The following is a 130,859-nucleotide window of genomic DNA, read 5'->3' on the forward strand; positions in this document are numbered from 1 at the left end:
AAGCATCCTAAAGCAAATGTTAGCCAAGTGTTAATTGGTGGATCTAGGACATAAAGGTGTTCATTAAACAGCTTTTTCATTTTTTTCTACATAAATGTTTAATCTTTCTTAAAAGTGGGGAAGGTGGAAATTTAGAACTGCAATTCATAAAGCCTTCTAGAGAATCGATAGCAAATAGTGACTTATTCTCCCCTTCCCCAGAATAACACAGGCCACACACGGTAATGTACACGGTCTTTCAGGGGACTCAAAAGCACTAAGGCTCTCTATGGAACCCACAGGACCACAGGGTCTAAGAACTGAGACTTCCCTGACAAAAGACCCCTCGCCTACCTCCTAATACAAACCACCCTTCCTCCAGCACCTGACACTCTCTGCAGTGTGACAGAGACCTTCTTTTCTGGTTTTATCTGGAATGTGCTCCCTATGGTCCAGTCACCTGCAGCAGTCTCCTGCCCCTCCCTATCTGCCCACCTGAAATGAGACTTTCTCCATGAAGCCTTGTTGCAATTCTTGGGTCCTTGTCTCTATTTGGCTTGGATCTCTTGAGGCTAGGACTATGTGCTCCAAACTTGACTTCTCTCCCCTGTATACTTGGCAGTATGTCTTGCTGAGAGCAGGTGCCTTGGCGTTTAGAAATCAGATTGTCAGGACTCACGATGAGTGTTTTACACTGTGCCAATGGGAGAAATATGTATTAATGACTTTCAGCCAATGAACACATTTCTCTGGCCCAATTATGATATCAAACCTTTCCTCGGACTTTTAGGTGTTTCAGATTTGGTTGTGGAGATGAGACAAACATCCTGAGTAGTTAGCTAAGGTAGTATTTTTTTTTTAAGATTTTATTTATTTATTTATTTGTCAGAGAGAGAGCACAAGCAGGGGGAGTGGCAGGCAGAGGGAGAGGGAGAAGCGGGCTCCCCACTGAGCAAAGAGCCTCAATGTGGGACTTGATCTCAGGACCCTGGATCATGATCACAGCCAAAGGAAGATACCCAACTGAGCCACCCAGGCATCCCCTAACGTAGTATTTGTTTTCACTATTTCTCAAAACTCAGATGCAGGAGACTACATAAGCCTCACAAAAGGATGAAAAAGGTATTCACTTTTTTCTTTCACCCACAAATAAAAAAAAGAAACAAATGAGATTAAATTAAATGACATAAAATGTATAAAATTAAAATTAAATTAAGTAATGGACTAAAGAGAAATTAAAATAGACGGAATTAATGAAATAAAATTAGTAAAATGAAATGGACGTAATAAACCAAAATAACGAAATGGAATAAACAAAAGTAATAAAGGAAATAAAAAGAAAGTAAAATAAACAAAATAAAAAAACTAAATGAAAAACCAAATAAACATAAGAAAGTAAGTAAAATGAAAAAAATGAAATTAATCAGATAAACATCGCAATCATTGAAGGAAACTGTGTGTTAGGCAGGATGCCGTTCTGCCGCCCGCATCTTCGGGCTCCCCGGTGTCGGCCAGAGCTAAAGCTCGGCTCTGGGAAATGCGGGGTCCTGTCGGGTGGGGGGTGGGTTTCGAGCCGGGGAACGCGATTGCGCCGGCTGGCGGAGAAGGTGCCCTCTGGGCGTGACAGCATCCCCACTCCTCGGGGGCTCGCTCGCCGCGTTGACCAGGACGCCGGCAGGTGGCGCCCTGGGCTCCGAGGATCGAGTCCGCCTGGCTCTGCCGGGGCTTCCCGGGGCCTCCCGGACGGCGTCTGCGCTGGGTGCGCCGGTGCTGCGGAAACTCTGGCCTCCTCTACAACCTGTGGGCTGTGTCCCCCTCCGTAAAAACTCTCTCTCACACACACCCCGCGGCTACCTGAGGTCCCTCGGTTGCTCACTCTGATGAGGAAAGGCGAAATGGAGCCCTTGCTAAACGTCACATGGAATGCAGGGTTCCTGCCACAAGGGTACAGATGTGAATGGTTCATCCAATAAGTTGTTTTATTGGAAATGATTGAAAGTGCTAAATAAAATGGAAGTCGGAGTAAAAAAAATAATTAACCTGCCCGGTGCCAGGGAAAAAGATATTCGTTCAGAAATTTCCAGAATAAGCTACCTGTGGCTTGGTCGGGGATTAAGAGATGGCAGAGGACATTTGCAGGCGGCCTTTCTGCAGTCCCATAAGTCCTCAGCCCAGCCGTGCTGGGGGGATGGGAGGGATGGGGGTGGGGATGGGGACAAGGGGCCGCTCACATGCAAATGCTGCTGTGACAATCCGGCCGGGCGCCTCCGCGCCTCCGGGAGGCCGAGGCTGGAACAAAGCATTAGCATTTTCTACATGTGAAAAGCCCGCATTCCTGGGCAGGGAGGCCGCGAGGGCGCCGGCCCCCCCACCCCATTCACACTCCGGACCACACAGAGAGCCTCCCGCGCCAAATGCTCGAAGGTTCGTTTCAGCTTTTCTTTTGACCCGAGCGATGCATACGAAATGTAGATATTTCCCTAAACGCCAGGCTTTGACATTTAATGCGATCCTAAGTAGTCTGAAATGTGGACGGGATTAGGAGGAGGCTTGGGGCCCACAGGGACACTTGGCCAAATCCTCCTAAATCCTCCAGGACAATTGTTTGTCACCACACGGATCCCCTTGCCCCAAATGAGGGGGCTAATGAACTTCGCTGCCTCCTCCCGTGGCACCCCCACTCCTACCGCAGAGCCTGTATTTCTGTCTTGTTCTTCCCATGGAGAAAGGGAAGCTGAATGTGTAAATTGCTTGCTTTGTGTATGTCTGGGTTTGGTTACTTTAGGCTGCGCCAGCTGAGTTTGACCACTAACCCATCCATCCTGGGCCACTATTTAAATCTCACTTGATAAGGCTCAGAGGGTCAAGGATGCTGGGGCCCTGTGAACCTTGGGGTTATGTTAATAGGCCACTCCCACCTTGAAAGAAGGGGGTCCAGTGACACTGCCAGGCCTAAAAAGAAAAAACATCACCAAAAATTCTGTTCAGTGGACTTTGTTCGTTTAGAACAATCCACACACTGTATAATGTACAGCCCCGTCTTCAAAGTACTCGCAATCCCAGAGGGGGGAGAAAATAGCTGACCAAGAAGAGAAGGTAGAGTGTGCCTGAAGATTTGCCAAGTTACTGTGGGGCTCAACAAAAAAGCTTACCAGCCCATAACACACCCTTGGTAAGCATGGCTGGCATGAACGAAGAGCTGGGGTTTAAGAGAAATGAATCTCCTTGGGGGTTAGGGCTGTGGAGAGGTAGTGTGGGATGGCTAGGATGTTGACATGTTGAAGCTGAAAGAGGAATTTCTAGGGAGTGGGAAAAGGTGACTCCTTTGGGGCGATGGCAGAGAATCCAGTTTGGGTGACACATGGGATGTAAGGGAGAAGTCAACAGAAACTAGGGAGGATGGAGCAGGTACCATGAAGAGCCCTTGCAGGTCTTCCTGAACGCTGGGCAAGAATCAGCACTGCCCTGGCGGGCGCCTGGTCATCTCACTTGGTTAAGCGACTGCCTTCGGCTCAGGTCATGATCCTGGAGTCCTGGGATCGAGTCCCACATCCGGCTCCCTGCTCAGCAGGGAGTCTGCTTCTCCCTCTGACTCTCTTCCCTCTCGTGCTCTCCGTCATTCTCTCTCTCAAATAAATAAATCTTAAAAAAAAAAAAAAATCAGCACTGCCCTGTAGGCAGTCACAGGCTGGGCTGAGGAGGGACCTGAGGCGGGGAGACTTGTGAGCCCTTCTCACCCGAGGGCAAGGGCCTGGGCAAGGTAGGAAAGAATGGGATGAGAACACAACCACTACACCCCAGATACTGTATTAAAAACAAGACAACAGGGGCACCTGGGTGGCTCAGTTGGTTAAGCGACTGCCTTCGGCTCAGGTCATGATCCCAGGGTCCTGGGATCGAGCCCCGCTTTGGGCTCCCTGCTCAGTGGGGAGCCTGATCTCCCTCTCCCACTCCCCCTGCTTGTGTTCCCTCTCTTGCTCTCTGTCAAATAAATAAAATCTTTAAAAAAAACAAAAAAACAAAACAAAACAAAAACCAGACAACAGGCTCCTAATAGAGTCACTTATGCTAAGCCCCTCATCACCAAACTGAGCCTCAACTTAGTTTTGTCTCCCAGAAATGGAAACTTAAACCAGTTAATCAGGAATCACCTGATCAGCCCTAGTTAAGTAATCTGCCTGATAGATCCCTAGCATCCCTAAAGTAACTTTACAGTAACTTTTTTTGCCAGCATAACTTCCTTGTTCCCATTCCCTTCTGCCGTAAGTCTTTCATTCTGTACAGCTCCTCAGAGCTCCTTTCTGTTAGGTTGAATGCTGCCCAATTGAATCAATTTTTGCTCAAATAAACTTAAAATTTTTAATATGCCTGTTTATCTTTTAACATTGGACATATCCAAAGTGAAGATAATTTACCTACAGAGCCCTCCTGCCCCTACCAGCCACCTGCAGGGCTACCTCAATAATGTAATAATGTATAACGTTTCCTTAAAGCAGGAAAACAGTTTCTGCTTTTATACCCTTTATATCACACAGTGAAAATCATGGAGCTCCCATTTGGGAGTTCAAGGTACTTCCAGAAATAACAAGGGCCAGGCCCTTAAAACTCATTCCAGCCCAATGAGGGTACTATTAGTATCCTTTTACAGATGAAAACACTGAGGCACAAAGCAAAACAACTTGTTCCGGATTAAACTTGTCCCGGTATGTGAGAGAACAAGATTTGAAGCCAGTCAGAGTCTGGCTTCGGGTCCATGAAGTCATGAGTCACTTTTCTCCAGAAGGCTTCCAAAAAGGGGAATGGGTGGGAGACAGAGAGAACAGTCAGGGGAAGAAAGTGTGGAGGATGGCTGGACTGAGCAGGGTGCAGGCACCAGGAAGGGCACGTGAACTCACTGGTAGTCAATGTCCACCAAGTGCACTTTGCATTCATCACCTCGTTTTAATCTTCACACTGGGTCCTGAGGAAAGGCACCCTCATTTTGCAAACTGGTTAAAAACCTCAAGAGATCAAGTCATTGGCTTGGTCACTTGGGTTGAGTAAGGGGCAGAGCTCTAGCTAACTATCAGACAGTGGAGTGTGAGTGGGGGAAAGATCAGGGTGTTGTTATGAAAGGGTGGCACGGTTACAAGCTGGCGGAATGGGTGTGGTGCCCATGCACAGGCAGGCGGAAGTGGGCCAGGATGCCTGTAAAGGACTTGGCAGTGTGGAGCTCTGCAGGGGGCCATCCTATGGCATGAGGGCCAGGGGCATAATGCTCCAGCTCTTCTGAGGGTGAATGCCTTACAGTTCGGGGGACACTTGCAATCACATTCTCATTGGGTCTGTGAATTTTGCCCCTTTTAGAAGCTGAATGGGTAGTGGAGTTTGAACAGAAGCTGATGAGGCTCTTCTCAAAATTTACCACCTTAAGGGCACCTGGCTGGCTTAGTCCGTAGAACGTGTGACTCCTGAGTTTGAGCCCCATGTTGGATGTAGAGATTATTATCTTATTTAAAAATAAGATCTTGGGACACCAGGGGCGCCTGGGTGGCTCAGTCATTGAGTGTCTGCCTTCAGCTCGGGTCATGATCCCGGGGTCCTGGGATCAAGCCCCATATTAGGCTTCCTGCTCCACGGGAAGCCTGCTTCTCCCACTCCCCCTGCTTGTCTCCCTGTCAAATAAATAAATAAAATCTTTAAAAAAAAAAAGATCTGGGGTGCCTGGGTGGCTCAGTTGTTAAGCGTTTGCCTTCGGCTCAAGTCATGATCCCAGGGTCCTGGGATCGAGCCGCACATTGGGCTCCCTGCTCAGCGGGAGGGCTTGTCCCTCTCCCTCTGCCCCTTCCCCACTTGCGCTTGCACTAATAATAAAAGATCTTAAAAAAAAAAGTTATGTATCAAGAGAGACCCAAACGGGGAAGAAATGGAAATACCTGGGAAAAATTTCAGGGAAGTGGCATTTACAGTCTTTTAGCACATTAGGATTACCTCACTTAACAAAGGTGGCATTAACAAATTGGGGCAGGAATAGGTGGGAAGGTGGCTTCCTGGCTGATGCAACTAGTATGAACAGTCATGGAAATGAGTTTACATTTAATGTGCTGGGATCTGCCCAGGGCAGGCTATGGAAGGCAAAGCTGGGCTGATGGAACATTCATTTGACAAGGCATCAGAAGGAGTTCCTAGGTTGGGAAAACACTTACCTGGCCTCCCTTTAAGATGTGCAGGGCTATCCTAGCCAACTGCAGCCGGCACTGTTAGTGACTTCTTTTCCAGCCTTCCCTGCAGCTAAGGATGGCTACCTGACTTGATCTGACAAAGGACGTGAAGCTGAGAGTTTGTTCCTGACAGTCTCCTATGAGAATAGGCTGCCTTTACCCTCTTCTTGCCTTCAATGCAGATGCAATGCTGGAACATCCTGTGACTGGGGACAAAAACCCAAATGCTAAGGACAGTGACATGGAAAATGGGAGCTGAGTCCCTAAGGGCATCCCTGAGCACTAGAACCAAGGCCAGCAGCTGCCTATGTGCCCACCTCTTAAGTGAAAGAAAAAAATCTTCGTTTATATCATGAACCCATTGTTTACTACTAGCAGCCAAATGTATTTTTTTTTTTAAAGATTTGAGAGAAAGCATGCGAGTGAGTGGGGGGAGAGAATCCCAAGCAGACTCTGTGCAGAGCCTGATGTGGGGCTCGATCCCATGACCCTGAGATCATGACCTGAGCAGAAACCAAGAGTCAGACACTTAACCTACTGCACCACTCAGACGCCCCAAATGTATTATTTAACACAGCAACATGGGGCCTGACCTGCCTCATAGCTATTCCTACTTTCCCATAAACCAATCAGCAAGCAAGGAAAGTTCTCATTTCTTGAGATTTCTCCAAAGATGTATTGTCCTCAAGTACAAATACCAGGCCTTTTCCCACTTCACACTAACAAGACCCTGTGGGGTCCTCCAAGTTATGAGGTCTGTGGACTCACTCTCCAAAAACTGTCCAGGCCAAGCAATTCTGTTACCATCTTGCAGCATATGAATGGGTCCCCCAGTGCTGCTGCTTGTCTGGGACTTGGGAATGCAGAGGCTACAGACTTGGACCAACACCAGTGAAGCTTAAGGGTCTTCCTCTCATCTGGAAACCGCTTTGAGAGGCCCATGGAAGCTAGGCCACTGTTCTCAGTATCTACCTAGAAAAAATTTACTCTGTAAAGATAAATTTTAAGAGTAATGTGGCTCTTAAAAGAGCAACAGAACCCCTATGTGCCCACCCATCCCATGTTTAATTGGAAAAAGAGGGCCTCTGGGTAGCACAGTTGGTTAAGCGTCTGCCTTTGACTTGGGTCATGATCTCAGGGTCCCGGGATCGAGCCCCACATCGGGCTCCCTGCTCAGCGAGGAGCCTGCTTCTCCCTCTCCCTCTGCTTGAGGCTCCCCCTACTTGTGTTCTCTGTCAAATGAATAAATAAAATCTTTAAAAAGTGGAAAAAGAAACTCCCCCCTTCTCTGAGTCCTTTGTGTGCAATGTCTATTACATCACAGATACCCTGTTCTAGTAGATATACCTATCTGAAGTGATTTCAGCAAGAGAATAAGATCAAGTCTGGGTAAATTATGTGCTTTGTTATCAAATACTTTCCTCTCCAGGCACGAAAGTGAGGAAGCATTCAGAGTCAGCTGGTGTCAGACTTCCCTAGCTGGTCTCCAAACTAGGGAACTGAAGAGATGTAGACAGCAGGACCCTCCTAAATAGCAAGCTTTGATGAACCTACCAAACATGATCTCAACCAGGAGGTCACCCATTTTTTCTTTCATTTTTCTTTTCTTTTTATTTTTTTTTAAAGATTTTATTTATTTATTTGACAGAGAGAGACACAGTGAGAGAGGGAACACAAGCAGGGGGAGTGGGAGAGGGAGAAGCAGGCTTCCCACGGAGCAGGGAGCCTGATGCGGGGCCCAATCCCAGGACCCTAGGATCATGACCTGAGCCGAAGGCAGACGCTTAACGACTGAGCCACCCAGGCGCCCCTTTTCTTTCTTTTTTTAAAAAAAGATTTATTTAGGGGCTCCTGGGTGGTTCAGTCAGTTAAGCATCTGCCTTCGGCTCAGATCATGATCCTGGGGTCCTGGGATCAAGGCCTGCATCAGCTTCTCCCTCTCTCCCTCTGTTCCCCCCCCCCATGCTCTAATAAATAAATCTTTTTTAAAAAATGAAATAAAATTTGAGAGAAAGAACCTCAAGCAGACTCCCTGCTGAACACAGGGCCCAACCCCACTACCCTGAGATCATGACCTGAGCTGAAATCGAGTCAGACACCCAACCAAGTGACCCAGGTGCCCCTTTTTTCCAGAAAAAAATTTTTTGGGGTGCCTGGGTGGCTCAGTTGTTAAGTGTCTGCCTTTGGCTCAGGTTATGGGATTGGGCCCTGTGTGGGGCTCCCTGCTCACCAGGAAGTCGGCTTCTCCCTCTCCCACTGCCCCTCCCCCCAACTCATGCTCTCTACCTATCTCACATAAAATCTTTTTTTTTTTTTAAAGATTTTATTTATTTATTCATGAGAGACACACACACACAGAGAGAGAGGCAGAGGGAGAAGCAGGCTCCCAAGGAGCAGGGAGCCCGATGTGGGACTCGATCCCAGGACTCTGGGATCATGACCTGAGCTGAAGGCAGACGCTTAACCATCTGAGCCACCCAGGCACCCTCACGTAAATAAAATCTTAAAAAAATTATTTTTTATTTTTTATTTTTTATTTTTTAAGGAATCTGTACACCCAACGTGGGGCTTGAACTCAAAACCCTGAGATCAAGAGTTGATTGCTCCTCCAACTGTGCTAGCCAGGTGCCCCGACCCAATTTTTGCAAAGAAAGTGTGTATTACGACTTTTCCCCCCTAAAGTTAATGTATCAACCCTATGGACAAATTTTGGCCATGTTAATCCCACAACATATGTCTGTCTGTTCGAAAGAAGCTTTTTTTTTTTAATTCTTTAAGTAATCTCCACACCCAGCGTGGGGCTCAAAGTCACAACCCCAAGATCAAGAGTCATGTGTTCTACCAACTGAGTCAGCCAGGCACCTGGGAAAGAAACAGTTTTAAATTTTTGTTTACATCTGCAAAGAGGTTAACAATGAACCTTGAGCTCCTTGCTAACAGACTCTAGAACCAGTGCCTCTGCCTAGGGGTACAGGAGGATGAACATGACCACTGCCCTGAACCTGGTTTGTCTTCATTTGTAATCTTGAAGCAAGTGATTCCTATCAGACCAGTCATCTCTTCTTAAGCCAATTGAATGGCCCTATGGGTTCTATTATGCATTTTCTGGTCCTTTTAGTCATAACCAGGCAGAAAACACATCAACTTCCCCTCCTCTCTGCCCCCAGATCAGCTTCTGGAATGGCTACTCATCTACTACTAACAGGTCTCTCAGGTTTTAAAACTTTAACACTAAACCTCAGATGCTAAAATTGTCCAACAGTTGCAAGAAAGACAAAATGTATTATACAAGACTGTTCTGATAAGACCATGTTTTAATTGCCTATGACATGGATACACCACATAATGGCTCAAAATGTAAGATTAAAGAAAAACAGATGAAAATGAGTTTGTGAATCCTTAATTTTAAGTAAGCTTCTGGCAAAAACAAAACAAAACAAAAAACCCCCAAAAAGCTAGGGGTTAGAATCATTTCAAAATTGTGTCTTCAAAACTAGCACCTTTCACAATCTGCTTTTATTCATTTTGCTGTGATACAACTAAAAAGGCCCGTAAATACTCCCCTGGGTCTCAAGTAACAGTTTTCCGAGAGCAAAAATGTCACTTTCTCTGTGCAGTGAAAGCTGGCATTTGGATGGGCTGGATCGGGTGGACAGGCTGGAACACTGGCTTCTTTCTCATCTCAGACAGTGTTTTCACTGTGGGGAGCAGTTGATTCCTTTTGATGATCTGTAAGGCCAGCTGGGTATTACCTATAAAAACACTTCCCATTAAAAAAAAAAAGCATAAACAATACCATGTGCAAAGCAAGCCATCAGCATCATGCAAGGGAAGTAAAAGATGGTCTGGGAGAGCAGTGGTCTGCAACCTTTGCTATACACTGAAGCCACATCATGCTTCCGTCCCATCCCCAGAAATTCTAATTTAAGAGACCTGGGGCGTGACCTGGGCAAAGGGATTTTTAGGGGCACCTGGGTGGCTCAGTCGTTAAGCGTCTGCCTTCGGCTCAGGTCATGATCCCAGGGTGCTGGGATCGAGCCCCACATCGGGCTCCCTGCTCGGCGGGAAGCCTGCTTCTCCCTCTCCCACTCCCTTGCTGTGCTGTCAAATAAATAAATAAAATCCTTAAAAAAAAAAAAAAAAGGGATTTTTAAAAGCCCTAAGGTTTTTCTAAGGTATAACCCAGCTTGTGAACTTGTCTCCAGGTAGACTACATGGAAGAAGGGCACTAGGACCAGTGCACTAACCCTATTTACACCTTTCAGGAGGCCGAGGCCAAATGGGTACCAGGCACTTAATGCTATAAAAAAGCTATCAAAAGAGGGAACCATGTAAAGATTCCCATGATCAAAAGGAGGCATGACTTAGAACTCTTAATGTTTCTGTTTAATTTCTTCCATTCATGTCTCTTCTCTACTTCATGCTCTCTTATATAGGGCCCACAGTCATTTTTTCAGAAGCCACGACCTTAAAGGTTGTATGTGCCCCAGAGGTCTAACCTGGATTTAGGTCTGGATAACTGTCAGCAAGAACTGGTTTACCGTAAAACTCATTAATGACACCTATGTTCAAAATACTACAGTGTACAACTCTTAGCAACTGGCATTCTGCCTCATGTTCTCAATTCAAGTCATTTGGCTGCCTAAGAGAAAGGTTAATTAGTAGGGATTAATTATAATTGTCAGAAGTTATGCTTTCCCATATTTTCACAGATAAAAGGAAATACGGTTAAGTCACAAGAAGCAGGAATTTGTAAGATACCAAAAACTCCCTAGCTACATTTTTTTCTAGAAGAACTTGATGGGTAATATCTTCAAGGAAGGCAAAGTTTCAAATTCGAAGAGATAAATCAGACACCCAAAACCTTGGGCTCTTTGAAAGGATACAGTCCTTTTGTTTTTGCTTTTAAACTTCTATTTAAGTAATCTCTACACCCAACGTGGGGCTCGAACTCACAACCCCAAGATCAAGAGTTGCATGCTCTTCCAACTGAGCCAGTCATCTCTGAAGGGATACAGTCCTAACTAAAGAGAATTACTTACCATTTTGCAGTTCAAGGTAGACTGCCAGTAAGATGGCTTCAGGGGGCACCTCTTTAGGATGGATCATTGAAGCCGCCTTTGCTCAAAACAAAAAACACCCATGAAAAACCAAAAGCTTAAGACACAAACTCCAAGTAATGCTGGGGGTGAGGGGGGGGAAGCCTACCAATGACAAGTTAGTAAACTCATTCCCACATGACCTTCTAGCAACTACTATCTTTCTGTTCTGATGTCCCTCAGCTACCTTTGTCCTCAGCCCTACTGATTAAACTAGACATGTAATTTTTTGTTAAATAATTCACTATTTTCTCTTACCTAGTCCATAATGAGTTTTTAATAGGGGAAAGCTTTTCTTCCCTCTTGTTTTCACCTGCTTGGGGTTCTTCTTCCATGTTTTGGCTCTATTTGGTTTTGAGAAGGGTGACCAGACACTCTTGATTCTGCACTCCAGTCATTGGTCCAGGTCTGTTGGTGGCTCTTCACCACAGACATGGTTGCACTTATATTAAAATCTGCATGTCCATTTGTTTTCCTAAGTAACAACTCAGTATTGCAGGTCTCAAGTTCCCAAAGTTAGCAATAAGAATTCAAACTTAAAAAGTTGGTAACACAGAAAAATAAAATACCACTAAGCATGTTCAATGTCCCCATTTTTAAGGACTGAAACAGTACAATTTTGTCAAATAAAATAATTTAATTGTTTAAGCAACATGCTATTCTTTCCTGGATCTGAGAGTCACTTCTCTAGCTAGCAACTTCTCTCTGACCTAGTCGTGAAAAAGGAAGCCTGGCCTGCTCTGGTCAATGGTGCTGAGATCATAGGTTTATTTCCTCAGTCTGGGCCTCTTTGGGCTGCAGCCTTTTCTCACACCTTACTATCAACGTATTCCCCCATCCAGTCTCAGGTACTCTGGCTTCCAGGCTGCCCTGCTTCTTCCCTTCATCTTATCAAAAAGTGTATTTGTATAAACATTTACTGATCAGAGGTGAGTGTGTGGGTAAGACAGGGACTCATCCTGACAATAAACAGGCATGCAAACAACTAACAATAATCCAAACAAATTTACCCAAATGCTAGGGAGAGAAGGGAATGAATGTACTGTGAATATGAAGAGAGAAAAATGTTTCTTTTGAATGGAGAGCTTCAGGGCAAGGGGCACCTGCCTTAGTCCTTGCAGGGTGGATACTGGGTAACAGAAAATGGGGAGAAAGGCCTTGGAGGCCAAGCTGTGAAGATGGGAGATATGTGGTGGACCAGAAGCTTGCACAAGGTCAAGTTTCCAGCAGCCTCAGAAGAGATCTTGGATGAGCAGGTACGCTCTCATCCAGGGCACACCCTTAAGCTCTTCATGAACGAAGCAGGGAGGCTTTTATTTCTCTCACCACATCATGGAGGTATAATGACTCCATTCAGAAAATGAGATTTTACACTTCTAGGCCAAGCTTCATACAGGCAAGATCATCTTTACAGCATTTTGTGGGTACTAAAATCTCCATTTTGGGGCACCTGGGTGGCTCAGTCATTAAGCGTCTGCCTTCGGCTCAGGTCATGATCCGGGGTCCCAGGATCAAGCCCTGCATCGGGCTTCCTGCTCGGCGGGAAGCCTGCTTCTCCCTCTCCCACTCCCCCTGCTTGTACTCCTACTCTCGCTGTCTCTGTCAAATAAATAAATTAAAAAATCTTAAAAAAAAAAAATCTCCATTTTGCCTTCAAGTGGCTGGTTAACACAGGTCATTTATTGTTCTTTGCACTGATCACAGTCTACAGCTTTCTCTAAAATACAGGCATTCACAACAGCAACTTTATGAGACTTGATGGTGCTCTGCTTACTGGCTGTTCAGAATGGCTACTGGCAGGCAGGCAACCTCGGAAACATCTCCGTGGAGCCCTTTCCAACTCTTCACGTCACTGTCCTGCCCTCCCAGGCAGGGTGGGCCTCCCAATTAACAAAGATCCAGCCAATGGATTAACCTAAAAACCAAGGGACCAAAACAAAACCCCCTTCAGACCCTGAGCCAGGCCTGAGCCCATCTGTCTCTCCCAGCGTGGCAGCCACCACGGCCACCTGCTGTACGAGAACCTGAGCCAGACCGTGCATACTGCAACTTTAGATCAAAAGTCCTATTTGTTGGGTGCCTGGGTGGTTCAGATGGTTGAGCGTCTGCCTTCAGCTCAGGTCATGGTCCCAGGGTCCTGGGATTGAGCCCCGCATTGGGCTCACTGCTTGGTGGGGAGCCTGCTTCTCCCTCTCCCTCTACTGTTCCCCCTACTTGTGCTCTCTCGTTCTGTCAAATAAATAAATAAAATCTTAAAAAAAAAAAAAAGTCCTCTTTGCAGTAGTCAACTCCTTCCCAATCAACTGGTGTAACTCAACTGCAAGATAATAGCAAACATGTTTCCTTGGATAGTCCATCACTTAACATTTCTGATTTTGGATCAGAAGTGCCGACCAGATGCCACTTTAACTAAATATCACTCGTGGTTATTTTGCACATGGTAAGATTCTTCATAGCTCTACACAACAAGTGGTCTTCATAGGAAGAACATTTCCAGAAGCCACCAAATCTCTTGAGAATAGGTGTAATTTCAATGTTAGCTACTCTGATAAGCATATAGGGACATGGGCTCTCTCCTGTGCTGCTGGTGACTATACCATTTGACACAAACTTTCCATATTAGAAGTCTTGAAATTCTGCATACTCTCTGACCTCGCAATTCCATTTATAGGCAGGGTTGCATCACGCCTACCTATTTTTACTGTTTTATTCCCATGGCTTACCAAAAAGTAGTGCTCACATGCTTGCTGAATTAATATCTTTTTGAGGAATTACCCCTTTCTGAGTTTTTGACCCAGCCTCTGGAGCTGCCACTGGTGCTATCTGGTCACCTGGTCCCCTACTGCAAGTAAGGGTCCATGTACATGACTGCTCCAGGGATGCGCAGGAAACCTAAAGAGACTCAATCAGAATCTTCCCAGAGACCTACTGATGATACATCATATCAGTGGTAGAATTCAGAGGTGTATTTTAGTTATATGTTGCCAGTAATTTTCTTTAGCGTATGTGGAATTTCTTTGGCACCAGCTTTCTTCTGAAGTCTCCCGTATTAGTGCTCCAGCCACACAGTACTTATCCTGCTGCCCCATAACCAGTGTTGGTGGTTTCTAGTCTGTCCTTTCAGAGCTCTTGTATGCATATACACAACCGTAAAGCAACAGTTTCAAATCCTGGTCTTTTCACTTAGTGTATCTTGGATACCTCATCATTTCAGTACGGAGTTTATAGCAGCACTGTGTTCGGCTGTGTGGGTGCACCATTATTTAGATAGTTCCCAATCTTCTGGAATTAATCTAACCATTGGGAAAAATCCTCCATTAAGTGCCTAGGTTCATTTGTAATAGCTGATCAGTTGTTTACCTTGCAAGAATATTTCTAAGCTTGGAAAAGTAATATTCCAATTTTTAACAAATTGACCAGAACCTCAAACAAAATAACAAAACCCAGAAACTCCAAACCCTTTGCTGGCTGCCTTACAAGAGGGCTTAGCCCCACCACTTCTAGCCTCACCTGGTGGAGACACTTTCGGGCTTTGTCGTATTCGCTCCTCAGGCAGTAGGCGCTGCCAAGATTGAATAGCATCACGGTCCTGGCAGAGGTGACTGAACTGGGGTAGCACTGAGGGGCCCGCTTCCCAGCTGGGGAAAAAGAACGTGGACCCTGGTGAAGAGGCCGCGTCAAGGGCAAGGGGGCAACCCAATCCACCGCCCCAGCAGCTGCTCAGACTAAAGCACAGCGCTACTTCTTAGGTTGACAAATGGACACAAAAGGCTTGAGCCTACATCTCTGGGATGCAAAGCCAGGCTATTTGAAATATTTACAAAACTTCTTACTCACAGGATTCCATTGCTTCATTTTCACCTTTGTCTGAGCCTACAAAAACATGAAAATAAACCTGAGGGGGAAGGACAACAGAGAATATTTTCTAGAAACCTAATTTTGTTTATGAAATGGAAAATCTAGTATCAAAGCAATCTGTCATGTCACAGTGTTTACTTTTCATGTAGTGGAGGTTCTATTAGAGGACACCAGAAGGTACCACCCACCACCACCCCATTCCTGCATAATATCTTAAATAAAGTAAATGCCAGTCTTACTTTCTTAAAAACTTAGGCATGATTTAAAACTGACTTTTGAGGGGCGCCTGGGTGGCTCAGTTGTTAAGCGTCTGCCTTAGGCTCAGGTCATGATCCCAGGCTCCAGGGATCCAGCCCCACATCCGGCTCCCTACTCGGCAGGAAGCCTGCTTCTCCCTCTCCCAATCCCCCTGCTTGTGTTCCCTCTCTCGCTGTGTCTCTCTCTGTCAAATAAATAAAATCTTTAAAAAAAATAATAATAATAAAAAATAAAACTGACTTTTGAATGCTTATTTCTACTTTCCCCTAGACTGCAGAGTCCCTTTAAGGAGAAAAATACAGTATGATAATCAAAACAAATTTTTCTACTACCAGCCTTTCAAAAGTGAGAGTCTATTTATTTCTTTTTTTTTTTTTTAAAGATTTTATGTATTTATTTGAGAGAGAGAGAATGAGAGAGAGAGAGAGCACATGAGAGGGGGGAGGGTCAGAGGGAGAAGCCGACTCCTTGCTGAGCAGGGAGCCCGATATGGGACTCGATCCCGGGACTCCAGGATCATGACCTGAGCCGAAGGCAGTTGCTTAACCAACTGAGCCACCCAGGCGCCCTCTATTTATTTCTTTAAAATAGTTTTTCTTGGGGCACCTGGGTGGCTCAGTTGTTAAGCATTTGCCTTCAGCTCAGGTCATGGTCCCGGGGTCCTGGGATTGAGCCCAGCACTGGGCTCCCTGCTCCACAGGGAGTCTGCTTCTCCCTCTCCCACTCCCCCTGCTTGTGTTCCCTCTCGCTGTGTCTCTCTGTCAAATAAATAAAATAAAATCTTTAAAAAAAATAAATAGTCTTTCTTGGGGCGCCTATGTGGCTCAGTCAGTTGGGTGTCTGCCTTCAGTTCAGGTCATGATCCCGGGGTCCTGGGATTGGGCCCCACATCAGGCTCCCTGCTCAATGGGGAGTCTGCTTCTCCCTCTGCCCCTCAACCTGGCTCATGCTGTCTCTCTCTCAAATAAATAAAAATCTTAAAAAAAAAAAGTTAAAAAAAGAAAATAGTCTTTCTTTTCTTTCTTCTTCTTCTTTTTCTTTGGTCTATAAACTCTACAGCCAATGTGCTGCTTGAACTCACACCCTGAGATCAGAGTTTCATGCTCTTCTGACTGAACCAGCCAGGCGCCCCTCTAAAGTAAGCATTTAGACCATGTGATTATCAACTCTTAGGTCTACTCAGCACACAATTACTACAAAATATGTACAGCCAAAAATGTAGAGAGCGAACCCAAAACTTCTTTCCCTTCACAACTGTGCCTTTAAATTTCCACACATCCAGGAAGGCAGTGGAAATGATGACCAATTCTGATCAAATGTGCCCTCACTAACCTTGGTCCTGCTCATTTGAAGAGATTCCTAAGGAAACATCAGTGACATTCTCTGGGTTCAAGTGAGTAATGGCATCAGATATTCTGTCCAGAGAGATGAGGGCTTCTGCAGCATATAAATGGCCCAAAAACCTAAGATGAAAAGAACAGATTCCAAACTGGTAAGTAGGTCATCACAAAACACCCAATGTATAACAAGATTTGGTGTACACATGCTTCACATATTTCTAATCTTTGAATTGAAATAGAAGTTTATAAATGGATCAATTAAAGGTCACTTAACTCTTACCTCTTTATATAAAAGTATCTTAAAATATACAATAATTTTTATATCAGCTAAGCTGGAACAAATGACACCTATCAATTAAGAAAAAAGTTCAAAATTGGTACATTTACTATTCTGTTTATGCAGAAAATAACATTAACATAAGGAAAGGAATGAAGTTCTAAAATAAGAGACAGGTCCAAGGATGAATCCTCCAGTCTCTGCTGCTGGAATAGTCAGAACACATCAGGGTGCCAAATGGGACTGAGACCAGATTTGGGTTAGATCAACTTTACTTTCTATCCCAAAGGTTTCCTGCTTTTCAAATCATCTATTTTATGCCCACTGATGTTTTTAGGACAGATACGCAACCTCCCAGCTTATAAGAGCCTGCTTCTTCCGGTCTTTTACTTACAGGCCATTTTTCTCTATGATCACCTGATTGATTTTTCCAAAATTAAAACAGGATTAGGTATATTCCACCCTTGCTGAAAATCTTAATGACTTTTCCTACCTGAGAACAAAACTTTTTATCAACTTAAAGCTCTCCAAGTTTGGTCCCACTTTTCTATATCCAGTCAATATTCCCAACCCCTCAAAAATTGCTCTGGTCCTAACAGACAGTGTCCTGGGCAGGGTGTACTCGCTGTTCCCCCATGGCCTGGCCTTCTTGGGCAAGCCTGGCCTCCTCTCCACAAGCCAACATCTATTCCTCCTTTTATTTTATTTTTTAAGATTTTTATTTTCAAGTAACAACTTCACTTATATTTTGAAATAAGATAATTTAAAAATTTCATTAAAGTAGTATCCACAAGCCAGTAATCATTAAAAAACACAAACACATAAATTCAAAGAACTACTTCAAATTGTCTTCTATGAATTTACTTAAAAACATTTTCCTTTTTTAGCCAAATGAAATGCCTTCATGACACCCAAAGCCAAGAAATCTTTGACCAGGTGTAGAGAAAGCAAAAAGCTGCAGGGTAAAGCTGCTGTGGTATGTGAGCTGCCAAATGCAGAATTACCTGCTTGTCTTCGCTGGGAAGACAGAGACTGGCCTTGTTATTAATTAAGAAACCAATATTTAGGAAAGAATAGTTAAGAGAATTAAAAAAGAAATCAAGAGAATTAAAAAAAGAAATTGCCAGACACAGCTTGGCCAATCCCTCGAAAGTTGATAAAGTTAAAAACCCTCCAATGAATGCCAAGTAAAGAATCTACTTGGGATTTGAGAACAGTGACCCCAATGTCAACCAAAGAAGTTGAAAAAGCAGTGGAGATTTGTGTTTCACTTCTGTTAAAAAGCAAAACAAACCGAACACTGCTCTAATCATGGCTGTGGCACCACAGGCCGAGTGTGGACTTCAGCAGGAACTCTGGGCTGCTACTTCACCGAGTTGGACGGTGGTGCCCTCAGAGGCAGCCCCGCTGCCTTGAACTGGAACTCGGGATCCCTCCAGGCCTGAATGTTAGACAAGGCTTTCTTATATTTGATTGTGGCAAAGCCTCTTATGTTACTGGATGTTCTTTTAATTATCTTTTTTTTTTTTTTGAAACACAAGGTATGTTTGGGAAACACTGGCCTAAAACAACCGTAATCATTGTTAATTTTAGATGCTTGTATAAAGTAATACTTTTTCTTTTTTTTTTTTTTAAAGATTTTATTTATTTGAGAGAGAGAGAATGAGAGAGAGAGCACGAGAGTGGTGAGGGTCAGAGGGAGAAGCAGACTCCATGCTGAGCAAGGAGCCCGATGTGGGACTCGATCCCGGGACTCCAGGATCATGACCTGAGCCGAAGGCAGTCGCTCAACCAACTGAGCCACCCAGGCGCCCAAAGTAATACTTTTTCTTAAAGACAAAAATAATTAAACATCAACAGAATTATTCCTCAGAGTATGATCTCCCAATTCTAAGCACTGCACATTATAAACAAAGACCACCTAAAGGCAAGAGTAAGTAATTATTTTTGGAGATTATAGGTATATACCCAAAGGATGAATGAAAAAACAAATGTTCTAATGTTATGCAGAGTATTTGTGGTTCTGAATAAAATTTCTAGCAGAGCATCATACAGAGATTCAAAGAAAGCTGCATCTCACTCAACCTCCATAAAAGGAAAGAGAGGTGCTTTAGCCAATTTTAGAATGATAATGACACTAATACTGAAGAGGCATAAAACTCAGGTGGTCAGAATTGTTATCTATTTAAATTGCATTCCTTGAAGCAGATTTATCATGCTGACTAAACTTATTTTTGTGGGTCTTCTTCCTGAGGACTCATCTTGTTTTGGGGACTAATATGTGAAAACATGCTCCAGTCAGGCCTAGTAGTGGACACTAGACAGTGCAAAGTTTCTGCCTCCTGATACTCAGTACAGCAAATGCTACTTCCCTTAATCCTTGAGGTACAACAAGGGAAAGGAACTACCAAATTAATGTTTCAGTCCGTTGCTCTGTCTAGATAATACATCCCACTGGGGGAGTAAAGAGCAGCAATATGTACCACAAACTAATTGAAAACCTCCAAACAAAATGACCCTGGGACACACAGGGGAAGTCACACTTACTTAAGCGATCCTGACAGCTTGGGCTGCTGAAGAAGTTTATCTGCGTGATTCAAAGCCATAAGGTTATCACCCAAAGCCAGAGCCACGTAAGCACTACAGGCAAGTATGGAGCATCTGGAACACAAAAGGGAAGGGTTGAAAAACCTGAGTTACAAAATTGACAATGGTTGTATTTGTTATTAAATACGAAAGAACGCCCTAATTATAGCTGTGACAATCTGGACACCAGGAAAGAAGAGAGAGGAAGTCACAACAGTAATGGTAAGAATTAGGATGATGTATAAAACTACCATCTGAGGCACAGTGTGGCTATCTATCCAAACCATCTTTAGCTTCCATCCAACTGACCCCCATCTCCAACAAAATAACCAAAAGGAGTTACAATATTTAGCCTGTAAAAAAATATGTAGTTAATGGCCTAGTGAGAATTTACTTCCCATAGAACATTTAACATCCTAGAAATAAAGCTCCAGAAGCAGATTACTATTCTTTCAAACTCATTTTGCCGAGAAACACAATTAACTCACTAAAAAATCCATTTAGCTTACTGTAAAGTGTTCTTCTCTGAACCTGTTAAGTCTATAGTTCTTGCTAAGCAACAATATCAAGAGTAACTAAAAGAATTTCATTCATACACATACTATTACCCTAAATGAATATTCAAGAAAGAAATCAGGCTGAGTAAATACACGTGAAGGTAAGAAAATTTAAGTTACATTGACTTTGCTAAGTTACGTTGGAAAGCAAATTTGTTTGGTTTTCTACTTAACGGGCAGCTCATTTAAAACAGGTCTAGCTAAAGACTTGACACTAATAGATCACTTGAATGTTAAACAACTGCTCCAAAAAGCAATCTTAAAATAAACCCCTGTCAAATAGAAATGAGGTCTGAACGGCCAACCGCAAATGACCCAACTTAGATCCAGGGTTTTGAGTTATGTTTACAAATTACAGTACATATGTGTATCATTAAGTGCATTTGGGCTGTAATTTCAGTCTAAGGAAGAATGCAACCCCCACAGCCCTGTAGTTTTCTAATAATCTGAAATCCTTAATTAGAAATGGCCCTTCTAAAAGTGCCACAGCTGGGCAAATCAGACAAACAGAAGTAGTTTGCTGTTTCTTCTTCACCGAATGAGTTCTGGTTGTTGGAACCTTGGAAAATTACCCCACTAAAGGCAAAGTAGTCCCCTCAGCTCCTCACAACACAGAAAAGTAGACTGGTCCCAGAGGAGACAAAAGGAAATTGAGATTTATGTCCTTAGGCTACAATGGTAGGGGCTGAAAGAGTGCCTAATGTCATCCTTTGTTTTAAGAAGATAGAGATTGAAATCCAAAGTCATTAAATACATTCTCTAGCTTGGAGTGTGTGATTAGAGTTAGGACTAACATTCAACACCATGGACTCCTAATTCACTGCCCTTCCCATCCTATCATATTGCTTCACTATCGGTTCACAAGATCACCTGAAAATAAAGTAGAAAGAAAAGATTATGTTATGATTTCCTCAATGCATTCGTAACTATGCATACAAATGTAGGTACTTAAGCCTGTCTCTTTAAAAGGGAAGAAAACAGAATGTAATCCAAACTTTAAATTTTTTTTAAAGATTTTATTTATTTGAGAGAGAGTGTAAGCAAGAGACCCGACAAGCAGGGGAAGCAGCAGAGAGAGAGGGACAAGCAGACTCCCCACTGAGCAGGGAGCCTGCCATGGGGCTGATCTCAGGACCCCGAGATCATAACCTGAGTGGAAAGCAGCCACCTAACCGACTGAGCCACCCAGGCGCCCCTCCAAAGTTTAAATTTTCTTACTGAGCACATAATTTAAAATTTGAACCCTGTTCACATAAGACAATAAGTGCAGGCAAGTAATGTCCTACTCAAAGGGATTTTTTTTTTTAAAGATTTTATTTATTTATTTGACAGAGAGAGCCAGAGAGCACAAGCAGAGGAAATGGCAGAGGGAGAGGGAGAAGCAGGCTCTGCACTGAGCAGGGAGCCCAATGCGGGACTCGATCCCAGGACCCTGGGATCATGACCTGAGCCGAAGGCAGACGCTCAACCATCTGAGCCACCCAGGAGCCCTCAAAGGGATTTTTTTTGACAAGCTTACTGTCAATATCCCTATGTTTCCAAGAGTTGTCTTTACCAGCCAGGCTGTCCTGTGGCCACAGCCCCTGGGGGGCATCCTCTCTCTGATGGAAGAAGCAAGGGCCCAAAGAAGGGAGGCAATGGCTAGTTATCTTCCCCGTGCAGTAGCTCCTCAGTGCTTAGCTCTGTGTCGTGAGATTAGGGTGACTTAATTTCCTCTTTTGGCTTATTTGTACTATTTTATTTATTTTTTAATTTTTTTAAAGATTTTATTTATTTGACAAAGAGAGACACAGCGAGAGAGGGAACACAACCAGGGGGAGTGGGAGAGGGAGAAGCAGGCTTCCTGAGGAGCAGGGAGCCGAATGCAGGGCTCGATCCCAGGACCCTGGGACCATGACCTGAGCCGAAGGCAGATGCTTAACAACTGAGCCACCCAGGTGCCCCTGTACTATTTTAAAATGGCAATGAACACAAATTCATCAGCCAGGTATGTACTGCTTAGGAAGAAAAGAACTTTTAAGGCCTAAGTCTCCAGAGGCCCAAGAAAACCTTCAGCTCAGGGCCTATATGAATGAAAATCACTAAGTTGAATATCCATTTTCGTCCGTGACTTGGCCAAAGATCAGACATAAGCCCCTTAAAAGCAGAAGCCAACCATCTTTTGTTTCCTGCACTAACACTGGAGCAATTCCTCAGCATCTACGCAGTAGGTGTTTAACAGATAATCACTGAAGACCACAGCTTTCAACATTTTTTGACTTACTGTTCCAGGCACGCAGACCTCCACCTGTCTTGTTGGCAGGCTGCCTCACTGATGAAGCCACCTCCTTCCCAGCTCCCACAGACAGGAGAGTCTTCCTGCATGCTTTGGGGCCTAGCGTCTAGGACAGCCACACCTCAGGCAGGCTTGCTGGGAAAAGCCTGCCCTGGCTTCTCCCGACAGTAGGGGGCTATTACTGCTCCAGCCCACTGTCAAGCCCACTTTGGGTCCAGAAATCAGTCATGTAAGATTGCAGCAGGTTTCTGCTGCCCAGGAAGTCCATACTGCAGTTATGTACCAGGTAAAAATCTGGTTTCCTCAACTTTTACCCTTTTCCCCCAGAAGATATCCTATCAAATCACAACAGGGTAGAAGATTCTACTAATAATCTTTCTTTTCAAAAAAACTTAAATATGTCAAGCAGAACTCTGTGGCTGGCATTCTGATCAAGAGCTGTCAGGATTAAGCAAGTTTCATTGCTTGCACAAAACTAAAACTAACATTTATGGCCCCTCTTCCCTTAATGCCTCACACTCTATCCCAATCTCTCATCCTCACTCATCCTCCTTTTCCTCTAGGAAACAATACTCTACTCTGCATAATTCCTATAGAGTGGTAACACCAGAAACACATACAGCTCTATCTACTAAGCCCCTAGAGAAATCACTTTACTTTTGAGAGTTGCTACTTAAAATACTGAACCCCCCGCCCCCCACTTCCCCGAGTCACTGTCCAATCTGCTTTACCAACCACACAGTGGATCTGACAGTTCATCAGACTGGAAGAACTATACCTCAAGGGAAGAGACACACTAGCTTTCCATCCTCTACCCCCAGTCTACACCCCCCCCCCAATTGGAGGATCTGACATAACCCCACACTTTCTCCTCTATATGTGGGAGGAACTTGCTCTAGGTCCACAGAATGCCAACCCTTGGAAAGGAAAGAACAGAAAAGAAACAAGAAAAGAAATGGGGGTAGGGACTTTCCTTAAAGCATCAAATTACAGCAACAAGGCATATACTGGGCATTAAAAATCTGTCAAGCCACATATTCTGTGAGTTTAATGAATCTAAACCAAATGTCTGAAATAGTTTAACCCTTATTAAAAGAGGCTAAAATGGGAGTAAATCTAGTCAGTCACCATGTGTCAAAGGAAATTATAAAGAGATCTTACAGCAAACAAGTTTGAAAAATTGACCCAAAAAATCCAATAAAGAATTTCTTCCAGGGGAGATGCCTGGGTGGCTCAGTCAGTTGGGCGTCTGCCTTCGGCTCAAGTCATAGTCCCAGGGTCCTGGGTTCGAGCCCCACGACGAGAGGCTAGATAGGGAGCCTGCTTTTCTCTCTCTCTCTCTCAAATAAGTAAATAAAATCTTTTTTTTAAAGATTTTTATTTATTTATTTGACAGAGAGAGGGAACACAAGCAGGGGGAGTAGGACAGGGAGAAGCAGGCTTCCCGCGGAGCAGGGAGCCCGATGCGGGGCTCAATCCCAGGACACTGGGATCATGACCTGAGCTGAAGGGAGACGCTTCACGACTTGAGCCACCCAGGCGCCTAAATAAATAAAATCTTAAAGAAAGAAAAAGAATTTCTTCCAAGCTGAATAGATTATATAATTTCAAAAAAATAATCAGGCGCCTGGCTGGCTCCATTGGTACAGCACTCGACTCTTGATCTCAGGGTTGTGAGTTTGAGCCCTATGGTGGGCATGGAGCCTACTTTAAAAGAAAAAGTCTTTCAAGCTATTTCCATTATCCGTGATAATTTTGAAAATGTTAAACTTGTCAACTTTCAAATCTTAAAAGAAAATTTTTAAGTTTTTCACTTCCTGTGTTTTGTAAACATTTTGCTTTTCTAGTAACAGTTCTGTACAAAAAGCTTACTGACAAACACACCCCAAATCCAAAACAAATAGAAGCCAACACAAAAAAGCTGAACAAAGTTTTTTCAACCAAATCTAGCATCTCAAAGGACCTAGCCCTAGCCTAGGCAGGAAATAAAATTCATAAAGTCACAGACACAGCATTTTATATACAGACGGGACCTGATGATCATCCGACCCAATTCATTTACTTGACTGAAAAGTAAGACCTACAGGGGTTAAAGGATTTGTCCAATGTCAGCAGTGGCCATATGGGGCTTCCACAGAATGGCAGACCATTGAAGAATTACTTGAGCCCTGCCCATATGAACACTGCTGATAATGTGAAGGAAATGTCACATATGCAGGTTCCTTCTTTGGCAGAATTGATTATAGATGGATACATTTCAACAGGACTACACATTCAGTTGTAAGAGCAATAGGAGATTCAAAAGATTTTCAGCCATAATTTTGTTTTAGGTATGTCTCATGAGCTATAACATAACCACTAGGCCAAAACCAAAAGAAACTGGATTCCTTAAGTACACTAGAACTGCCTATATTTATGTCATCAGCCATTTGTTTGATTCATCTTCTCTCAAACACTGGGTCATGGGAGGTCCCCTTTAACTGAATGGGATATCATCACTGAGTGTTACATCAAATTCTAAATGAACTAATTAAAGTTTTATAATTTATACTTGTAGAACAACTTAACTGGGCTTAATTAAATGTGACCTGAACACTTCCTTTTATCCATTTTGGGGCCTCTTATTAAAAAAAAAAAAAAAGACAAATTGAAATTTCATTTTTATTCTTTTATTTTTTAAGATTTTATTTATTTGACAGAGACACAGCGAGAAAGGGAATACAAGCAGAGGAAGCGGGAGAGGGAGCCCGATGTGGGGCTCGATCCCAAGAGCCTGGGATCATGACCTGAGCTGAAGGCAGAAGCTTAATGACTGAGCCACCCAGGTGCCCCTCATTTTTATTCTATATGCTGTGATTTTAATTTCTCATACAAACATTTCCCATGTGGGCCCCCAAATTACTTCCTGCCCTTTTCCAGTTCTGTTACACTGTTTTCCAAGTTCTAGAGCAGTTCCATTTGTAGTTTCAGAAATTAAAAATCACAATCTCAGAATGAATAACAAAGATGTCCTATAATAGGCAACATGTAAGAATCAGTACATATACCTAAGCTGGTTATTAAACCACTGTGCAACAATGAAATGTTAATATGTGACTAATTAGGCCTATGAACTTATTTCTTTCCTGTTAATAAGGTACTAGTATGCGAAAGAATTAAGTTGAGCACTTACTTCATATCATATATAAAAATTAACTGAAAAACAGATAAAAGACCTAAATGTAACAGGTAAAACTATAAAACTCTTAGAAGAAGGGCACCTGGGTGGCTCAGTCGTTGAGCGTCTGCCTTCAGCTCAGGTCATGATCCCAGGGTCCTGGGATCGAGTCCCACATTGGGTTCCCTGCTCAGAGGGAAGCCTGCTTCTCCCTCTCCCACTCCCCCTGCTTGTGTTCCTGCTCTCGCTGTCTCTGTCAAATAAATAAAATCTTAAAAAAAAAACAACCTCTTAGAAGAAAACATGGGGTAAACCTTTATGTCTTTGAATTTGGCAAAGGATTCTTAGGACACGGAAGGCATGGTCAATAAAAGAAAAAAGTGGGCGCCTGGGTGGCTCAGTTGGTTAAGCGACTGCCTTCGGCTCAGGTCATGATCCTGGAGTCCCGGGATCGAGTCCCACATCGGGCTCCCTGCTCAGCGGGGAGTCTGCTTCTCCCTCTGACCCTCCCCCCTCTCATGTGCTCTCTCTCTCTCTCTCTCATTCTCGCTCTCTCAAATAAATAAATAAAATCTTTAAAAAAATAAAAAAATAAAAAAATAAAAATAAAAGAAAAAAGTAACGGGCGCCTCGGTGGCTGAATGAGTTGGCTGTCTGGCTCTTGGTTTCGGCTCAGGTCATGATCTCAGGGTCCTGGAAATGAACCCATGTCAGGCTCTGTGCTCAGTTGGGGAGTCTGCTTGATTTCTCTTCCTCTCCCTCTGAACCGCCCCCCCCATCTCACACTCTCTAAAATAAACCTCTAAAAATAAAAAAAAAGAGGGTGCTTGGGTGGCTCAGTCGTTAGGTCAGGTCATGGTCCCAGGGTCCAGGGATCAAGCCCCGCATCGGGCTCCCTGCTCCGCGGGAAGCCTGCTTCTCCCTCTCCCACTCCCCTGCTTGTGTTCCCTCTCTCGTTGTGTCTCTGTCAAATAAATAAATAAATCTTAAAAAGAAAAAAGAAAAAAAAAGGTAAGTTGAATTTCATCAAGATGAAAAACTTTTACTTCAATTTTGTTTAACCTCAATTAAAATTAAAAACTTTTGTGATTCAAAGGCTACCTTCAAAAAAGTGAGAAGATAACCCATAGAATAGGAAAAAATATTTGTAAATCATGTATTTGATAAGGGTCTTATGTCTAGAATGTATAAAGAACTCTTACAACTCAATAGTAAAAGGGTAATAACCCAATTAAAAAATAAGCAGAGGATTTGAATAAACATTTCTCCAAAGAAGATGTATGAATGCCCAATAAGCACATGAAAAGAAACTCAACATCATTAATCTTCAGGAAAATGTAAATCAAAGTAAGAAGAGATACCACTTCACACCTACCACAATGTATAATCCAAAAAGATGGGCAATAACAAATGCTGGTGAGGATGTGAACAAACTGGAATACTCACACACTGCTGGTGGGATTATAAAATAGTACAGCCATTTTAGAAAACAGTTTGGCAATTCCTCAAATGATTAAACAGAATTACTATATGACCCAGCAATTCTACTTCTAGGTATATACCCAGAAAATATAAAAACATATGACTGCACAAACATTAGTACACAAATGTATATCAGCATTATTCATAATAGTGTAAAGAAAAAAACAATCAAAGGGTGTCTGGCCGGCTCAGTCAGTAAAACATGTGACTCTTGATCTCAGGGGTTTAAGTTCAAGCCCCACATTGGGTATGGAGATTACATTAAAAAAAAAACCTTAAAAAAATAAAAATTTTTAATTTTTAAAAAAAATTTTATTTATTTGAGAGAGAGAGCAAGCATGCACGCACAAACAGGGAATCAGCAGGCACAGGGAGAAGCAGACACCCCACTGAGCAGGGAGCCCGATGCAGGACTGAATCCCAGGACTCTGGGATCATGACCTGAGCTGAAGGCAGACAATTTAACTGACTGAGCCACCCAGGCGTCCCGAAAATTTTTTTTAAAAAAAGGCAAATAATCCAAATGTCTATCAATGAATGAAAGGATAAACAAAATGTGGTATATCCATATGATGAAATATTATTCAGCAATTAAAAACAAGTATGATACATGCTACAACTTGGGTAAACCTTGAAAACATTATCCTAAGTGAAAAAGGGCAGTCATAAAAGCCCACAACATTGATTCCATTCATATGAAAGTCCAGAACAGAAAAATCTATAGAGCTAAAAAGTAAATTAGAGCTGGGGAGTAGACTGGAGCAAAGGATGACAGCTAAAGGGTGCATGGTTTCTTTTTAAGGTGATGAAAATTTTTGTTTTTTTTTTAAGATTTATTTATTTGACAGAGAGAGACACAGCGAGAGAGGGAACACAAGCAGGAGGAGTGGGAGAGGGAGAAGCAGAATCCCCTGCTGAGCAGGGAGTCCGATGCAGGGCTCTATCTCAGGATCCTGGGACCATGACCTGAGCTGAAGGCAAGCGCTTAACCGACTGAGCCACCCAGGTGCCCCTTGTATCTACTTTCTAAGATTCATTTTTAAAGACAAAAGTTTTTCTGAAGAGATAGCTAAAATACATGGCATGTGAGAACACTGGCATAGTAACAATATTACACATTTGTAGAAACCATGTATCAGCAAACACTTCCAACACAGTTCTAAAAACTCAGAGCAGGGGTGCCTGGGTGGCTCAGTACCTTAAGCAGTTAAGAGTCTGACTCTTGCTTTGGTCTCAGGTCATGATCTCATGGATCATGAGATTCTGCCTGGCACTGGGCTATGCACTCAGCAGGGAGTCTGCCCCTCCCCCCATTCGAGCACAAGTGCACGCTCTCTCATATAAATCTTTTTTTTTTTTTAATATTTTATTCATTGGGGCGCCTGGACAGTTGTCATTAAGTGTCTGCCTTTGGCTCAGGTCATGATCCCAGGGTCCTGGGATTGAACCCCGCATTGGGTTCCCTGCTCCGTGGGAAGCCTGCTTCTCCCTCTCCTACTCCCCCTGCTTGTGTTCCCTCTCTCGCTGTCAAATAAATAAATAAAATCTTTAAAAAAATGTGATTAATTACATTTAAAAAAATTAATATTTTATTCATTTATTTGACAGAGAGCACAAGCAGGGGGAGCAGGAGAGGGAGAGGGAGAAGCAGGCTCCCCACTGAGCAGGAAGGCCAACGTGGGGCTCAATCCCAGGACCCCGGGATCATGACCCCAGCTGAAGGCAGATGCTCAACCAACTGAACCACCCAGGTGCCCCTCAATAAATAAATCTTTTTAAAGATTAAAAATAAAAACTCAGCAGCACTGTCCAATAGAAATATAATTGGAGCTGTAAGTATAATTTTAAATTTTTTCTTTTTTTTAAAAGATTTTATTTATTTATTTGAGAGAGAGAGACAATGAGAGAGGAAACACAGGCAGGGGGAGTAGGAGAGGGAGAAGGAGGCTTCCCGCAGAGCAGGAAGCCCAACATGGGGTTTGTTCCTGGGACCCTGGGATCATGACTTGAGCCGAAGGCAGATACTCAACAACTGAGCCACCTAGGTGCCTCTAATTTTAAATTTTCTCATAAACACATTAAAGTAAAAGAATCAGGTGAAATTATTTAGTTTTAACATATTTAAAATAATCTACTATATCTATCATTTCAACATATAATCAATATAAAAAATTACTGATACATTTTACATTGTTTTTGGTTTTAAGTTTTGAAATCCCTCGTTGTACCATACACTTAAACAGTGCACCTTTCATGTGCTTAGCAGTGACCTGGTAAGTGGCTCTGGTACTGGATACTGCAACCTTAGGGTCTAAGGAATACATGCTAACTACAAATAGGGGTTTTTTGTTGTTGTTGTTGTTGTTAAGAAAGCAAATTTTTCATGTCCTGCCACCTCGTAAGTGATATATAAGGGAAACTGACCATGTATCAGTCATTAGTGGTTAAATTATATTTCCCAAAAGAATATATTATTTTAGTTTTTTATTTGAGAGAGAACAAGAGAGAGAGGGAGAGAGAGCACAGAGGAAGAAGTAGACTCCTGCTGAGCAGAGTCCAATGTGGGGCTCGATCGCAGGACCCTGAGATCATGACCTGAGCCAAAGGCAGATGTTTAAATGAGTGAGCCACCTAGGCACCCCTCAAAAGAATATATTTAGAATTATATTAATTTTTGTAAAATTTCAAACTACCTTAAAAATTTTAATTTTTTTTACTATCTCTACACCCAACATGGGGCTCAAACTCACAACCCCAAGATCAAGAGTCACATGCTCTACTGACTGAGCCACTGAGTCCAACACCTTAAAATTTTAATGAGATATAATTTATATACACTAAAATGCATTACTTGAAGTGTACAGTTTGATGAGTTTGAATATATATATGTAACCACTAGTCCAGTTAAGATACAGAACATTTCTATCACTGCAGATTCTTCCAGTCAATTCCTCCCAACCACTGCTGATTTCTATTAACATAAATTAGTTTGTAGTTTTGCCTGTCATATAAATGGCATAAATGGAATCATACTGTAGATACCTTACACTGCATATAAGAAACACAAAATGTTTTGAGAATCATTCATATTGACTTGTGCATCAATAATTTGTTGCTTTTTATAACTGAAAAGTATTCCAGTGTATATAGTGGATTATAATTTAGTTATCTGTTCTCTTATTAATGGTTACTGGACTATTTCTAGTTTTTCTCTATCATGAGTAAAATTGCTATGATTTATTGTATGTACAAGTTTTCATTTATCTTGGGTATGTACCTAGAAATAGAATCATCTTTTCTTTGAAAATTTTAAGTCATAGCATTCATTTAAGGCTGTAGAATGTGTGTGTATATATGTGTGTGCTTTCCTAACTGAATGAAACTGATGGCTTTGCAGAGCTCGGAATGATTCAGGAACTGAACAATACTCTAACAGTGTTCATCTGTTCATCTGAGCCTCACAATTAAACTGCTTAGTTGATTTCTGAGACATTTCCTGATGTGGGGTAAATTTCTGTTTTAATTGTGAGAATATTTTTCTGAAATCTATCTTAATTCTAATATAGAACCTCACAATTGCTTCACGTGTCATCTGTCTTCAAAAAACATTCTTGAAACTTGGTTAGAATGAATATTTTTTGGAACCCATCTTCATTTATATACAAATGAAAAAAATGAAAGTACTCAAGAGGCTGTGAACCCATACCAAAGGAAGTGGCCATTATAACACTCATGATAATTTACTGCATATTAGTTATGCTGGAAATAGGAAATGAGGTGTCTTGGGTATTATAGGGCACAAGGGGTCAAATATAATAGTCCATAAAAACTAAACTATACACTAGTCACACACACATTTCCAATCACATAAAAGAATTCAGGTCAGAAAAAGATGAAATCTCTAAGAATTCCATGATCTTAACAGAAAACCAATGTACTCAGTCTCCTTCCTTCTATAGAAGACAGCTGGCTCCTGCCACAGAACTGCCCTTTAACACGCCCAACTGCATTATGAGCTTTTATAGCTTTGAAAATTACGACACAAATCTTTTACGACTCCTTTCCTGCACCATTTGTCTCCACATTACCATTACTACTGTCTTGCATAGCAGTTCTTTTTATAAATCTACCCTAAGGCTCCTTCCCTCTTATTCCATTTCCTTTCTCCCATCTGCTCCATAAGAAAAATGTTAATATATACCAGCAAACCCATCTTTACCTCACTTTATGATGATGGAATTCCCAATGGAGACCCTTTGCCCCTTTCCACAAAAATAGGGAAGTAATTTTATTTTCTCTGAAAATCATCAATCCTCCTACTAGGGCACATGGAAAGCAAAGAGTTGTGCCTTGAAGGGTACAAAATTCAGAGAGGAAGTATGCCACTCTGCACATACCCTTCTCTTTAATGCCACTTTCAGAAGGCAAAATTAATTTACACAACTCTGCAGCTGTTCAACCATTAGAGAATAATATACTTGTTAAATTGCATAAAGCCATCCTAAGATTAGTACTCAAATAAATTTGTAAAAATTAAAATCAAATTTAAAATTTGTTTAAAATACCTTACTCATTAAGGATTCTCCTTAAAAACTGTGTACAATGATACTCACTGCAGCATTATTTGTAACATAAAGACAAACATTATAAACAACTAAATATAAAGGAATGATAAAGTATGTCATATCCATATAATACAATTCTATGCACCTATTAGAAAGAAAGAAACAGAGCTTTGTACCAATGCAGAGCAATCTCTAAAGATACATTGTCAAATGGGAAAAGTAGGGTATGGAACAAGATGGGGACACTATCCAATTGCTAGTGTAAAAATTACCATATATACATATGCTGGCACAGGAATGAGAAATCTCACTGGAAGGACATACAAGAAACCTGTAACTGGTCACCCCTCAGGGAAGATCTTAGAAACAGAGGACTGGGTTGGGCCAAATTTTACTTATACTATCCAACTTTTTTTTCTTTTTAAGATTTTAAGTAATCTATACACCTTAACATGGGGCTCAATCTACAAAACCCTGAAATCAAGAGTCGCACATTCTTTGACTGAGCCAGCCAGGCACCCCTACACTATATAACTTTTTGTACTAAGATTTTTATCACACACAATAACCTATTAAAAATAGATGAACCTCTGACCCTCCCCCCTCTCATGTGCTCTCTCTCTCTCTCTTTCTGTCTCAAATAAAATCTTTAAAAAAAAAAATAGATGAACCCCTTAGATAAATATAAAATCCAGGTGGATCCATAAAGAAATACATCTCTAGAAAACATGAGGAACACTGGGGGAAAACAGTACATTTTTTTTGGCAAATCAAAGCATTGTCCCAAATATTGTCCTGGCTGAGCACTACAATCCACCTCTTTCCCATGAGCTCATTTTTACCAAATAAAGATTAGCTTTACTTAATTTGCATTGTTTTTATAAATTTCCATTCAGGACAAAAATCTAGCATGGTTTTAGTTGTATGGTTGAAATTTGACTGTTTTTTAAAAAATTAAATTTTACGGGTTCCTGGGTGGCTCAGTTGTTAAGCATCTGCCTTCGGCTCAGGTCATGATCCCAGGGTCCTGGGATGGAGCCCCGCGTCGGGCTCCCTGCTTGGTGGGAAGCCTGATTCTCCCTCTCCTACTCCCCCTGCTTGTGTTCCCTCTCTCACTGTGCCTCTCTCTGTCAAATAAATAAAATCTTTTTTTTAAAGATTTTATTTATTTATTCAAGAGAGAGAGAATGAGAGATAGAGAGCACAAGAGGGAAGAGGGTCAGAGGGAGAAGCAGACTCCCCGCCGAGCAGGGAGCCCGATGTGGGACTCGATCCCGGGACTCCAGGATCATGACCTGAGCCGAAGGCAGTTGCTTAACCAACTGAGCCACCCAGGCGCCCATAAATAAAATCTTTAAAAAATAAATAAAAAATAAATAAAAGTTCAATTTTATTTCACTCAATGGCAACATTCTTCTGTATATTTTGTTATCACTGTTGTTTCACTGGTAATTTGTTTTTTTGGGTTTTTTTTTTTAAAGATTTATTTATTTATTTGAGAGAGAGAGAGAAAGAGCATGCACACACCTGTGCGCACGAGGTGGTTGGGCGGGGTGGAGGGAGATGGAGAGAAGCTCCATGCTGAGTGTGGAGCCCAACATGGGGCTCGATCCCACGACCCTAAGATTATGACCTGAACTGAAATCAAGAGTTGGGACACTTGGGTGCGTGGGTGGCTCAGTTGGTTAAGCGACTGCCTTCGGCTCAGGTCATGATCCTGGAGTCCCGGGATCGAGTCCCGCATCGGGCTCCCTGCTGAGCAGGGAGTCGGCTTCTCCCTCTGACCCTCCTCCCTCTCATGCTCTCTCTCATTCTAATAAATAACTAAAATATTTAAAAAAAAAAAAAAAGAGAGTTGGACACTTAACCGACTGAGCCACAGAGGCACGGCTGCACTGGTAATTTGTTACAGTACTTTTATTTCCTTGCTATCTTATGACTCATCTGAAAATTCAAGAAATTTTAATATAAAGATTACTGAAGAAAACATTTATTACTTTTTAAAAAAATTTTTTAAAAAGATTTTATTTATTTGACAGGGAGAGACACAGTGAGAGAGGGAACACAAGCAGGGGGATTGGGAGAGGGAGAAGAAGACTCCCCACTGAACAAGGAGCCCAATGCAAGGCTCAATCCCAGGACCCTGGGATCATGACCTGAGCCAAAGGCAGCCACTTAACTGACTGAGCCACCCAGGTGCCCCACTTTTTATTTTTTTAAAAAAGATTTTATTTATTTGAGAAAGAGAGAAACAGACAGCAAGAGAGCACGAGCAGGGAGAGAGGGAGAAGCAGGCTCCCCCCACTGAGCAGGGAGCCCAATGCAGGGTTCCACCCCAGGACCCCGGGATCATGACCCAAGTTGAAGGCAGATGCTCAACTGACTGAGCCACCCAGGTGCCCCCAAAAAACATTTAATTAACCTTGTCAAGTTTCAAAAAACCAAAACTCTACATTCAAAATCTTAAATGACCAACTCATTTCTAACTAAATGTGAGATTTAATCCTCCATATAATCAGAGGATTAATTCTTTCCTCAACATAATAAAACCCGGGACAGAGAGGGCATGAATGCAAAGTGGGAATTTATGGTACACTTCAACAGAATAAAATAAAGAAATAAAAAGTTGTTGTCTAGGTGAGAATGGTGCGTGGAGCCCTGTGCTCATGGACAGCAATGCCCTGGCATGAACATGCTGATCTGACAGAGTACGATCAGAAAAGCGCACATCCTGGGGACATCTGGGTGGCTCAGTCGGTTAAGTGCCTGACTCTTGATTTTGGCTCAGGTCATGATCTTGGGGTTGTGGGACTGGGCCCTATGTCAGTCTCCGTACTTGGTGTGGAGTCTGCTTGAGATTCTCTCTCCCTCTGCCTCTGCCCCTCCCCCTGCTCTCTCTCTATCTCTCACACACATACATACACACATTCTCTCTCTCTTTCAAAATAAATGAATAAAAATCTTTAAAAAAAAAGGGCACATCTTTATTTAAATGGAAAAAAAAAAAAAAAAGAGAGAGAGAAAAGGACACATCCTGCTGGCCAATATTCCTCCAAAAACACTAGGTATGCAAGGAGGAGCTTCACTAACATTAATGAAATAGCTTCCTTTTTAAAGAGTTAGAAAAAACAGATATCCAATAAGAAAATAAAAAACATCAGTTATTCCACCATTCAGGGATAACCACCATGAAGGTTTTGATATAGATCCAATTTTTTCATGCAAATAAACCTATACATTTTATAAAAATGTAATTTTAAACTGTTTAGACATAAAATCTTAACATTTTATAGTTCTATTGCATGCTTTATTTGAAAGTTAAATGAAGTTAATCAAATGGACTATACTATGAAAAAAAATTACACACAGTAAAGATAGATCCCGACCTTATTCATTTCTATAAAATACATTCTAGATGAAACAGGAATTTATATTGGTGGTTGTGACAGTGCTAGAACACATAGGTGAATTATTATCTCATCCTTGGAGGCAAGAAGGCCTTTCTACACATTACACGAATACTTATGGAATTCTGTTTTACAACTAAAATCATAAATCTCAGAAATGATAAAAGGCCAATTTCTGTAACATACAAGAACTCTTACAAAAAGGATGAAAAACCAGATATGAAAATGGTAAATTCTATAAACAGGAGGTTCACAGAAAAAGAAATACAAGCCATCAGTTAACCTTGGCATCAGATTGAGCACCTTGAGCAGACTGAACAAAATGTAAAATTTTTAAATGAGGTCATTTTTTACTTCTCAGGGTAATAAAATATCACACGAAAAAAAGAGACACCCCAAATCTCACGACCTAATAATAATAACTAAGATACAAATTAATACCATTTTGTCTTAAGTGTTTGCCATCTTTTTTTTTTTTAAATATTTATTTATTTGAGTGAGAGAGTGAGAGCAAGCGTGCAAGCTGGGGGAGGGGCAAAGGGAGAGGGAGACAGAAGCAGACTCCCCACTGAGCGTGGAGCCCCATGTGAGGTTTGATCCTACAATCCTAAGATCAGACTTGAGCTGAAATCAAGAGTCGGACACTCAACCAACTGAGCCACCCATATGCTCCTCGCCATCTGCTTTTGAAGGCAGTGTTTTTTCCTCTATCTCTAATTCCTCTGTACCTTTCACAAGGCTAGCACTGTTTGTCAGAAAAAAATGGGAATAAATGAAATGTTTTCCAAAAGTAATCCATCAATTGACAATGCTACGAGCAACATATATATGTTTAAATGTACTTCTGTCACTCTTTTGCAATAGGCAAAACATAAGAAATCATGGTTCTTAAAAAAATAAAATAAAAAAATAGTAATAATAAAAGAAATAATGGCTCTTTTTTTTTCGTTTTAATTTTCAGTTCTATTATTGAAATCATTCTTAAAGGTAATGCTATATCATTCAGCCTAACTCCAAAAATAATATGAAGAAATTATGGTCAGGGCGCCTGGGTGGCTCAGTCATTAAGCATCTGCCTTCGGCTGAGGTCATGGTCCCAGGGTCCTGGGATTGAGCCCCACATGGGGCTCCCTGCTCCACGGGAGGCCTGCTTCTCCCTCTCCCACTCCCCCTGCTTGTGTTCCCTCTCTCGCTGTGTCACTCTCTGTCAAATAAATAAATAAAATCTTAAAAAAAAAAAAGAAATTATGGTCAAAATATATCAAATTTGTTGAAAGATAAATTTATAGACTTAAAGTCAGCGAACTCCAAGGCAAGAGTAAAAATGAAGAAAATCACACTCAGACTCATCATAGTCTAATTGGTGAAAAACAGAGACAATCTATAGATAGAAAAATGGCACCTCAGTACAATGACTATAAACTTCTAATCAGAAATAACAGAAGTTGAAGTTAATGCAGTGACCTCTTCAAAGAGCTGACTGAAAGGAAAACCAAACTCTACCAATCTAGAGTTCTGTTTTCAGTGAAAATATCCTAAGAATGAAGATGAAATAAAGACAATTGTAGATTTAAACAGATAAAAAAACCCAAAACCCTAGGAAAATTAAGACCTGTATTGTAAGAAATGTTGAAGGAAGAGCCTCAGAATGAAGGGAAATGATATCTTATGGAAACTAGCATCAGTCAGAAGTGGTAATTATGTGGCTAAATGTAAAAGATGGCCTTTTTTCTTTTAGGATTTTATTTTTAAGTAATCTCTACACCCAACGTGGGGCTCAAACTCACAACCCCAAGATCAAGGGTTGTATGCTCCACCAAGTCAGCCAGCCGGGCAAGCAAGAAGCAAATATTCTTAACAAAATACTAAAAATTTGAATCCAACAATTTATAAGAAAAGATAATACACTGTGACTAGCGGGGTTTATCACAAGATTGAAAGGTTGGTTTAACATTTGACATTCCATCAATATAATTCATAACATTAACAAAATAAAGATTAAAAATAACGTGCAATAGATGCTATACTAATTTTTTTTTTTAAGATTTTATTTATTTATTTGAGAGAGAGAGAATGAGAGATAGAGAGCATGAGAGGGAAGAGGGTCAGAGGGAGAAGCAGACTCCCTGCTGAGCAGGGAGCCCGATGCGGGACTCGATCCCAGGACTCCAGGATCATGACCTGAGCCGAAGGCAGTCGCTTAACCAACTGAGCCACTCAGGCACCCAATGCTATACTAATTTTTGTTTTAAAGATTTTATTTATTTATCTGACAAAGAGAGACACAAAGAGAGAGGGAACACAAGCAGGGGGTAGCGGGAGAAGGAGAAGCAGGCCTCCCGCCGAGCAGGGAGCCAAATGCAGAGATCAATCTCAGGATCCTGGGACCATGACCTGAGCCCAAGGCAGAAGCTTAAGGACTGAGCCACCCAGGCACCCCTAATTTTGTTTAGATACTCACTTTAAGTTTTCTAATTCCTGTTTTCTCAATGGAGAAGAAGGTGGAGCTGGAATGAATTTATCTCCATCATGGCTTTTACTGCTAAAATAAAGACAGACTCTAAATTATGAAGAGCAAATAAACAATTAAATATAAAATTGTTTCCCTACCCCCACTCCCATGCAATTTTTTATCCCAAAAATATACAAGAGCCAAAAACAACAAATGCAAAATGCTTAACCACTGTGCTAAAGCTATACTGTATTTCACTTTCTTCCCTCAAGTACACGGTGCTGTTTTTTAAAAATTTCTAATTGTAAACAATATCTCTACAAAGGAAATCACTCCTGTATTTTCACACATTTCTTGGTGTTCTGATTGCTTTTTATCAACTACAGTAAAACATAATCCCAATGGAGGAAAAAACAAAAAAAACCCCACAATTTTGTTTCATATTTTCTTTAATACATGTATTTCTATCATAATCAAGAAAAAAACGCTGGGATGAAAGACTTGAATTTAAAGGTGCCATGTGTAAAAACAACTTTATATATAATGGTGTTTTATTATTACGAAAAGCTCTCTTAATTTCTAGAGACTGGTTAATATTTAAGTTATACTAAAAAACTAGAAATTAATAGAAATATTCTGGAGGTTAATAGTTTATGGTATGTTAAGAGAAAAGGCATAGGTTAAGAAAAAAGGAGAAGTTTTAGGATTTAAGTATTTATTTTAATAAACATAAAAACAAAATGCTATCTCTGAGAGAGCAACAGGATTTCTTCACAACTATTCCTCCTATCTATGAAAAGTTGTTTCTTTCTACTTTTCTTAGGTTCTCTCCTCAGTCTTCACAGTATTTCTCTCTTCCAGAAATACTTAACATTCATACTTTCCTTTCTTATTATTCAAAACAGGGGATTTAGGAAAAATTCGGGCTTGAGATTTTAGGAATCATCTAAAGGCCAAAGAGGCTTACTAATGAAGTCCTGAGGGGTTTCACCAAAGAGGGCCAAAAGGATTACAAAAGGATCAGAATACCTGCAAGTTTCACTGCTTTCACTGCTCTCCGTGTTCCCACCTAATTGATTACTATTTTTAGACCCATTTTCCTGCTTTGGATCTTGCTGTTCTTCGGGTAACAGCAACAAGGCATTTCTGAGACAAATGGCTGCAAACTCCATACTGGCTACAGGAATGGCTGAAGACTGTCCATCACTTAAAAAACGAAAACAAATTAGCTAAGTAAATAACTTAAAAATAAATAAGGCTTTTCTATTATCAGGAATAAAACCAATATAATTGGAAATGAAAATTTGCTGACAGGTAGAAATTTGAAAATAAGCAGTTATAAGAGAATCGTAAAGAACCTAAATCCTAAATATTACACACAAAAATTTTAAAAGTATGAATAATACATAGCAAGTATACACATCATACAAGATGTATCTCTAGGAATGGGACTAAGGATGGAAACCAACTTGAAGGTTATCTGCAATGTCCTTGTTAATGTAACAGAAGAGTTATAGACAAGGAAAATTATAGCGAGGGCCAGGGCAAGTATAATAAGAATTGAAAAGAAAGAAGATTTTCACATCTGAGCCTTGTTTTGGTTGATCCTTGCTTTTGAAAATGCTTTATTTGTAAATTTGTCTTACAATTTTTTTGAGATTTTATATAACTTTCTATTGGTTCAAAAGGTGAAAAGTAGTAATAATTTTGAAATTGTAGGAAAATGATCCTTTATCTTAAATCTTAAAAAAAAATCTGCATTACAGTTGAAATAAATTAAGACCAAATATTGTGTGCCAGTTACTATTTTGAAACTTTGGGAGAACTTTTATTTATTTTTTAAAAAAGATTTTATTTCTTTATTTAATTGACAGAGAGAGAGAGACAGCGAGAGAGGGAACACAAGCAGGGGGAGTGGGAGAGGGAGAAGCAGGCTTCCCGCTGAGCAGGGAGCCCGATGCAGGGTTGGATACCAGGACCCTGGGATCACGACCTGAGCTGAAGGCAGTCGCTTAACCAACTGAGCCACCCAGGTGCCCCTGGGTTAACTTTTAAATGGTAGTGGAACATTTTTATTTTTTGGAAAAGAAAAAATACAATTTTCTTTTTTCTTTCTTTTTTTTTTTTTACAAAGCCTACTACTTTAGAAATAATAGCAACTCCAAATTGGGATCTTTATACAAGATAAAGATGTTCATACTTAAAAGTTACTCAACTGAAGGTTTACATATGACAGCTTTATAATGCTTTGGTTACTTTATGTATTAGTACTTTTCTCTCTAAATATTAAGAATTAGCTTTAGGGACTATAAGAAAATACCTAAATAAAAAGCATCAGTGATAAATTATATAAAAAAAGAAACATCAAGATGCCCTCTTCTGGACATTTTGAATAATGGTATTGAATAGACCAGGGTCTCAGGCCATCAACAGTTTCAGCACAAATGTAATTAAGTGAAATCTTATGTCAGATAATATTCACTGTGAACCTATACATAGGGATCTATTTGTTGAAGTAGCAATAAAACCTAGTTACAAAATGATTTCTCCTATAAAGTTATGTCTTAAAAATATTTTTATAAATAACATTATGTGAAATATTAAATATCTACAGTTTCTCTTTGCAAAATACTTACTTATATACAGTATTCTGTATGGACTGTGATGCCAGAACTATTTTACGATGATAGCCTTGACCCACAATAGACTGTACAATTCCTTTCTTACTCGGAAGGCCTTTAGTTTCTTGTTCAGCAGTCTACAAAATACAAATAATTTCTAATTAACTTAATGCAATTATAAGATAGGATGTGAAAAATGATCTAATACTTTTCCGGTTACTCCAAGGAAGTTCCTAAGATCCACTGATGTGGAGCGAAATATGCTCCATATTGAAGAGTAGTTAGTTAGTACATGGAGTGGGAAGTCTGTGATGGATGCTGTACTTTTATATGAACTTTGAGGTAATTCTAAGGAAAAAAGGCAATTCAAGAATGACTCAAACATTTATTTAGAATGATTTATTTAGAACATTCTACATCCTAGGGACCATGACGCATATTACAGGCGCTTTGACATCAGATTAAGGAAACATATAGAGCCCCAAAAACTCATGAAAAAGGGAAGCAGCTCTACTTTCTAAAACACATATAAAAGATGTGCTTCTTCATTGAAAGCATTAAATTGTCAACAACTTATAAACTCGGACAAGCTATATGTTAAAATTTACATGGGCACAATTCTTGCCTTCTAGAAAATTAAAACCCTAAAGCCCTGTAAAACATTACACTGAAAAGAGTAAAAGCTACTTACATATATATAGTATTTTAGGATATTTCACTAAGATGCATAATCTTACTACGGGAACTTGATGATGTCAACTACCTCTATCTTCCCTTTCACTCCAAGTCTGAGTTACCTGCAGGTGGATTCCCGAGTAGTCATATAAAGTCAGGCAGATTCTCATATGCAGAATAAACTTGAGCCAATCCATGAACTCACAGAGCTAAACTCTGCCCTGCAAAAAGTCCTTCTCTAAGCACAATGTTTCTGTACTGTTACTTAATTGCTCCTACTATAACTTCTATTTATGACTTCTAATAAAACAAAGATTCACTTGCATATTCATTTTAAACAGAAAATATTACATAGTGCTTAAAAAATACAACATGCCTGGGCGCCTGGGTGGCTTAGTCGTTAAGCGTCTACCTTCGGCTCAGGTCATGGTCCCAGGGTCCTGGGATTGAGCCCCACATCGGGCTCCTCACTCTGTGGGAAGCCTGCTTCTCCCTCTCCCACTCCCCCTGCTTGTGTTCCCTCTCTCGCTTTGTCTCTGTCAAATAAATAAATAAAACCTTAAAAAAAAAACCACAACATGCTTAAAAAATACAACAGAACTGCTCTGATTGAAAACTTTTTTTAAAGGTTTTATTTATTTATTTATTTGAGAGAGCGTGAGGGAGAGGGAGAGAATCTGAAGCAGACTCCACACAGAGCACAGAGCCCAGTGCAGGCCTCGATTCCACAACCGTGAGATCATGAACTGAGCGGAAAAGAAGAGTTGGACCCTTAACCAACTGAACCACCCAAGCGCCTCTCTGATTGGAAATTTTCTGTCAAGGATGCAGCCAAGCAACATTAATGAAAAATTACAGATAGTGGATATTCTGAACCACTACTGGGAAGGATTTCCATTCTGACTTCTTTTCCTAGTGGTGGTGATAAATTTATAGTGATTCATCCATACATTCTTTCCTGATCCTTAAGGTCACGCAAGCCGATCAATCAGATGGCTAGATGTGAAGATGCAACAGATGAAAACAAAAATGGAATGGAACTAAAAACCCACAATAATAAACTAATGCTTTCAATAATACACCAATAGCCAGAACGTGTGTCAGATCAGTCATGATGTAGAAGAATCATATGTAATTAAAATATTACTTTATAGTGCCATAACAGCAATAGCACTCAACATATTTGAATTTCAGAACTAAGAAAAATAAATGGTACATTTATATACATATATATATTTTTAAAGATTTATGTATTTGACAGAGAGAGACAGAGAGAGAGAGGGAACACAAGCAGGGGGAGTGGGAGAGGGAGAAGCAGGCTTCCTGTGGAGCAGGGAGCCCGATGCAGGGCCCCATCCCAGGACCCTGGAACCATGACCTGAGCCGAAGGCAGATGCTTAACGACTGAGCCACCCAGGCGCCCCACATTTATATATTTTAATAGCCTTCTCTTAAAATGCTTAAATACTCTCCCTGCAATTAAGTCTACATTTGATAATTAGGAGATTTCTCACATATTATATCTACCCAAGTAAGCGTAAGCTGTGCTTCTGACAAAAGCGGTCTGAAGCAACGTGCATCAGATAAACAGGACATAAATCATCTCCTTAGCATCACCAATTTAACAATTAAGTTCATTCTTTTTATTAAAAAATGAACTTATTGGGGGCATCTGGGTGGCTCAGTCATTAAGTGTCTGCCTTCGGCTCGGGTCATGATCCCAGGGTCCTGGGATCGAGGCCCACATCAGGCTCCCTGCTCAGCGGGAAGCCTGCTTCTCCCTTCCCACTCCCCCTGCTTGCGTTCCCTCTCTCGCTGTGTCTCTGTCAAATAAATAAAATCTTAAAAAAAAAAATCTTTAAAAGTAAATAAATTCATTTTTTTTTAAAGATTTTGATTTGTTTTTTGACAGAGAGAGACACAGCGAGAGAGGGAACACAAGCAGGGGGAGTGGGAGAGGGAGAAGCAGGCTTCCTGCTGAGCAGGGAGCCCTATGCGGGCCAATCCCAGGACCCTGGGATCATGACCTGAGCTCAAGGCACCCCAATAAAGAAATAAAATCTTTTTTAAAAAATTAGAAATTTGTACAAGAAAATGGAGGAATGGGGACTTCATAATAAAATCCACAGAATGAAAGACTATCCTAAAGGTACTATTTCTAAAAATAAGTAATTTGAAAAGAAAATATTAAACCTTACTGTATTTCTCTACTCCTAGGAAGATCTAATTCCCTGGTTTCCAATAACTGTCCAAATGAGAGGTCTCCAACACTTAAATTCATGATTGAATTAAAGAGAATAAACAATTTCTAGAGATTTTTTTTTTTTTAAAGATTTATTTATTTATTTGACAGAGAGAGAGAGATAGGAAGAGCAGGAACACAAGCAGGGGGAGTGGGAGAGGGAGAAGCAGGCTTCCCGCTGAGCAGGGAGCCCGATATGAGGCTCGATCCCAGGACCCTGGGATCATGACCCAAGCCAATGGCAGAGCCACCCAGGCGCCCCAATTTCTAGAGATTCTTGTTTTAAAAAAGTATAAATACCACCTAAAATTGTCAGTTAATTTAAGAATTATCCAATAAGGAAGTTCTCTTTTAGGGCACCTGGATGGTTCAGTTGGTTAAGCATCCTTCTAGGCTCAAGTCATGATTCTGGGGTCCTGGGATTGAGTCCCACATCGGGCTCCTTGCTCAGCAGGGAGCCTGCTTCTCCCTCTGCCTGCTATTCCCCCTGCTTGTGCTCTCTCTCAAATAAATGAAATCTTAAAAAAAAAAAAAAAAGAATGTTGTCCTTTTTTAAAAGGCAAATTACAATTATATAAATGATTAAAGCCCTTCAAAGATAGTTATATAAATGATTAAAGCCCTTCAAAGATAGCACTTATCTCTTTCCCCAGTGGTATACCCAAATCATGAACAACTTAAGTATCATGTGTGAAAACTGCCAGGCAAACATACTTCTAAATGCTAGTTTTTGCAGCTGCTTCTCAGAAAGTGCTGTTCCACAATAGGAGCAGCAAAAACATCTATATCACCTATGGCAGACAAACCCCAGGTGCCAGGCCTCCCAATCTCCACGCAGCCAAAGAGCGCAGCAAGGGTGGGGGGTGGGTAGGAAATGGGGTGATACAGGCATCTGGTAATTCTGATAGAACCTGTCTTTCTCCTACTCCCACTGAGCACTCCCCACTTGAGATTCCAAAGGCTTCTACCAACGACCACGTGCAGATGTTCTAGGCAAGGACACCCATGTAAACTGGCCTATTTCTCACAGTCACTGTGGACAAAGGTGTGAGAGAGACAGCTTGATAATCCATGAACTCTGAACCATTTACTGAATCAAAAGTAAAGCCCCTCCCACTGAAGGAAATGCAATGTTGTACAGTTCTTTCCACACTCATGGTCTTAGTCCTTCTCTAACCACTTGGTGCACATACCATTCTCAGGCCAGCAGATGATATGGCTCCCGCCCCAGCAGCTAGCAGACCACTGTTCCAACAGATATGACCCTCTCGTTGGCTTCACCTCTTTAATGTTTACTGCTGATACAGGGTGCTATACTTTAAGAACCAGAATGTTAATAAATGACTTTAAGAAACTAAATCTTTTGTCCAACTGTTAAAGAACAGACTATCTTTATAAATTCTGAGTTATAAAGAGAATGAGGTCTTGTGTGTTTTCAAGTATTTTCTGCTTTCTATGTAACAAGCTGGGGGGGAGTGTATAAGATACCCAAGGAGCACTCACCCCCTTATTTGCAGCAATGCAGCATTCAGCCAACCTTAGCCAGAGGCGGGGATTTGCATGATAAACCTGAACAGCTTCAATCAGACACTCAAAGGCAGCAAGAGGTCTTCCAATGTGAAGTAGCTGAATGCCACAGTTATATAGCAACTCATACCTCTTGTTGGTTAGTAATGTACACATGGGTCTTCCCGAAAATTTCTTGCCTAATGATACAAATTAGGTAAGAAAAAAATTAGATTAAAAATAACAGTTACACTGAAAACATTTATTCCACTAAATACTTAAATACTACTTTGTTTAATACCAAGGACCCCAGTGTGAAGTTTTGTGTTTTTTTAAAGATTTTATTTGACAGAGAGAGCACAAACAAGGGGAGCATCAGAGGGACAGGGAGAAGCAGACTCCCGACACAGAGCTGGATCCCAGGATTCAGGATCTTGACCTGAGCCAAATGCAAATGCTTAACTGACTGAGCCACCCAGGTGCTCCAGCCCAGTGTAAAGCTGTAATAGCTCTCTCCTAGTGATGATCTTCATCCTCAACCCCACAAATATTCTCCAGGTCATCTCAGTTGCTTGTGCTGGTGTGGCCAGAGATGTCTCTTCTCGTTTGCCAGCTCCCCAGGTAACAATGGTCCAGAAAAGCAAACAAAATAGATAGGACCCACTGACTCCTATGAATCTTTAACCACCTTTCCACCTTTTCAGAAGATTCACTTTTTTAACTTTCATTTTGGTTAGCCATTTTATTGTCATGTGCTTTATTAACCAGAAGTATTCAGCTAATGTTAGCAGAAGTTTGGGAACTTTACTATGAAAATAAAAATTAATATATTATACCTACAAAGACTATGGTTCACTCACCTATTCAAAGTTTCACAGTCTACAATAAGACTACTTATGATTTTGGATACACTTTTCACCAGTTTTTTTATGGTTAAAAAAGCTAAATAATTGCTTGATTTTAAGCATTCCAGGTCAAGGATCCATATCATATGAATATTAAAGTAAGAAACTTCAGGAATTTGCTCCAAGATTGTCAGATGCAAAAAAATAAAAAAATAAAAAAGATTGTCAGGTGCTGCCTATAACATCCCATGTGAAACCTTGGAAAGAAGCTATAATAAAAACTAGTTTAGGTGCACCTGGCTGGCTCAGTCGGTAAAGCATACAACTCTTAATTTCAGGGTTGTGAGTTCAAGCCCACATTGGGCATATAGCTTACTTAAAAAACAAAACAAAACAACAACAAAAAAACACCAAAAAAAACTAGTCGAGAAATCTTAGCAACATACTTTGCTTTGTAACATTACCATGTGTGATTACTGATTTTCAAATCCATGAAAAAGTAAATATAATTTAAATTTCTTTGGTAATTATTCCTACCACCTTGCTATTTGAAGTAGCCATATCTATCAAAAATCCCCGGAGTCAAACCCGTTGGTCAGGGTCAATGTTAATTGTAGGCAGGCACATATGGATGCATTTTGACCAGACACTTGATCACTATCTACCTATTTATTCTTTACCAAAAAAAAAAAAAAATTACTTTTTAAATTCCAGTATAATTTACTTACCTTGTTATATTAGTGTTAGGTATACAATATAGTGATTCAACAATTTTATACATTACTCAGTGCTCAGATGCTTGCTCTTTAAGATCATGCTCTCAAGTAGTAAAATATGAACTGTCCCCCAGCAATGGGCTCACCTGGATCAGTGCTGCCTGCACTGAGCTGTGCACAAACATTGTCATTCTCCTGTAGAGCCTTTTTAAAGTAGAAAATTCCCAAATTGTGCTTGCTCATGGCAAAATGGATGCAACCAAGATTATTCCAGAACATGCATCTCAAGCATTCACCTGACAAAAACACAAATAAATTTGTCCAAAAATGTTACTGTTGACATACGCCACACAAGAATTGGCAATGCAACAGCAATTCCACCTGGTCCTTACAGAAAAGTTTATAAGGCATCTGAAATTCAGGACATCTGAAAATTTTCTAAGTTCCTTTCCTTTTAAAATCTTTTATTAAAGGTGATAAACCCTAACCATTGATTTTGTTAGCCTGCTTAATCTTTTCTTCTGATTTTTAAATAATTGTAGACAATATAATAATGCAAAGGACAAAAGTATTTATTAGTAACATTATATGCACTGCATCCACACAACAAAATATTATGTAGAAACTGGAAAGAATCAGTATATATGGAAACATACTAAATGAGTAGCAAGAATACATTAAACAATATATAAAATCCTGCTTTTGCTTGTTTAAAGTCTTCACTGTTAGTTCACACTTCTTTAATTATCACTAAGGCTGAGCATCTATCTTCTCAAGCTTGTTAGCATTTTTTTTTAAAGATTTTATTTATTTATTTGAGAGAGAGAATGAGAGACAGAAATAGAAAAGCACGAGAGGGAAGAGGGTTAGAGGGAGAAGCAGACTCCCTGCTGAGCTGGGAGCCCAATGTGGGACTCGATCCTGGGACTCCAGGATCATGACCTGAGCCGAAGGCAGTCGCTCAACCAACTGAGCCACCAAGGCGCCCTTGTTAGGCATTTGTATTTCTTATCCTGTAATACACACACTGCTTCTTTCTGTTCTTTACCCATTTTTTTATTTGGTTACAGATGTTTTTCCTATTGGTTACCTGTTATTATGTTATAGAAACCTTCTGGCACATCTGTTTCAAATATTCCCCCCAAAGCCAGTGTGTCATCTGTCTTATGACCTGCTTCAGTGTGTATGTGTGTGAGTTTAATCATAAAAAGTTTTACATTTTTATGTGGTGAAATTTAATCATCTTTTCTAAAATCTATGGTTCTTGCATTTTGGATAAAATTTAATCAAGTCTCCCACCGCCCCCCAAATTAAAATATTCAAGTTTTCTTTAGCTGCTTTCAACCCTTCATTCCTCTGGGTTTTATTTTGGTGTAATGAAAGGAATCCAAGCTTTAGTTTTCTTCTTCTAAACTGCTTCCCAAATACTCCAAAACAATTCACTGATAGTTTGTCTTTTCCACAATGATATAAAATACCGGATCAGACTGACAAAATTAACACTCAGGATATTCAATGCTTAATACTAAAATCTAAAGATTTTCTTCTGATGTGTTTTTAAATTGAGCAATGGTATTTTAAAAAGACAAATAGTAGGCTTCTGGGGAAGACAGTAGGAAATACATTAAAATGTTTATTTAAAGGAGGCTACTTCTGGTAGTGGCATTGTGAACAATTTAAGAAACATTCTATTCCTGAATCTTTTCCAATAAGCATATTTCATCAGCAGCAAAAAATAATTTTACATGAGAAATAAAATATTTTTAAATTAATAACTGTAAAAAATTAGTACATAAAATATATAACTACTATATAAAAATCTTTCCCATTAGATCATCTTAACTGTTGAGTAGTCAACTATATGTCCTGCTCCTCACTCCACTGTAGAGCCTAAAAATATTGATTCTGAAATCTGTATCAAGACAATCCTAAGCAAAATTTTCTCAAAGGATACTGAAGTTTTAGTCCTAAAGATCATTTCAGTGTCTGGGTGTTATGGGACTCTGAGGGGAAATTATGACAATAAAAACAGCAAAAATGAAAATTTAGCACAATTAAAAATGGGTACTCAGAATAAACAGAATATCCAAGAGAACTGTAATGGAACAAATTGCTTTTCTCCACCTTTTACAACCCCACTTAACAGAACAGGTAAAGGGGGGAGGTGAGTATGCCTGCAGGTGTGCTTTTTTTTTTTAGATTTTCTTTATTTATTTGACAGGGAGAGAGAGAGAGAGAAAGAGCGCATGAGCACAACAAGGGGGAGCAGCAGGTAGAGGGAGAGGGAGAAGCCAACTTCCTGCTGATCAGAGAGCCCGCCTCCGGGCTTGATCCCAGGAATCTGGGATCACCACCTGAGCCAAAGGCAGCCGTTTAACCCACTAAGCCACCCAGGCGCCCCTGCAGGTGTGTTCTATCTTCGTATCTGGATAGAATCTAAAAGAAAGCATCCCCAAAAAACTTATTCATCCTTTGCATTTTAAGATTTTATTTATTTATGAGTGAGTGAGTGAGTGAGTGAGTGCGAGTGCATGTGAAGGGGGGCGAGAAGCAGAGGGGGGAAAAAAAATCTTAAGCAGACTCCACGCTGAGTGCAGAGCCCAACCTGGGGCTTAAACTCACAACACTGAGACCATGACCTGAGCTGAAACCAAGAGTCAGAGGCTTAACCAACTGAGCCACCCAGGTACCCCCATCTTTGCATTTTAAACTTGGGATAAATCATTTTCAATAGTTTGACTTCATTTCTTGAATAAATGGATTTTCCTCCTTTCTCCCCATAAAAAGCAATGATGTGAACTTAAAAGCCCCAAATTTTACCTTCCATTTTACCAACAGTATTAAGCAACTCATTAAAACTTAAAAAAAAAAAACTTTTTTTTAGACACGGAGAAGAGCAGAGGAAGAGACAGAATCTTAATTAAGCAGACTCCACACCCAGCACTGAGCTCGATGCAGGCCTCGATCTCATTACCCTGAGATCATGATCTGAACCAAAATCAAGAGATGGATGCTTAAACAGACGCTTAAACCTCATTAAAACTTTCTAGGGGCACCTGGGTGGCTCAGTCGTTAAGCGTCTGCCTTCAACTCAGGTCATGATCCTAGGGTCCTCGGATGGAGCCCTCCATTGGGCTCCCTGCTAAGCAGGAAGCCTGCTTCTCCCTCTCCCACTCCCCCTGCTTGTGTTCCTTCTCTCACTTTGTGTCTGTCAAGTAAATAAATAAGATCTTAAAATCAATCAATCAATCAATCTTTCTAAACAGGGACACCTGGGTGGCTCAGTCGGTTGAGCGTCTGCCTTCTGCTCAGGTCATGATCCCAGGGTCCTGGGATTGAGTCCCACATCGGGCTCCCTGCTCTGTGGGAAGCCTGCTCCTCCCTCTCCCACTCCCCCTGCTTGTGTTCCCTCTCTGTCAAATAAATAAATAAAATCTTTAAAAAAATAAAAAATAAAAATAAAAAAATTAGCAAAAATCACACTGAAGAGCACTGTAGGAAATAAACAACAAAAGACAGAAGAACCAGAAAAAATACTAGAATTTCACAATTTTCTTTTACCTGTTTTCATGAATCCTGGATGTTCAGCAATGTTTGAACTATTTAATAGCTTCACAGCTTTTCGATAATTGCCTCTTAAGTACTCAAAATTGCTTTTAAGAAATAGAGAGGGTGCAGACTGTAAAGAAAATATAAGTTGCTTATATTTTGTTTTCAGATGTCTATTGTGAGATCATAATCATACTGCCGTATTGGCATGTATTCAAGAGCATAAATTAATCAAATCATGCTCACAAAAAACTATAGCAATTTTTCATTGCTTTCATGATCTAAAAATATTAAACCTATCAGAGAGCATCTTATCAACTGAATTAAGGGTCTGCCTAAAAAAAATACACGCAGTACCTATGTATAAGAATATAGTCTGCAGATCATCAACAGACTGTCTTCATCTATTATACTACTACTTGGAAGCCAATTTAACTAGGTCCTTCAGTTCAATGACTAGAGAGACTGGAAGTCTCCCTTATTTTTTAGGGTACAGATGCACCTTCATTAGAACCCAAAGGGACACAAATAATCCAATGACTTTCCAAATAGGAAAAAAAAAGTGTCATTCTATGGATGGAAGAATTGCCTAACAGAATGCCTTATTTTCAAGAGTTAATCTTGCTTGTGACAAAGATCCCATTTTCAATGGCAGACCATGTTTCACTTCCCCTAAGAATCCTAGTGGAGGATCATCTGTATCATACCTATTTAGAATGCAAAAGCATGCATAGATCTGCAGACTGAACATCCATCCAAGAGGACATCCTGGTCTCATCATTTATTCACTTTAGCTTAGCTATAGGCTTTTCTTCTAAGTCCTTGTTCATGCTCTGCTCTGCCTCCTGGTCATTGAGGAACAAGGGCTTCCAAAGCTTATTCCGGGTAGCAATACTTCCTTCCTGATTTAGGTATTACTACTACCCTGCATTACAATTATCTATTTTCCTGTTTCTCTCTCCGCTGTGAGTATAGCTTCCATTAAGGCAGGGATCATGTCTTTTATCTCAAAAAAGGTTTGATAATGGTTAGCTGGCTAGTTAGGCTTTTCCCTCTTAGCCTCAAGTCTACCCCCTCAGACTGTGGCTACAATTTGTTCTCCTCAGAAATCACTTGAGTACTGACCCAGTGACTAATCTGGATCCTGCCTAGGATTTCTAGGGTCAATTATCCTGAACCATTCCTACTACAAACTGTAGTACAAACTACTACAATACTTCAAAGCCAAACTATTTCTCCCTATGACTTCATACTTAAAATTAACAGTTTTCCCAAAAGCATCAAGAATGTTCACAATTCTATCTTTTCCTTCCACAGTCTTAAACGTTATGTTATCAGCGGAGGAGTGGAGTGGAGGGAGTGGAAGGAAGGAGTAATTTTATCTCAAATACTCTAGCAACATTACTCAAATTGAGGTACTGTCAAGTCAAAGATCATTTGGAAAGGGTAGGTTTGGGCTATAGCTGAACTGTTAATCTTTAATAAATGTTTTGAGTATAAACTAATAAGATTCTAAAGTGTCTAACAGTAAATGTTTACATGACTTGTGATAAACCATTTCCAGAATACTAGATAGCTATTTAAAATGGTGGTTTTGAGGGCTACACACCAAGGGAAAATGCTTGCTATAATTTTAAGTGAGAAAAGTATTAAATTACAGACACAGTATGATCATCACTTTACAACTCAATGTCAAGGATTATATGTAACAGTATATATATACTATAATAGACTAAAATAAATTATTTAAGACTCACAAATACCTACTATCCAAACAAGAAAGTTTTAGGACATAAAAGTTACAAACTGGAAAAAAAGAAAAGAAAATCAAGAAGAAACTTACATTTCCAGCTGTGTTCATGACTGACTTGATTTCCCTTTTGCATGCTTTCAGGGACTTCATTTGGATATAAGCTCTTACTTTATACTATCAAAGGAAAATGCTAGTATGTGAGAACTATGATGGATTTACACATGCTGAAGTAGTTTTACTTTCTAGTTAAATGAAATTTCAATCCAATCTGTTTACAACATAGTTATACCAGTTACTTGCAAAACTAAGTTTTAAATTATCTTAATCTATTTTTACTGTATTCTTAGAATGCATTCTAAAAAAACAAAATGGTAGAAAATTTATACTTAAATTCCAAGCAAAAATCCTAACAATTCTTTTATTTTTTAAAAAACTAATTTATATTTTAATTCCAGTATAATTAACGTACAGTATTAGTTTCAGGGGCACAATACAGTGATTCAGCAATTCTCTAATTCCTATCATTTTTATCTGCACCTGGCTAATTAAGAATGAATTTTAGTAGTCTACAAATGATTTTATCATTCAATACATTCCCAAGCCATTTCTCTCAATCTTTTATCAAGTAATTAAAAGATACTGCATTATCATTTTAAGCAAATATAATTAGAAGGATAAATATGCTTTTAAATTATAATACTTCAAAGCCAAACAAATATACATGCCTTGAATTATTTACTGCTTTCAATGATCTATCACATTCTTCATCATTCATAACTATTAGCAAATATACGTGATGCATAACCTCTCTGAGAATTTATGCTACCTGATGAATCTTTGATTTTGCAGCTTCTATTAGGGCTCCACTTTCAGCTTTATGATTTGATCCATCTTTGTTCGTGTTATTACCAGTCTGTAAGGAGGTAAAACAAAGTTAACGAAAATTAAAAATTTTTTGCCATAATTAAATCAGTGATTTACAAGTGAGCTTATCTGAATCACCTAGAGAACATTTTAAAACTACAGAATCCCAGGTCTCACCCCCAGAGATTCAGGTATAATAGTCTGGAGTGGGTAACAGGAAAAAAAATTTTTTTTTTTAAGATTTTATTTATTCGACAGACACAGCGAGAGAGGGAACACAAGCAGAGGAGTGAGAGAGGGAGAAGCAGACTCCCCACTGAGCAAGGAGCCCAATGTGGGGCTCGATCCCAGGACACTGGGATCATGACCTGAGCCAAAGGCAGATGCTTAACTGAGCCACCAAGGCATCCCTTTTTTAAAGTTTTGATGTCTACATTTAAAAAAAAAAGATTTTTATTTATTTGAGAGAGAGAGAGAGAGAACGAGGGGGGGGTATGGGACAGAGAGGGAGAAGCAGACTCTCCACTGAGCAGGGAGCCTGAAGTCAAGCTCAGTCCCAGGACCCCGAGATCATGACCTGAGCCCAAGGCAGACACTTAACAGACTGAGCCACCCAGGTGCCCCCATGTCATTTCCCTCTTAAAAACTTTCTCTGGTATAAATACTGCCAACATCATATGCTAGATTCCTAGTAATATCCAAAACCCTTCACAATGTGACCAGTATTTGAGTTGCCAATCTCATCTCCTGATCTCCTATACCTACATTTTTCAGGTGTACTATGCATTTCAGGTTACCAGAAATTCCTCCAACATACCACTCTCACACCTTCTGTGATGTTTTCTCTGCCGTGCCAGTTACTCTGCTCCATCCTTCTGCTTCTGACTCGTTGAATTATATTACATCTTTCAAGGCCGAAATCAAACATCCAAACTTCTCCAAAAAATCAGTATTTATTTGGAGGGGGAGCAGAGGGAGAGGCAGTGAGAATCTCAAGCCGACTCCACGTTGAGCACAGAGCCCTACATGGCGCTTGATCTCACGACCCAAGATCTCAACCTGAGCCGAAATCAAGAGTCGAACATTCAACCGACTGAGCCACCCAGGCGCCCCTAACTTCTCCAAAATCATCTCTACTCGCCTTCTTCCCAGTCCCTGGACAGATGCTGCCCATCTTTCTCCTCTCTCACAAAGTGTGAACTATAAGGTTTTTATTCTTTAATATCTAGCAGAGGACACAAGCATCTTTTGAACGGAATTATATTTTATCAACTCTTACATACTGAATATGTAAAACAAAGTATTTTACCACACAGTGTTTAGGAATAATGCTAAGATGATTTAACTGAATTATTTTCTATCTACACCTGTTAAATTGTAGAAAGTAATGCTAGATGTTTACTTTTATTTTTTTTTTTAAAGATTTTATTTGACAGAGAGAGACACCGTAAGAGAGGGAACACAAGCCAAAAGAGTGGGAGAGGGAGAAGCAGACTCCCCACTGAGCAGGGAGCCCAATGCAGGGCTCAATCCCAGGACCCTGGGATCATGACCCCAGCCGAAGGCAGACACTTAATGACTGAGCCACCCAAGTGCCCTAGATACTTACTTTTAAACTTTGAGAACTTACACAGGTATAAAGGAAGGTATTAACAATCTGTTTTCTACAAATACTCCTTTTTTAACAAAAGGGCCGTAACAGGAAGAGAGAAGGACCATCCCTTGACAACTAGAGAACAAGCAAAACAAAAAACAAGAGGGGCACCTCATGGTGGCCACCTCCACTGGCTAAGTCAGGTGAGTTTGTGACTCTTGAACTCACGGTTGTGGGTTTGAGTCCCATGTTGGGTGTAGAAATTACTTAAAAATAAAATCTTGGGGCATCTGGGTGGCTCAGTCAGTTAAGCGTCTGCCTTCGGCTCATGTCATGATCTTGGGGTTCTGGGAACGAACCCCATGTTGGGCTCCCTGCTGGGCAGGGAACCTGCTTCTCCCTCTCCCTCTGCCCCACCCCACCACTCACGCATGTGTGTGTGCTCTCTCAAATAAAATCTTCACAAATATAAATAACTAAAAATACAAATAAAATCTTAAAAGTAGAAAACCCATGAGGGCACCTGGGTGGCTCAGTTGGTTGGGCGACTGCCTTCAGCTCAGGTCATGATCCAGGAGTCCTGGGATCAAGTCCTGCATCGGGCTCCCGGCTCAGTGGGGAGCCTGCTTCTCCCTCTGACCCTCTCCCCTCTCATGCTGTTTCTCTCTCTCAAATAAATAAATAAATAAAATCTTTAAAAAAAAAAAAAAAACAACAACCATGAGATCTAAGAAGTATTCTTAATGTACAAGTCTCTTATCCCAGAATATGTCATAAATATGCACTCTTTCTGAAGAACTTAAATGATGAAATTTTCTCTAGTGAAAACTGCCCTGGGTGCCTGGGTGGCTCAGTCATTAAGCGTCTGCCTTTGGCTCAGGTCATGATCCCAGGGTCCTGGAATGGAGCTCCACATCAGGCTCCCTGCTCGGCAGTAAGCCTGCTTCTCCCTCTCCCACTCCCCCTGCTTGTGTTCCCTCTCTTGCTGTCCCTCTGTCAAATAAATAAAAAAAATAAAATCTTTAAAAAAAAAAAAGCTGCCCTGTTTATCCAGGTTATGGATTTCTATTGTCTTAATTCTAATCTTTACATTCTATAAAACATTTCACACAGGAAAAGATGCAAACACACACCCTTAGTAAGCACAGAAATTAAGACCACTATGAGATACCACTTTACACCCATTAGGACAGTTACAGTGTAAAAAAAAAGGGGGCGCCTGGGTGGCTCAGTCATTGGGCGTCTGCCTTTGGCTCGGGTCATGGTCCCAGGGTCCTGGGACCGAGCCCCGCATCAGGCTACCTGCTCTGCGGGAGGCCTGCTTCTACCTCTCCCTCTCTCCCTGCTTGTGTTCCCTCGCTGTATCTCTCTGTCAAATAAATAAATAAAATCTTTAAAAAAAAGATAACAAGGTTGACAAGAATGTGGAGAACCTGGGATCTTCATGAAAGGCTGGTAGGAATGTAAAATAGTGTAGCTACTCTGGAAAACAGGCTGGTAGTTCCTCCTAAGATTAAACATAGAACTGCCGTATGATCCAGCAATTCCACTCGTAAACATATACCCAAAAAATGAAAACATATATGCCTCCACAAAAATATGTACACAAATGTTTACAGCAGCATCATTTATATTAGTCAAATGTGGAAAACAACCCAAATGACCATCAACTGATGGATAAAAAAAAATGTGTCAAAAGCATATAGTGGAGGATTATATGGCCATAAAAAGGAATGAAATACATGAAAAGGGAATGAAGTACATGTTACAACCTGGTAAACTTTGAAGGTATTATGCCAAGTGAAAGAAACCAATCACAAAAGGCCACATACTGTATGATTCCATTTATATAAAATGTCTAGCATAGTCAAATTCATAAAGATAGAAAGTAGATTAGTGGCTGCCAGGGGTTGAGGGAAGGGGAAAAAGTGCTAACAGGTACAGGGTTTCTTTTTGGGGTGATGAAATGTTCTGGAATTTAGATAGTGATGACAGTTCTACAACTGTGAGTATACTAAAAGCCACTGAATTGTACACCTTAAAATGTTAAATTTTGTAGATGTGAATTATATTTGCTTTTTTAGGTCACTGATCAAATTAGTTTCTTAAATAAGTAGGCTCCATGCCCAACGTGGGGCTCGAACTCACGACCCTGACATTAAGAGTCACATGCTCTACCAACTGAGTTGGTAGAGCAACAGTCAGTTGCCCCCATTAATCAAAATTTTAACTCATCTGTCTCTCCCTACCTAGCCTATGGGCCGCCTGAGGGTAGGCATAATTCTTCTGGTTTTTATTACAAGAATTCTTAAATTGAAGTATAACTGACATAAACACTATTAGGTATACAACATAATAGTATTTGTAAATACTATGAAATAAGTCTAGTTAAAACATCTATCACTAGGGCACCTGGGTGGCTCAGATGGTTAAGCGTCTGCCTTCGGCTCAGGTCATAATCCCAGGGTCCTGGGATCGAGTCCCACATAAGGCTCCCTACTCCTGGGGAGCCTGCTTCTCCCTCTGCCTCTCTCTCTGTCTCTCATGAATAAATAAATAAAATCTTTTTTTTTTTTTAAAGATTTTATTTATTTATTGGACAGAGAGAGACAGCGAGAGCAGGAACACAAGCAGGGGGAGTGGGAGAGGGAGAAGCAGGCTTCCCGCTGAGCAGGGAGCCCGATGTGGGACTCGATCCCAGGACCCTGGGATCATGACCTGAGCCGAAGGCAGACGCTTAACGACTGAGCCACCCAGGCGCCCAATAAATAAAATCTTAAAAAAAAAAAAAAAAAAAAAGGGTGCCTGGGTGGCTCAGATGGTTAAGCGTCTGCCTTTGGCTCAGGTTATGATCCCAGAGTCCTCGGATCGAGTCCCGCATCGGGCTCCCTGCTCCTTGGGAGCCTGCTTCTCCCTCTGCCTCTCTCTTGCTCTCTCTCTCTGTGTCTCTCATGAATAAATAAATAAAATCTTAAAAAAAAAAAAAAACATCTATCACTATACTATACATAATTACAAAAGGTTTTTATTCTTGTGCTGAGGACTTCAAAGATCTACTCTCTTAGCCATCTTCAAGTATGTAATACTATGGTATGATTAACAATAGCGACCATTCTGTACAGTGAATTATATTTCAATAAAGCTGTTAAAATATTTAATAACTCCAAATATTAACCACAAATTTTAATCTGATCACCTCAGAACACTTACCTCATTCTTCCCATTTTTGTTATTGTTGCCTTGTGAAATCATTTTTTCTAGGACAGCAAGAAGATGCAAAGCTTTCTCAGCTTGATAGGTTAATATATATAGGTCTACAAGCAAAAAACACACTGCTTGGGCAAATTTTTCTTCTGGGGGAAAAAAAACAGGAAAAGAAAAGTTATAATCCAAAGTGAAGCGAACATTTCAGACCACTCCTCCCCAAAAAGTTCTAAAGAGCAAAGACTCAGTCTTATTATTTAAATGACTGTTCATCACCTAGAGCCATGAATGGAACAACGTGCAATACCAACAATGCTATTCTCTTCTGCATCTCAAGGCCTCTCATTGCAGGGTTCCTAGTGACAGATCCTCCTTTGACAAAATATCCACCAAACACCAACACATGAAATGAGGAATATTACTTTAGGAAGAAGGAAACCTCAATTCCAGTACTCGCTTAGCTACTTACTAGATATGTGGCCTCTACACATCACTGAGCTAATTTTTAGACCTCAGCTGGCCAACCTGTAAAATGGGGAGAATACTTCACCTGCCTGAAGGCAGGGGGGTGAGCCAGGTGATCTTTTGAGGTTCCTTCCAACTCTAAGAAGGACTTCAAAGGAAGAAGAGCCCAAAAAGAAAGGAAGGGTAACCTGGTATATCATTTTCTTTTCCTTTCAGAAGAAAAAAGGAAAAATAAGGTCTAAAAAAGAATGCTAAAATCAAGAACAGAAATTTCAAAAGCCCTTAAGAGAGCCTCCTAACAAGTCTTCCTGATTCCATTCTTGCTTTTACACAGCAGCCAGAGTGGATTCCATTTAAAGCTAAAATCAAGGTGGTTGATGCGCAAAGGTCACCCACCACTCTTAAAACAGTTAAGTCCTCACCTAGGCCACAGGACTTCACCTATTCTGCCCCTTACTACTTACAACTTCATTTGCTTCTGTTTCCCCCACCTAGTTCCTGTCACAACGACTTCTGCTGTTCCTCTCACTAAACTCAAGCTCACTACAGGTTCTTCACATATACTATCATCTCTGGCTGGAATGCCTTCCTCCTCAAGAGCCATGTGGCTCACCTCTTAAATTCACTCAGGTCTCTTTTCAAATACTGTCTTATCCCAGGCCTTCCTTGACTGCCTTATCTAAAAATAAGGTTCCCAATCCATCTCTATCCTCTTACCCAATTTTAGCTTTTCTTCATGGCATTCAGCTACCTCACAAAATATATATTTATTGTGTTGTTCTCTCTCCCATTAGAATATTAGCATAATGAGGGTAAAGACTTTATTTCATTCACTGCATTATCTTCACATCCCAGAACATTTTTTTTTTAAAGATTTATTTATTTATTTGACAGAGAGAGAGAGAGCAAGAGCAGGAACACAAGCAGGAGTGAGAGGAGAAGCAGGCTTCCCGCCGAACAGGGACCCTGATGTGGGACTCGATCCCAGGACCCCGGGACCATGGCCTGAGCCGAAGGCAGCCACCTAACGACTGAGCCACCCAGGCGCCCTTTCCCAGGACAGTTTTGGTCCACAGTATATGCTCAATAAATACACGTTGCAGAAGAACCTAGTAGTGATATTTTTATTTTTTTCTAAAGATTTATTTATTTTAGAGAGAGTGAGTGCAAGTGTGCACAAGCTGGGACAACAGGGCAGAGGGAGAGGAAGGGAAGAGAATCCACAAGCAGACTCCCTAGTGAGCATGGAGTCTGACGCAGGGCTAAATTGCAGGACCCTGAGATCATGACCTGAGCTGAAACCAAGGGTTGGACATTCAGTCAACTGAGCTACCCAGGCATCCCTCAAATAGTAACGTTTTTTAAAAATAACAATAATGGGGGTGCCTGGCTGGCTCAGTTGGAAGAGCATGTGACTCCTGATCTTGGGGTTCTAAGTTTGAACCCCATGTTGGGTGTAGAGATTACTTATAAATTAAAAGAACAATAATAATTTTCAAAGAAGAAAAAAAATTTGAATTCTACCTAGTTGGTTGTTATATTCCATACTCAGCCACAGTATGGATTAACAGGATTTCATGAACTGTTTCAGAAATTCTAAAAACCAGCTTTTTACAAAGGGGCACCTGGCTGGCTCAGTTGGTAGAGCATGTGACTTTTGATAAGTTCAAGCCCCACTTAGGTGTAGAGATTACTTAACAAAAAACAAACAACCCTCCCCGCTTCATAGAAAAACACATCTGTGTCATCCTAGAAGTATAATTCTGGTTTCCAGCTTTATAAAGAAAGGTCACAATTTACCCCATCTTCACCAGTGGTGTTTCTCTTGCCCAATCTACCCAGCTACCATGCCCTCAGCACAGAAGAGGAGCACCTTGAAAATGCCCCCCCTGGATCCTCAGCAAGCAGCTGTTAACAGTTGGCAGCAAAAGGGGACCCTGTCATTCTTCTCAAAGCCCCACAGAGGAACCATCACACTCCACCTCTTGTCCTGTGGGGACCACATCAGCAATCAGGCATTTATAAATCAGGAATCGGCATCAGTGTTTTGAATTTAAAGGAGAGTAACATAGAGAAAAAGACAAAAATGTGAATCACAACTGAAATCTGACTGCCTGTGGGCTGGAAACAAACAGCCCTCTTTAACAACCATTTCCTGAGTCTGCCTTTGCTGCTTTATTTGCTCCCTCTTTGTTCCTCTGCCCTCACCTTTCTTACTATACTTATTCAAGGCTAGTAACTGTAAGATAAGTAACTTAAGATACCAAAAAAGCTAGCATAGTCTGTACTATCTATTCTTTGATTACCCACAAAAACATCAGTGAGGCAATGGACAAAATACTTCACTGTCCCTTAACATCCCCGAACACTCCTTAACACACTGCTCAAGTAAGAATGGATTGGGTACACTAGGCGGTATTTAAAGAGCAGAGAAAAAACAAAAATCACTAAGTCTTTCCAATCAGAAACATCATTTCTAACAATCATATTTAAAAACTGAGGGGTGGGCAGGGGCGCCTGGGTGGCTCAGTCAGTTAGGTGTCTGCCTTCAGCTCAGGTCAGGATCCTGGGGTCTTGGGATCGAGCCCCACATCAGGCTCCCTGCTCAATGGAGAGCCTGCTTCTCCCTCTGCCTCTGCTGCTCCCCCTGCTCGTGTTCTCTCTCTTGCTCATTCTCTCTCTCAAATGAGCAGATGAGATTTAAAAAAAAAAAAAAACATTGAGGAGTGGGGGGGAAATGCTAAAAGAAAACTTGGGTTCATCTAAAAATGTCATTTTTATCTTTTCTAGCTATTAAGAAAACCTACACAGCTTTTTTTCTTTCTTTAAATACTAATAGGCAACTCCCTGATTTAGGTTAACTAGGTAAAAGTACCAGAGGCCACTGCAAATATGAGAATTTTTTTTTTTTTTTTAGAATGGGGAGGGGCAGAGGGAGAGGGACAGAGAGAATCCCAAACAGGCTTTAAACCCAGTGCATAGCCCGATGGGGGGCTCGATCTCACAACCCTGAGATCAAGGGTCACTTAATTCACTGAGCCACCCAAGTCCCCTGATGACAGGGAGAATTTTGACAGAACATACCAAAAGGTTCTATGAACTGGTAAAGTTTTTCACCAACTGCTATCGCTTCTGTGTACTGCCGCAGATGATAAAGAATGACTGCCTGATTGTAATACAACATGCTGTTCTCAACATCATCTAATCCATCCATTTCTTCAACAGCCGAATGGACCTATGAAACAATCAACAAAGATCGTTGTTGTTCTCACAACAGTAAGAAAATAAAGAGCAAAAGTGAAAGAATCTATATGAACAAACAGAAACACAGGCCAACATTTCTTACTCTGAATTTTTCCACATTTTTAACAGGACCTCTAGATTTTAATTATTCTCATATATTCAAAATTATTTTATTCATAATAAAATTTCATTAAGTAAAACATTTTCATGGACTTTATGTAGTACTTAGCACAAAGCAAGGCAAGTCTCTTCCTTGCCACTGTGAAGATATCATCAATGTCTTAACTGCCAACATGGCTTCCGAGATGGTTCCCTACTTTCTAGCCTCCCTGGCAGTGGGAAAAACTCAAAAGACCTTTCCCATATGCACTATGTTTTATACACACACACATACACATACGTATAAATAACCTTGATTTCATTTTGTAAAAACTAAAGTAAAATTTAAACATTAATAAACAATAGCTAACTACTTAATTATGTGTCAGGTCCACTATGTTAAACCTTTTATAGAGAATACGTCATTTAATCCTCACAATACCTCCAGGACATAGATATTATCATTTCCGTTTTATAAATAGGAGACCAGCACAAAAAAATTAATTATCTTGCCCAAGGCTTTATAACTAGGGAGTATATTTTCTGATATTCCTCTTAATTTCAGGTTTTGTTCATATAACTAAGTTATTTAAAGTAATAAACAAAAATAGGCTTTTAATGGCTTTGCTAAAACACTAACACTTACATCTGATACCAGATAAAAAAATCGCTTTGCATTTTAAAGCTAATGACTACCTGCATATCCCCTCCCTAAACTGTAGCAATAGGCTTGCAAATTTTAATCGTTTTGCAAACATTCTGTAATTTCATTTAACATACAAAACTGGAAATCTATCTGGATTAAAACTAATTTTTCTTTGCCACTATTAAGATTGGAATAAATTATTTTTTTTAAGGATTTGAGAGAGAGAAGAGTGCATGGGGAGGAGGGAGAGAGGGAGGGAGAGTCCTAAGAAGACACTGCACTGAGCTTGGAGCCCTACATGGGGCTCAATCTCATGACCCTGAAACCACAACCTGAGCCAAAACCAAAAGTCGGACTCCCAACCAACTATGGCACCCAGGTGCCTCTAAAGATTGGCACAAATTATTGAGGAATGGTAAATAATTAATTCTAAGACTGACACTTCCCTATATTAAGCAGTGGGACTTTGATATACATGATGAACTTAACCTTGGTTTGGCTGATGGCAAGGAAGCAGAAGGTTCATGACACAGAGTAATTTGTAATCAGACACCTGAGACTTCAGTCATCCACATGGTGAGCTTGACAGGGCGGTTCAAATGTTAACAACTGGTCCTCTCTGATCACAAGCACTTGCATCTCTGTTGAGTTTGCAGGTTCTGTATAATCTTCACTTACCAAGTCATAGTCTTTCTAGTGACTAAGAAAAATAGTACTTCTTGGTAGTAATATAATGAACAGAGAATGAGCTAAGAAAGGGTTAATTCTTAGCCAGAAAAGGGGGTTTTGGACAAATTAAGGAATTTTGGATTCAAAAATGGTTGAACATTCACCTATACAAAATAGCCAAAGTAGGCAAATAAATAGACAAAGCAAATTACTAGCTGCTGGGCGCTGGGAGTTTGCTGTCAAATGGCAGGGACTGCTATGGGTTTGTTTTTAACACTTGTTTTTTTTTTTTAAGATTTTATTTAAGTAGGGACACCTGGGCGGCTCAGTCGGTTAGGCATCTGCCTTCAGCTCAGGTCTTAATCCCAAGGCCCTGGAATCGAGTCCCACATTAGGCTCCTTGCTCAGCAGGGAGCCTGCTTCTCTCTGCTTGCCATTCCCCCTGCTGGTGTGTGCGTGTGAGTGCTCTCTTGCTCTCTCTCTCTCTAGCAAATGAAGAATATAAATAAATTCTTTCTTCTTAAAAAAAAAAACAAAACAAAGCAAAAATGGTTGAACATGACATAAATAACAGCAACATCTTCTAGGACTTACCAAAAACATCTAGTAATTGCCCCAGCCAGAACAAAAACTACTCATTAAATGAGATAAAACATTAATAAAGGTGAAATAGGTTGTAAAGATATGTAACTATGCCGAGGACAGAAGACTCTGAATGGAAGTGTGATTTAGATAAAGCTAGGAGACACAGGTACAAACACTTCTAGGAAATGCAAGAGAGTTGGATGGCATGAGGGGGATTATTGAGCCAGCCTTATCAAGAATAAAAGCAAAAAAAAAAAAAAAGAATTAGGACTAGCAAAAGGATTTCAAAAAGCAGTTTTCTTGGCTTAATAGGAAGTTTGCAGGAGTCTCTTACTCTAAAAAAGGGTTTTAAGGATGAACTTGTGCTCAAAGACCAAATAAATATTCCCTGGAAGAAACAGTCTATGGGGTCATAGGACATGTGTACTAGATATCCACAAACATCATCTTTCCTTTGATTCTGGAGCTCCAGATAAAGTCACAGTTACTAAGACTAGAGAAATAAAGAAATGTGATATATAAATTTGTGAAGACTGGGGTAGCTATGAAAACAGGCTCAAAAGTCAGATGGTCTGGGGGTGCCTGGAAAGCTCAGTCTGTAGAGCATGTAACTCTTGATCTTGGGGTTATGAGTTCAAACCCCACATGTAGAGTTTACTTAAAAAAAACCAAAAAACAAAAAACAACAACTCAGACGGTCTGGTTCAAATCTTGCTACTCCCCTTCCTGGCTATATAAATTAAAATTATTAGGCTCCCTAAATCCCAGTTGTACAACTGAGATAACAAGTACCTATCTTAAGGGTTGAATGTGAGGATTATATGAGATAAAACATAAAAAGCATTTAATGTGGAATTTGGAATCACATAAGCATTTAATAAACGATGGCTATTATTCTCATTTTCTTTTTTTTTTTTATAAGTAATCTCTACACCCAAGGTGGGGCTTGAACTCATGACCCCGAGATCCAAGAACTGCATGCTCCATGGATGGAACTCGGGGGTATTATGCTAAGTGAAATAAGTCAATCAGAGAATGACAATTATCATATGATCTCACTGATATGTGGAATTTGAGAAACAAGGCAGAGGATCATAGGGGAAGACAGGAAAAAATGAAACAAGATGAAACTGGAGAGAGACACAAACCATAAGAGACTCTTAATCTCAGGAAACAAATGGAGGGTTGCTGGAGCAGAGGGGGGTAGGGGTTGGGGGGCTGGGTGATGGACACTGGGGAGGGTATGTGCTATGGCGAGCACTGTGTATTGTGTAAGACTGATGAATCACAGACCTGTACCCCTGAAACAAATACATTATATGTTAATAATAAAAAAAAATTGCGTGCTCTACCAACTGAGCCAGGCAGGCACCCCTATTATTCTCATTTTCATTGAGGAACTATAATAGGGTTGAAAAATCACTCCTGTGAAGAATTAGGAAGAGCGTGAGCAGGTTACTTATTTCTAACAATACCACGTTTAGGGTGATACTGTAAAGTAGCTTTGCTCCTATAAAAAATTATGAAGACCGTGAAGGGGTCACTTATTTCTTTCTTTTAAGGTTGAAGTGGTTTTTTTTGTTTTGTTTTGTTTTTAGAAATTTTATTTATTTGAGAGAGAGAGAGAGAGAGCGAGCACATGAGAGGGGGGAGGGTCAGAGGGAGAAGCAGTCTCCCTGCTGAGCAGGGAGCCCGATGCGGGACTCGATCCAGGGACTCCAGGACCATGACCCGAGCCGAAGGCAGTCGCTTAACCAACTGAGCCACCCAGGCGCCCTGGGGGTCACTTATTTCTAACTATATCACATATTAGGGTGATATTCTACTGTATAGTGGTATTCATGAACAAGGACAGGAGCTCAAAAAGGTCTTAAGACCTTCTACAGCACAAAGCAGTAATCAGAAGCACAGACCCTAAAGTCAAACAGGACTGGGTTGACGGAGCTCTTTTCATTTAAGAGCTTTGTGTCTTTGGACAATTTATACAAGCTATCTGTACCTCAGCTTTCCCATCTGTAAAATGAGAAAAATTATAGTAGCTGTTTCATAGGACTACTGGGAAGAATAAGTGACATGCTGCATACAAGGTTCTCAGCAGGGCCTTGTTCCATAATGCAATAAATGTCTGCTATCTGATACTATCATCATCCTCATCATCAGCCCTTTTGACTATCAAAGCTCTAACTCTGTGATGTGAGAAATGTTGCTGGTATGATCAATGACCAAGACAAGCCCCAAACCATTTATGAATCAGAATATCTTCTACTGAATCAATTAATCATGTCCTGATCCAAAGTGCTAAAACAATTTGACATTATTATAATCAGATCTTTGCAGTTATAAAAAAAGATAATCTCAGCGGTTAAGCTTTTTCATATATTTCCACTTTAATTTTTTCTCAACACTCCAAAGCTCATTCAAATTTGGTATATTAATCTATTCTGTTCAATTTAAAAATACAATAGAAAATAAAATTATACAACATACCTTCCATTCCCTGGAATAATAATTTTATAAAATTAATGCAAGTATTTTAGATACATTAGAAATTGTGCTATCAATACCAGACATGTCCTATTAATTTTCCTTAAGTATTTCTATTGCACAATTGAGAGAATACCACAGTATTTTTACAGCTAAATTCATTTGCGTATCACCTGATTCTTCAGCTGGTTAAGTGTCTGTCTCAAACTATCTGTTGTCATTTGGTTGTTTTTAAAAAACTCAGTCACTGCTGTATTCAAAATTATTTTATAATCATCTTTGTTTACTTCTTGTAGGCAAGCAAGGTGTTGTAGACAGGCATCATAATTTCCAGCCTAAGACAAAAAAACAGACAAAATTATGTATCAGCTTTAAAACCATACATTCATTTCCAAATATATTTCACTCTTCATTGAAAAACTCTTTAAAGGGGTGCCTGGGTGGCTCAGTCGGTTAAGTGTTTGCTTTTGGCTCAGGTCATGATCCCAGGGTGCTGGGATTGAGCCCCACATCAGGCTCCCCTGCTTCTCCCTCTGCCTGCCGCTCCCCCTGCTTGTGCTCTCTCTCTAGCTGACAAATAAAGACTTAAAAAAAAAAAATTTTAAAAAGACCTACAACAAAAAGGAAAGAAAAATAAAAGGACCTACAATTCCCCTAAATATACTAATTAAAGTGACTAGATGAAGCAATATTCATATCAATTAAGAAACTGGGATATGTCAATTATATCTCAATAAAGCCGGAAAAAAATTGTAGATATTTCCTAAGACTCAAACTCTAACACCAATACTTGTATAAGACACATACATAGACACATAGGTATACCATACATCTCTATATATGTATAAAACAACATGCTATATACACACAAATATATATGTATATAGTTGTCTATTGCTAGTAGGACATAGTAGCTGAGACTGGCCAAGAAAGGTAATATGATTAATTATTCTAATTTTTAATTTCCAGTAAATACACTTGGAATATCCAAGTATCAAATTCTTCTGCTTACATGTAACTTGACAATCAAACAAGGTTTCTTTTCATATTGTTTAATGTCAAAGAAGTTAAAGTTTTGACAAGAAACCTTTGGAATTCCATTTTAAAGCATATTCAAGAAAAAGAATTGAATAAAGCAGTGAATTGAAGAGTGACCCACATATTTACAAATCTAAGTTTTAAAGACTTTTTTTTTTTAAGATTTTATTTATTTACTTGACAGAGAGAGACACAGCGAGAGAGGGAACACAAGCAGGGGGAGTGGGAGAGGGAGAAGCAGGCTTCCTGCCAAGCAGGGAACATAATGTGGGGCTCGATCCCAGGACCCTGGGATCATGACCTAAGCCAAAGGCACATGCTGAACCAACCAGGCGACCCTAAGTTCTAAAGACTTAAAAACAACACTGTAAGAGTTAAAACATGTTTATGAAAACACAAAAACTTGGTAATGGCTCAAATTACTCCCATTCCTTTCACCATATTTAAACTCTAATTTTTTTAAATATTAAAACTAAACCTACTCACTAAACTTAACTCTTGAATTATTACAGAACAAAAATTGTAAGTTTAAAAATTCATTGTGGAAAGATTCGTATTAGACAGATTCTAAAAATGGGAGACAAAAGAAAAAAAGCACTGCTTACCGTGAAAGCTTGGAAAGCGCTGGTGGACAACTCCTTCTCTTGATCAGTAATCCCAGAGGACTGACTTGTCCCTTCATGCTTCTCTGCTCCCTGATCTGCAAGCACAAAAGTTTTACGGTTGTTTAGAAATAAAGTTGTACAGTGAACGTGCCCTAGTTTTCTTCTGTCTTCTTCCTAATGAAGGTGCCACAGTTAGGGCTTTCTCAACAACAATGGCATATTAGTGTTATAAGTGAGTTAGAAGCCACTCCACCAAAAACTTAAAGAAATGTTTCCCTTAGCCATGGTCAAGCACAATGAAAACCCACCATCACTTATGTAAAGATTACAGCTCTGTCCATCCTGGGCTGAGAATGTTGTGTTCACTTAAAAACATGAGATCTGCCCCCCAGCAATATATCAAAGTCCTACATATTCAAGAAATTATGCCAGACTCTGGAGACAAAAGGAGATTATAAATATATATATAATACCTTCAAAAAGTTTATAACCCAGTTGGAATATAGTAACATTTAACAATTAGAAAACTACTCTGAGGGCGCCTGGGTGGCTCAGTTGGTTGGGTGGCTGCCTTTGGCTCAGGTCATAATCCCAGAATCCCGGGATCGAGTCCCACATTGGGCTCCCTGCTCAGTGGGGAGTCTGCTTCTCCCTCTGACGCTACCCCCCTTTTGTGTTTTCTCTCTCTCTCTCAAATAAAATCTTAAAAAAAAAAAGAAAACTACTTTGATAAGAACTCATACTTAATTTCCAGGCCAAGGGGCACCTGGGTGGCTCAATCGTTAAGCATCTGCCTTCAGCTCAGGTCATGATCTCAGGATCCTGGGATGGAGCCCTCCATCGGGCTCCCTGCTCAACGGGAAGCCTGCTTCTCCCACTCCCACTCCCCCTGCTTGTGTTCCCTCTCTCACTGTGTCTCTCCTTGCCAAATAAATAAAATCTTTAAACAAAACAAAAAATTTCCAGGCCAAGAATACTTTCATAGGCTTAGAAATCCAAAAGCCAGGATTAACACATTTAAAAAGCTTCCTTAACATGATTATACCTTTTAAGATTAATGATTCCTGCCCCACAACTCAGTATTTCAAAATTAGATTTTTTTTAAAAGATTTATTTGACAGAGAGAGACACAGAGAGAGAGGGAACACAAGCAGGGGAAGTGAGAGAGGAAGAAACAGGCTTCCCGTGGAGCATGGAGCCAGATGTGGGGCTCAATCCCAGGACCCTGGGATCATGACCTGAGCCGAAGGCAGACGCTTAACGCCTGAGCCACCCAGGTGCCCCGATATTTTTTATTTAAAAACCAAATTCCAAAGTAAACAAAAATCTCTGCTAAATAAAGTCTAAAACTACTCAAGTTCAACACTTTTAACTGTCCTGACAAATGCTTCAAAAAAAAAAATACTTTTTCTGGGGTGCCTGGGTGGCTCAGTCAGTTGTGTCTCACTCTTGGGTTTTGACTCAGGTCATGAACGCTGGGTGGTGGGACTGAACCCTTCATCCGGCTCTGGATTCAGGGGGGAGTCTGCAGGAGAGTCTCTCCCTTCTCTCAAAATAAATAAATAAATCTTTTTAAAAAATTGTGTATGCAGGGGCGCCTAGGTGGCTCAGTTGTTAAGCATCTGCCTTCGGCTCAGGTCATGATCCCAGGGTCCTGGGATCGAGCCTGCATCAGGCTCTCCACTCGGCGGAAAGCCTGCTTCTCCCTCTCCCACTCCCCCTGCTTATGTTCCCTCTCTCGCTGTGTCTCTCTCTGTCAAATAAATAAATAAAATCTTTTAAAAAAAATTGTATTTGCCAGAAAGCGAGCAAGCGAGCGCACATGCACAAGCAGGGGGAGCAGCAGACAAAGGGAGAAGCAGGCTTCCCGCTGGGCAAGGAACCCCATGAGGGGACTCAATCCCAGGACCCTGAGTCAAAGACAGACGCTCAACCGACTGAGCCACCCAGGCATCCCAAAATAATATTTTTTCTTTCATGAAAGAAGAAGCATCATTGATCCCAACATTTGTGAGCACAATTGCAGTCAAATGATACCATCTCTTCTTGTTCACAAGAGATCTTTCTGGACTAAGCCTCATTTATATACTGTGGTAGATGATTTTTTGGGAGAGGGGCTGGCAGAAATCTTTCTTATCCTTGGGATTTGGGGCCTTGATGTCAGATAACTGACAGGAACCTAAACCATAATATCACACTCTGGAGACAACATCATGCTTATCCAGTTTTCACAAACTTTTAAGTTTCCTCGGTAAAATTACATAGCAGAAGCCACAAAACATAGTTTCCAGTCAACACTAAGAAACATACCTGAGCTTTTAATTATTTATTTAAAGGAAAGGAGACAATAAAGTTATAAAAGTTAGTAAGAATAAAAGGTAACCACATCTACAGAGCTCATAAAAATGTAGCATCTAGTGTATCAAGGGACCGTAAAAAATGTTAAATCCTTTAAATCTTTCAGCCCTTTTCACATTTATTCAATGCCGCCATCATCATCATTATAAAGACTTCGGGAATAGGAATGCAGGGAGGGGAGGAAGGCACCCTGAGAAGGTATAGCCAGCTATAATGCTATGGATTATTTTAGTTTCATTTAATCTCAAATTAATCATGACATTTCTTGCTTTTTCCTGAGGTACTAAACTCAAAATACAAGTTGTACTTAATCAAGATCAGTCTTTAGAAACAGTCCTCTACAATTTACCAATATTTCCCACTGAGAAAACTTTCTTTTGGGACTCCTCGATGGCTCAGTCGGTTAAGCAGCTGCCTTCGGCTCAGGTCATGATCCCAGGACCCTAGGATTGAGTCCCTCATCAGGCTCCTTGCTCAGCAGGAAGTGTGCTTCTTCTGCCCTGCTCTGCCTGCCACTCCCCCTGCTTGTGCTCTCTCTGAGAAATAAATAAAATCTTGAAAGCAAGCAAGCAAGCTAGCTTTCTTTTGATTTTTTTGGATCTTTTTTTCCTCCAACTTCCTCCCCCAACTTTCAATTTTGAAAATTTTCATACCCACAGAAAAGCTGAAAGAATATACAATGAAAATGAACACCCAGGAGCACCTGGTGGGGCAGTCGGTTGAGCATCCAACTCTTGGTTTTGGCTCAGAATGTGATCTCAGGGTCATGAGACTGAGCCCATCAGGCACCGCACTATATGTAGAGTCTGCTTAAAGTTCTTTCTCTCTCTCTCCCTCTGCCCCTCCTGCTCATGTTCTTTCTCTCAAATAAATAAATCTTAAAAAAAATAAAAAAGAAATACAATGAACACCCATACTGTCTTCACCTAGATTCAGTTTTTTACATTAAGCTTTTTATTCTAAGATACTTGCTAATTCATATGCAGCTCTAAAATAATATTGAGGGGCACCTGGGTAGCTCAGTCAGTTGAGCATCCCACTCTTGATTTTGGCTCAGGTCATGATCTCAGGGGTTGTGAGATTGAGCCCCACGCCGGTCTGGCCCCGTGCTTAGTGGGGAAGTCTGCTTCTCTCCCTCTGCCCCTCCCCCTGCACATGAACGTGCATTCTTTTTCTCTCTAAAATAAATAAGTCTTAAAAAAAAATTGAGAGATTCTTTGTATCCTTTACCCAGTTTCCCCCAATAGTAACATCCTGCAAAACCATACTAGGGTATCACAACCAGGATGCTAACAATGTTATGGCCAAGAAACACAAATTTTCATCAACAGAAGTATCCTATTTTTTTTTTAAAGATTTTATTTATGTGACAGAGAGAGAGGGAGGGAGAGACCACAAGCAGGGGGAGGGGCAGAAGCAGGCTTCTTACTGAGCAGGGAGTCCGACGTGGAGCTCGATCCCAGGACCCCGGGATCATGACCTGAGCCGAAGGCAGACGCTTAACTGACTGAGCCACTCAGGCGCCCCTAGTATCCTTCCAATTATACTTCATAGCCACACTCACTTCCTCTCTGCCTCCCTACCCCTGGCAACCACTGATAGGTTGCTCTCCGTTTCAACAACTGTCATTTCGAGAACATTAGTTATATAAATGGAGATTCATAATTTTTAACATTTTGCCACATTTGCTTTCTCATTATTCACGTATTTCTTTCATTGAATCATTTGAAAGTAATATGACATTTAACTCCCCTACTTCAGCATGTCTCTATGATTTAAAACATTCTCCTACATAACCAAAATAAAATAATCACACTAAGAAAGGTAATAATAATTCAATAGTATCATCTAACAAATAGTCCACTAATTTCATTCAAATTTCCATGATGGTTCTAAGACATGTCTTTTTTTTTTTTTTTAAGATTTTATTTATTTATTTTGACAAAGACAGACACAATGAGAGAGGGAACACAAGCAGGGGGAGTGGGAGAGGGAGAAGCAGGCTCTCCGCTGAGCAGGGAGCCCGATGCGGGGCTTGATCCCAGGACCCTGGGATCATGACCTGAGCCGAAGGCAGATGCTCAACGACTGAGCCACCCAAGCGCCCCAGTTCTAAGACATGTCTTATAACTTTATTTTTCCTTCCCAATCCAAGGACCAATCAAGGCTCACACATTTCCTCAGTTAAATAGCTTTTGTTTATTTTAGTCCAGAACACTGCCTTACCATTTTTTGCTTATCAAGCCACTGTTTTTTCCCTAAAGATTTTATTTATTATTTATTTGAGACAGAGAGAGTACAAGCAGGGGGAGCAGCAGGCAGAGGGAGAAGCAGAGGAAGCAGGTTCCCCACTGAGCAGGGAGCACAATGCGGGGCTGATCCCAGGACCCAGGGATCATGACCTGAGCCGAAGGCAGACGCTCAACCAATTGATTGAGCCTCCCAGGCGCCCCTAGCTTAGACTCTTTAAAATAATTATTGAGGGAGCCTGGGTGGCTCAGTTGGTTGAGCGACTGCCTTCGGCTCTGGTCATGATCCTGGAGTCCCGGGATCGAGTCCCACATCGGGCTCCCTGCTCAGCGGGGAGTCTGCTTCTCTCTCTGACCCTCTTCCCTCTCGTGCTCTCTATCTCTCATTCTCTCTCTCTCTCTCAAATAAATAAAATGTTTAAAAAATAAATAAAATCAAATAATTATTGACTTGGGGCACCTGGGTGGCTCAGTCGGTTGAACATCTATCTGCCTTCGGCTCAGGTCATGATCCCAGCTGGGGTGCTGGGATCGAGCCCCGCATCAGGCTCCCTGCTCAGCGAGGATTCTGCTTCTTCCTCTGCCCCTCACCCTGCTTATGCTCTCTCTCTCTCAAATAAATTATAAAAAAAAAAAAGAGGGCGCCTGGGTGGCTCAGATGGTTAAGCGTCTGCCTTCGGCTCGGGTCATGATCCCAGGGTCCTGGGATCGAGTCCCGCATCGGGCTCCCTGCTCCTTGGGAGCCTGCTTCTCCCTCTGCTTCTTCTCTCTCTCTCTCTCCCCGTCTCTCATGAATAAATAAAATCTTAAAAAAAAAGAAATATATATTTCAAAAAAAAATTTAAAAATTAAAAAAAAAAGAGCCAAAGCTAGTTGCCTTGTAGAATGTTCCAAATTCTGGGTTTATCTGATTGTTTCCTCATGCATATAGTCTAACATTTATGGCAAGAGTATTATGTCAGTGATATAAATATTAGTCATTTTTATTTTTTTGAATATTAATCATTTTAAAAGTTTTTTTAATTTATTAATTGACAGAGAGAGATCACGGCAGAGGGAGAGGGAGAAGCACACTCCCCGCCGAGCAGAGAGCCCAATGCAGGGCTCAATCCCAGGACCCTGGGATCAAGACCTGAGCCAAAGGCAGATGCTTAATCAACTGAGCCACCCAGGTACCCCAAATATTAATCATTTTTAATGTTAATACTTTAAATTGCTTTAAAAATCTACCTTTTCTTTTAAAAAGGTGTCTTTTATGTTTCAATATCTCCCAAAGAACATTCTGGTTTTTTAGTTTTACTCACCAACAAAAGCTCCAGGCATCATTAATGGAATACCAATAAAAAGAAATATGACCATTGCACGAGTATGATGCAATGGGCTGCAAACATAGACATGTGAGGGTGATGCCACTGTTTATGACTCAGAATAAAGAATTCTTTAAACTATCAAAATCTTGTGATATTTGAATTTTTTTTTTTAAAGATTTTATTTGACAGAGACAGACACAGCAAGAGCGGGAACAAAAGCAGGGGGAGTGGGAGAGAGAGAAGCAGGCTTCCCGCCGAGCAGAGAGCCCGATGTGGGGCTCAATTCCAGGACCCTGGGATTGTGACCTGAGCCAAAGGCAGACGCTTAACGACTGAGCCACCCAGGCACCCCAATATTTGAATTTCTTATATAGGAGATTTTTTTTTCCAGATAGAATTGTTGCTTCAGCCTTGAATCCAAAGACCTCCAAAGCTTGAACCCAGGTGCAAAATGGGGATAAGAAAACATTTTTTAGAGTTACTGGGAGGCTTTGTTAAGAATATATGTGAAGTGATTGAAATGTATCTGGCAAAGTCCCCATATGTGGCATGGTAGTACAGACTTTATTACTTTCAACATACAGACAGGACCAGGTAGTACAATGAGGTGGAGACAATACCTGGAAATAAAATACGATGACCAAAACTCTAGTGCCACTTTTGAAATTAAACAGATACAGAAATGGAACTGGGGCAAATGTCAGCTTCCCTATTTACTAAAATGAGCATCTATATTGGATGGCTTTTAGGGTACCCTCCAACTCAGAAATTCAGTCCACCCAAACAAGCTTCTATAAAGAAACATCTATATTTGTTCACAACGCAACACATATCTAACTATCAGTGGAAGACAAATCTCCACATGGGGGGAAATGGCAGATCATCTTGTCCCCCAAATTTACTACTCAATAATTCCTACAACCACTACCATTACCATCAGCCCAAGTTTCTCAGAAGACATTGTTCACTCTTTAACTTTGGCCATGGTGAACACGGAACACTTGCCTGGGAGTTATTTTTTTAACTGTGATAGTTCGGCTTATATGTGATAAATTCAAGCCATGCATTCAATTAATAAATAGCTGAGAGACTACTATGGGTCAAGCATTGTTCTAAGTGCTTGGGATGTAAATGTGAATCACACAGACAAGGTTCCAGCACTTGTGAAACTAAGAGACTCCGTGGGGAGGTAAGATACAAATACATGACTCCAGATGTGAATAATGCTATGACAATAATAGGGGGCTGTGAAAGAGAGGGAGTGGGGATGGGAGGTGAGGTTGGACCTAAATCAGAAGGTAGGCATGGAAGTCCTGAGGAAATAGGGCTCCACGTGTAAACTGGTTGTAGTTCTGAAACAACCATCATTCTTTCCAGCCCCTACTATGCCAAGTTCTATCTTGAGAAACTATTTGCTTCTCCATCTTATACTACCCGCAATTTCTGCCTAACTGTAACAATAGCATCCAGCCTTTATTGAGCACTCACTATGTGTTAGGCATGTAAGCACCTCAAATAGCTTAAACTCATTTAATTTTCAAATCAATCCTTCAGGAGTCTAGTGACTGCAAGATGCATACAGGGAGCTTCTGGGTGTGTGAGGAGTCATTAAACTCTATTTACATTCATGATGTGGGCTTTTTTTTTTTTTTTGGTTAACATTCCAAATATATATAAAAATATGGAACACTTCACGAATTTGCCTGTCATCGTCACACAGGGGCCATGCTAATCTTCTCTGTATCATTCCAATTTTAGTGTATGTGCTGCTGAAGCAAGCACGATGTGGACATTTTTGATAACTATCTAGAAACCTATATATTCCAAGAGCATTTCAAAGAACCAGTCCTCCACAGAGCTGACTCCGAGAGCCCTGGCCAGGCACATGTTGGCAGTCAGTAAAGACTCCCAATTTCCCTCTCTCAAGAGGGAAACACAGTGCAATGAAAGCAGTATAAGCCTTGGAATCAGTCACATCTCCGGTACGGTCTCCCCTTGGCTATCTAACTCTCTGCTTGAAGATGCTAAATAAATATTACCTCCCTTCCCCTTTCCTTTTGACAAAACAATTAAAGATTCTTGCAGTTTCTCACCAATGGAGCCAGCACTGGTAGATTGCACACTTTTGAGAATCACCACTTAACACCAAGAACAAAATATAACTTGTGCTTAAGTGAACTTATCAAAGACTTAGATCTGCTCTACAAAGAAAAGGTATTCTGGTATTTGGGTTTTTTAGTATTACTTCTGATAATTAAAGTTAGCAGATAAGGGGCACCTGGCTGGCTCAGTCAGAAGAGCATGTGACTCTTGATCTCGGGGGTCATGAGTTTGAGTCCCACACTGGGATACTTATATATATACTTAAATATATAAAACTTTCAAAATATATAAGATAAATGAAAAAAAGAGTTAGCAGATAAATTAGTATTTCATTTCCACTTCAGCATACAGATAAGTAAGAATTGAGTCCTAACAGGGAGGAGGAAAATGAATAGTTTATTAGAGAAAGTTTAAAAGGACACTATTAGGGGCACCTGGCTGGCTCCATTGGTGGATCGACTCTTGATCTCAGGGTTTGTGGGTTCAAGCCCCTTGTTGGGTGTAGAGATTACTTGTTTTTTCTTAAGATTTTAACTATTTATTAGAGAGGGAGAGAGCAAGCAAGCACAAGTGGGTGGAGGGGCAGAGGGAGCAGCAGACTCCCCGCTGAGCAGGGAGCCTGACATGGGGTTCAATCCCAGCACCTAGGATCATGACCTGAACCAAAGGCAGATGCTTAACCAACTGTGCCACCGAGGCGCTCCAGGTGTAGAGATTACTGAAAACATAAAATCTTAAAAAAAAAAAGGATAGCTTTTTCTTTAGAAAGCCGTGACAATGAGTTATTGTTAACCTGTTTACACAATATATCTGTTTTGCAAAACTTTAGGTGTATAATAACAGTAAGGACCAATTACTTTTATTTATTTACTATTATAATTTTTTAAGATTTTATTTTGGGGGCACCTGCTGGCTCAGTTGGTAGAGATGTGACTATTGATCTGGGGGTTGTGAATTCGACTCCCAAGCTGGGTGTAGAGATTACTTAAAAATAAAATCTTGGGGCACCTGGGTGGTTCAGTTGTTAGTCGTCTGCCTTCGGCTCAGGTCATGATCCGAGGGTCCTGGGATCGAGTCCCGCACAGGGCTTCCTGCTCAGCGGGAAGCCTGCTTCTCCCTCTCCCACTCCCCCTGCTTGTGTTCCCTCTCTCACTGTGTCTCTGTCAAATAAATAAAATCCCCTTTAAAAAATAAATAAATAAAGGGCGCCTGGGTGGCTCAGTTGGTTAAGCGACTGCCTTTGGCTCAGGTCATGATCCTGGAGTCCTGGGATCGAGTCCCACATCGGGCTGCCTGCTCAGCAGGGAGTCTGCTTCTCCCTCTGACCCTCTTCCCTCTCGTGCTATCTCTCATTCTCTCTCAAATAAATAAATAAAATCTTTAAAAAAAAAAGATAAAAATAAATAAAATATTTATTTATTTTGGATTTGAAAAAAAAAAGATGTTATTTCAGAGAGAAAGAGCACGCATGTGAGCAGGGGGAGGAGCAGAGGGAGAGGGGCAAGCAGACTCTGCACTGAGCCTGGAGCCCTATGTGGAGCTCAATCCCATGATCCTAAGATCATGACCTGAAATGAAATCAAAAGTTGGACATTTAATGGACTGAGCTACGCAGGTGCCCCAGATTTTATTTTTAAAGTAATCTCTACACCCAACTTGAACTCACAACCCTGAGATCAAGAGTCGCATGCTCTATTGATTGAGCCAGCCAGGTGCCCCAGAACCAATTACTTGTAAATGTGTAAAAATAGGACACAGGATTTCAGGACTCCAGAAATCAAAGAATGAGTTTAGAGTGAAGCAGAACCCTCAACTGCATGTACATCTGTCATAAAATTTTAACAATGAACACAAACTCTTTAAAAAATTTTAGGAAACCCTAAGTGTTTACAACATTTATCTTCCCTCATAAGGAAGTACACAAAATTTAAACCAAATGCCAAAATTTCTTAATGTGCCATCAAGTTATCTCCATAGCTTCTTCTAAAATATACTCTCTCTAGGTTATATTCTTTTATAGGACCTCTGGGCCCAACTGCCAAAGAGTGATTTATATATACTATGAAGCAGGGGGAAATAACCCAATAATTCACCAACGCACTGAAGAGTTTAAGCTTCTACTTTCCTCCAGGAACTGTAAAAGCCTCCTATAATCCTCCAGGTAAAGAGAGAAGCGAACTTTAAGAGAAATAAATAAGCTAGACTCTAAGGCTTACAAGAGACTCTGAAATTCTCATTTCTACAGATATTTTGGAGAACTAAGCCCAAAGAGTAGCCTTTTCTAAGTTAACCAACCATTATTTTATCTGCATTTTTACTTCAAGATAAAACTTTAAAACAAAAATACTCCAATGGGATTACTATTTTTATTTTCCATTATATTTGTTTTCTGTAAGGAATGGGTGTTATTTTCATAATCAGTTTTTAAAACAGTATTTGTAACTGCTGAGTTCTTACCAGAAAGAGTCTGCACATAATTCCATAATGTGTCTTTATTTGTCCAAAAGTAGTCTCCATTGCCAATTGTAAGAGTGTATGGCCGTTCATCCATAAGTTTGACTTTCCTTCTACTCTGGCCTAACGAACATGGCTGACCTTCCAGGCGCACAGAGCTCTTAGGAGCAAAAGCCTTGACACCCTTTAAGCCAACAGGCTTCATTTTGAACCAAACAACTGATTTTAGGTTTGAACTAAGTAGAAAAGAAATACACTGCTATTTCAAAACTGAAAGAAGTCAGTTAACTGAAAAAGCACAGTAACATTCTAATACAGAATGTTAACAACTGAAATCTGATTGGAGGAGGGTCTTCCACACAAGCTACACTTTTCAAAATATAACTCCAATGATGTTCAAGAAAAGACATTTTTTTCCAAAGAAATAAGGAATGTTAAAGACTAAGAAAACCTACTAGTATGGTCACAAAGTAGTATTAATGCCTTTGGGAAGACAAGTTTTAAAAAAGGATGCCATTTCAAAGAAACATCATTCAGGTTTGCCAAAGTCACCATGTAACTGAAGTTCACACACCTCACATGTGGTTTTCTCACACTTGGACAAGTGTCTCTGACTTACCAAAACCCTACACATATAACAGCTGTGATTACTACACAGCTCAGAGAAATAATATGTGGCCAGCAATGCCTCAGACTTGAGTACCCTGTCCAGCACTACAGAAATAAAGGAAGAGAATATCAAGAATCAATAATAGGGGTGCCTGGGTGGCTCAGGTCATGATCCCAGGGTCCTGGGATGGAGCTCTGCATCGGGCTCCCTGCTCCACGAGAAGCCTGCTCCTCCTCTCCCACTCCCCCTGCTCGTGTTCCCTCTCTCGCTGTCTGTCAAATAAAATCTTAAAAAAAAAAAAAAAAAAGACTCTAGGGAGCCTGGGTGGTTCAGTCGTTAAGTGTCTGCCTTTGGCTCAGGTCATGATCCCAGAGTCCTGGGATCAAGCCCCACATCGGGCTCCCTGCTCAGCAGGAAGCCTGCTTCTACCTCTCCAACTCCCCCTGCTTCTTTTCCCTCTTTTGCTTTGTTTCTCTCTGTCAAATAAATAAATCTTTAAAAAAAAAAAAAGAATCAGCAATAACATGCTTTGGAAAAGACAAGCAAAGCAGACCTCTACCATGCTGAGTATTTTTTTAAGATTTTAAGGAATCGCTACACCCATTGTGGGGCTCAAAAAACCTCAAGATCAAGATCACACTCCACTGACTGCCAGCCAGGCACCCCTGCTGAGGAGTATTTTAATTTTCATACTGGAGAGTTTTTATGCACAGAAAAGAGATTTACTCTAGTTTTCAAATTATTAATACTTGATTTATTAATGTTATAAATTCAGAAAGCCTAGATTTCCCTTAAGCTTTTACATTCAACTTAGACTTTTTTTAAGATTTTATTTGTGAGAGAGAGAGAGAGCAAGCACGCATAAGCAGAGGGAGAGGGAAAAGCACGCTCCCCGCTGAGCAAAGAGCCGGATGTGGGACTCAATCCCAGGACCCTGGGATTATGACCTGAGCTGAAGGCAGATGCTTAACCAACTGAGCCACCTGTCCCACCTTTTTCTTTTTTAAGATTTTATTTATTTTTTTTCTAAAGATTTTTATTTATTCATGAGAGACACAGAGAGAGAGAGAGATAGAGAGGCAGAGGGAGAAGCAGGCTCCCAAGGAGCAGGGAGCCCGATGCGGGACTCGATCCCAGGACCCTGGGATCATGACCTGAGCCGAAGGCAGACGCCCAACCATCTGAGCCACCCAGGCGCCCTAAGATTTTATTTTTAAGTAGTCTCTATGCCCAATGTGGGGCTTGTACTTACAACCCCAAGATCAAGATTTGCATGCTCTACCAACTGAGCCAGCCAGGTACTCCACAACTTAGACATTCTATTTGGGGTTTTAATTTTAAAGGGCTGTGATGAATGTTTGATCTCCCTTACAAAGTTAGACACATTCAGACATAAAATTTTTACTACTTTAATATATTCAATTTAAATACAGTTGACTTGAAAAGAAAATTTTCTGAGAACTTTAAATAACTTATAAATCTAAAAAAATTTAACTTATGAAAATAGTGACTCAGGTACTCTTTAATGTCCATGCAAAAATATATAGTTAAGATTTCAACTTAAGTTCACAAGAACAAATCAACTATACACTCAATTATATATTTAAAATTGGAATCATAAGACCAATACATTACTCTAAATTCCTAAACATTAAAGACACTTGAGATATCAAATGTAGGTCACTATTATATCAACTCCTTATCCTGAAAACTAGTAAATGAAAAGGATGAATTTTCAAGTTTTTAACATTTAACATGCCTTTCTGGGAAGAGTTATAGTTCATTCCCAGTTGATATGAGAGAGCTATTCTTTATATAGTATCAGCAAATAAATATAAACAGTAATAGAACTAGGAAAAGTGTCACTGTGCAATCCCCAATGATATAACTGATCATCAATGGTGGATGTTTACATGATTCCAAATTATTACCCCACAGATTACTTCTAATTGCAATTGGAAAAAGATGTTCCTGTCACTACCTTAACAAATTGATGAAATTTAGCATCACTAATGGTGGACAAATGGAAACTGACATTATGCACTTTATATAAAGCATACAGAATCATCTAGAAAGTATCTCAAAAATATGGTAAACCTAAATCTAATCAAGTCTGCAGAGGCAACAACTTTCAGTTCATGGAAAATACAGAAGACAAGGAACTAATTAAAGGATACTGAGAAGAAACAATCAGACAAATCCAGAATGTGGGAATTTTACAAGACAATTGATTCAAAAATCACTGTCATACAACAAAACAAAACATGAAGGAATACTGGGAATTAATACACTGAAGAGACTTAAAAAAAAATATATATATATATATAATGTGTAAACCATGACTGGATCCTAGTTTGAAAAGCACTTGAAGTTTAATTAACGTAGTGTTATATTACTGTCAGGTGTACAACATGTTGATTGAACAAGTCTATACATTACTGAGTGCTTGCCACAGTATGTGCAGTTAATACATTATTACAGTATTATTAGGGAACTATGCTGTGCTTTTCACCTTTTTAACTTACTATTATCTTTTAACTGATACTTTGCCAGATAAGCACAGCTTCTTTAAGTCTTTAAATAGCATTTTTGGGACAACTGGGAAATTTAATATATTCAAATATTAATTTTCTAAAGTATGACAATGGTTAGGTGAATGGCCTTTTTTTTTTTAATTTTATTTACTTATTTGACAGAGACAAAGAGATAGTGAGAGCAGGAACACAAGCAGGGAGAGTGGGAGAGGGAGAAGCAGACTTCCCGCCGAGCAGGGAGCGGGGGAGCCTGATGCGGGGCTCCATCTCAGGACCCTGAGATCATGACCTGAGCCAAAGGCAGATGCTTAACGACTAAACCACCCAGCCACCCCAAATGGCTTTATTTAAAAAAAAAAAAAATGCATGGTGAGGGGTGCCTGGGTGGCTCAGTCAGTTAAGCATCTGCCTTCAGCTCAGGTCATGATCTTAGGATCCTAGGATCAAGCCCTGCGTTGGGCTCCTTGCTCAGTGGGGAGCCTGCTTCTCTCTCGCTCCTGTTCCCCCTGCTTGTGCTCACACTCTCTGTCAAATAAATAAAATCTTTTTAAAAAAAATGCATAGTGAAATATTTAGAGATGAAATGTCTATAACTTATTTAGAAATGATTCAATACTAAAAGTTGTAGCCAGAGATAGAGGAAGTAAATATGGCAAAATGTAACATTCGTTAAACTAGGTGGTGGGCATATGGATAATCATTTTTTCAATTTTTTGGATGTTTGAAATCCTTTGTAATACAAAGTTGAAAAAATTTCAAATATGCACAGATTCCTTACTGGACTCTGAAGAAAGCAAATGGTAGGACAGTATTACATAATTTCCTCATCAGCACATATATATTTATTTATTTATTTTTAAGAGTGAATTTGAGAGAGAGAGAGAGAGAGAGAGAGAGAGAGAGAGAGAGAGAGAGAGAGAGAGAGAGAGCGCGCGCGCACGTGCACGCATGCAGAGGAGCAGAGGGAGAGGGAAGGGGCAAAGAATCTCAAGCAGACTCTGCCCTGAGCATGGAGCAGGATTCTATCCCACAACCCATGAGATCATGACCTGAGCCAAAACCAAGAGTCTGAAGCTTAACCAATTGAGCCACCCAAGCGACCCTGCACAAACATATTTATAAGTCAATATGAGGTTGGGTAGGAATAGGAAAAGTCTGGAAGAACACACAAACTCAGTATAAGCTCCCTGGAGGCAGAGACCGGGTAGAAGCAACAGAGAATTTGATACTTTTTACCTTATACATTTAATGATAATCATCAGTTTTGGGTGTCTTTAATAAAAGAGCCTTGGCTTAAATTTTTCCCATTTGTTTGTTGTTCTTATCATTTCTGTGGCCATCCTGGCTCAAAATTTCAAAGCCATTTGTAAGTACTCTTCTCCTGATTTCATATTACCCATCAGGTCCTATCTTTCCCTTATTCATAATATTGTCAACCTTTTCCTATTAAGCCTACTACAGCCAGCCTCACAGTTCAAATTCTCAGATAAATTCAAATCTAGGATTTTGTGTCCGAACTCCAGCCATTTTATCCCTTCAGATAACCATAAAAAAATAAGGTCAAATAAATCATCCTAAAACGCTGTTGGTACTTCCTTAGTCAAAAATGCAACCAGTTTCACATCACTTTTGTATGTCATATAGGGACATGGACCTTGTGAACCTCCCAATGCCCCCCTCAATCTTTGTCTCTGGTTGGTCCCCCATCCACCCCCCTCTACAGTTTGGCTGAAATACAAATCAGAGCGTGAGAACCGCTGGCAGATCAGTCACTGAGAAGCCACACAATCCAGAAGCACAGGTCAATTTGTTTCTCAGGGAGTAAGTCTTTACCAGTTGGAAACAGGAAATGGGAGGAAACTGGACAGACAAATTATCCCTTTTTTCTCTCTTCATATGAACTATTCTGAAGTGTAGTTTCTCCTCGAAACTCTTTCAGAAAAATCCCTTATGCAAGTGACATGCTCTGTCTCTTAGCTCAAGGTGAAATAGGAGCCAGGTATTAATGTACTGCACCTTCCTTTGCCTTACTTTTTTCTCTCTCTCACTTTTACTATCTTGAGTTTGCACCTTCCAAATAAAAAGCACTTTGACTTCTGCTTCTCAGAGGATGTGAGCTAAGTAATACACCTTACCTCAGTTGATACACTTAAGCTACAACCCTATGAGATAAATAAAAATGCTATTAGGGGGGCACCTGGGTTGGCTCAATTGGTTGAATGTCCGTCTCTTGGTTTCAGCTCAGGTCATGATCTTGCAGTTGGGGGACTGAGCCCCGAGTCAGGCAGAGTCTGCTTCAGATTCTTTCTCCGTCTCCTTCTGCCCCTGCTCCCCCTGCTTTCTAATGAATAAATAAAATCTTTAAAAAAAAAAAAAGGGACACCTGGGTGGCTTAGTCAGTTAAGTGTCTGCCTTTAGCTCAGGTCATGATCCCAGGGTCCTGGGATCAAGCACCACGTCGGGCTCCCTGCTCAGTGGGGAGCCTGCTTCTCCCTCTCCCTCTGCAACTTCTCCTACTTGTGCTCACTCTCTTTCTCTCTGTGTCAAATAAATGGATGAAATCTTAAAAAATAAAATAAAACAAATGAAATAAAATAAAATAAAATGCTATTAGAAGTTAGGGGGCGCCCGGCTGGCTCAGTTGGTAGAGCATGTGACTCTTGGTCTTGGGGTTATTAAGTCTGAGCCCCATGTTGGGTATAGAGATTACTGAAAAATAAAATCTTAAAAAGTTAGAAAACTGTTAGGACACCCATCTTACAAATGAAGAAACTGAGATTCAACGAAGAACCTTTCCTAAGGAACAACGCTTTCTGCTCACTTACTATACCCAATTAGTTCACAAATTCTGCCAGTTTTACTCCCTAAACGTTTCTCCTATCTGCCTCTCCTTGCCATCCTACCGCTTAGCCCAAAGTAATATTAGCCCACATTTAAAGAAAAAAATCAGGCCCTGAGATGATGTCATTTTAACCCTTTCTTAATGTGGAGACACAGATACTGTTATCATTCTCATTTTACACAGAGGAAAGCTGACGCTTAAAAAGGGTCTTAACGTTTAACCAAGGGGTGCATGGGTGGCTCAGTTGGTTAAGCATCTGACTCATTTATATATTTATTTGAGAGCGCACAAGCAAGCAAGCAGGGGAGAGGGGCAGAGAGAGAATCTGAAGCAGACGCCCTGCTGAGCACAGAGCCCCACATGGGGTTCGATCTCACAACCCTGAGATCATGACCTGAGCTGAAATTAAGAGTTGGACACTTAACCAACTGAACCACCCAGGCACCCCAAGAATCTGACTCTTGATCTCAGCTCAAGTCTTAATCTCAGGATCACCGAGTTCAAGCTCTCTGTTGGGCTCCATGCTGGGTGTGGAGCCTACTTTACAAAAGAAAAATTGCCCAAGGTCACATGGATACCAAGTGGTAGAGCTAGGAGGAACCCAGGGTGTCTGGTTTCAAACCCCTTGCTTCTATCTCTTCATCAGTTCTCACCTACCTCAGTTAAAACATGAATCAGGTTACATGATGCTCTTGCTGAAATCTCCCAACGGCTTCCCATTAGAATGAACTCAAACTGACATAGGCCAGCCTGACACAACTGAATTCATCTCTTTCACGCTCCTTTGCTCACTATGCTATAAATACGTATCGAGTGCCTCCTATATGCCAGCCATTGTTCTAGGCACTGGAGATAAGAGCAAGACTAACACAGATAAAAGTACCTTTCTTCGAGGTGCTTATATTCGAGGGGTCTTCTCACTCTTTAAACATTTTCCAAGGGGTCTGTACATTTGTTGCTCCTCTTACCTGGATCATTTTTCCCCCACATGGCTGGCTCTTTATATTGAGGGTTCCAATGTTACTTCTAAGAGAGCCCTTCCAATTTATTCAAAACAGGGTCCTTGCTCTCAGTTATCCTCTGTCGTCCTATTCATTTTCTTTTTTGTCACAATATTTATCACAACTTAAAAATCACAATTATTTCTTATTTTGTTTACATGTTTATCTGTCTTTCATACTATAAGCTTCAGGATTACAGAGATTATGTTAGTGCCTGGCAAAGCAGGCCATGGATAAATATTTACGGAATAAATTAATATCACAACATTAGCTGGCTTTAGCTATTCCCTGGGCTTCCAGTCTTGTTTCACTTAAATCTACCCCCTCCCACACTATGATCAGGTCACTTTTTTAAACGCTTTCATGGGTCTCTTTTCTTACCTAATTAAGAATAAGCACACAATACCCTCCGTGACAAGGGCTCTGAGCTCAGGAGCTCAGAGATGAAGCAGCGTATAAACTAGACTTTGAATGAAGAGAATGTTTACCAGATTGAGAAGAGAAAGGAAGATACCACTTTCCCTTCTTTCTTACCCGTCAGAAACTCAAAAGAACACAATGCTTTTCAAGAGAGTCATTTCTGGTGTGAAGAGCTAGGTGTGTTGATATAGAAACATCAGCTGGGAACAGACTGTGAAGTTTCACAAATGACATTAAAGAGTGAGGATTTGATGCACAGAAGATGGTACAATCTTAGAAAGTTTACAGGGGTGGGAATAGTATGTTCCAATTCGTGTTTTAGAATAAAAAGACAGCAGTCAGAAGAATGGACTGGGTAGGAAGAGAAACAAACACCAGTCAGAAGGCTGCTTAATGTGAAACAGACCCCATTAAGAGATAAAGGCTAGAATCACAGCAGGTGAAATGGGGATGGAGAAGAGGAGAGATTCAAAGGAACCACATTAAACACTCATCTACTTAATACAAATTTAACATTATCTAGGTTAAGAATTTCCTACAACATGGCCTATAAACTTCAACCAAAGACAGTCCCAAATCGCCCTGGACCTTACTCCTCCACTACACGTATTACAGAGTTACGTTACGTGGCTATATTACATACGTACTACCAAATGGATGTGCCACTATATTAGGTCTCTTACAGACTGAGCAGTAGGTCTTCAAAGGCAGGGAGTGTGTCATATCCATTTCTTCAATATCCAAGGCAGTGCCTGGTACTCAATCTTTGTGAGTGAATGAACAAGTAGAAGAATGCTTAATGACTGAGGTAGGACTTGAAAACCAGATGGGCTTTAGGCCTAAAAAGGTCATTCCAGGCAAGCGCAAAAGATATGGGCACGGAGGAATGGTAAACCTGGGAAACAGATAATGGCCATCAATTAAAAAGGAAAATGCCGGTCCCCTTCGTCCAGCCTTGGACAAGTCATGCTTATTTCCTGCCTGGAACATTCTCCCTATCCACACTAACCATTCCATATGGCTCTCTCTTTCATTTCATGTGGGTATCTGCTCAAATATCACTTCACCGGAGTCTTTCTGTGACCAGCCTACCTAAAATTCTACAGCATATTCTATTATCCTCACTTTGTAAACCTTTTCTCTGTTTTTCTTCTCAGTTTACTGAAGAGATTTTTTCAACAATTTTATTCATCTGTACCTATATTAAGATTGGCTCACTTTCATTTCAAATCAAGTCCATCTGTCCCTTACTGAAATCAAAATCTACAGAATATAGAGACTATCTTTTCTTTTTTTAAAATTTCACTACAAAAAGTCTTAGTGTTGACCACTTCTAAGATCTGTCAGTTAAGTTCTCCCAACATAACTGAGATGCCACAGAGAACATTAATTTCTTAAAAGACACATATGGCAGATCGTCCCAGAGGTAGGCAGGATAGAATTTTACATACCCTAATGGAGAAGATTCTAGGAATGGAGCAGTAATCCATAAAGAAAATAATCGAGATTAAATTAATTAACCTTGAGGAACTACGGGAAAATAGGTTCTAAACGCAAGATATCTGAGAGCACAGAACGAATAGAGACGCTCTAATTTTGTCTACTTAAACACATAGTTTTCACAAAACTAATTATATAGGACATCGCTGACCAGAGGCAGGCTTATGTGGGGCAAAACAGCCCAGGTGAGTCTTATCCTGAGCCAGGGGACTTAAGGCAGCTGTGTGCTCCAGGGTGAACTTTGCTTGTTCTGCCTTCCCCACTGGAAAACCGAAAAGCCTGTGAAGTGGTTAAATAAATTTAAGTTAGATATTCTGGAGAGTGGGGCAAAGGCGGTCAGTAGTGGCTTCATACTGCACTTAGATAAAAAAAAAAAAAAAAAAAAAAAAAAACTATCGATCTGGGGCCCAAAGACTCACATTTGGGACGGCCGAGGGAGAGGACGGGGGAGAGAAATGCACACTCAAATTAAAGTCGCCCTCGGGTCCCCATCCCCTAGTCCCCACAGACTCAGCGCCAGGGTCGGCCCCCCCCCGCGTGTCCCACCGCTTCAGCACACGGGGCGTGGGAGCCTCACCTGCAGGCTTGTCTGCAGCCATCTTCCCACTCCAGCTTAGGTTCTTCCCCGCAGGTGGCGTGGCCTCGACTCCAGCTGCCAAGCTAGCTACGGTCCTGGACCTCGGAAGACGAGCCCACCCCGGCTCCGGGCCCTTGGGTTCCGGCCTGGGGAGTGGGGAGGCGGCGGGCTGAGGAAGTGACGAAAGCTAGTTCACGTCGTCTAGCAACAAGAGGCAGCGTCTCAGGCCGGGTAGCTCCACTGTCTCCCGCCAGGCACAGCTTCCGCTCCACGGCATCCTGGTACACACCACTTCCGGGGGCCGCTCCGGGAACTGCGGCTGGCCCCGCCCCACGCAGGCGTCCCCCGAGCGTCCCGCCCCCGGCGGCGTGTGCGTGTGCGTATGCGTGCGCGCCCGACTCGACGGATGCTCAGTTGTGGCTGTGGGCGTGTGCTGGGTCGCCCGGGAGGGATCTCCACGCGATTACTTCTTGCTTATCGTGGTTAAAATTCCTAAGTGTCAGAGCTTTCCTCCCGCATTTTACGTAAAATCACAATAACACCTGACACCTGTACGCTTTCACTGATTTCTCCCAATTCTGTGAGAAGACACTGTTGCAGTTCCTGTAAACAAAACATTTTATTTTAGAATAGTTTTATATTTACAGAAAAATTGCAAAGAGATACATAGAGTTCCTGTATACTCCTCACCTAGTTTCCCGTGTTGTGAGCATCATAGATTTTGACTAAATAACTGGTACATCCGTCACATCTAAGAAACGACCTTGATTGGTACATTACCATATATTTTTTGTAATTTCATCAATTTTCCCCACTGTCCCCATTTTGTTCCAGCATTCTGTCAAGGACATCACATTACATTCATTATGTCTTCTTAGGCTAGTCTTGACTGTGATAGTTTCTCAGATTTTTCTTGTCCTTGATGATTTTGACAGCTTTAAGGAGTACTGGTCAGGATTTTTGAAGACTGCACATTTGATTTGATTTATTTTGTTCATGGTTATGAAGCTGGCACCCAGACATTCATCCTGTCAATTCAGAACAGAAGCAGTCAAATTGTCCCCAGGCACAGCTGGACCAAACAAGGAACACATAGGCCTAGCCTCCAGGGATAGGAATGCCTGCTTTATCTTTCAAAGCAACTGTGGGACAAGTAGTTAATCAGCACTATCCTAGAGATACAATTATCAAATATATCTAATGAAATATTTAGCATAAAGAATAAAGGTATATTTTAGATTCCAAGTCTCTTGAAATGGAAAAGACCAACAGAGGACCAGACAAAGTGGCATCAGGACACCTCCTAACATGACTTCATGGGCTTTCAATCAACGGGGTCTGCCTTCTCAGGACACTCCTGCCCCTGTTACCTAGGATGCAGCAGGGAAGTTACTTAGATCAGAGGCTAAAAGCTCTCAGTAGAAGGGAGGAGCGGGAAGGGACAAAAGCAGGGGAGGAATGTGTTTTGTTTTGCAGAACCAGCAGTTCCAGCCAAGGAGACTACCCGGCTAGGTGTTTCACATGATAGCCCCTTACATGAGCCAGTTTGAGCAGGACTAGAGCTGAGGATCTATGCAGAAGCCCCACTGAGTTGTCTTTTTATTTTTTTTGGAGATTGTATTATTTTATTATTATTTTTGTCATTATTATTAGAGAGGGAGAGGGAGAATCTTAGGCAGGCTCCACGCCCATGTCACAACCCTGAGATCATGACCTGAACCAAAATCAAGAGTCGGACACTTAACTGACTGAACCACCCGGGTGCCCCCAAGAAGATTTTATTTTTAGGTAATCTCTGTACTCAACATAGGGCTTGAACTACAACCCCGAAATCAAGAGCTGCATGCTCTATTAATTGAGCCAGCCGAGAGCCCCCTTATTTATTTATTTATTTATTTATTTATTTATTTATTTATTTATTATTTTCCCCCAAGTTGTCTTAAAGTTGCCTTTAGCTCATTATAATACTAAGATCTCTTCCTATAGGTGGGGTTTTCTGCCATTTTTTGAACATACCTATATGTACTAGCATGTTAATGTGTTAGACAAGCATAGGTGAAGCAAAGAGCATAAGTAATAGAATATGTATAAGTTCCTTAATGTATTTGCAAGCTACCTGCCCTGCCCACTGATACAGTGACTAAAAGCATCCTGTACTAATCCATGGGAAGACAGTGCTTTGAGAACTATCTGTCTCCTTACAAGTAACAAGTAATAAAAAGTTCTTTGCTTTTGGGGCGCCTGGGTGCCTCAGTTGGTTAAGTGTCTGCCTTCGGCTCAGGTCATGATCTCAGGGTCCTAGGATTGAGTCCCACATCAGGCTCTCTGGTCAGTGGGGGATCTGCTTCTCCCTCTCACTCTCCCTCTTTGCTCTCCCTTCCTCTCTCTCTCACTATATTAAATAAAAGAAATTTTTAAAAAATTTTTTGAAAAAAAAAAGCTCTTTGCTTTCAACACTTCTTTGGGTTATGTTCAATTTGATGCACCCCAAATGCAGCACCCCTTGAGTTCAGTTACAGTTAGACTAGGATTATGGGTTTTTAGGAGGAAAACCAGAGGTGACTTGCCATTCTCATCACATCAAATGAAGATTACATGCTAGCAAATGATGATGTTAACTTTGATCACCTGGCTCAGGTAGGGTCTGCCAGTCTTCTCCACTGTAAATTTACTTCCACACTCTACTCTTTGGAAGTGAGTCATTAAGTGCAGTTCACACTCAGGTTGGGGAGTGGAGGATGTTTTAAACTCTACCTCCTGCAGTGAGGAGTATGTATGTAGATAACCTTCTCTAAGGGAGATTTGTCTCTTCTCATTTAGTTACTTATTTAATCATAAATTTTATGAGTATGGACTCATGACTGTGTTTACAATTCAATATTAAGTTACTTTGTTGCTGAAATTGTTTCAGCTTTATTAATTGGGAGCTTTTTCAGGTAGGCTCCTATGTCCCTTTTAAGTGGTTGCCCACTTTAAAAAAAAACTTTTATTCACATTAACGTTCACATAGAAAAGTGCACAAATCATAAGTACGGTTTATTGAATTTTCAACATATCCACCTAACTAGCGCCCAGAGAAAGGACAACAAACTACCTGCAACTAGAGGCCCCCCTAATGCCTCCTCCCATTTCTCCACAAGGGTAGTCACTATATTGATGGCTAACACCATCGATTCAAATTTAATACAAATGGACCATACAGCATATATATATTTATTTTATTTTATTTTATTTTTTTAAAGATTTTATTTATTTGACAGAAAGAGACACAGCGAGAGAAGGAACACAAGCAGGGGGAGTTGGAGAGGGAGAAGCAGGCTTCCCACAGACAATGGACCCCAATGCAAGGCTGCTGGGATCATGACCTGAGCTGAAAGCAGACGCTATCAACTGAGCCACCCAGGGGCCCCTATATATATATTTTTAAAGACTTATTTATTTAATTTAATTTTTAAAGATTTTATTTATTTACCTGAGAGAGAGAGCAAGGGAGAGAGAAAGCACAAGTGGGGGAGGGGGTAGACGGAGAGGGAAAAGCAGACTCCCCACTGAGCAGGGAGTCTGATTCAGGGCTTGATCCCAGGACCCTGGGACCATGGCTTGAGCCAAAGGTGACTGAGCCACCCAGGCACACCTTATTTATTTATTTTCGAGTGAGAGAGCATGTAAGAATTGGAGGAAGGACAGAGGGAGAGGAAGAAAATCTCAAGCAGACTCTATGCTGAGCACGGACCTGATTCAGGGCACAGTCCCACAAACCTGAGATAATGACCTGCACTGAAATCAAGAGTTGGACACTTAACCGACTGAGCTACCCAAGCATCCCCATAGAGTATATTTTTCTTGGAGTCTAGCTTCATTTGCTCAACAATATGAGATTCATCCATGTTGTTGAGTTTGTAGCTTGTTTCTCATTGTTATGTAATGTTCCATTATGTTAATTATTCTGTAATTTATATGCTTATTTTATTGTCTGTATTGAATAAGGCCAATATGAATATTCTAGTATATATTTTGATGTATATGTTTGAAGGGGCCAAGGGCAGGCTGACCCAAGATGGGTCACTTTGGCATAGGGCAAACATCTTTATTTTCCAAACATCTCTTCCCACCTTCCTGCTAATGGTCTTTTTCTCCCTTTGTATCTTCAGACCCCTACCCCTTTCCTTAGCTCATATAAGCCTCATGTGACTCACTGTCTTTGGAATTTCCATGTCTGTGTGGACTCCTCATATGTATGCTCTTAAAGTTGATTTTTCCCCACTAATTTGTCTCATCTCAGTTTGATTCTTAGTCCAGCTAGAAGAACTCTGAAGGGCAGAGGAGATTCTTTCTCCCCAACATGTTAGAGCTCACATAAAAAGATGTCTGAAGTGCTTACTGATCTTACTTAAGGAAGGATCCTCTCAAGAAAAGGGAATTAGGCAGAACCTCTTAAATAATCTGGACTTGTGCTGGATGATTTTAAAGAGGGATTAGGCAGGTGGAGGGGGCAATTTAGAATTAGATTCACTCAGGAAACAGGCAGTTCAGTGATTAAGGGTCTTAATCTTTATCTAGGAGGCAGGAGGATTAAAGCAAGGCTAGAGTTGTCATTGGTCAAGGGGCAGCATTACTCATGTTAGAAGAAGGGGGTGTTCCCTCATTTTTACAGTTGTGGAGGGCTTTGTTTTTTGTCTTGTTCCAAACACAGTCATGCTGTAAACTTCTCTGAACATTGTTTATATTCTGTGATTGCTTATGTCCATTTGGGAACATTCTGCTATGAAGAATTATTTTTATTTTCTTAGCAGGACCGAGATGTCAACAGAGTCATTTTTCAGTTTCTCACAGATGGTCACTTTTCTTGTTCTTGTTCCTCATTTCATAGATAAGGAAACTGAGGCACAGGAGTTAACCCACTTTCCCAAGTCACAAGACAAGTGACTATTATCTTAACCACCACATTCAGCTTTAAACATTCTAGAATTTCCTACATTGAAGACAATTTAGGTCTCTTCTCTCAACTTTCAGTATTGGCAGCTATCCTTTGTTCACAGATAGGGTGACATCAGTGATGGAAAGGTGTTAATTCAGAAGTGGGGGAGGGGGCACCTGTCTGGCTCAGTCAATAGAGCATGAGACTCTTGATCTTGAGGTTGTGGATTTGTGCCCCACATTGTCTGTAGAGATTACTTAAAAAAATAAAATCTTTTTTTTAAAGATTTTATTTATTTATTTGACAGAGAGAGAGAGGGAGAGAGAGAACACAAGCAGGGGGAGTGGGAGAGGGAGAAGCAGGCTTCTCGCTGAGCAGGGAGCCCAATGTGAGGCTTGATCCCAGGACCCTGGGATCATGACCTGGGCCAAAGGCAGACGCTTAATGACTGAGCCACCCAGGCACCCCCAAAAATAAAATCTTAAAAAAAAAGTGGGAGGTGGAAAATCTCAGTGGGACTCTGTTGTGTCACCAACCTTCGCACTGCACTTCCCCTCCAGCCAGTGAAGAGCGCCTCAAACTGGATGTGGTCCTTGTCACTTGTGCAAGACTGTCTGCAAAGATAGCTGTCAGCAGTGACACCTGTCCCAATAAGCACATGCTGTTCTCCTTCTCCCTGTGAAACTGAGCTGTGACTTATTCTGACCAACAGGATGCAGAAGTGATGGTGAGCCAGTTTTGGGCTAGTCATTCAAAAGTATTGCAGTTTCCACTTTTCTTCCCTTGTTCTCAGCCACCAAGGTGTAAGGAAGCTCAGGCTGTCCTGCTGGAGAGAGACCACATGAAGGAAACCCAAGATGCGTCAACTGACAGCAAGCACCAAGGTTCCAGACATAAGAATGAAGACTTCTTCTTTTCTTTTTTTTTTAAAGATTTTATTTATTTATTTATTTATTTATTTATTTATTTATTTGAGAGAGAGAGTGAGCATGTGTGAGCTGGGAGAGGGGCAGAGGGGGAGGGAGAGGGAAAGGGACAGAGGGGGAGGCTGAGCATGGAGCCTGACACCGGGCTTGATCCCAGGACACAGAGATCATGACCTGAGCTGAAACCAAGAGTCCGACATTCAACTGACTGAGCCACCCAGACACCCCAAAAATGAAGCCTTCTTGAAACTTCCAGCTCAGCTCAGCTGCCAGCTCAATGTAGTCACATGAATGATCCTATCCAATACCATACGAAATAGAAAAACTGCTCAGTCAACCCCCAGGATGGCAAAAAATGATAAGGCATTGTTGTTGCATTTCTTAAATCTAATTTTAAAAATTAAGATATAATTAACATACCATACAATTCACCCTTGTAAAGTGTGCAATTCTCCCTTTGAAACTGAGCTGTGAAGTCGTACAATCACTACCGATTTCTAATTCTAACATTTTTTTTTTTAAGATTTTATTTTTAAGGGACGCCTGGGTGGCTCAGTTAGTTAAGCATCTGACTCTTGATTTCAGCTCAGGTCATGATTTCAGGGTCATGAGATCGACCCTTGGGCCCAGCTCTGTGCTGGGCGTGGAGCCTGCTTGAGATTCTCTGTCTCCCTTTCCCCTCTGCCCCTCCCTGCCCCCTCCCTCTCGAACACATGCGCTCTCTCTCTCCAAAAAAAAAAAAAATGTTTTTGTTGTTGTTGTTGTGGGGGGGGAGCAGATAGAGAGGGAGAGAGAGAATCCCAAGCAGGCTCCACACCCAGCTCAGAGCCCCACACGGAGCTCAATCTCATGACCCTGAGATCATGACCTGAGCCAAAATTAAGAGTCAGACCCTTAACCTACTGAGCCACCAAGGCGCTCCCCCCAACCTCATTCTTTTGCATGTGGATGTACAAGTTGTTCTTTTAAACCACTAAATTTGAGGGTGTAGCAATAGATAACTGAAACACCATCTCCCAGTTCTTCATTCCCCATCTGGTTCAACCAGCCAACCGAGGTCTATGGATTCTACTTCCTCCATATGATGGATCCTTCCATTTTCACTGCCACTCTATTCCCAAGTCATTATCGCCTCTGAGACAAGTGCCACAGCAACCTTGTCATCCTGTCTTTTCCCCTTCCAGAATGTCTTCATTTAGCCAGAAATAGGTTTTTTATTTTTACTTTTTTTGAAGATTTTATTTATATATTTGACAGAGAGATAGAGAGCACAAACAAGCAGGCAGAGTGGCGGGCAGAGGCAGAGTGAGAAGCAAGCTCCCTGCTCGTGGGGCTAGACCCCAGAATCCTGGGATCCTGACCTGAGCTGAAGGCAGACGCTCAACCAACTGAGCCACCCAGGTGCCCCGAGATAGGTTTTTTAATGCTAATCTGATCCTGTCCACATCCATTTAAAACACTTCATTGCTTTTAGTACCAATTCCAAACTCCTTAAAATGACTTTTAAGACCCTTCATGACCTGCCTATAATCCCTTTTCAGTTTCCATCCCATACACACCCTCCTTTGTAGCTAAAGCCGGTTCCTTCCCAGGAAACATGGGCATCATTTTCTCAAGAAGATGTTCCTGATGGCCAAAGATTATACCAGCAATACGCAAATCTTCTCTTGCACTATGGAAACAATCTCTCGATATGAATCCCCTCTCCATTACCTCAGTTATAATCTCCAAATACTGTTTTTAAATATCATCCTTATATTGATACTTAGTAAGCATGCCAATATCTATGAATGCAACAGGACTTTACGATAATGAGAATTCTGGGGGACCTGGGGGGCTCAGTTGGTTAAGCATCCGACTCCTGATTTCGGCTCAGGCCATGATCTCAGGGTGGTGAGATCGAGCCCCACATTGGGCTCCACACTGGAGCTTAAGATTTTCTCTCCCTCACCCTTTGCCCCTCCCCCCTCCAAGATGAGAATTCTTCAGTGTATCAGGAGTTTTGACACTTCTGAATGGTCTTTTACAATTTCATAAAGAGGTTTTGCAATGATTGTTTCTTTTTGTCCTCAACATTGTTGTAATATGGCTATTCAAACCCATTTTGAGGGTGAAGAAATTGAGGCTCCAAGAAGTAAATCAATGAATCAACTTGCTCAGCTAGTAAGTGTCACAACTAGAACTTGAAAAGAGTTCTTCGACTCTAGATCTGGCTTTTTTTTTTTTTTTAGGATACAAAGGGTTAAATCAAGTGTTATTTCCATAATCAAATTTCTGGTGGAAACTACAAGTTTTTTTGCAACCAATTCATCTCAGTGAGTAGATAATTACCAAGAAATACTACAAAGATGTGAAAGCATAAATTTCTACCCACTTTGCCAAAGCAGTAACATTCACAGGGATGGACATCAAGCTCCTCTCCCAGCTTCACTTTTCATTCACTGGCTATTCAAATCAAGCTCCAAAGGCAAAACTATTTGCCAACTTAAAAGTTGCCAGTAATCATTCGACCCAAATCTGGCGAATTTTGTGTAACCCTGAAATGGATCCAAACAGTGCTGAACACTCATTTCAGGTGGAAAAATTTAAGGAAGTGCCAAAAAATTCCATAATCAAGACAAATAGTATTTTAAGGCAATATTTTTAGAAATCAGGAGTTAATATATTCATGATGAACAGTACATCAATATTTTAAGTAAAGACAGGTTTAAAGTAAGTAAAGACTGATTTTTCCTTTTTTCTCAGGTTTCAATATGTCTCAGCACACACTGTTACTGATCCTGTCATATTAAAATTTTCAATATTTTCTTCTTTATGGATTTTTTTTATTCATTTTTATTTAAAAATATTCCATTAACATATTATTTATCTTGATTACTTACTAAGTTTTTTGGCACCCCATTAAATTTTGCACCCAAGGTCAGTGCCTCACTTGCTTTACCCTATGTCTGGCCCTGTATCCAAAGTCTCTGTCACCAGAATGTTTGGAGCACAGTGGCATTATCTAATTTTGTGAAATAGTCTTTCCCACTGTCTTACAGATGTGGAAATTAGGATAAGTTCTGGTTTTTGTATAGTTGGGTGTATAAGTTAGTTTTGTTTTTAAAGCATTTCATTTATACTTGGTATATGGTACACCGTGTGCAAGATACAATTTTAAGGACAGGATGCCCAGTTAAATTTGAATTTCAGATAAATACCAAAAATTTTTTGATATAAATATATTCCAAATATTGCATTGTTTATCTGAAATTCAGATTCAACCGGCATCCGTGTCTCTCCTTCCCACTCCCTAAATGTGGCAACTCTAGGTATATAGGAGTTGAGAACCATTTTATCTTATTTTGTTACTATTTTTTAAAGATTTTATTTATTTAAGAGAGAGAGAGCCAGAGAGAGAAAGCATGAGAGGGGGGAGGTCAGAGGGAGAAGCCGACTCCCCAGTGAGCAGGGAGTCCGATGTAGGACTCGATGCTGGGACTCTGGGATCATGACTTGAGCCAAAGGCAGACGCCCAACCGACTGAGCCACCCAGGCGCCTGAGAACCATTTTGGAAAAGAAATAGGAGAAACAAGAAAATTTAACTATAACTAATTAAGTTTACAACTAGTGGGATGGATCCTCTCTGCCCTCAGATCTCATTTTTACCCTCGCTCCGCTCTGCTGTGCTTTCAGGGGGCTGACTCCTCCTATAGGCTGTTTCCCAGGATCCCAGGTCAGCTGATTTCTGGCTAAGTCCAGCCAATGGGAGGCGTCGTTGGGAAATCAGGAGGCAAGAGGAAGGGAGAAACCAGGGGTATTTCTCCTCTTCTTTCTCTGCCTCAGGTAGTCTTTCTGGGAAAGGCTCATCCCTCAACAGGCTCAGGGCAGTTCTGGTTTTGCTCAATGACCCCAGCCCTTGGACTCCAGGAACACCTCCTGCTTCCTTTCTTTCTCCCCCCTCGCTCCAGCAGGAGGCAGTAATGTCCTGCTATTTTAAGGGCTGGGTTGCCTCACTGCCTTGCCAGGTTTCTCGGCTCCTCTATCCAATCCCCTGTATTAGGTTCCCTCCGGGGTTTTCTCCCCTGTTTTCAATGCTTAGAGTGGTTTCTATTTTCCTGGTTAGACCCTGACCAATAGAAATCCTTTGGCAAAAGTCTTAAAAACAACATATTGAGTCGGGGAGCCTCTTCTCATCCTAAGGTTCTTTATTCCTTCTGGAGGTGTCCTACAAAGTTTGTTGGCTTTTAGATTTGTGTCCTTATCATTATTTCTGAACCACTAATATGCAAATACAAGATATTGTTGATAGAAGTCTTAATAGTATACATGGGATTTTCACAATTATAGCTAGTACCTTTAAGAGAATTAGTCTGTCGCAGAGCCTAGTGTTTTTCATGACTCTTTGGCGCCATCTCCAGTGGACATTTCTAATTTACAAGTGAAAGAAAAAAATGTATGTATGTTAAACATACTTTTATTGTGCTCTAAACTATGACTTTGAGATTGTTTCAGTTATAAACATGGAAAATTTAAGTAACTAGGGTTGTTTTTTTTTTAATTCTTATTTATTTATTTATTTGACACAGAGAGAGAGAGACAGCTAGAGAGGGAACACAAGCAGGGAGAGTGGGAGAGGGAGAAGCAGGCTTCCCGCTGAGCAGGGAGCCCAATGCAGGGCTCCATCCCAGGACCCTGGGATCATGACCTGAGCCAAGGCACCAAGGTGCCACCCAGGCGCCCCCCCAGTGAGTATCTTTAGCATATCCACTATGCTAAAGATAGTATGTATCCGGGGCGCCTGGGTGGCTCAGTCGTTAAGCGTCTGCCTTCGGCTCAGGTCATGATCCCAGGGTCCTAGGATCGAGCCCCACATCGAGCCCCACATCGAGCCCCACATCGAGCCCCACATCGAGCCCCACATCGAGCCCCACATCGAGCCCCACATCGGGCTCCCTGCTTGGCGGGAAGCCTGCTTCTCCCTCTCCCACTCCCCCTGCTTGTGTTCCTGCTCTCGCTGTGTCTCTCTCTGTCAAATAAATAAATAAGCAAAAATTAAAAAAAAGGATAGTATGTATCCTTCTAGTCCATGTTTAAAACATATAAACAACACATTATGAATCATTCAACTTTATATAAGTATTGCACAGATATTATTCTGAAACTTGCTTTTTTTTTAAAGATTTTTTTTAATTTATTTATTCATGAGAGACAGAGAGAGAGAGAGGCAGAGGGAGAAGCAGGCTCCCAAGGAGCAGGGAGCCCGATGTGGGACTCGATCCCAGGACTCTGGGACCGCGACCTGAGCCAAAGGCAGATGCTTAACCATCTGAGCCACCCAGGCGCCCTAAAACTTGCTTTTTTTAACTCAACATCATCTTTTTTATATCGAAATATATATTTATAAAATACATAGTATTCATATAAAATATGTTTATATTTATATAAATATATGTTAAAATATAAAAAATATATATTTTATTAAACTTTATAGTATATTTTAAAATGTTCAGTATTCTACTAAATGATTATCACTTCAGTATACTTTTCTAGCATGATTCGTAAGTAAAAGTCTTATAAGTAATATAGGCATTACTTATCTCATTGATGGGAATCTGCAAGTAGGATGTTCCATTGCTAGATGAGCGACTCAGCATGTCTGGATGCAACTGGACATCCCTGGGATCCTTTTTGTCTCCCCCTGGTGGTCCCAGATAACTGCCACAGCTGTGCCCTTGCCGGACAGTATCCAAAGCAAGAAGGGGAGCAAAAAGAATTTCTATTTTCTCGGTTCTCCATTCGATCCTCCTATTTATTGCGTCGCTGGGGAGATGCCAGGGCCTCGTCCACCCTGTGAAGGCCGGCGGCGCAGGAGCCCCAGCCCTGGGGCCCCCATGATGCAGGGGCCTGTGGAAAGGAGCAGTCCAGGGCGCCCAGGCACCCATTCTGTGTTCGTCTGCATTCGTTTTTCAAGAAACATGATTCATATTGCTGCTTGGAAAAAAAAAAAAAGAATTTCTATTTTCTAGCCTTATTCTCTAACAGATAGGTACCACATTCCATCAATGGGAAGGCACATGTTTTTTTAACTATTAAGAAAACCAAAATTCCGACACTTAAACTGACAGTATTTTCTTATCCCTTAGGAGTTTTGTTTTATACTCTTAAAAATAACCCTTTTAAACTTAGACATAACATTTTTAAAATTATATATTACTCTTGAGTATACAAAATAGGAAGGTAGAAATGAAATAAATTGGTTAAGGGTATTTTCAGAATGTCTTCTCACCAGAGTTCCACTCTAAATCACTTTTCAAATCAGATCCTTCCACGTCCATGTTTCCCCCCAAAATGTTACCCTCTGGGCTATAAGGAACTGGCAGTGCAATATCTCCTCACAGAATGTGCCACTGTGGTCTCAGGAACACCCATTCTGCAAGTTGTAATTCTAGTACTTTCTGGATCTTACCAGATGTCACAAAGGGTAGGTTTTCAGATCATGTTTGTACACACGCAGGGTTGACAAACACACTACACCAGCCGTCTGGCAACATGCTATCAGTTGTGAGAAGCCTGCAAATTTCAGAAATGAAAGAAAGATTGTGTGCCTTGGAATCAATGAAGTATGGTGGAACTTCCCTAGACTCTTACCAAGATTTCCCTTTGTTTTCATTGGCAAAATTGTTGCCTGCCTGCCACCGCATCAATTACTGGTAAGAAGAAATGAGATTCCAAAGCATGCCTTGGATCCATCACACAGTATTCACAAAGTATTTCTGTGAGGGATAAATAAAATCAGGATTTTGTTAACTAGGAGGAATGGGGTATGGCTGTTGACACTTTACCCTATTTATCTCTTCTTTTATTCGCAGACTTTGAACTCATCTCCAATTTTCATTTTACAAAGCACAACTCACTCTTGAACATGTGCACAGCTGTAAGAGTTTCTCTAGGATACATTCTACACAGTGAGATTTAGCTGAATAATGGGGTACCCATATTTTTGGGATTTTTATTGTGAAACTTTCCAAACATGCCCCAAACTAGAAAGTATAACAAACCCCATGTGTCCATCCCTTAGCTTCATTTAACCATAGACTTGTTTCATTTACCCCTTCCCCCTTGTTATGTTTTTTGTTGGAGTAGGAGTATTTTAAAGCAAATCCCAGACATTGTACCATTCAGTTCTAAATACTTCAGTATGCAACTCAAAAAGAAATCTCCAAATATTTTCTTGCATGACCACAATCCATTATCACATCTAACAAAATGCAAATAATTATTTAATATTATTCAATTACCAAGCCATACTCAAATTTCCTTGATTGTATAAAAAATTCTTTTTGTAATTTCTGTTTAAAATCAAGATCAAACAGGATCTGTTTTATTTGGTTGTTACGTCTCTCGTGTTTCTCATAAGTCTTTTAAGTCTTATGTTTCTCTTAATCTAGAACAGTCCCCTCCCCTTTTATTTTTCCTTTCATTGACTTGCTGATGAAATTAGAGTCTAATATAAAGTCCCTCCTTTGAGATCTTGTATATTGCTTCCTTGTGGACTGCGTCCTTTATGCTCAGTGTTTCCTGTGGACTAGGGGTCAGTTTTAAAGGTTTGACTGCATTATTATTTTATTTATTTATTTATTTATTTATTTAAAGATTTTATTTATTTATTTGACAGAGAGAGAGAGATAGTGAGAGCAGGAACACAAGCAGGGGGAGTGGGAGGGGAAGAAGCAGGCTTCCCACCAAGCAGGGAGCCCAACGCAGGGCTCAAACCCTGGGATCATGACCTGAGCCAAAGGCAGATGCTTAACGACTGAGCCACCCAGGTACCCCTATTATTGTTTTTTAAATATTTTAATTTTTAAGTAATCTCTACCCCCAATGTGGGGCTCAAACTCACAACCCCGAGATCAAGAGTCACATGTTCCACTGACTGAGCCAGCCAGGTGCCCGGTTTGATTGTATTATGACTCAAAATTTTTTCCTGAGAATCCTTACTAAGTCTTGCTATGTACTTTCTGTACCCACTCAGGAGGCATGCGATGTTGGTTGTCTCACTTTCTGTGGCATTAAGAGTGATGATTGGGTTTGGATGGTGACAGCCTGATTTTTATATGTTTCCTATCAGTTTTTCTTGTAGTTGTTTTAGCAGCATTAATGACTAGTGCTTGAATCACTTATTTTACTAATGGTTGAAACAATTTTCTAGTTTGGACACTCCTGCATTTATTAACTAGAATCAGGGCAAGGTGAGTGCCTTCTCAAATTTTCTACCCTAGGCACTTGACTCACCTTACCCTAGTCCCAGCCCTAACTGGAATTCTTCTGTTTTGAAACACTTTCCCTTATCCACGGGGATATTAGGTTATACTGAAATTCTATTTATATTAGAAAAGCAGAAATGTTTAGTTCTTTCCCTATAACTAACAATTTTCAGAGGAATAAGTTGATGGCCTGGCTATCTCCAGGACTATTTGCTTTCTAAAAAATTATTCTGAACTCATGACTTTTTATATATTCAATATGTTTTAATCAACTGCAGTCCTTAACCTTTTTGAAATTAAAATTATCCCATGTGTGCCTGTGGAAGCACACAACCCCAATGATTGTTTGATATTATAATTCTACCATGCTTTTATTATTTATTTATTTATTTTAAAAGATCTTATTTATTTTGTTGACAGAGAGAGACACAGCGAGAGAGGGAACACAAGCAGGGGGAGTGGGAGAGGGAGAAGCAGGCTTCCTGCTGAGCAGGGAGCCCAATGCGGGGCTCGATCCCAGGACCCTGGGATCGTGACCTGAGCCGAAGGCAGACGCTTAACGACTGAGCCACCCAGGTGCCCCTCTACTGTGCTTTTAATCCCTTATTTCATTGTTGTTGTGTATGTATTTTAGGTATATCCTCATGTTCGCCAGTTTCTTTGCTCATTCTTGTTTCCTTTTTAAGGAAATAGCTATATTGAGATATAATTCATATTCACGCACTTAAAGTGTACAGTTTGGTGGGTTTTAGTATCTCACAAAGTTGTGCAACCATTACCACTATCTAATTCCAAAATATTTCATCATTCCCCAAAGAAATGCTGCACGCATTACTAGTTCTCTCCTGCTCCTCCCACGTCATGGCTCCCGGTGATCACTAATCTGCTTTCTGTCTCAAATTAACTATTCGAGGATTTGCCTAGTCTGGACATCTCACACAAAAAGAATCATACAATGTATGCTGTCTGTGACTGGCTTTTTCACTTTGCATGTTTTCAAAGTTCATCCATATAGTAGCATATATCAGCACTCCATTCCTTTTCATGGCTGACTAATATTCCATTGTTTGTGACTACCACATTTTGTTTATTAATTCATCAAGTGATGGCCATTTGGGTTATTTCCACTTTGGGGCTATTAAGAATAAAGCTACTTTGCCCATTTTAATTTATTTTATTTTGTTTTTAATTTTTTTTCAAGCAATCTTCATGCCTAACATGGGGCTCTAATTCATGACCCCAACACCAAGAATCACATGTTCCACCAACTAAACTAGTCAGGTTCCCCTCTTTGCCCATTTTAATTAAAAACTTTTTAATATTTAATATTTTATTTTTATTTTATTTATTATTTTTTATGTTAAAGATTTATTTATTATTTTAGAGAGAAAGACAGAGTGTGGGAGGGAGAGGGAGAGAGAGAGAATCTCTAGCTAATTCCCCTCTGAACACAGAGCCCAATGACATGGGGCTAGATCCCATGACCCTGAGATCATGACCTGAGCCTAAACCAATAGTCAGTAACTTAACCAACTGAGACACCCAGGAGTCCCATTTATATTTTATTTTTAAAAATTTCTGCTTTCCTTTTGTCTGGAACTGCCATCTTCCAGTAATTCACTAAAATGATCAAAACAAAGGGAAAGAGGAGAGATACCCACTATGTGTTCTCTAGGCCTTTTAGAAAACATGGAGTTGTTCCTTTGGCCACATACATGGGAATCTACAAGAAAGGTGATATTGTGGACATCAAGGGAATGGGCACTGTTCAAAAAGGAATGCCCCACAAATGTCACCATGGCAAAACTGGAAGAGTCTATAATGTTACTGAGCATGCTGTTGGCATTGTTCTAAACAAACAAGGGCAAGATTCTTGCCAAGAGAATTAATGTACACATTGAGCATATTAAACACTCAAAGAGCTGAGATAGCTTCCTGAAGTGTGTGAAGGAAAATGATCAGAAAGAGAAGGAAGCCAAAAAAAAAGGTACTTGGGTTCAACTGAAGTGCCAGCCTGCCCCACCCAGAGAAGCACGTTTTATGAGAACCAATAGAAAGGAGCCCAAACTGCTGGAAACCATTCCCTATGAATTCGTGGCATGATAAATGTAAAGAAAATAAAAAACCTCAAGACTGTTAAAAAATTTTTTTTCTTTAAAGATTTATTTATTTAAGAGAACACCAGAAAGGGGAAGGTGCAGCGGAAGAGGGAGAGACAGAATCTGAAGCTGACTCCCTGCTGACTTCAGAGCCCAATGCAGGGCTTGATCTCACAACCCCGACATCATGACCTGAGCCAAAACTAAGAGTCAGTTGTTTAACCAACTGAGCCACCCAGGTGCCCCTTAAAATTTTTAATGTAATCTCTACCCCCAATGTGGGGCTCAAACTGACAACCTTGAGATTGAGAGTCATATGCTCTTCTCCAAAGAAGACAGCCAAATGGCCAACAGACACATGAAAAAATGTTGAACATCACTCGGCATCAAGGAAATACAAATCAAAACCACAATGAGTTGCTACCTCACACCAGTCAGAATGGCTAAAATTAACAAGCCAAGAAATGATAGATGTTGGTGAGGATGCGGAGAAAGGGGAACCCTCCTACACTGCTGGTGGGAATGCAAGCTGGTGCAGCCATTCTGGAAAACAGTATGGAGTTTCTTCAAAGAGTTGAAAATAGAGCTACCCTATGACCCAGCAATTGCACTACTGGGTATTTACCTCAAAGATACAAATGTATTGATCTGAAGGGGCAGTTGCACCCCAATGTTTATAGCAGCAATGTCCACAATAGCCAAACTATGGAAAGAGCCCAGATGTCCATTGATAGATGAATGGATAAAGAAGATGTGGTAGGGGCACCTGGGTGGCTCAGCCGGTTAAGCATCTGCCTTAGGCCCAGGTCATGATCCTGGGGTCCTGGGATCGAGCCCTGTGTCGCGCTCCCTGCTCAGTAAGGAGCCTGCTTCTCCCTCTCCCTCTGCCTGCCATTCCCCCTGCTTGTGCTATCTCTCTCTGTCAAATAAATAGATAAAATATATGAAAAAAAAGATGTGGTATACATATACACAATAGAATATTATGCAGCCATCAAAAATGAAATCTTGCCATTTGCAACAATGTGGATGGAACTAGAGGGTATTATGCTAAGTGTAATAAGTCAATCAGAGAAAGACAATTATCATATGATCTCACTGATATGTGGAATTTAAGAAATAAGGCAGAGGATCATAAGGGAAGAGAGAAAAAAATGAAACAAGATGAAACCAGAGAGAGAGACAAACCATAAGAGTCTCTTTTTTTCTTTTGATTTTTAAAGATCTTATTTATTTATTTGACAGACAGAGATAGCGAGAGCAGGAACACAAGCAGGGGGAGTGGAAGAGGGAGAAGCAGGCTTCCTGTGGAGCAGGGAGCCCGATGCGGGGCTCGATCCCAGGACCCCAGGATCATGACCTGAGCTGAAGGCAGATGCTTAATGACTGAGCCACCCAGGCGCCCCAGGAGACTCTTAATCTCAGGAAACAAACTGAGGGTTGTTGGAGGGGAGGGAGGTGGGGGGATGAGGTGGCTGGGTAATGGACATTGGAGAGGGTATGTGTTGTGGTGAATGCTGTGTATTGTGTAAGACTGATGAATCACAGACCTGTACGCCTGAAACAAATAATACATTATATATTAGTAATAAAAACAAACAAACAAACAAACAAATAAACAAATAAATAGACCCCAGACACATGGGTTTGTTTCTGGGCTCTCAATTCTATTCATTGATGTTTATGTCTAATCTTAAGCCGGTATGATACTGGCTTGATTACCATTACTTTGTAGTGTATTTTGAAATGAGGAAATGTGTGTCCTCCATGTTTGTTCTTTTTCAAGGTTGTTTTAGGTTTTTTCAGAAGCTCTTGAAATACCATATGTAGTTTAGAATCAGCTTGTAAATTTCTAGAAAGTCAGCTAGGATTCTGATAGATATTGCATTGAATTTGTAGATCAATTTGGGGAGTATTGTCACCTTTATAATATTAAGTCTTCTGATCCATGAATATGGGATTTTTTTCAATTTATTTAGATATCCTTTAATTTCTTTCAACAATATTTTATAATTTTCAGCATATAATGTTATATTTGTTTTGTGAGTGTGTTTCTAAGAATTTTATTCTTTTTGATGCTATTTCAAATGGAATTATTTTCTTAATTTCATTTTCATGTTGTTCATTGAAAGTATATAGAAAAAAATTGATCTTTCATTCTGCAGCCTTGATGAAAATAAAACTGTTTCTCTTAGTTCTAATAGTTTTTCAGGTAATTCCTTAGGGTTTTGTATATACAAGGCCACATCATCTGTGGATAGAGATAATTTTACTTTTTCCTTTCCAATCTGGATGCCTTTTTTTATCCTTGCCCAATTTCCCTGACTAGAATCTTCTATTACAACTTTGAACAGGAATAGCAAGGGTGGACATCCTTGTCTTATTCCTGATTTTAGGGGGAAAACATCCAGTCTTTCACCATTAAATATGTTAGTTGTAAGTTTTTCATAGACGCTCTTTTGTCAGGTTCCCTTCTGTGCCTAGTTTGTTGAAGTTTGTTGAGTGTTTTTGTTTGTTTTTTTTTTAATGACAAGTTGTTGAATTTTATCAAATGCTTTTTGTGTCTATTGAGATGGTCATGGGTTCTTTTTTCATTTTAGTGATATGATGCATTAAAATAGTTATTTTTCAGATGTTAAACCAAACTCTCATTCCCAGGATAAATCTCTTTTGGTCATGGTGCATTTTTATACGTTGCCGCATGTTTGCTAGTGTTTGAGGGGCCATGTTTTTCTCTTCATGCACTTTAATTCCTACTTTTATGTTTTAAATTCACCAATAAAGAGTGAACCTATAAAACCCTAGGCAACCCACCCCTGACCCCAATAAAGGCAAAACCTCAGGCCCAAGCTCTCTCTGTCTGTACCCCTGATCTCACTGTATGGCCTGGATGTGCCATGTACCCTCCAGGACTTCTCAGTAATAAACCTTGTTTTTTTTCAAGGTTTCCTGATGGTTGTTACTGAGGTGCATCTTGCAATCATAAGAACCACATGGGCTGGTCTGGCCTCAACACTGGGGAAATGGTGTTGTCCCAGGCCTTTCTAGCCAGTAGCTTCACAATCTGTAGGCTGGGACCAACACAAAACAAATGGCTACTAGGAGGGTTTTGTTTGTTAACTCTGACATCTGGTTGCTCTCACTTGCAGTATCTGTTGCCTGTTTTTTTGTTTTTTATTTTTTTCAATGTTAAGTCATCCTTTGTTTCTTTGCATGTACCATAATTTTTTTTTTGTCAGAAACTGGACATTTTAGATAATATCGTAGTAACCCTTCCAATAGGGCTTGTTATTGTTATTTGCTCATTTGTTTGTTTAGTGAATGACTGGATTATTTTAGTGTAGTCTATTCTCTCTCCATCCTCCCCTTTCCCTGTGGTAAACCTCTAATGTTGTCCTGAGGCTGGCAGAAGCCCAATCGTCCATAGTCATCCTGGGACGTGGAGGTTTTGGCAGGGCTTTCTTTAATATCTCTTCCTCGGACCACACCGCTGTTAGACTCCACCAATTGCCCACTGGTTACTCTATTATTTTCAGCAAAGCCCTGGTGCAAAAATTGCTCCCCAGAAGAACCCAATCCAATTCAGTCTCCTTTGATGGGATAGATTTTTTTTTTTTTAAGATTTTATTTATTTATTTTGAGAGAGAGAGGGGGAGAATGAGCTTGGGAGGAGAAGAGGGAGAGAGAATTTCAAGCTGACTCCACACCAAGCGCGGAGCACTGAGCCCGACACAGGGCTTGATTTCAAGACCCTGAGATCATGACCTGAGCCAAAATCAGGAGCGAGACCCTCAACCTACTGAGCCACCCAGGTGCCCTGATGAAATAGTTTTTTGAGAGCAGTATTTTTTTTTTTAAGATTTTATTTTTTTGACAAGGAGAGAGAGAATACAAGCAGGGGGAACAGAAGAAAGAGAAACAGGCTCCCCACTGAGCAGGGAGCCCAATGTGGGGCTCGATCCCAGGACCCCGGGATCATGACCTGAGCTGAAGGCAGACGCTTAACCGCCTGAGCCACCCAGGCACCCCTGAGAGAAGTATTTGAGTTTATTCGGATCCCAGGCAGGCTCTTCCCCACTCCCTTTCCCAGGTTTTCTAGCTGGCCTATACTTTGCCTATATATCCAATAAATATGTCATTCTCCTCCCAGTTGCCTTTCACCACCATCTCCACTGTTTCTGAGAGAACCCTCAGGCTTGAACTTCTCCACATTGATAGCAGATGAAATCAGTGTCTTTGGGAAGAAAATAAGAGCTGTCTTTTTCATCCTGCTTCTTCCCTTAGGCAAAACCTCTGAGCCATTACTCTGAAGGGGCTGGGGACTGTGGCACACTTCTCTTGGAGTGACTCTCTTGCCCTAGGAATTGAGTATTCAGTAGAAAGGGGGTGGTAACATCACATCTTGGCTTGCCTCTTCCGGCTTGGAACCACTGCTTGGTGAGCTGGGGCAAGGACAATCAGAGCTTTGTGGACTCTCAGAGGCGCCACATCCAGGGTAGAGAGCCTCAGTCCCATGAGCAGGATCTGGGCAGACGAAAGGAGCCCTCATTTCTCAGCCACACTCACAGGAAGTGAGCCTCTGCAACAGGTTGATGGGGACAAGATGAGAAATGCTGATGTCCTGCTGTTCGCAGGAAATAGCCCTCCAACTGGGAGCTAGAGGGGTGAGAGAGCCCTCTGTTCTTTCTTGGATGTACCAGTCTTGAGTGTTCATCTTGCCGAGTGGGAGTGGGGGAAGGAGGAGTGGGTCTCAGCTTAAATACCATAGACTCAGTGTTTGTACTGAATTTTAGTAGTTTTTGTTTGTTTTGTTTTAGTAAATGTTTCTTTCTTTCTTTTCTTTTTTTTAGAAATTTATATATATATTTTTAAAGATTTTATTTGTTTGACAGAGAGAGATGCAGCGAGAGAGGGAACACAAGCAGGGGGATTGGGAGAGGGAGAAGCAGGCTTCCCGTGGAGCGGGGAGCCCAATGCGGGGCTCCATCCCAGGACCCTGAGATCATGACCTGAGCCGAAGGCAGACGCTTAACGACTGAGCCACCCAGGCGCCCCTTTCTTTCTTTTCTTTTTATAGCCTATATGTCCTTAGGACCATTTCTAGAGATTTTAAATGATTTTGTTGTTTTTTCTTTTTCAACAAGAACCAAGTTTTTCATTTGTTCATTTCTCCCATTTGAAGTATTCCTCGATGACATCCTTGGCCTGAGACTCTTTGCCATGGTCCTTAATCACCACACAACTGCAACCAACCACTTGGTGGGGCTTTCCCTCTTTGTCAACTTTACAGAGGCTTACCCATCCCCCTAGTTTCTTGTTGTCACCAGCTTTAATTAGGTTGATTTTGGTGTTCAGCACAAAGGGCCTCCTCCAAATTGACATACATAGGCTCATCACAGTTGCATGCAAACGCACAAAGATGGGCTTGGAGCTTGTCTAAGGCTTTGGCCGCTTAGTGAATTCCATGTGCTAGGCCGTTGTGGATGAAGGTGGTCTTCAGTACCTCTTGAAAAGCAGCAGTATGAACACCCATTACACCTCCAGCAGTCATGCCTTCCTCAGCAATGGCAGTGGGTTACTGGTAGAGCCGAATCTTGAATGCACCTGAGCCTCCGCGCGACTCGCTGACAGCAGCAGGGAAAAACAAAAACTGATTTTATGTTTGTTTTTGAAAAAGGATGTTCACCAATTTCACTGGGGAATGGGTCCACGATGTCTTAATCTTGCTCGTGGAAATCTTCCCCTCCACCATGGTTTCTTGCATTATACCTCTACTTTCTTAGTTTCCTTTCCTTATTCTAGAAGTCCAGAATATGTTTTTGTTACAACTTTGTTAGATTAACATTTTTGTTGAAGAAATGCAAGATGTGGATGTTGCCATGGTTCAACAAAAGATTATGAGAGAAATTGAAAGAGAGGATTATTACTCACAAGATCTGGAGGAAGGGGACGCCTGGGTGGCTCAGTCGGTTAAGCGCCTGCCTTTGGCTCAGGTCATGATCCCAGGGTCCTGGGATCAAGTCCCACATTGGGCTCCCTGCTCAGCGGGGAGCCTGCTTCTCCCTCTGCCTGCCACTCCCCCTTCTTGTACTCTTTCTGTCTCTCTCTCTCTCTGACAAATAAATAAATAAAATCTTAAAAAAAAAAAGATCTGGAGGAAGTACACAGTATGTGTCAAGGGGCCACTTGAGCACTCAGGAAGGTCAAGGTAGGGTGCAGAGAGGGAGAGGACCTGGGGCATATGCCTTCATCATTCTCTGTGGGTGGAGAGGGCTTTGGGGTTCCTGGGCTAAGGCTGGATTGGTCAATTCAAACCCAAAACAGTGTGGTCTGGGGAAGCTCCATGGGGAGTTTTTTTTTGTTTTTTGTTTTTTAAGATTTTATTTGTCAGAGAGAGAGAGCACAAGCAGGGGGAGCAGTAGAGGCAGAGGGAGAAGCAGGCTCCCTGCTGAGCAAGGAGCCCGATGTGGGACTCGATCCCAGGACACTGGGATCATGAACAACAAGAACCGAAGGCAGACCCCCAACCGACTGAGCCACCCAGGCATCCCATCCAAGGGGAGTCTTCTCTATGGGGTGTACAAGAGAAAGGCTCTGGGAGAGAGGACAGACAGTTGGTCACAAGGGCTGTTGAGGAAGTCATGTCAGGAATTTACATTTGCTTGTGACTCTGCAGGCCATTACCTAGGTAGGACATGTGCTTGCTTGTATGGGGGGTAATGTCAGTTAAGCCTGCTGGCAGGCTGTTTGGCTAAACAAAATAAATGCTAAGGCAGCAATAGCATGGCTAGCTTAGCTAAACTCCTGACATATTTCTTACTAAAACATAAGGGTGTTACAGGATTTCTTCTCCTCTAAGTGCCCACGGTTCCTGGCCATGCTGCTTTTAAGAACGAAGAGGTAGACCAGACAGACTGGTGGGTAGCAACACAAAGTTTACTGAGTGATAGCAAAGTGATAGTACAAAGCTACCAAAGAGGGAGGGGACCCGAGAGGGTTGCCAATTTGACATTTAGTTCTAGGGGTTTTTATGGGCTTATTGGCGGGCTGTTTTAATCTGATTAACCCTCCCTGTGCCTGGCATCCAATCAGATTTTTGTCATCTATCTATTACGTGGGCAAGGTTGGAGGGCTCCTTCCAAGGTGGTGTAAAATCCTTTAAAGGGTGGTTTCCTCTTAGGGTCGGGGCCCCTTGTCTGCCTGCCTTTCTTCCAACTATCTTTCATCAAAGCAACAATTTTAACCCCTTCCCTTTAAAACAGTATGAAGTATATTTAATAACAACTGTTAGATATAATAAAGTATTCACACCAAAACATGTTTTATTTTTTTACACCACATCTGACATTCACATTCAATTTATTATTTTATTTTATTTTATTTTTTAAGTAAGGTCTAGGCCCAACATGGGGCTGGAACTCATATCCCCAAGATCAAGAGTGGCATGCTCTACAGACTGAGCTAGCCAGGTACCCCAGAATCATACCTTTTAAAAAAAACTTTATTTGGGGCACCTGGGTGGCTCAGTTGGTTAAGCATCTGCCTTTGGCTCAGGTCATGATCCTGGGGTCCCAGATGGAGCCCACTTTTCCCTCTCCCTCTGTCCCTCCCCCCCGCTCATATGAGCGCTTTCTCTCTCTCTCTCTCTCAAATAAGTAAATAAAATCTTAAAAAAAAAACCCAAAACTTTATTTTTAACCAATTTTAGATTTACAGAAAAGTTGCAAACATAATTCAGAAAGTTCCCACATATTTTCCACTTAGCTTCATCTAATTCTAACATCTTACATGACCAAAGTACAGTGATTAAAACCAAGAAATTAACCTTAGTATAATACTATTATCTAATATACAGAACTTACTAGAATTTCAGTAGTGATTCACTGATGTCCTTTTCCCGTTTTGGGATTTCACAGAGCATTGAGTTGTTATTTCTCCTTAGTGTCTTCTAATCTATGACGGTATTGTAGTTTTTCCTTATCTTCCAGGACCTTGACATTTTAAAGAGTATTGGTCATGAATGTTGTTAAGATAGCCATCAATTTGGGCTTGTTTGATGTTTTCCTGTGATTAGAATGAGGTTATGCATTTTGGACAAATGATTTTTTGTCCTTCTCAGTGCTCCGTAGTAAGGCGTTTATGACATTGTTATGTTATTACACGTTAACCTTGATCATTTGGTTAGGGTGCAGCCTGTGAGGTTTCTCCACTGTAAAGTTACTATCTTTCCCTTGTCTTCATAAATAACTTCGAGTAGATACTCTAAGATTATCTAAATATCCTGTTTCTTTTTTTTTTAAAGATTTTATTTATTTATTTGAGAGAGAGAGAATGAGAGAGAGAGAGCATGAGAGGGAAGAGGGTCAGAGGGAGAAGCAGACTCCCCGCTGAGCAGGGAGCCCAATGCGGGACTCGATTCCGGGACTCTAGGATCATGACCTGAGCCCAAGGCAGTCGCTCAACCAACTGAGCCACCCAGGCGTCCTAAATATCCTGTTTCTCCTCAAATTTCTGCCTGCTAATTTTATTTTATTATTTATTTATTTTTAAAAAATTTTACTTACTTATTTGACAGAGAGCATAAGCAGGAGGAGTGGCAGGCAGAGGGAAAGGAAGAAGCAGTCTCCCTGAGGAGCAGGGAGCCCAATGCGCGGCTCCATCCCAGGACCCTGGGATCATGACCCAAGCTGAAGGCAGTCACTTAACCAACTGAGCCACCCAGGCTCCCTGCCTGCTAATTTTAGTATCCACCTTTCCTGTAAGGAATTAACACAGTGGTACTTGCTTAATATTGATTTTTTTTTATTTCCCTCTTTCTTTCTACACACTTTAGTTGGAATCCTTCTGTAAGAATTCTTTTCCATTTATTTATTTATGTCAGTACAGATTCATAATATTTATCTTATTCTATGGGTTATAATCTAACACCATAATTTATTTATTTTAATGCTCAGATTGTTCTAACTTTGGCCATTTAGAGCTCCTTCAGGTTTGGTTCCTGTGTCTTTTTGACATGTCCCTTCCTTTTTTCAGCACAGCCTTACTCTCTGGCACTGCAAAATATTCTGGATTCATCGTATAATTTCTCTGTCCCAGCCCTTGAATCAACCACTCTCCAAGGAATCCTGGTTCTTTTACTGAGGAATGGTGTATAGAAACCAATATCTGGGTGCTAAGTGTGCTCACTGCTACGAGGTTCCTTCTGTGGAAAAGCTAGGAAATACATGTATCTCTACTAAGCCATGCACACATGCATCTGTATTTTTATAGAACTCTATCTGTATATATATTTTAAAACTATGATTTTATGCTGATACCTCTGATTCCAATCCAATATTATGCGGCTTCTTATTTGTAACTTTTTTTCCTATAGTGAGAAACCAGGCTCTCCATTGTATATAATATTCTTACTTATTTATTCATAAAGTACACATAAAGTGGTGTCAGAATTGTTAACCCATAGTCCTTTGAAATACACATTTTTATTATAGATTATAGCATTTATGTAGTTCTTTTTGTCTTTAGCCTCTTTTAAAATTTTTTAAAGATTTTGTTTATTTATTAGAGAGAGAGAGGTACAAGTAGGGAGAGTGGCAGAGGGAGAGGGAGAAGCAGGCTGAGCAGGGAGCCCGATGTGGGGCTGGATCCCAGACCACCGGGGTTATGACCTGAGCTGAAGGCAGATATCTGACTGACTGAGCCACCCAGGCACCCCAACATTTTAATTTTTTTAAAGCTTTTATTATATATATATATATATATATTTGAAGATTTTATTTATTTATTTGAGAGAGAGAGAGAGAATGAGAGAGCATGGTGGGCGAGGGTCAGAGGGAGAAGCAGGCTCCCCACTTGAGCAGGGATCCCAACGCAGGGCTTGATCCCAGGACCCTGAGATCACGACCTGAGCCAAAGGCAGATGCTTAACTAATCCAGGCACCCTGTCTATAAACTTGTGTTATGCAGACAAGATTCTGTTTTTCAAGGTTACTTAGCATAGTTCTTTTCTTCCTCACCCCTTCAGTGAGATTTTGTTTTTTATTATTAGTACAGGTTCATGTGTTACTGTTTGTATTATATCTTGGATTCCCACCACATCTGCATAGGTCTGAATTGCTTGTTTATTTTTCAGGGGAATGTGAAGGGCATGTGAAACATGACTGTGGTTCTATAACAAAAAGGTATTCTTGAAGAAGTGTAACTTCATCCTCAACTGTATTACTCCATTTCCATTCTCCTCTTTTTTTTTACTCCTTTCCAACCACCCCTTGTAACCAATTTCTTAAATTTCTATGCATTCCCTCCCATTTAAAAAATAGTGTAATATGTGAATCTGTCTGAAATAGAGACTGTTAGCTACCTATCCCAACTTGTCTTCATCTGCCAAAGTCATACAGTCTCTGATTTTAGCTGATCACATAACTGCCTGGATCAAATGCCCGCATTTTTCCAGTGTCCCATGCAGCTTGGTGTAGCCACATGGCTAAATTCTTGCCAATGAGATGCAAGGAATTAAAGTCATATGGCAGTTTTTGGAAAACTGCTTTAAAAGATTGATACATATCTTTTACTCTGTCTCTCACTTTTCACCTAGTATTCCATCCTGCTGCCTAGAATGTAAATGTGATGGCCGGAACTCCAACAGCCATCTTAGACCATGGAGACAAGAGTTCTAGTGAGGCAGGAACAGAAAGCTTGAAGAGCCTGTGTTCCTGATGATATCTTAGAGTCTCCATATCAATTCCAGACTGGATTTGTATATATATGTATATGTGTAATGATGAAACCTTATCACATGCAAGACTTATTCATTTTTTAAATTTTTTTTTTAGTAATCTCTACAGAGTGTGGGGCTCAAACTCATGACACTAGATCCAGAGTCGCATGCTCTTCTGACTGAGCCTGCCAGGCACCCCAAGACTTATTCATAGTTAATTTGGATTTTCTATTATATGCAGCTGATATTAATCCTAACTGAGTCAATATCTAAATCAAATTAAGCAAATAGATCTAGATCTGATTTGATTTTTGCACATATTACTTAAATTTTTTATTTAATTATTTACAGTCCCATGTAAATCCTGTAATAGGTCAGAATGAGAGCAATGTTTATGTTAGGACCCTTAGCATTGTGGGGGTGCGTGGCCGGCTCAGTTGATAGAGCATGCAACTCTGATCTTGGTGTCGTGAGTTCAAGCCCCACATCGGGTGTAGAGATTACTAAAAAAATAAATAAACTTAAAAAAAAAAACGCTTGGTATTGTAATACAGGCAGGGTTAATATGTAGTTGGCGTTGATATGTATAGTTATGCTGGTTATTTATGGCTATCTCCAGTACTGAATGAGAAGTGTCTGTGCCATATTAGTTGTTAAGTATTTTGAAAATCACCCCAAATAAGAATTGCATTCACTAATATACATATTTAACAAATAGTTATGGAATGTATTGTGCTAGGTGTTGATGCAATAGAGAATGAAAATGAACACAGACCCTGTCTACTTATACACCAATGAGGCTACAGACATTAAACAAAACAATTGTGTGTGTATACATATATTATGACAAATGAGAGGTAGAAGGATGAGAAAAATGCTCTTCTGAGAGTACATATTTGTAGGAGTGTGAGAGTACATATTTGTAGGAGTGGAAAGCTTAAAGATTAGGGGTTCCTAGTCAGAAGATCAGGGACAGCCTGAGGAGACTGAAATCTGAAAAGCTGGGTAGAAGCTTTTTTTGTTTTTTGTTTTTAAAGATTTTATTTATTTGACAGAGAGAGATAGCGATAGAGGGAACACAAGCACAGGGAGCTGGAGAGGAAGAAGCAGGTTCCCTGGCTCCATGTGGGGCTTGATCCCAGGACCCTGAGATCATGACCTGAGCTGAAGGCAGACGTTTAACGACTGAGCCACTGAGGCGCCCTGCTGTGTAGTAGTTAAAAAAGGTAGAGGGAAGAGCAGATGCAAAGGCCCTGTGGTGAGAGGGATCTTGGTGTGAGGGATGAACACATGTTCAGTGTGGCTTGAGCAGAGAGAACAAAGCACAAGATGAGGTCCGTGAGGCAGGGAGAAGCTAGACTGTGCCTGGCCATATAAGCCATATTAGAGTTCCATAGGGATCATTGTCCTTTATCACCTGATGTCCAATATTTTGAAAAGCATTATTTTTCATGTATTTTTGTCTTTTTGTTTTTGTTTTCTCTACCTTTTCCTTAATGATTACCTAGGATTCTATGTTATGGATGTATCTTGATTTACATAGCCAATCCTCCACAATATTCATTGAGATATTTTCCAATTTTTTGCTATTTCAGTGTTACAATCAACATCTTGATATATTTAACTTTCTCCCACTGCATGACAGCTGTGCAGACATATGTCGGGAGAAGGTGCCGATGGAGGAAAAACCAAATGCAGACACTCTCTGGGTGAATTAAATAGGGTTTCTCTCGTGGTCAATTTTCTTTCCAGAACCTGCTGTCTCTTAGTATAGTCCAGCCTCCTCCGGGAACTACGAGTTCATTAGGCCGGTCTGTACCTGTCCATCTCAATTGTGAATGGTTTTAAGTTCTTTTTGTGTTTAGGACTGCTGAGCCATTGCAAATTAAAAGGTGAGATTATGGGGGATGCCTGCCTGGCTCAGTGGTGGTGCATCCAACTCTTTTTTTTTTTTTTTAAAGATTTATTTATTTATTTATCTGAGAGAGAGAGAGAGAGAGAGAGAGAGAGAAAACAAGCAGGGGGAGCAGCAGAGGGAGAGGGAGAAGCAGGCTCTCCACTGAGCAGGGAGCCTGATGCGGGGGCTCGTTCCCAGGACCCCAGATCATGACCCGAGCCAAAGGCAGACACCTAACTGACTGAGCCACCCAGGTACCCCCCAACATGAATTTAAAGAACCTTATAACACGTAACCATATAGTGAAACTGGTTGTGTTCTGTCACTCTGTTCCTCCCCTGTTCATTCTGTATTTATTGTCTACTACAGATTAGCCACTGCCTTTCTGTAGAAATGAGTCTTATGACTTCTTCTTTCTTCTTCTTCTTTTTTTTTTTTTTTGTCGTTTCTTATGATTTATTTCTATCTGGACTACCAGATATCTCTGTCCATGCCAATCTCATGAGTCTCTGAGTCTCCTCCTTAGTTCAGCTGGTTTGGTGTCAGAACTTTGCCAAGGGGGAGTAAACTTCCACCTTTGCTCTTTCATTTATCAGTAAAACAGAAGGAAGAACAATAGGACCACAGATCCTTTCCCTTAAGCAAATACAAGGAAGCCAATGCCACGCTATTTATAGCAAGCAATGCAAGAGGAAATAAATCAAGATACCTTCTCTTTGTAGGTAACTTTGATTGTTCTGTTTCCTTGTTACTTTTTCACTTCCTTGGATGATTGTAGCCATATTTCATAAGCCCGGCAAGCAGCTGAACCTTGCTCAGTGGCACCAAATGCTGGGAAATCTGACCCAAGTGTCCTTCCATCTTGTCCCATGGCACTTGCAATGGACAAAGCTTGCTCTCTGACTTCCTGTCATGGCTTTTTGCTTTATTTCATGTCCCTACCATTCTTGATTCAATGCATTTTCAGCCCACAGTATATATCAAGACCCCTTTTGGAACTGTACACGGGCCCCTCTGTGAAGGACTTTGCCTCTGGCAGAGTATTAGAGGACGCAGAGGATTTGAAAGTAGGGAAAGTGGAGGAAGAGATTGACGGGTTAGTTTCAGCGAGAAATAGCAGCCCCACTAACCAGTGTGGGAATCCCTTGCTGGTTTGCATTCTCTGTTAACTCTTTCGAGAGAAAAACGGAAACTGAGAAACCAGCAAGGTACGAAAAGATACTTTGGGCTAACCTACTTTTGGTTTGTGGGATTCAAAGCAGTTCTTGTTTTCTGATCACAAACCTCAGGTTTATCGGTGGATAGTAATTTGTACACGCAATGCAGAAACAACGTAAGGCTCTGACTTTATTCAAAGTTTGGCAAATAAAATGACAGCGGCTGAGGTTAGCTATGAGAAGTCACTAGACAAACTAGACTATCACCTTGACCCAGGGTAAAGAACGAGGTTGGCAGAAGGATGATATTAGGAAGAGAAAAGCAACAGGTCAATTCAAGGACCGGTGGAAATAAAGGAACATAGTGACTGCAGGAAGATGGAAAAGTGAAGTTCAGAAGTCCAGGTCCAGCACTGTCCTGGATGAGCAAGTGCCCTGAAATTCAGACCTGACCGACTTCTTTGTTGCAAATATAAAGGCTGCTATTTTCATCTAGGCCTCCTTTTCTTTATCTGTGAAATGAGGGGATGACACAAGACAATGTAGGGAGAGATATGAAAGACGTTGAAACAGAGCAAAATGATTACCAGGTGCGTTCAATGGAAAAACAGGTGAATATTATCTAAACACACCCTTCTGGGTGATCCCTGTCCTTGAGCTCTTTTGTAAGTCTGTGAATTGTAGATGGCTGAGAGCAATGTAAATGGCTCTTATCCACAGACATGCAGATAAATTTTGATGTGTGGAAATGCAATTGAAGTCCTTTTCTCCTGGAGTTCTTCCAATTTTGCACCAATTTATAAATTCATTTCAGCATTACTGACTGCTTATATATATGTGGATCTTTGAATTATTCTTAGAACCAATTGTAGTATCTCAGTCCTCTAACTTGTCAATGAGTTAAATTACATCCTTGACCTGTTCTTCTTTTATATTTGCATAAGAGCCGCGAATTTATCCTGTTGAAAAAACAATCCATTAATGACAATTGCTCAAAATTCCAATGATTACAAATTGTTTGGTCAAGAAACCATATATATATATATTTTGACCAAAAAATATAATTTTTAGTAGAATACTGTGGTGAAAGTGATAAATTGCTTAACGTAGTCCATGGTTATAATTATAACCAGGAATATGGACAAAAAAGATCAAGTGCTAAAGAGTAATGGGTTTATCAAGTACTCCAGGTGTCTACTTTGAGTCATGTAGAACTCATGGTTGAAGGTGCTTTCTGAACAGAAATTTTATTGGCCAGGCTTGTATCTGAGATTATTCAGAGTGAAAAGACTCTTCCATCATAGAAACTCTTGGCCTCAGCTATACTTTAGTAATATGCCTTTGTATTGTGCCATTTGTGTCCTCTTCTGGCTTTTTGCAGAGAGAAGTGGCTATGACTTACTGCACTGGAGTGGTCTCAACTAAGACCACGGTGCAAGAAATGATGCGGGAATGGGATTTGGGGTGGCCAGCCTTGAGGGAAAGGGTACATATGGGAGAAGGAATTCTCACAGGAATCTTCAGGAATCTGGAATAAATCTTACTGCTTTCCTTTACTGTGTATCTTTGAAAAGCTGATTCTATAATCTGAAAAAAAATACTTTTTTTTGAAAAAAATAATTTTTATAGACCCTGAGTATCTTAGCCTGATCCCCCTGAAATCAGACCTTACCATTAAAACTTATGTGTAGGTCATTTATTTGGGCATGTGATCCTAGGTGACTTTAGTAAAAACAGGGATGGAGGAAAAGCCAATACCTATGCTCATGTGGTATGTTAGGGCTGGGAACTAGGTAGATGGGACCATTCTATGCAAGGCCCCATCCCCTCCCAGCCCTGACAATGTGGTTGGGATTTCTCTAGCTTTCCCTTCAGAAGGAATATGTGCATTTGTGTAGGTTATGGCTTGGTATTAGGCAGATGCGGGTACCCCCAGTAGCCCTCTCCATGAACCGGCCTCAAGATACATGGTCCTGTTCCAGGACCCCGGCCACCTTGACCTGTGCAGCTTGCACACACACACTATGCCCTCCATCAGTCTGGCAAGGGGGCCGGGACCCCCAGACCTGTGTACCTGGTGTCAGCTGAGAATCACTTGCATGCCTCCAGGGCAAAGAAAATCCATCCCACAAAAAATCTTTCTAAGGCAGCATCCTTCAACTGGTGACAGTGCTCATTTAGATTGGCTGCCTGATGAAGTCCCATGCTTTCCAGTAATTAAGGCTCCTAGGTCTTTCTCATTGGGAGACTATCCCTGAAACCAGTCAGAACCCATCTTGGCAAGACAGTCCAAATTCTCCAGCTTTATCATTAGGGGGAATAAGTATGTACATTTGTGTATGTTAGACCTTGGAAAAAAGCCTCTCATTTTGTGATCAGCCTATCTGGACATTTGCCTGACGGCAGGTCCCTAGCTACCCTGACTTGCCATGCTCCTGAATGAGCACTATGACTTTTGACACTCTAGGATGGGTGGCCAAGACCCCACAGGCCTGAAGAGATCCTTTGATCCCGAGACACCTGCATAGCCCTGGGCAGAGGGATCCCAGCCTGAGTATATCAGGCAGCAGCTTAAACCTGGGGACCTACAGTCCCCAGGTGGACTAGCTGCCTGATGGGGATCCCTGGCTCACCCACCCTCCTTTGTGGGGGCATATGCTTCACAAGGAATAGCCTCCTAGAAAGGCTATTCAGGGGGTTGCAATACAGCCTGAGCTCCAAAAGCCTGAAGGGCACCTAGTACCACCAAACTTGAGGGACCAGGTTGCCCCAGATGAGCTGATGGGGTATATGTTGTGCATGTGCAAGGCAAGCAAATCAGGGTTACGAGGGACCCAAACAGAACAAGTGTCTAAAGAGACCAGGTCACGAGAGCAGGCTGTTGAACAGACAAAAAATATGCCTCCTTCCAAGCCCTAAGCAACACAAATGCACATACATCTTCCTTCCACAAGTAAAGTTGGAGGAGTCTGGACTGCCTTGACAAGATGACCAGGGACTCCCTAGTAGGGACGGGGCTCTCTTAAGAGGAACCACAAACACTTGATGGCTGGGGGAGTGAGAACTCCATCAGGCAGATGGGCCCAAAGGACAGCAACTGACACCTGCTGAGAAAGGTCAAGTCAGAAAAAGCTTCAGGGGTGGGCTCCCTCTTCCTGGGGACCTAGGCAGGGGGTGTGGGACTGGCCACAGCTCCTCAGGCCTAAACGGCCCCGTCGGAGCTAGGAGGCGGAGGCAGGGTGTATTACCCAAGCGCGGGCAACCAGGTCAGGGTTGGGGTGGCACTGGAATGCAACCAGGGCCTGGAGAGGACGTTCCCAGCAGCAGGCTTTTGGGGGGTACACGCATCTGCCTCCTTCCAAGCTCTAATCTACACAAACTCGTATGCAGAGTCCTTCTGAAGGGGAAGCTGTAGGAGTCTGGACGGCCTCGCGCAGCTGGGGCCTGTCGGGCTGCCGGGGCTCCTCCACCAAGGGACACGCTGGGAAGCCCGGGACCCCGGGACCTGCCTGGTCAGTGGAAATGGGTCCTGAGTGGGAGCATTTTCAAGCTGCCACCACAGAAAGATGTTTGGGTGTGGGCTCAGCCCAAGCACGTGTTTCGAGAACCAGTGGGCTGCTCAGGCTCCCCCGGCCTGGCTTCACGGAAAGGCTGATGTGGTGCATACTGCGCATGTGCCAGTCTCGCAGGGCCGGGTAAGTGCGAGTCCCGGAAGAGGCCCACATGGTGCGGGACAGGCGGTTTTGGGCGGCCAGTGGGGAAGGGGAATGTTTTCTGACAGCTGTCTAATTCCAAGTCCTGACCTGCACAAATGCGTGGATTTGTTCTAGCTGGACTGCCTTACCAGGTGCTTGGCAGGCTGCTGGGCATCCTCCAACTGGAGACACCTGGGAGCCTGGAAGGCTGCGTCTGCGAGCTCATCAGGCAGCTAGTCCAAATGGGCTAGGGACTGACTACGACCCCTTGAAAACCGCCCCTTCAGCAAGAAGGGCTGAGCTCCCTCCAGCCCGGAGGTGGGCCCTGCGAGGGAGGAAGGGGTGCCTACTGCCCATGTGGGGAGCTGCGCAGCTCAGAGGAGACAGGCAACTGAAGAGGCCCCTAAATGGAGAGCTCTCAGCAATGAAGCGCTTTGCCAGGGGCTGAGGCCACTGGCTGGGGTATCCTCCAGTGGGAGATATCTGGGAGCTATTATGGCTGGAGGGGTCTGGGGTCTTATCAGGCAGCTAGCCCAGATGGACACTGATTTTTGCCACTTTAGCCTGTGCCTCAGAAATAGCCTCCAGCTGTCGGGAGGAAGGCATGCGCCCTGCGTAGTGTGACTGCCGAGCTGTGCAGTTCAGAATTCTTGGGGCCCTCGCCACAGTGTCTGGAGAGCATGGATCCCCTGGACAACTGTTGGGGCTACCGGGTGTCTGCCTACTTCAAAGCCTTAACCTACAGAAACACGCGTCCACGTTTCTTCTAGGAGGTGAAGCTGGTGGACTATGGACTGTATTCCCCAGAGGGGCCTGTTGGGCTGCATGGGCACCGCCTTGAATGGTGGTAAGTGCAGGACCCCATCAGGCAGTTGGTCGAAATAGGGGCTGAGTGGCTTCAGTTTAATGGTGTCACCTTGCAAAGAGCTTTACTTGTTGCTTTGTATGCCCTGCAGCATAGGCAGGGTGTGTTGGAAGGCTCCTGCCCCTCATGCCTGGACGGCCCCCGCGGCAGTGGCTATGTGCAAGCCGTAGGGAGGCCATCGTTGAGGCTTGTGGGGGTCCCTGCCCCTGCCTGCTCCCATGCCTAGCTTAAACAAGCGCACACATTTCCCCAAGAAGGCAGGGCTTGAGGCAAATGGACATTTTTGCCAGGTTGGGAGTTGGGAGACTGGCCCATGGCTGGGATGTCCTCCAGTAAGAAGACACCTGTTTGCCTTGATGGCTGGAGAAGCTGGAGATTCTCCCAGGCAGCTTGTCCACTTGGTATGAGGACTGGCAGTCGCTGTTTAAAATGTCATCCTCAGAAAGGTGTTTATTTTTGTGGGAGGTCTCCTACCTTCTTGAAGGTTATTTGGGTGGTTTGGGGTTGCGCTGATACTCCACTGGCCTGGAGGGCTCTCCTGCCCGGCTGCACCCTGCTGGCTAGGCAATGTGCGCACTGTCCACGGATGAGCTGCACACGTTAGTGGGTCCATGGATCTGAAGCAGGACAGCTGTAGGAGAGGCTGTGCCTGAATGGTGATTACTGTGAGTATGTGGCATCCTCATAATTCCAAGCCACAACCCACACTAAGGAGCATATTCTCCCTGAAGGCAGAGGTGTAGGAATTTGGACTGTCCAGCTGGGCGGGTGCCCTTTGGGATGGTTGGGGTCCACTCCAAAAAGAGAAACCTGGGAGGCTTGATGGCTAGAGAAGCCTGGGACCCCATCAGGCAGTCCATCCTATTGGTTTCCATTTTCAGTATGGCTCAGAAAGGGTTTCCTGGTGGGGGCTCCCTCCACCCTTGTGGCCATTAAGGTGCCCTGGTGGGCTGACGGGGTGCATATTGCACATACGTCAGCTGCGCAGGGAGTGTCCAGGGACCTGATACAAGGCCAAGTCTGAGAGTCTGGTTCACAGGATTGGGTAGGTGGGGTGCATGGCATCTGCCTATTTCTAAGCACTTGTCTACACGAATGTGCATATTCTCCCTGAAGGCAGAGATGGAGGAATCTGGAAGCTTGCAAGGGCTGATTTGTGCTTGCTGACTGGTATCCTCTATAAGAGACACCTGGGAGCTTTGATTGCCGCAGAAGCACACAGTAAGTACACATGAGGACTGGCCACCACCCATTTCAGTGGCTGCCTCAAAAGGAATTTCAGGGGTGGGCCCCTTCCATGCTTGAGGCAATGCAGGTGATTAGGGATGGGCCCCAGCTCCGTGGGCAGTTGACAGGCTGTGTCCTGCTCATGTGTGAGCCTCACAGGTCAGGGTAGCCTGGGACAGGGGGCCATGTTGGGCAAAGTTGGGTCACAGTAACAGAGTCTTGGGGGTACCTGGCATCTGCCCAAACCCAGCCCTAGAGTGTACAAATGCACATGTTCCCCCTGACATCTGCTTGGTTTTGGGGGGCAAATAATGCTCAGACTGATTATGTCTTTGCCAACATTGTCTTTAATGCTGGTTCCCTGTGCAGATTTCTCCAGCCAACAGCATACAGGATCAGGTTTTTAAATTGACCATTACAGAAATAACACTGTTCCATATTAAATCAATCCCATTAATCACACTATTGTCCAGGCAAAAGGACAGAGAAGGAATAAAGTTCAAATTAATTTGAAGTGTATTTTTATAAGAGTTGGTAATTGGAGAGACACCTGAGCCAACCGAGATATCACCTCCAGCTGCCAGAGCAGGAGTAAAAGTTCAGGAATGTTAGAGCACATTTCCAGGGAAGGAGGATGCTGGTGTTGATTGGCGAGATGTACTTTGCTGAAGGGCCTTTGCATGGTTTTTACCACTGCCTGGAAAAGTGTCTCCTTTGCTGGGGCAGGAGCTAATTGATCCAAGGTCTTTGGAAAGATACTTTAAGATAAGCCAAGTGGAGCCTTGCCAGTCAGAACACTCTCAGATAGTCCTTACAGCTTCTAGGATTCATGTTCTAAATGTCCCCTTGTCTGTCTAGTGGTGTCTTCCTATGTTTCCACTGATGAACCCCCATGGGGTCCCTCTGCCATAGAGCTCCTACTGAGTACTTATGGGTGAGAGACGACATCCTGATGTGACTCACTTCTTTCTTACACCAAAACTTTACTATTAAAAACAACTTTTTGGGGGCACTTGGGTGGCTCAGTTGGTTGAGTGTCTGCCTTCAACTCGGGTCATGATCCCAATGCCCTGGAATCGAGCCCTGCATTGGGCTCCCAGCTCAGCGGGGAGCCTGCTTCTCCCTCTCCCTCCGCAGCTCCCCCTGCTTGTGCTCTCTCTCTCTCTCTCTCTCACTCTCCCACTCTCTCTCAAATAAATAAATGAAATCTTAAAAAAAAACCACCCAACTTTTTTGTCTTTGCCGTAAGCGAGTGGATTTAAAACCATATCAGACCACAACAATCCATCCTGTGGTTTCAAGTCACTCACACACTAATGAATGCTAGGGCCTAATGCCCTAACAAATCCAAGTTCACAAAAATATCGGTCCACTCTCTGACTCTACATCACTTGCAATCTTAATGATACACAATTATATCTTGTTCATACTTCTCCTTTGACGCACATTCTTTCACACTAATTCTTTTACATTAATCGCCAGTATAAGCAACCGTATTCCTAATATTATCAATGTAAGCATGAAAAAGGACTCTTCAACATGGGACCATATCCAATTACCAACTGACCAAAAGTTAAGTGCCTTAAACCACTCTGTGCCACTTCCTTGACAATTACATTTCCAAGTAGAGCTCCCAGGATAAAAGCTTACACAGCACTATCAAGCATGCGTTCCTTTGCCAAAACATCAGAATCAAAGGTTATCATTATCTTAGGGAATGCATGTGTTTTTTTCTCTTTTCAATTCCTGCAAAGTTATTTTGACTTTATCAGTCTCATCTTTGAAAGTTCTTTTACTTGTTTTCAGTTTTCTAATGTATAATTTACATTTATTAGATTAACTTTCAAAAGTCCAGTGTGAAATATTTCTTTCGTTATTTGCATAGTTCCTTTAGCTTCTTTAACCCTGAGCGGCACTTTTTCCTCCTAATGTCACACTCATTGCCTGTTTTAGTTTTATTTATTTATTTATTTTTTAAAAAGATTTTATTTATTTATTTGACAGAGAGAGAGAGACAGTGAAAGCAGGAACACAAGCAGGGGGAGTGGGAGAGGGAGAAGCAGGCTTCCCGTCGAGCAGGGAGCCTGATGCGGGGCTCAATCCCAGGACCCTGGGATCATGACCTGAGCTGAAGGCAGACGCCTAACGACTGAGCCACCCAGGTGCCCCTTGTTTTAGTTTTATATGTTCTATCATGTTGGGTTCCTTGGTTTTTGCTTGACTACAATAGCTTAGCGTGAGGTTGGTGGATGGTGTACTCTTCTGGACCAGTTTCCCATATTATGTATAACTGGTTGAGGAAACATCAAGTTATAGTCAGAGGTAGTTGGTCAGAGGTAGTTATACAAGAGGTGTAGCCATGGGGTAGCAGTAATAAAGGTATTTTGGTTCCCTTCTGCCAACATATCTGTAGGAACATGATTTCCTTCTGTCATAAGAGGCCTGTAGGCTCCACTCTCTTTTTTGACATTGGGGAACCACAAAAGTATGGAAACCCAATGTCATATTTCCTCCTTTGGTGCCAGTAATCTAATTTTTTGTTGTTGTTGTTGTTGGCAGAATCTTTTTAAAACAAAACAGGAGCGCCTGGGTGGCTCAGTCAGGTAAGCATCTGCCTTCAGCTCAGGTCATGATTTCAGGGTTCTGGGATCAAGCCCCACATCAGTGGGGAGTCTGCCTCTCCCTCTCCCTCTGCCCACCACTCATGCTCGCTTGCTCTCTCTCTCTCTCGAATAAATAAATCTTAAAAAAAAAAAACCCAAAATAAAATCTTTTGCAACCACACACGGGAGGGGTATGGGTAGGGGGAGGTGTCTGTCCATCCAGCGCCAGCCCCCAGTCCATATGGTTTTGGCAGCAACAACGCGTGTGGGGTAATAGCTCCCAAAATAAAAATGGTGTGTGTGTGGGAAGGGTGCAAAAGCAGTGGGATGTGGTGGGGGAAAGGGGCAGCCCAGGTCAGTAACTGGGAACGCTGCAGGTGGGAGGCCATTTCATAACATTTCTTATTGATCTCCCCACCGTGGACACCTTCTTTGCCCATCAACAGTACTAGCGTCTTGGCAGTCATGGTGACAGTGATGTCGAAAGTGGGGGCTCTGCCGGTGCTCTTGGTACGAAGATCCAGGGTAAATGCCCAGTCCTGCAGCAGCGAGTCCCGCTTAACAGAACATTTTCGGCTCCCAAGTGTCAGCCCATTCACGAAAAACTTGACGGGTCTTTGCCAGCCTGGACACCAATCTCAGCTGGCGTGATGTTGACGAAGGTTTTCCCGGGAAGGCGGTCCAGACTGGGGGCGAGTCCTTAGAGCGCACGATGGCCACGTCCTGACAGGTCCCGCCCGCCAGGAGGTGGTGGATGAGGGCGTTTCCCCCGGGGTTGGCGCCGGGCTAGGTTGTGGGCCTCCGGCCGGCAGGCAGCGAAAAGAGGCGGAGAGCTCCGGGCCGGGTAGACCTCCGGACCGGCTCTGCTAGCTGTGCGGCAGCCCTCCCACCGCCACCAAAATCCCGTTTCAGCAAGGTAGAAGTTTGCATTTTTATTAGTGCAGATACTACCATTAAATTTTTTTTTAAAAAGATTTTATTTATTTATATGTCAGAGAGAGAGAAAGAGAGAGAGAGCGTACAAGCAGGGGGAGCGACAGGCAGAGGGAGAAGCAGGCTCCCGGCTGAGCAAGGAGCCCAATGCGAAACTCGATCCCAGAGTTCCGGGATCGTGACCCAAGCCGACGGCAGACGCTCAGCCAACTGAGCCACCTAGGCGTCCCAGACTACCATTTAAAACTGACAGCTGGGGCGCCTGGGTGCCTCAGTTGGTTAAGCGACTGCCTTCAGCACAGGTCATGATCCTGGATTCCCCGGATCGAGTCCCGCATCGGGCTCCCTGCTCAGTGAGGAGCCTGTTTCTCCCTCTGACCCTCTCGCCTCTCATGTGCTGTCTCTCTCTCTCTCTCTCTCTCAAATAAATGAATGAATGAATGAATGAATCAATCAATCAATCTTAAAAAAAAGAGTATTTGTTTTAATAATAGCTCCATCTTGTGAGTGTTGGTGACATAGCCGATCTTCCGTGTTTCAACAGTGACACCTTGTGGGACAGAGGTAGAAGACACTGGAGTCTGTAAGAACTAGAGCAGTTTTCTTTCATTATTTTGTACAAATAAATATACAAATAAATTTGCAATATATTTAAATTGTGCAATGTGATATTTTGATATACATTGTGAAAGAATTCCCACCTCCCATCACTTTTGTGTGTGTGAGAACACTTAAGTTCTCTCTTAGCCAATTTCAATGACTATAGTCACCATGCTATCATTTAGATCCTCATATGTTTTTCATCTTATAACTGAAAGTTCGTACCCTTTAACCAATCTGCCCTTATCCCTCCTCCCCAGCCTCTGGCAACCACTATCCTACTATGTTTCTAATGAGTTTGACTTTTTTGTTGTTGTTTTTTTTGTTTTTTTTCCCCCTCTGAATCTACATATAAATGATACAATGCAGTATTTGTCCTCCTCTGTCTGGCTTATTTCACTTAGCAAAATGTTCATTGTTCATTCATGTTTTTGCAAATGACAGGGTTACCTTCTTTTTATGGCTGAACTTATATATACATAAAATCATATTTTCTGACAGCAGATACTTAGGTTGTTTCCATACCATGGCTATTGTGAATAGTGCTACAATGAATAGTGGGGTACAGATAATTTTTTTGAGATAATTATTTTGTTACTTTGGATATATACCCAAAATAGGATTGCTGGATCATATGGTAGTTCTATGTTTAATTTCTTAACAAAACTTCATTCTGTTTTCCAGAGTGGCTGTACCAGTTTACGTTCCCACCAAATGTACAAGGGTTCCCTTTTCTCCACTTCCTTGCTAGCATTTAATATTTGTCTTTTGATAATAGCTGTTCTAACAGGTGTGAGGTGATAGCTCATTGTAGTTTTGATTTGCATTTCCCTGATGATTAGTGAGCATCTTTTCTTTATAAAGATTTTATTTCTTTTACAGAGAGAGCTCGCTCGCACAAGCAGGGGGAGTGGCAGGCAGAGGGAGAGGGAGAAGCAGGCTCCCTGAAGAGCAGGGGGAGCCGGATGCGGGACTCCATCCCAGGACCCTGGGATCATGACCTGAGCAGAAGGCAGTCGCTTAACCAACTGAGCACCACCTAGTGAACATCTTTTCACGTACCCGTTGGCCATTTGTATGTCTTCTTTGGAAAAATGTCTGTTCAAGGGCGCCTGGGTGGCTCAGTTGTTAAGCGTCTGCCTTCGGCTCAGGTCGTGATCCCAGGGTCCTGGGATCGAGCCCCACATTGGGCTCCCTGCTCCGCGGGAAGCCTGCTTCTCCCTCTCCCACTCCCCCTGCTTGTGTTCCCTCTCTCGCTGTCTCTCTCTCTGTCAAATAAATAAATAAAATCTTTAAAAAAAAAATGTCTGTTCAGGTCCTTTGCCTGTTATTTTTTTAATTGGGTTATTTGTTTTGTTTGTTTGTTTTTGCTTTGAGTTGATGAATTCCTTATATATTTTGGATATTAACCCCTTATTGGACATATGGTTTATATTTTCTCTCATTCCATAGATTGTCTTTTTGCTGTGTTGATGGGTTTTTTTTTTGTTTTTTTGTTTTTTTGCTGTGCTTTTTAGTTTGATGTAGTCCCACTTCTATCTTTTTACTTTTGTTGCTTTTGCTCATGGTGTCAAGTCCAAAAAACCATTGCCAAGACTAATTTCAAGGAGCTTATCTCCTATGTTTTCTTCTAAGAGTTCTTCTTAAATTCAAGTCTTTAATCCATTTTGAGTTGATGTTTGGGTAGGGGTCCAGTTTTATTCTTTTGCAGATGGATAGATATACAATTGTTCCAACACCATTTACTGAAGGGACTATCCTTTCCCCATTGTATATTCTTGGCTCCTTTATCAAAAATTAATTGACCAAATATGCATGGATTTATTTCTGAGCTCTCTATTCTATTCCATTGATCTTTGTATATTTTTATGCCAATACTACACTGGTTTGATTATTATAGCTTTGTAATATAGCTTGAAAACAGAAAGAGTGATGCCTCCAGTTTTGTTCTTTCTCCAGATTTTTTTTTTTTTTTTTTGCTATTTGGGGTCTTTTGTAATTTCATATGAATTTTAGGATTGTTTTTCTATTTCCATAAAAAAAGGCCTTGGAATTTTGATAGGGATTGCATTCAATCTATAGATGGCTCTGCATGGTATGGACATTTTAACAGTACAACTCTTCCAATCCAAGAACACAGGCTAGCTTTGCATTCTTGTGTATCTTCTTTGGTTTCTTTCATCGGAGTTTCTAGTTTTGAGTGTATAGATCTTTCATCTCTTTGGTTAAATTTATTCCTAAGGGGCACCCGGGGGGCTCAGTTGGTTAAGCAACTGCCTTCGGCTTGGGTCATGATCCTGGAGTCACTGGATCGAATCCCGCATCAGGCTCCCTGCTCAGCGGGGAGTCAGCTTCTCCCTCTGACCCTCCCCCCCTCATGTGCTCTCTCTCTCTCAAATAAATAAAATCTTAAAAAAAAATTTATTCCTAAGTATTTTATTTATTTTTTATTTTTTATTTTTTTTAAAGATTTTATTTATTTATTTGAGAGAGAGAGAATGAGAGAGAGAGAGCACGAGAGGGAAGAGGGTCAGAGGGAGAAGCAGACTCCCTGCTGAGCAGGGAGCCCAATGTGGGACTCGATCCCGGGACTCCAGGATTATGACCTGAGCCGAAGGCAGTCGCTTAACCAACTGAGCCACCCAGGCGCCCTTATTTATTTTTTAAAAAGATTTTATTTATTTATTTGACAGAGAGAAGAGAGAGAGAGCGCACAAGCAGGGGGGAGAAGCAGAGGGAGAGGAAGAAGCAGATTCCCTGCTGAGCAGGGAGACTGACGCGGGGCTCGATCCCAGGACCCTGAGATCATGACCTGAGCCGAAGGCAGAGGCTTAACCTACTGAGCCATCCAGGCACCTCCAACCTGGTGCTTTTTAACTCCACAAATCAAATTTAAAAGCAAAAAACAAATTGGGGAATAAGGTTATTATCCTTATAACTGAAGGTATTCGGGAGTAGGAGGACCTTGACATTTACCAGACAGAGCAACTGGTCTTAAACCCCATAGTTGTACTCTGTACCCTCCTCTCACATGTGTATTCCTCTTTGGTGCTCTCATTTCTGTGTGAACACTTCGTGTTGCTGCTGGTCACCACCTAGAACTTCTGGACATAGTCACCACGACAGGAGGTAGCTTCTTCTTCCTGGGTCAGTAGAGGATTCCTTCATTCTCCATTTAGTAAGAATTGGGGCAACAACAATACAAGTGACTATGCTTTTTTCCTTAGTTTAATGGAAAAGTCCTTATGAAATTCAGTCCTCACTGTTATACTCCACTTCCTAATTTTTCTCCCCTATTCTTTTCTTTTTTAAAGATTTTATTCCTTTATTTGACAGAGAGACACAGCGAGAGAGGGAACACAAGAAGGGGGAGTGGGAGAGGGAGCAGCAGGCTTCTCACCGATCAGGGAACCCGACGTGGGGCTTGATTCCAGGACCCTGGGACAATGACCCGAGCCGAAGGCAGACACTTAATGACTGAGCCACCCAGATGCCCCTTTTTCTCCCCTGTTCTTAAGCACCAATCTCTTTAAACAATGCTTCCTCACCTCTCAATAAGTCTTCATTCATTCTTTGGAACAACCCACCCCTTCCAATGGATTGGACTATACTCACAGCAGTATAGTCCTCAAAATTTGAAGCCCATTCTGAACAGGACATTCCTCTAGAGTGACTCTCACCCTTGGTACTATTGACATTTTGGGCTGGATGAGTTTTTGTTGTGGGGCAGTGTACTGTGCATTGTAGGTAGCGTCACTGGCTTCTAACCGCTAGATGCCAGGGGCGTCCCTCCCCCATCATCCTCTGCCCCCTCAAATTGTGAAAACCAAAAAATGTCCCCAGACATTGCTAAATGTCCCCCTTTGGGGGACAGAATTACCTCTCACTGAGAACCACTAGACCAATACCTTGGGGGAGAGTGTGGTGAGTAAGAGCAGTAAAGTCCCCTCATAGTCCAAGTTTGGGTGGGGAACTTTGACTATCCAGGCCACAAAGAGTAGGTATATGAGTCACTTTGTTCTGTTAAAGGTGCTGCAGGTTACTGTTGAATCATCAACTCCCAAAGACAAATACTAATGTTCATAGAGTGCAGCCTAACAACAAAGTAAAATATACCTTCTC

General features: G+C 41.4%; 1 protein-coding gene, 1 non-coding gene and 2 pseudogenes across 6 annotated transcripts; 1 reads left to right on the plus strand and 3 right to left on the minus strand.

The window, feature by feature from the left end:
- Positions 1-9,475: 9,475 nt before the first annotated feature.
- Positions 9,476-87,158, minus strand: CNOT10 (CCR4-NOT transcription complex subunit 10). 5 transcript variants are annotated; one of them, XM_027586740.1, is made up of 19 exons: positions 86,854-87,158; positions 66,896-66,990; positions 65,426-65,587; positions 60,611-60,761; positions 57,068-57,210; positions 52,226-52,312; positions 51,490-51,573; positions 49,659-49,776; positions 46,244-46,393; positions 44,534-44,736; positions 40,129-40,250; positions 38,522-38,698; positions 37,502-37,582; positions 19,559-19,672; positions 16,727-16,857; positions 15,116-15,151; positions 14,789-14,916; positions 11,222-11,297; positions 9,476-9,931 (listed from the first exon to the last, which is right to left on the minus strand). In XM_027586740.1, exons 1-19 carry the CDS (start codon positions 86,873-86,875, stop codon positions 9,780-9,782), a joined length of 2,232 nt encoding a protein of 743 aa, XP_027442541.1. In that variant the 5' UTR covers positions 86,876-87,158; the 3' UTR covers positions 9,476-9,779. The 5 variants fall into 5 exon arrangements, with proteins under 5 accessions (XP_027442541.1, XP_027442539.1, XP_027442538.1 ...); XM_027586738.1 differs by lacking the exon at positions 86,854-87,158 and adding an exon at positions 77,373-77,616 and having other exon boundaries at positions 57,068-57,114; XM_027586737.1 differs by lacking the exon at positions 86,854-87,158 and adding an exon at positions 77,373-77,616 and having other exon boundaries at positions 37,502-37,579.
- On the minus strand, positions 74,488-74,594 carry LOC113919011. Its single transcript, XR_003518757.1, has one exon. It is a non-coding gene; the product is annotated as a U6 spliceosomal RNA (small nuclear RNA).
- A 15,408-nt stretch (positions 87,159-102,566) lies between the features above and the next one.
- On the plus strand, positions 102,567-103,047 carry LOC118356256 (annotated as a pseudogene).
- A 5,079-nt stretch (positions 103,048-108,126) lies between these two features.
- On the minus strand, positions 108,127-108,615 carry LOC113918373 (annotated as a pseudogene).
- Between the last annotated feature and the right edge of the window lie 22,244 nt (positions 108,616-130,859).

This window comes from Zalophus californianus, chromosome 1 (genome assembly GCF_009762305.2).
Source record: "Zalophus californianus isolate mZalCal1 chromosome 1, mZalCal1.pri.v2, whole genome shotgun sequence".
Classification (NCBI taxonomy): domain Eukaryota; kingdom Metazoa; phylum Chordata; class Mammalia; order Carnivora; family Otariidae; genus Zalophus; species Zalophus californianus.

Bases quoted from the DNA above. Each gene is read 5' to 3' on its own strand.
- CNOT10 (XM_027586736.1), bottom strand. From the start codon at position 77,574: ATGAAGCCTGTTGGCTTAAAGGGTGTCAAGGCTTTTGCTCCTAAGAGC. The intron at 65,588-66,895 runs GTAAGCAGTGCT...TTTTTGTCTTAG, and splicing joins GCGCTTTCCAAGCTTTCACG to GCTGGAAATTATGATGCCTG. The intron at 49,777-51,489 runs GTAAGTTTCTTC...TTTTCTTTACAG, and splicing joins TCATGAACACAGCTGGAAAT to TCTGCACCCTCTCTATTTCT.